We start from the raw sequence: 102,018 nt of genomic DNA on the forward strand, positions 1-102,018 counted from the left end.
AGGCATCTTGCAATCACTTAGTCAACCATGAACTACTCGGTAGTAGATTTGAGCCCTATGGGAGTGTCCACCAAGAGGGACATGGACCCCCTATTGATCCTCTACCTAATCATACGTGCCAAGGTGTGGAAACGGGTGTGGGTCACAAACAGCCGAGGTTCCGGGCAAACCCACCGTGTACTCTGTAGACCAATGGATTCTAGAGTTAAAGATGAGGCCATCTGTCCGGCAAAAGCTTGGCTGAAATGAAACAGGACAATGATCGCAAGCACTGCAGCAAAATCTGCAACAAAAAGGCAAAAAAAAACAGGAAGCATCAAGGTGATGCAATGGCCCAGTCAGAGTCCAGACCTCAACCAGAGTGAAATGCTGTGGTCAGACCTTAAGATATCTGTGCATAAACGAAATCCCACAAACCTCTGTGGACTGAAGCAATGTTGCAAAGAAGAGTGAGACAAAATTCCTCCACAATGATGTGAAATACTGAAATCTATGGTAAATGATTACTTCAGGTTATTGCTGCTAAAGGTGGTTTTACAAGCTAAAGAGTTGTGGGGTGTACTTTCGTTTTCCACACACCGCTTCTGCATTTAGTCTAATTTCACGCTAACTAAATAATGACAGAGTGTAATATGTGTTAGAAATCAGCCGAGGTGCCATTGTGTAGCCTGTAGGCCGTTTGTCTGTCCGTCTATGGATATGCCTCACCAGACCATCACTGACACACCACCAAACGGTTCATGCTAAACAATGTTACAGGAAGCATAATGTTCTCCACAGCTTCTTCAAACCCTTTCACGTCTGTGACATGTACTCAGGGTGAACCTGCTCTCATCTGTGAAAAGCACAGGGTGCCTGTAGTGGACCTGCCAATTCTGGTATTCTTGGGCTCTATGGTGCCAGTCAGTGAGGGCAGAGCCCACTAAAGGACATGGAGCCCTCAGGCCACCCTCATGAAAGTCTGTTTCTGATTGGGTATTCACACCAGTGGCCTGTTAGAGGTCATTTTGTAGCTCTGGCAGTGCCCATCCTGTTCTTTGCACAAAAGAGCAGATTCTGGTCCTGCTCATGGATTAGGGTCCTTCTGCAGCCCTGCCCAGCTCTCCTGGACTAACTGCATGTCTGCTGAAATCGCCCCATGCTCTTGAGACTGGGTTGGCAGACACCTGAAGGAGTTGGAAAGAATGTCAGTGGCCTCCACCTGTAAAACCTTTTCTGTTTTGTGTTTTCATTGTTGTCTAGTGTACTTGTTGTTAATTTCATTAACACCAAAACAGCTGGAACTGATTAACAACCCCCTCTGCTGTCCCAGATGTTTAACTGATGATGTTATCCTCTAATTAGAAAAGGTTAAAAGGTTTTCCTTTATTTTTTAGATTAATTTTACTCAAGAAACTGTTGCAAACTATCTAACAGAATATAAAGACTGTAAAAGCAACTCCACGGTTATTACTTGAAATCTTAAGATACTGCTTAAAATGAGTAGATCAATAATAATGTTCCTCTTGTACCTTTCCCATTGTAGTGTACATTTCAGTGTTTTTTCTGTAATGCAACCGTTCTCTGACTTGTATCCCCATGTGATGTCTGTGTTGTATGTGTAAGGTCGGGGGCGGGTTCATTCCACTGCAGGGCAACCTGCCACTGCATGTGGCGAATAAACTTTGAACTTGAACTTGATTGTCTCATTCTGAGTTGTCTTTGTACATTTACGCTGCTGCAGCACTTGTGTCTTTGACCTTGACTGCATCGAGTTGTTAAAATCCATTTACTGAAGCTTCTCACTTTACACATCTTATGGAAACTTGCAACCTAAAATAAACAAATACTAATGGTTATGAGCCTACCACCTGTTCACAGTATAGTCTTTGGAAATTATTTCTACATTAGTGAAAACAATTTAGCATAAAAAAAAGTTTTTTATTTTTTCCCTTAAATGTTATATTTTTTTAATTATTTGAAATATCTTGATAAGCAACAAGATTTGTATTAACAAAGGTGGTTGTGGGAGTATTTTAAAGTGCCATGCTGACGGCCAGATCCACAAGGATTTGAAAAGCTTTTTCTCCTCTGTACACAAATTCAGTGGATCTTTAAAAAAAAAAAGTTAAGAGGTTTTTCTGCAAGAATGATGGATAGGTATGTAAAAAGGATTCAAATATCATCTCCCAGAGATGCTGGACATGGAATGGCTTTACCATGTGCTATTTCTTGTGACTGAAGATGCAGCAGAATGAATTACAACTACAGTGTATGCTTAAACTGCATTGGATGCAGCCAAACCGATAGGATGATGTCTTGCAGTACTGATAGGCAAATGCTTTGTCTCCTGAAGTCAGCTGGTCTGAGGGTGTGAGGAGAAAAGTCCTACAAACAAGCAGCAACTGAAGGCAGCTGTAGGAAAAACCTGGCCAAGCATCCCAAGGGAGGAAAGTCAGAATGATCTGACGTGCATGGATGCACAAGATTTGCATCCAAATTTAAAATAATCATTGCAGTTACTTATCAAAAGTAACAGACTCAAGCACATAGGAAATGAAGGGGAGCGTGCAGGCAGGGTGGAGACGGGTGTAAGGGGTGATTTGTGACAGAAGAGCAGTAAAAGTGAAAGGGGAGGTACAAGGTTTGGAGATGATGGCACTGTCAAAAAGCACAGACAGCAGAGATGGAGATGTTCAGATTTTCATGTGGAGTGATCAGATTGGACACAGTTAGAAATGAGTAGATCAGGAAGACAGATTGAACAAGCAGTTTGGAAATAAAGTTAGAGAGGCTGAGATGGTTTGGATATGTCCAGAGGAGGGATAGTGGATATACTGTACAATGGATGTTGAAGATGGCACAGCAAGGAAGAAAAGAGGAAGAACATAGAGAAGATTAATGGATGTAGTGAAGGAGGAGATGTTGATGTGGCATAGAATAGGTGGCAGAGAATCTTGCAATAGGACTTAAAGGTACTGTGCTGCAGGGGTTGTAACAGACTCCACTTTGTTTGTGTGAATGGGGAGTCTGCCTAACACTAAGTTTCATCATGGAGTTCCACAGGGTTAGAACCATTTATATTCACATTACACATGCTTCCCATTGACTGTATCATTGTGGCCTTTAATTTCTTACTGGGCCCTAAGAGTCTTAGAAACATGGGGTATGGTTGTTGGGGTTTTCTTTTGTAGGGTCTTTGCCCTAAAGCATCTTGAGGCCACTGTTGTTGCCATTTATGTAAATAAAATTGAATTAAAGTCTGAATTCTACACCTTAAATGCTTCATTTTAAGTTCACCGTGTATATTAAATTATGCAGTTTTTTAAAAAAGTAAGGTATGCTGTTGCAGAAATTGCCTCTTTGCTCTTTAATAATCGTGCTCACCCAGAGGTTCTTTGCATATAAAATTCAAAGGGGGGTGGGAGTGAGGGCAACGTGACGGGCGTATCACGTTGACGCTGGCTTTTTTACAAAGCACCGCCCAATAAGCGTCTCCGCGGTGCTAAACCTATCGGAGCCCGGTAGATTCAAACGAACGCGCTGATTCAGCGAGTGGGGGCGGAGCTACTTCTAGGTTCTGTTTGGTGCTTGGACAGCGAAGCGTCGGATTGAGAGCGATTATCTTCGTTACGGTGGAAAGTGTTACGTTTAGATGTTAACAAACCCCCACGTAAAGAAAAAAAAATGAGACTTAGGTCTCAGAAAACTGTTGCTGCTTGTCCAGAGACACCGAGGCGCTCCCGTCGACGGTCTAACGGAAAAAGGAGTCGATCGCGCCTGTCCGGGTCGGAGATTGAAAGTCCGCTTCAAAGCAAGGTAATTTATTGTTTGTCGGGTTATTTCTCTATGGTGATAGTGCTGTTATTAATGTTGGTGGAACAGGTAAACATTGTGGTAGCATACAGAGCTGGATGTTGAATATCGTCCCTTTGTTAGGATGCTAGGCTAGTTAGCTAGCTACTAGCGTTCTCATAACAAAACAGCTAACAGAGTTGCTAACATTAGCACCTTCTCGATGGTAGGTGGCTTTTACCACCGTTCTCTAGTTTTATCTGGATCTGTCTGGACCTATTTAAGTAAATTTTTTTTGGTTAATTTTAATTGGTAGGTTAAATACAGCAAGGAGGGTTGGTAGGGATACAGTTTCCAATTTAGACGTGAAAATAAACTATCGTGGTTGTAAATATAAGCTACTGTTAAAACTTCGAGCTACTGATTAAGCTTTATGACTTTAAGTTTAGATTTTAAAACGTGTTGGATTGGCAGACATGACTGTGACTAACCACTGTTTGCATTGTAGATTTAAACTGTAGATCATTCACTGGGTGTCGAAAAGAACAAAGGAAAACAATGTTGTTCATACAGATCCAATTCATTCTTAGTAGCTGCTGTCTTTAAGTAAATCAGTCAATCAATCAATGAAACTATCATTAGTATTATTTTTTTGTATTCTTTTCTTTTAACCTCTACACCGAGTCGCATTGTTGTGTGTTGCTTTAAATTACTAAAATGAAACAGTGAGTTAACTTTGGTTTCAAGTTTAATCCTTTACCTTAAAATTGAGGGTCTTTTCACCCATAAGAGAAACTTGAGAACATCTCAAAGAAGAAGCATACATACTAGGCAGCGTTAATCACATCACAACACTGGATTCCAAGAGGATTGATGCCAACAAGGATTAAAGATCCCAGTTGCATGTGGAAGAGGGTCGCAGTAAAGTAGGTCACCAGGACACGTCTTTCTGTTTAGACCCATTAGACTAGTGTGGATAGAGGCCACGCAGAACAGAATCCCATTCAGGGCAACATTTGTGGTGACTTTGGTTGTTGGTTAAATCAACTTGATACTCAGGTTGAAATATGGGGCAAACTGCTGCTTGAAGAAAGGTTTATAACCATGTTACAATTGTACTGTAAATAGCTGTGAAACTGTGTGGTCACCAAAATACAAGCTGACTTACCTTTAATGACGGCGTTTGAATGACGGCGTATTCACTACGTGAAGGCTTAAAATTAGCCAAATCTTGTACCCATCCTAGGTGAATTGGGTGTGTGCCTCCAGAGATTTATAATTGTGAAATTGGTTCGCCCTATATGTGCTGACTCCTCAGACAAGGTACGAGAATAAATAGCGGTTGGTCTTCAGGGTTTCTACTCCACTGCTGTATTTCATACGAGTCCACATTTCCAATGCGCGCAATTTTTTGCAAGTACCGTCTCTTTGCATCTGGACACAATCTGTCTCTATAACGTCCTTTTTCTTTTGAGCTGCTTTTAAGTATGGTTCATAGCAATCTTTCTTCCAACACAGTGTGTTTGTTTTGATTCGTGGCCTACTAAAATGGTGCCGCGCTCCCACAATGCATTGCGGCGTGAACTCCAAAGCCCCATTGTCCTTGGTGATGTAAGACTTGGATGCAGCTGCTGGCCATGGAAACCCATTCTATGGAGCTCTCTACACGCTGTTTTTGAACTAATGTAAATTCCACAGTTTGGAGGTCTGTAATGATTGACTCTGCTGAAAATTAGCGACCTCTGTGCACTATGCGTTTGTTGAAACAATCTGCATGCCTAGGTGTTCCCGTGGAAGTAATTGGAACACCTGAATTCAATGATTTGGATGAGTAAGTGAACACTATAGTGTAGAATAGAATAATCCTTTATTGTCATTGTACGTGTACAGCGAAACTATGGGTGCTCTACAGGAATGAAATATAAATAGTAAAACAACAGGAATAAATGGCATACAGGAGATATATATATATATATATATATATATATATATATATATATATATATATATATATATATATATATATATATAGAGAGAGAGAGAAGGGGACACATTGAAGAACAAAGTGCTTGGAAGCAGTGCAAAGGGGTTGGTCTGAGTATTGAGTCCGTATGTGAGGCCTGAGTGATGGGGATTACTCAGACCGTGGCACAGATTGGTGGGGGGATGGTGTTTGTGAGGTGTAGGACCTGATTGACCTGAAGTGCTGACCAGAGGTCAGCAGGCCTTCCTGTTCTCAGTCGTGGCCCCTGCGTACCAAACACCCAGGCAGTAGGAAAGCTTGCTCTCCATCGAGGAGCGGTAGAAGGTCAGGAGCAGCTTCTGGTCCAGGTTATTCTGGAAGTGCAGCTGCTTTTGGGTCTTCTCTAACAGAATTTTTTTATAAACGTGGGATACTGATTGAGACATCCTGAAGTAATGCACTATTACGCTGTTTTAAATGGACCTTTAGGGGTAATAATGAAGGTGTTTTTTTTCTTCTTCTTGTTTTTATTGTGTAGGATGAAGAGACTGTGAATAAAGACTCAGAGGATGAAGTTCCCACTATGGTGAGGCGACCGCTGCCTCGTGGCCGGGCGAGAAAGAGGGCTATTGCTGTGAATGACCAAGAATCAGGTATTTTAGCGCCATCGGCTGATTCTGCTTTAAAGCACAGTTACACTACCTGTTAGTTGAAATGCTCATCGTTTTCTGTTGTGTTTTCTGAATGACTCTCATTTTACTGTCTAGATTTGACCTTCAAGACTCCAGTCCGTCCCATCATGCACCACGAGCGCATACTGTCAGAGATCGACCCTGTGACTCCGCGTAACGCGACAACAGCTAGAAACATCTACTCACCCATTGTGCGTTTCCTCACACCCAGCAAAGAAAGTGAGTACCAGTCATCCATTTGAAACTTGTTTACATGTAACAAAAGTCTCTCATTGAGAGACATCACCATACAACTGAATGCAGCTTTGTGATCCATGTGATAAACTCCACCTTGAACAAGCTGACCTGCTTAAACTACTCGGTCGGGAGTCAACTTTATAAGTCTTATGTGATGTCATAAAGTCAGACTTGGTACTTACTGTGTGTGTGTGTGTGTGTGTGTGTGTGTGTGTGTGTGTGTGTGTGTGTTCTATTCAGATTTGAAGTACGCAGGAACAGGGACCAGTGTACTGATGAGCCCAGAACACGGTGTGTTCGGTTGTGGCTCCATTGACCTTCTGGGTGGAGACGAGGACGATGACATCTTTGATCCGTAAGTTGTTTTTCTACATACAGTCACAGGAGAAGATCATGATGTAACTTCATCTCATACATTATTTTAAAGGAAGTATTCAAAATCAGTTTACAAAATCCAAAAATATCTTTTTCTAGTTCTTCAGTAACATCATGTCGGCAATTCAGTTTTATTTATATAGTGCCAAATCACAACAACAGTCACCTCCAGGCGCTTTATATTGTACAGTAGATCGTACAATAATAGATACAGAGGAAAACACAACAATCCTATGACCCCCCTATGAGCAAGCATTTTGGCGACAGTGGGAAGGAAAAACTCCCTTTTAACAGGAAGAAACCTCCGGCAGTGGATATGGGTTTGGTAACTTAGCTATTTGAGAAACGACACAAAGTTTTGTTTGAAAGTTTCTGTTGCTGAGCATCATTTTCATCTGCAGCTTTACGTTCATCAAGAACATGCCGTCGCAGTCCCAGCATTCTAGACCTGCTCTTCTAGATATTCCCCCGAAGACCAGAAGCACCCCAGAGGGAACGCTGGTGGTCGATCTGGTGAGTTTTATCCTCCCTGGCCTCCTGCTCGTTGCACACATATGCAGGGATGGGTACCGGTTCTGACATAAACGGTAGTAACCAGACCGAAAAGCAGCGCACATTTCGGTGCTTTATTTCGGTGCTTTTTTTTTTTCCTGAGCTGTGATACACTTTAGATTCTAGCCAATCATTTTACGTTTCCGAGGATAGTAGGCGGATCCAGGTACATACGTTCTTTTAGAGCAGAGCTACAGATTAAAAATGCCCAGGGCGAAGCGGTCAAAAGTCTGGCTGTACTTCACAGCAAAAGATGCAAACTCAGCAGCCTGCAACCAGTGCTTTAAGGTGATACTGTGCAAAGGATGTAATACCTCAAATCCAATGAAACACCTGACGACTCATAGCGTTTTTTTAAAAGCCGAGAAATGCGTCGTATTTGATAGCTTGCTGCGAGACCTCACACCGAGCACATCTACTGCGGGTGTGGTGCCTGTTATCGGACCCGGAGTTAGCAACATCCCCCAAAAACCCGAAGAGGAGAGTCCTGGCCCCTAGCCCTGCCAGTGTAGCAGAAATGATGACGGATGATGATGGCAGCAGCAGCCGTTCTTCTCTGCGTGAGTAGCTTAATGTTGTTCGTGTGTAATTTACGTTGAGTAGGCTAACCACGTTATTACATTAATGCATGTAAGGTGAACTAGCAAACACCGTCGTAGTTGCATGAGGCTGTCTTCTTGTTTGATGGCAGATACTCCCTTCACCCTGGCCAAAAAGGCTAAAATGACCAAAGAAAAAGTGGAAAACAGTTAAACATGAGAGGTTTTTGGACAAAGTTTGTGTTTTTTTTCCATTGTTTAAGCACTGCTTCCAGCCAAAAGTGATACCATAAATCCCCTGTAGCTGCAGAAAAGGCTAACATTGTTATCTTTTTACAAAAAAACAGCTGAACATGAGAGGTTTTTGGACCAATTTTGTGTTCTCCATTCTTTAAGCACCGGTTCGAGCACTGTTTAAGCACTGGCACCATTTCAAAAGTACCGGTTTGGCACCGGTATCGGATAAAACCTAAACGATACCCATCCATACACATATGCAGCTCGGACACATGGGCTGTATCCCAATTCAGGGTCTGCAGCCTTAAAGGCCGCATTTTAATGCCGATTACGTCACAGCGACGTGACGAAGGCTGTCCCAATTCAAAGGCTTGAAATGCGGCCCTCAAATGTGTCCTTCATTTCCCTGAATTTTAAGGATGTGGCGGTGTAGACTTTGTGGCCCAACATATCCCAGAATGCATAGCGAGGCGGTGGGTGTGGATAATTTTGCCGAAAAAAGACGGTGGAAGAGGGGGGGCCGAAGAGTAAACTTTTAAAAGTACTGAATATTATGTCACTTATTTATGTGCAAACGTTTAATAACGAAGAACATTAAAACATTACTGTTGGCCACATGTCGGCAAAGTTATGTGACATTACTGATGTTTGTACTAACGTGGTTTTAAAGCCTTTAAAATATACGCCGTTCAATAGTTGACGTTAATCTTACAGAGAATGTGATAATTTCATGGATATTTAAAGTAAGCACTGAGACAAATTTAGTAATGCCAACATATTGAAAGAACATATATTTGTCTCTTATATATAATACATTTATAAAGGGCTGCACGATTTTGCATAAAATAAGAATCACGATTTTTTGGCTTAGAATTGAGATCACGATTCTCTCACGATTTTCTTTTCCAGTATAAATATTTATTGCACTTATTAACTGCACATCAACTTCGTAACAGTTGAGACTGAACATAAAAACGTGTGTGTGTGTATGTATGTATGTATGTGTGTGTATATATATATATATATATATATATATTAGTGCAGTGCAGGTGCAGCCTAGGCGGAGTAGTCGAACGCTGATTCACTGAGCGCTCAACACAGACAGCATCGTCAGAAGGAAAGTTGATAAAATAAATTACAAATGTTGTATTGTTCAATACATATGCGTACCGAACCGAAAGCACTGTATCGAACGGTTCAATATCGATACGAATATCGTTGCACCCCTAATATACACACACACACACACACACACACACACACACACACACACACACACACACACACACACACACACACACGTGTATATATATATACACGTGTGTGTGTATATATATATATATATTTATTTTATTTATTCGCTTTTTTGCACTACATTAGACAACATCAAAATAACGTTTTCAAAAATGACAATAGCGTTGGCATTTTTTGTTATTTGTCTGTTGTAATCTTTATAAAAAACCTTAAAACCCCACCTCTTAATATTTGGTATATGGCGAGGCACTGTGGACACCCAAGTTTGTGATTGTGTAGAATTTTCAAATCAATACCATGGTTGCATCTGCTGAAAATCTCTGTGAAGCTCAAATCTCAGTGACCTTGACTTCAAGGTCAGAGGCCAACTCTTGAAAATCAGAGGAGTTTCACATTTATAACACAGGTATGTCTACTAGGAGGCTGAAGGGTAGCACTATATATTTATATATATAGTGCTACCCTTCTGTCTACTAGGAGGCTGAAGGGTAGCACTATATATTTATAAACAATCAAAGACAACAATTATTAGGCAATTTATTTATTTCCAATTTGTATTGAATTTATTTCTGTTAACATGGTGTTTTTGGTCTGATTGAAGGACTGATGCGATGGTAAGGTGTCCGCTGCTCCGCTTTGAATATTGGTAGGCTTTTTTTTTTTTTTTTTTTTAAATTTTCACAAGAATTGCTAGTTCCCCTAGAGTTTTGGCCACCCCAACAATCAGACGATTCCCTATGAGCAAGCATTTAGCAACAGTGGGAAGGAAAAACTCCCCTCTAAAAGGAAGAAACCTTCGACAGAACCAGGCTCAGGAAGGGACAGCCATCTGCCGCGACTGGTTGGGGTGGGGGGAGTGAAAATTAAAAAAAAAAAAAAAAAAAAAGCCAAAGTGATCATTATTGGAGCAGCTTAATGAATTTTTCCAGTGCTGTTAATATCCTTTTCCAACCCCAGTTTGTGTTTTTTGTCACTTTTGTCCAAGGTGGAGGAAGCCATGCTGTAGATTGATTCTGTATGGTCTTTCAGTGTCAATACATGGGAACCTCTTAGAGAGGCCAGGGTTGAAAAAGGGATGCCGGAGAACCTCTGAGGGTGTTATCCGCTGGTTTGCATCCAAGGCCAACATCCCTTTAATTAAGCTGACAAATAAACGTTGGCCATTTTCAGGTCCTCGTCCAAACACCATTACTTGTTCGAGGTCATCAAGACGCGCAAGTTTTATGTATCGAGTCTCCAGGGACTCATATCCTGTCTCGCACTGAAATTGTTTGTCAGTCTTAAATGTCCAGCGCTGTTGGTTGTAGTTGTCTTCAATGAAATAGTCTTCAGTGTACACACCAGAGTCCAGAACATGATCTGGTGGCTGTCCTTGAGTCTCTATGATGAATTTCAAAACATCATATTCTCCATTTCCAGGGTAGAGTGGCACCCCTGTACCAAGTTCCACAGTTACCAGCCCCAAAGACCACATGTCAGCTGCTTCATTATAAGGAAGGCCAAGCATAACCTCAGGTGCACTATAACCAACCGTCCCCACACAATCACTAGGATTCACTGCAGCTGCAGGACATGCGAGGCCAAAGTCTATAAGTCTGACTTTGACTGGAGACTCATGGCGGTTAACAACCATGATGTTTCCAGGTTTGAGGTCAGCGTGCACTATTCCCACAGAACCTAGGTGTGACAGGGCATTTGTGAGTTGATGTAAAATTGGCCTGACTTCGCTTATGGGGAGACCCTGGTTTTTCCGGTCCCGTATGTAGTCCCAGAGGCATTGATCAAGGAGTTCAAAGTTTAAGCAGACCCGCTCTCCGTCGTGGAAAAAGCCATTCCATTTAACTATGTTGGCTGCATCTGGATCCAACCTTCTCAGCTGCTCCAGGATGCAAATTTCCAGTTTTGCCTGTTGCAGAGTATCAGGACGGTTCCTGTTGACTTTAATAGCCACAGCACGGTTGGTTTTGGTATCGCGACATTTGGCTACAATACCAAAGCCCCCTTCTCCGAGGAAAGCCTCTACCTTGTAGCGGTTTCCCAAAATGCTCCCTTCAACTATTTCAAGCTCACCTGAGTTGAAGGATGAGCTGGCTGACGTGTGGTCGCATACTTGCTGAGAAAATTCAACCGAGTTTTGGAAACTGCAGTTGATTTTCTGTGATCTCTTGCTTTCCAAGTTTGAAGGGTGCTGAAAGACCACAGGGTTTTGTGGTCTTTCAACACTCATGTTAGTGCAAGGGGAACTCTTACGGTTGAAAAAGGGATGCCGGAGAACCTCCAAGGGTGTTATCCGCTGGTTTGCATCCAAGGCCAACATCCCTTTAATTAAGCTGACAAATAAACGTTGGCCATTTTCAGGTCCTCGTCCAAACACCATTACTTGTTCGAGGTCATCAAGACGCGTAAGTTTTATGTATCGAGTCTCCAGGGACTCATATCCTGTCTCGCACTGAAATTGTTGGTCAGTCTTAAATGTCCAGCGCTGTTGGTTGTAGTTGTCTTCAATGAAATAGTCTTCAGTGTACACGCCAGAGTCCAGAACATGATCTGGTGGCTGTCCCTGGGTCTGTATGATGAATTTCAAAACATCATAATAATTTCTCCCAGGGTAGAGAGGCACCCCTGTACCAAGTTCCACAGCTACCAGCCCCAAAGACCACATGTCAGCTGCTTCATTATAAGGAAGGCCAAGCATAACCTCAGGTGCACTATAACCAACTGTCCCCACACGGTCACCAGGCATTACTGCAGATGCAGGACATGCGAGGCCAAAGTCTATAAGTTTGACTTTGATGGGAGACTCATGGCGGTTAACAACCATGATGTTTCTAGATTTGAGGTCAGCGTGCACTATTCCCACAGAGCCCAGGTGTGACAGGGCATTTGTGAGTTGATGTAAAATTGGCCTGACTTCGCTTATGGGGAGACCCTGGTTTTTCCGGTCCCGTATGTAGTCCCACAGGCATTGATCAAGGATTTCAAAGTTTAAGCAGACCCGCTCTCCGTCATGGAAAAAGCCGTTCCATTTAACAATGTTGGCGGCATCTGGATCCAACCTTCTCAGCTGCTCCAGGATGAAAATTTCCAGTTTTGCCTGTTGCAGAGTATCAGGGTGGTTCCTGTTGACTTTAATAGCCACAGCTCTGTTGGTTTTGGTATCGCGGCATTTGGCTACAATACCAAAGCCCCCTTCTCCGAGGAAAGCCTCTACCTTGTAGTGGTTTCCCAAAATGCTCCCTTTAACTATTTCAAGCTCATCTGAGCTGAAGGATGGGTTAGCTGACATGGTGGAATGTGTCAGCTTGATCGGTGAATTGCTGAGAAACGTGAAATTCTCTCAAAACTTTCCAAAAGGTTTTTGGTTGCTGTCAGGTCTACGTCCGTTAAGCACTGAAGTTTAACAGAGCAAAGCCCCTATTTGTAGGCTTTGCTTCTCAGCAAGATTATGACATAACAAAGGATCAATGGCATTCTATTTTGGATCAAAGGCATTCTATTTTTTTCAGTTGAAACACTGAAAAAAAATAGTGTTTCAACAGGGCAGGCTGGCGCCCTATGGAACGCAGAGGTGATAGGGTAAGGATGCAGAGGATAAGATCCAGGATAAGATTTACTTATTGGTCAGCTCATCAGTGAGCAGCTGCAGAATCACAGGTGCAGCTTGGCAGGAGATGGACTCAGGGTGAAGACACAAAATCAACAATGACAACACTGTTATTCTTTATTAGTGTGAATGCTGGTAAGCGTGTGTGTGTGTGTGTGTTTCAACTGCTGCTGTGTGCACAGTGTTTGCTCTACAGCCATCATTTTACCCTCACGTAGCCATCGTTGTTGTCTTTCCAACAGCATGTCTTTCAAAGCTCAGAGATGTAAACGTTTTTAAACTGTGTGGATCCAAGTGGAGGGATAATCCTCTTAACCGACCCATAGAAATACATTATATTTTCAGACAGGAGTTTGTCTCAACAGCAGGAAAGACCCCACTTTTTAAATTGCTCCTGCGGCCAAAGTTTTGACAGCAGGAACATGAAGAACACACTGTTGTATAGAACAGGGCCCTATTTCAGGAAGCCGGTTTAGAAAACTCAGAGTGAAAAACGATACTCAGGGTTGAGTAACCCCGAACTGTCCAACTCGGAATATTCGGTTTCAGAAAGGCTGATAACAATTAGTTCAGTCAACGCGGAGTTGCTTTAACCCCAAGTTAAGCGCGCGCACGAGGATACATAAAGCCCTGATTAGTGGAGCACAGATTAAGCGAGTCACCATGGAGACGGAGGGAAAGAAGGCGCGGTCAATGTATCTTACAGCGCTTGAGGCCGAAATTCTGATGGCAGCATATGCCGATAACATGCAAATTCCGCGGAAAAAAAAGTAACACAGCCTCAGCTGCAAAAGAAAGGGAGCATGCATGGCAAAACATAGCCGACAGAGTCAATGCGTGAGTGTTAATTTAAACATTGATCTAGGGATTTCCACCCATTTAACACGTTATTTTATTATATTTTATTTTATTTTTTTATTTTATACATTTGATTTTGTGATGTGATTTGAGCGCAGGTGCAACCCAACAGGCCCCAAACGTTCCTGGCAGCAAGTAAAAATGAAATATAAAAATATAGTCCAAACAGGTAAGGTGTAATTGTATTATGAGCCATAGTGCTTGGTCTGTTTGTAAATCAATTGCAGTTAGAGGCTACATTATTTTCCCCTCTGTAAGCACTTATTGAAATTATCTGAGCACATTACAAGTACATATTTGCTCACTCTGTATGCTCAAATGTGACCCGTTATAGCCAACAGGAAAAAAAGCGGAGGCCCGAAAAACAGGTGGGGGTCCTCCACCACCACTCACAGAGGCTGAGCAGTTGGCTTCCACATTTGTGATAATGTTGGCAGCATCACATATGATCTTCACAGTGCAGAGAACACAAATTAGCATCCATTACTATAAAGAAATAATCTGTTAGTTTGAAATGCTACAGGGAACTATGTACCTGCACATTAATGCTGTGGAAAGACTTCCTGTTCACATAGTCTCCTTCATTTACTGAAGGAGCAATGATTGGAATGTGAGTGCCATCTATACAGCCAATCACGCCTGGGAACCGTGAGAATAAATGTAAAATTTAAGTAGTAGTTCAAATATCACCACATCATGAATTAAGTTTCGTTCATCCTGATACCTGCAATTTTGTGGAATCCCTCTTTGATAAATCTTGTGGGTCTGTGACCGGGGAACACCACAAACGAGTACAGGAGACGTTTCAGTGCAACTGTAACATTCCTGACTGCCCGACAGACGGTAGCCTTGGAAACGTGCTCAGCGTCACCAATATTATACAGAAAGCTCCCGTTTGCAAAAAACCGAAGTGCAATACAAATAATATGTAATGAACTGAGAGGATGTCTGCGATGTGTCACATGAGCAATATTAGGCCTGAGGATGTTATTCAAATAAATTATAGATTGTGCTGAAAAACGGTAACGTTCACACAGGAAATCATCAGGAAATGATAAAATGTCCGAACGCGCTCTGATCACTCTCTCCCGGCGGAGAGCTCTGCGGAGAATTTGGGCTTCAACATCTACTGGCTCTTCAAGGAAAGAGCACGCCATGTCTGACACTTCCTACAGTCAGGTTTCCGACAAAGAGGCGGAGAACGTCAGGGTTAGTTGAAGTAAACCTGCTAGGGGGCAGGTTAGCTTCACGGAGTGTGTCGTCATAGTAACTCACTCAGGATTAATCTAAACTCGCTTTGTGAAACCGAAAACCCAGAGTTTTCGTTAACTCAGGGTATACTTACTCAGAGTTTGCACTAAACCGGCTTCCTGAAATAGGGCCCAGGTCCTCGGGATCGTCACCATTTGAAAATGATTTTGATGGGAGTTAGGGTCTTGGATTTAGAAGCAGTTGTTCAACAGGTGCACCGAGGCAGATTTGACAGGGTTTTGCCACAGAGTAATAGTGTGTCAGTAGTTAGTCCTGGACAACTAGATCAAGCATTCCGATTGGCCCATGAAATTCAGGCTTCTGTTTGATTGGTGCATTTGTTTTCAGCAGACAGGTGGTTCAGATCTGGGCTTTTGGAGTCAGTTGATGACTTTTAGAATCATCTTTTCTGACTGGATCATTAAAACTTAAAGCATTGATCTTTCTGCAGTGGATTCTCCCACATTTCAGTGATATGGTGAATAAAAGAATATTGTAAAGTCAAAATACACAACGTCGTAGTCTCACTTCAAGCACTTTATTCCTTACGTCTTGTTTTTCCGCTCACCCACAATAAGAACAACCCACCGCAGGCAACAGTACTCTTGCGATATAACAGAAAATAACAAGTTAACAATCTCCCTCTTTCTTTTTAAAAAATAAAAGTATAAATACCCCTTTTAAACATTTGTATACATATATGTAAACAAAACAAAAAAACGTCAACATTATAGAACATTCAGGAAACATTTCAATTTGCTTTGCTTTACTTAAAGCATACTATCACTGCACACAATAAACAATAGTGCATTTTAATGCAAAGAAAACTTCGTAAACAAAGGATCACAGTATCCAGAGCCCTTCATCTAGTGCTTTTAGAAGGGTTAAAGGTGAAACTCCCTTTTTTTTTTTTTTTTTCCCCCCAGACAATCAGCAAGTTGGGATTTGAAATCTGACCAACCAATCTGTCTGATTTTAATGGATTGTATGAGCTCTTTAACGCTGCTCATTTCCAGCCCCAGTCTCTTCTCTGTAACCTGCTTAGTGGACTTGAGTGCATCAAACAAGGAATGATTGTCAGGCACACAGATCAACAGAAGAGCATTCAGACCAGTGTTACCAGTTTTAAGCTCAGAAAAAAGTGTTGCCAGGAAGACAGCACTGTCTATTCCAGGGGTGTCAAACTCAAATACACAGTGGGCCAAAATTCAAAACTGGAACAAAGTCGCGGGCTAACGTTAATATTTATTGAAATACATTTATTCCTCCAGATATAAGAATGAATCTTTTCTTATGGACTCAAACACATTTTGCTGAAAAACTGAATATGGAACAAGCAAAGCTTAATACTAAACAATATATATATATTAGCTGTATAATACCAGTAGGCCAGCTCTAATAGTAATTTGGTATGGTGCCAGAGTTTGACACCTATGGTCTATTCCATCTGACGTGGCAAGAGTTTCTCCTGCCAGTGTACTTCTGACCACACGTCTGATATTTTTTTTATTTTTTAGACTGCCAAAAGAGAGGACAAAACTTTCCTCCTTTACCCATAAGGATGATTAATGCCCCTCCTTGAGTACCGCCAGCGGGAAGGTTGCCAAATGAAGCGTCACTGAAAACAACCAATGCCAAATCCTCACTGTTACCCAAGTGTTGAAACTTAAGAGTCACTTTCTCTACTTTAAGTTTACGGATAACTTTGTTCACTTCATGAATGGACTGCACAATTGCACCTTTGATATTAGATCCCAGGCTGCACGTGTCAAACGTAACATCTGGTCTCGTTTGTTTGGCAACCCACAAAATCTGTCCTATTTTTGACCCGAGTTGCTCCCGTTCTGTTTCACTTAAGGAAGCCTCCCTCTGTACAGCCCGTGCTGCTTGTAACTGAACAGGTTGTAGGTTGTAATATGCACAATATGCACCTCTATTACATCATTAACTGTACAAATGTCCATACCAACATAAAAAAAAACTGTCATGTTCTTCACGGCCCACAAGGAAGGTAAATTTCAGTACGGGAATGATATGAGTTGCAAAGTGACTTGAACCAGCCCAAAGGAAATCATCAACGTGACATGCAAGCACTCCTGTAATCTCAGATTGTTCATTCTGCCAATAGAACACTGTGGGATCAACCTGTGATATTTTACCACCAGTTTTGAGCATAATGTCTTTGACCTTATTGTACCAATAAAGTGAAGCAATTATTTCATTTCAGCTCAAAACATTCAGCTTTCTGAAGAAATTGCTGTGTGAAAATGCATTTTCTAGTTGATTTTTAAGTATCTGCAATTCCTTTTGGATGTTGTATTTAGCAAGAATAGAGTATGGTCTACATTTTATTGTTAAAGATTGACTTTCTGTGGCTTTAACATGGTTAAAATCATAAACTGGACACTTTCACCTTGCTCCCTTGTGAAAGCAGTCAGTTATATATTTAAAATATTAAGTAATCTGAGGCATGTGGTCGTGTTTATTTCCAGGAGGAGACCCTGATGTTGAGCTCTCTGAATGTGATCGAAGACGCAGAGTACACCTTCCATGCAGCTTTCCAGGACCATCAGTACAAGGTGACCACTCACTGAAAGCCACTCTTCACAACCCTCTGTGGTAGTCTCTTCTGCAGACCAGATGTTTACCACAGCAACTTATTTAACAACAAACAAGATCTTTCATTTTGATTCACTGTTGAGAACTTAACATGTGCCTCACATGTTGGTGCATTATATCACAGAGCTGGTGATGATGTTACTGATATATCAGCAGGTTTATTTTTCTTTCAGAGACATGAAACAGAAGCTTCCCTAACATTTGTTACCCCTGCTTATTGGAGTCCTTATTAACATGATGTGGCAATAATAAAAAAAATATTGATTTTTTTTTTAACTGCATTGTCACAAGTCATGGATAATTTCTCGTGTCTTTACTCTTTAATCTGCTTTTATAAATGCTGATACCAGCAGATCGTCAAACAGCCAATATTTTCAGGGGACCTCTACATTATGTTATCTTTCCTAACGTCGTTAAAAACAAAAGGAAATGTATATTTCAGTTGAAAGTCACATAACCTATTGGATTTTGTTTTTAATAACTTGATGCGGTTGGGTTTCTGTATTTGGAAACTGTGCACTTCTCTATTTCATACTTCCTTGGTGGCTCATTTACGTACAAGATGCATGAATTAGGAAACTAGTAGAAAGTGTTGCATGTGAGCATCTGTGAAACTATTTTTCATTCACTCTAAAAATTAAAAACTGCAGTTGATGAAGTGCAAAAACCCACTTTGGAAAACTGAAAAGACACACACACACACACACACACACACACACACACACACACACACACACACACACACACACACACACACACACTTTTATGAATTTTGAAATATGCATTTGATTTCTTTGACCTCTCTTCTGTTTTGTGAGCAACTGGGGAGCTTCCATCGAGGGCTAAAATGGTCTAAATTCTTTCTGTTCCCACAAAGAAATTATTCTGCAAAGTGTTGTAATCGAGTGCAGCATCAAGGCATCTTTGTGGATAAAAGGATTCACGAGGTTGAGCAGACTTAGAAATTGTCTGTAAGCTTGTTATCTAGCTGGGATCTGAAGATGATATGCTGCGGAGGGTCAGTGAAGTCAGCCTAGTTATAAATAATGATATGTCATTCCAAGGCAGGCTACACAGCTGTCATTACACGGACATAACACTGGCAGAGGTTTAAAGGTGAGGGTGAAATGGGTTTTAATAAGCACACACTGGGGCGCAGATAACGTAGGAGCCAAGAGCGTCTGAGACAACACATTTCACAACGCTGTGCAGTGAGTTGAAATGTTTGGTGGTTTTGAGTTAATTGCCAAAAGTTATGATCCTAACCTTAATCATCTGACTAGACCAGGCAGTTGGATCTTTACTGAAACTACAAATTTTGGTATCTGGGACGCTGTGAGTCCAGGAGCTGACTCTACAACTGCACTTAACTCTTTACCCCTTAAAGCCTACTACGTGTAACCCTCAAAGCTCTTTTATGAACTGAGTGGTTTCTGTCATTTCTCAGGCTTATAGAACAAAATGACTGAGTGTGCATCAGCAGTTTGTGAGGGTGGCCTCTGTTGATGCAGACAAACCATTCTAGAGGTGGTCAAACAGTTTTTATTGGTGTGTATATACCAAGGTGTCAAAGCTCGTCATAAAGGGTACCTGGAAGGTTGTCAGATGTCTTGATGGGGAACAGAGTTAAAAGATGAGCTTCAGTCAGCAGAGCAGATCTGAGGTTACTGACTTGACCACTTATTCTTCCCCTGTTCTCAACAGGTATACATGGTGCTGCGACCACATGTGAAGGAGTTCCTGCAGGCCATGGCAAAAATCTACGAGGTGTGTGTCAGTGTGTAGATTAGCAAATAGTTTGGTTATTTTGAGCCTCATTCACACGTTAAACAAATTATTTTTCTGTCACTACTTTAACGTGGAGCAGTTAAAAGTGTGGAATTGTACCAACTACTGTGCGTGCTCTGTTCCAGCTGTTCGTTTACACGTGTGCGAAGAAGGAATATGCCGAGAAGATCCTGGACATCCTGGACCCGCAGAGAAAGCTGTTTCGGTATGAGCTGCTTCCACTTGTGTTTTGTAAACTCGGTGCTTGAGTGCAGAGACGTGCGGATTCGCACTGCTGCTGTGTTGCGTGCTCAGAAATTTGACATGGCCTGCTTCAAATGTTCCCTTTAACATTCTGCCCGTGCCATACAATGAGGACTGTAAATGTGAGTTTCACTTGTGATTTCTCTGGTAGACACCGGCTGTATCAGGACGACTGTGCCTGTGTTCTTGGCCACTACATCAAAGATCTCAGCATCCTTGGGAGGGATCTGAAGAAGACGGTGGTTCTGGATAATGCACCCCACACATATCCATATAATGTAAGTTTAAAGGCTGTGTTCTTTGATTTTCTCTGAGCCCCACTTGAATGACTGAACTTCTCACCCTGTGCTAACAGAGACCCGTCCACCCTTCGGAGAAAGCTCATTACACCGATTGTATCCACTATCTCATTCTTCGAGCTAACAGTAACAGTATAAAGAATGAGACCAGGCTTAGATACTGGGACTTTAGCGCCATCTGGTGGCAGATGGCTGCATAACATTTATGGCACAACAACTTATGGTAACTGGGCATCAATTAAAATGTTAATAATTAGACTAAATGACTACGTCTGGCATCGACTGACAGTAGTGACGATTATTCATCTTGTTGACTATTCGCACACATCCTTAATTATTTTTGTTTTGCTCTGTCAGCACTTTGTTGCTGTTACTAACTTTTAATAACATGTTTGTTTGTTTTTTGTAGTTGTTGAACACGATTCCCATCAAGAGCTGGTCTGGGGAGTCTGATGACAGAGAGCTGCAGAAGCTCATCCCCTACATGGAGAAACTGTCTGCAGCTGTAAGTCTGCTTACATCTTCTGTGTTTACTGTGCGCTTGTTTAAAATGGATTCAGAGGCAACAACATGTGCTTCCTCCTTCACCGCTTCCACTCTCACTGCACCAGCATCATTGTTTTTGGTCCCGGCAGGCGGCTGTTTTCAGAGAAAAACCCCCGCTGCTCTGCACCGGACAGCAAACCCATACAGATGGCATTTATCAGTGCCTCACGTTTACTTTAGAGATTATGAGAGAACGAGAGCAGATCTTTGAGAGTAAAAGTGTGAGTTACAGTAGTCAGCTGGACACAAGCGCCAACCAAATTAAAGGATTGAGCTTTAAGGTCCGCATCAAGTCGAACTGTATGCTAGTGTTGTTTCGGCTGCTGCCAAGTGGCCACTCACGTTGTTACGTGAGTTACAGTTAACAAAAAAGATTTTAAAATGAATATAAAATTCAGATAAGTAGCTTTGATCGTCAGCTTTAGTGAATGCCTCTCGTCCATGAGCCTGCTTCCTGCGATCTATACAGACGTTTAGATGTGTGGCAGGCGGACACTTAATCGACTCAGAGCTCATTTGCATCGGTTTTGTTAAACAAATGTTTAATCGTGTCTATGTGTGATGGTGCCTGTGATAAGATGCAAGTGTTTGTCTGTCTTTAATCTCACGAGATTCAAACATGCTAGTGTGTTTTTTCTGTCTGTTTTGTAGCTGCAGTTAATAATTGTCATGAACTATTAATCTATCATGTACAACAAAGAGTTCTCACATGCTCGCATTCGATAAACTAGAAAATCTTCACCATTTAATACAATGATTGATTTATATTAATAGTTGAGGCTGTAAGAATGCACGGTAACTGGTGTGGTTCTCTTACAGCACATTTCTACTTAGCCCTAGTACAAGTCTCATTTATGCTTCACATTCATTTGTGCCTCACAGACTGGACACGTGAATATGGTGAGATACATGTTGTAATATTGGGCGGATCCACACTGGGTTTAGTTTTTTTTTTTATTGTCAGCGTTATAATTTGGCCCCTTGTTTGAAAACTTTGCTGCATAAACCTGTCCATGTTTGGGATGAGTCGCATGCTGCGCTCGCTTCCTGTTTTATGTGAACATGCTGATGGCTGGAGCGGGGAGGCCCGGGCTGGCTCGCTGAGTTGATAACCTTGTCGTGTAGCTGCTCAGCGTCACCGTGCTTGTGGTTTGGTGAGGACAGATAGTGAAAAGATATTCTGGACATGCCGGGCAGGCTAAGTGCTACAGACTCAGATTGTCATAGAGAAAATGGATTTTCCTTTTCTTTTAAGGTTGTTGCTGATTCCCCGGTCAGTGAGCTGTGAGTGAAACAGCTGGTTATCTGCAGAAGCATCTGCCTGATGTCTTTCCTCTCCCGGTTTCATGATTGACTCTGAATATCTCTCGCTGGTGTTTTTTCAGGAGGATTTTCGGGAGGTGCTGAAGAAGAGGAAGGATCACTTCCACAGGCTGCTGTCAGAGGACTGACAAACCCCCCACTTTGACTGCTTAATGTGACTTTCACAGCCCATGTTTGCTTTGGCGAAAAGGCAGAAGCCAGTTGGACCTAGGTAACCTGCAGACTGTTGGTTCGTGGTGGACCTGTGCGCCCTCCTCCGTCCTCCTCCATCCTCCCCCGTCCTCCCGTTGGCTTGAAATGACAGCAGAGCGGTGTTTCAGACATGCTGCTGGTCGCTCAACAGATTACACAAGCAATAAACTCATATCTGTGTGTATATATATATTTACAGCTTAGAATCCAAAATATGTTGTTTATAGTCCTGATTTTTTTTTTTAATTTATTAACTATATTGCAAATCTACAGCTGTTATCTGTATATTTTAAAATGTTTTCTTATGCAATAAAATATCCCTGATAATAACTGGGGAAAATAAAGCATTCGTGCCTAGGTGTCATTTGATTTTCATATTTAGATTGTTATTTTATATGATCCCCTTATCTTCAGTTGTTGAAATTTTTCATTGAGCATACAGATGACTGTGAGGAAGAGGAGGAAGCTACATGTTTGGAGAACACATGGGCTCAAGGAGGCTGAACTAAAAGAGAGTCGGACAAAAAGAAATATTAGTAAAGTTGAGGTGATTGAATGGAAATTGAATTCCAATCATTCCACGTTCAGGTCTCCCTATTTTTCAAGGGTGAAAGTCTTATGTTTCCAGGAAACGCTCCTCAACATAGCGAAAAGCAGCGATGTGAGAATTTCCTCTAAGGAAACATCCTGTAATAGGATTTTCAAAAGGTCTGTTTCTCAGGCATGAAATAAATAGATTTTCAAAAATCTCAGCTGCTCTCTGCACTGCCTCTGCAGGTATCTGTAACCCTTTGAACATCTGCACCGCTGCAGCAGAGCTTTAAACTTGTTTCTATTCACAATAACTTAATGCGCAAACCCTGCTCATCACTTCCTGTTAAGGAGGAAATGGAAGTGTCACAAGGGCAAGTGGAAAGATGGTAACGCATGCGCACACCTTTCCTAGATCACTCCTTTATTACCATTGGTAATCTGATATTCACTGACAGCACATTAAGCATCCCAGGATCCATGTGTGAGTCACAGACTTCATTCACCAGTGGCTTTTATGTATTGTTTGTGGGCAAAGATGTTAAACGCTTTTCTTTATCTATTTGGTGAGAAATTCCAGGAATCAGATGTTTAGAGAAAATGGGGCATGCGCAGTAAAGTTACACACACACAATCCGAAAATGTTTGGCGTCTGTTCGTCGCGCCCGAGGCCACCGAGGAGTTATCAGTGGACTGTTGGAAGTTGGAGTGACTGATAATGAAAAGCCCAACAAAATCAGAAAAAACACAATGACGTCTCTATAACCTTAATTTTGAAAAGTTCATCACTTATTATTGAGTGAAAAGACTTTCTATAAACCCGTTGTCTGTAGTAGCTGATGCTGTCTGAGTGAGCATTAATATACTTCACGCGCTCATCCTGTGTATGAATATCAGAGGCGCGCCGAGGTTTGGTTTCATTGTAAATATTTACTGCCCTGTTTAGATGCACTCGTGTTCGTGATGGATGTGATTGTTCATGTTGAATTTGAAGGTAAACTAAAAGTAAGTGCCTCCTCCTCCTCCTCCTCCTCCTGCTGCTGCTGCCGCTCCTCTGCCTTTATTTGCTCCATATGGTGTTTGACATGGTACCCAGGAAGGAAAAAAAAAACTTGTGTGGGCGGAGGAAAAAGCCTAGTATTTTGTCCGTCCTGAAATTTGATTCAGAAGTTCGGGATCCTGGAAGACAAAAAGCAAACGGAGGGGGAGGGAAGAAAGGCAGACGAGGACGGAGGGTTTTTTTTAAACTGCGAGGAGAGTAAACTCACCCAAATACTCCGCAACCTCCGACTAAAGTAAGTTCATTTATAAGAGTAACGCTTCTTGTTCCGCTCATCAGCACATTTGGGCATTTCGTTTCGCCAAAGTGAGGCAGGTTTGTCTGTGAAATGAAATGAATCGCTTTAATTGCTGCTGGATGCCACAAAATACACGATTCGTGATTTGTGAATGACCCGTCCTTTACGCGTAGCTTTCACGCGTGCGTTTTCCCCTCATTTGATTTATTTATCTATCAATAAATGAGGTGTTTCCTGCAGCTGCTACACTGAGCCCGAGAAGCTTCGTGGAGGAGGCATCGTATAAAGTTTTTGTTTTCAGAGAGTGGCTCAACACTGAAGGGAAAGTTATTTTTCAGCGGGTTTTAAAGCCACATACCCCTCTCCGCCCCCTACGCGCCACATCCAGGCCAGCTCCGATAACCGCCACCGACATTTATTCCTCCAGACCTTCAAGCCCCGTGGCTCCTAATTGATCTCTATACATGGTAAGGTCCTCGCTTGTTTGGAGAAACGTCGCCGTGCGCGCCCGCTCTGCGCCACAGTTGGTTGTGCGCCAAGAAAACCCACAGAAAAATGCTCCAGATTCAATCTGCAGATGTTAATGAAGCCTTTGAAGACAAAGGCGCGTGACTGATGTTATTTTACGCACACCTGGCAGACGCTTTTGTCCAGTAAGTGCATTTTATGTGCTGTAGAGTTCATAAGTGCTGGAAACATTCGTCCGTGTGTATGCATATGTGTAGAAAACAGTCATAAATAAATATGTATTTATAGATTGTATTTACTGTTGTAATACAGGAAAAGGTAGTGTTACAATAACTGCTTAGGATTATTTGTGATATCAATAGTGGAGTTGAAGTAGTCCATGAAGAGCCATAAAGGAGATGTTCCAGTAAGCTGCTTCTGTGCTTTTTTAGACCTTTTTAACTAACTTGAACATCTCTGGTTCAGTTTCACATCATGAGATGGGAACAGGTGAAACGTCGCCCTGTTTCATCCTCCAGAGTTCTCTTAGAAGAAAGCTAAAGTCTGACCTCACAGTAGCAATGTAACACAAGATTTTCCATGAATCCACGAGTTTCTGAATTGAAATCTCATCAGTGTTATAATCCTGTGTTTTTTGGATTTGAAATATGTGTTTTTAAAATTTGTAGCTTCTAAAACTTTGGTCAAAGCTGCCAGGACAGGAAATACTTTTCACAAGATGCCGAGAACTGATTATCAGTACTGAAGGGACGTGTAGTGACATCCACACTTCAAAATATAACTTTAGAGATCCCTGATGGTGACACACTGAGCAGTCGGAGCACTTTGCTCAAGAAAGATTAGAAACAGGGGGGGCGTTATGTGAATACTTCCAGTGCCTTTAAATCTTGTTAATAAACACATTATGTCTCATTTGTTTAATCAGTATGTGAGTAAATACACATTTAACATTTCTCCCTGTTTCAGTTTTGCTCGGCAGGTCAGCTGTTTGCTGTAGCTTCATGGTTTTGGGCTTCTTATCTCCCAAAATATCGATTTGCTCCTTTTAGGTGAAAACGGTCAAAGCATATTTATTACACCTCTGCAGTGCTTTCCATTTTACTACATAGATATTTGAGTCATCCTGCTGCGAAATACGAGCCAAAAGGAAGCTTTTAACTAATAATAAGCTCCCTCCAAAGTGTTGAAACCTGCAGATTCACACAGTCTCATGTGTGATACGTTTAAAGGATGCAGGGCAACAGCACGGTGCACGCCAGCCACCTTCTGGACTTCCCGCTGTAGATCATAAAGCTGGAGTCTGTGATTATTGTGACGTGCTTCGATGTGCAAGAGAGTGTGACGCATTCGTGTGCTGATTTCCTGAGTTTCTCTACTGACAGGGATTCAAACCTGATGAGAAAGTGTTCCCAACAGAAACAGGGGAAGATAAACTTTGACATCCTGTCAGTGATGATTATTGTATAACCATGTGCATAAACCCATAATTTCCTCTATCCTCCCCCCAAAAAAGCCCGCATAAAGTCCCAGTGAAGTTTCTGAGTGTTAGCGTCTCCCTCAGCGCTGACCTTTCCCCTGAGGTCAGGGCTGTTCTGGTCAAGACAAACAGATTCCTGAAGCAGGATATAAATTGGGCCTTACAGGTAGAAGAAAAGCGCAAAGACAGCAGAGGCTTGAAAGAAAGCGGATTACTGACGATATTTAAGGGAAAATAAAGATGAATCACTGTGTTTTCTCGGGGATATTTTTTCAGACGTGTGTGTTAATCAAGCTTTTCTGACACTTTGGGGAATTAAGGTGATTTTCTCCCTCTTGTCTCTTTCCGCAGTCTGATGTTTTAAACTGATCTTGGCCTGATTTCCACCTGGACCTCTTCCTGCTCCTCTCAGGCTCTGTGACTATGAGCACCTCGGGGCTTCAGGCCACTAACCGGCAGAATGCGAAGGAGCTCGACAGCATGAAGGAATCCATCAGCGATATCATCAACCAGCTCCAGGACATCGACCCGGCCAGGCTCTCCTTCTCCCCCTTCCTGGATCTGGACACTCAGATCTCTTTGGCTCCGGTGTCAGACAGCCCCGAGTCGTCGGTGGAGGAGCTGCACTCGTCCTCCCACTCTGTCTCCGGCTCCCAGCGCTCGCTGGAACCGCCACCAGCGACGGATCAGCCAAGGAGTGAGTTATTGCCGCTGCTTTTTACTGTCTCCTCGTCGGAGCTGTAGGATTTGAAGGGAGGCCAGAGCAAATTAGCAAAAGCTAAAGTCGGATTGAGTCCAGGCTGGATCCAAATAGAGTTAGGACAGAGTCTGCAGAGGAAAAAAAGCATTGTTTGTGTTGAATGGAATAAGCTAAGAGCAATTATATCACAAAAACATTAAGAAAAAACAAGTTAAGTCATTTTCCAGAAGAGAAAAAACTTTTAAAATCCTTGACTTTAGTCAGATTTTGGAAAAATCAGCTTTGAATTCTGGGTAAAATATCATAAAAACTTGAGTTGTGTTTTAGGAAATGGAGCTTTTTTTTGTAAACAAGACAAACATTCTTATAATTAGATTTAATATTTGTGTGAGAGAACCAAGTCCAAGCTGTGAGGGAAACAGTTAAAGTTGGTGTTGGTGGGTGACTCCCATCTGTAATGTGAAGTGTCCAGATGTTTGTAACCCTTCTCAACAGCTTCTGGTGTTTAATGTGTGCTGTTTTGTGTCCTTGCAGCAGCGGCGGTCTGGATGTTTTTACGTTTCGGTCCAAACCCTTTTTCTAGAGCTTTAATTTGTGTCTGAGGGCTTCTGTTGGTCTTTGGGCTCTCTTCTGCATATCGCACCCGTCAGATGCTTAATTAGAAGTGAATGAAATGTAATGAAAATTAAAGATGACACGTGGTTTTTGTGGCAGTCGGGATGCACCTCATGATGTACGACTTTACTTTTTATAAACAAATCCCATTTAAAGACCAAAACCAACAGCGAGTTGGTGCGACCGTCTACACTTTAGATAGATTTTTAAAGAAGTATCTGTACAGGACTATTTTCTGTGTATTAAAACACAACCCTTTGGTTAAACTATGTCACACTTTTAGTATACAGAAAATTTAATTCCTTTCACTGGTTGTTGGTTGTTTTGGTCCTTTTCATTAGATTATTTGACAGTAATGCAAATACACTCACATCGACCCGTCCAGGCTCTCCTTCTCCTCCTTCCTGGATCTGGACCTTCAGATCTCTTTGGCTCCGGTGTCAGACAGGCCAGTTCATTAGGGACACCTTGCTAGTACCAGGTTGGGGCCCTTTTTTGTCTTCTGGTTCTTTTAGGGCATTGATTTAACAAGGTGCTGAAGTTTGATTGAGATTTGTTGGCTGCATATCCATGACATCAATCTCCCGTGCTCTATTGGATTGAGATCTGGTGACTCTGGAGGCCGTTTGAGTGCAGTGAACTGATTATCTATCAGCTCGGAGCGCTCTAAAAGGTCACCTCTGACATCAACAAGGCATTTCCATCCAGAGTGCTGCTGCTCACTGGATTGCTTCCCTTCGTCAAACCATTGTGTTGTGCAAGAAAATCCCAGCAGATGAGCAGTTTCTGAAATATTCAGATCAGCCTGTCTGACACCGACGATCCTGCCACATGCAAAGTCACTTAAATCACCTTTTCTTCATCCTAGTGTTCAGTTTGAACCTCAGCAGGTGGTTTTGATCATGTCTTCACGCCTAAATGCACTGAGCTGCTGCCATGTGATTGACCTAATAAAATGGCCCGTGAATGCATATATCATTACTACAGCTCAACCAAAGATGAATTAAAGTTCAAAGCAATTATTAGACTCTTTATTGGTTCATTTAAATGTTTTGATAGATCTTTTTTTCCCACACATATTTTCAGTAGCATTGAAATGACTAGAGAAATAAATAAAACATAATAACAAACCTTTCAAATATAGATTTCACAAATGTGTACACAAAGCCAGCCTGTTAAGGACACTGTGTATTAGGCTAATATTACCTACTGTTTACATGCTTCGAATACTAAACTATGAACAGTCATTTATGAGCAGGCCAGCAGCCTGTAGAAATCCAATCCAATGTAATTAGTGTGTAAGCACCGCAGTTCAACCACGTAAACTAGAGGTGCCACTAATTGCTAATCTTGTAAGAACAGTTTATATGAGTATTTCGACTCTGCTTTGTATTTTGAAAGTAAGAAAGTGAATGATTGATTGGAGTAAGTCTGCAGCTGATTGCTTTTGATGTTTGTTTTTTTTAAATGTGCTCTGATTCGAACAGGCTCTGCTCCTTGCCACCAGCAGTCTGGCGTCAGTCTCCCACAAGAGCCTCGAGCGCATCGTGGGGAGGAGGGGGAGCTGGATCAAACTCTTTCCAGTCCTATCATCACGGCGCGCAATTTGGACGCCGCCACGGAAAACTGCGTCGGCCCTCCAACCCCGGCCTCTCAGGGAGACATTCCCAACGGCACAGACGCACCGAGATGGAGTCCAGAATCCACCAATCTGGACTGCACTGTGGACGAGGGTCGGCCTCTGATAGGGCCGCCGCCGGAGAGCGTGGAGCTGGCTGTGTGGAGCTCCGAGGGCCGGGGAGAGACTTGCGTGGCTGCGCGGGAGGCTTCGGATCGGGGGCAATGCCGCTGCTGCCAGTGCACATGCTGTCAGAGCAGCCGAGTCCCCGCTTTCTTCTCGGTGCTGGCCTCGCTTCTGTGTGCGTCCGGGATCCTCTATGCACTCTATTTCTACGTGCCCATCAAACCCCCTGACTTCCCTGACGTAACCAGCCGCATCGTTTTCACCTTGTGCTGCTGTGTGGTGGCCGCTGTCCCCATCCTGCTCGGTATGCGTCTCACAAACACACACACCTGCACGCTGACATTCAAAAACAGCCATGTGAGAGCCTTGAATGAAAGATAATGATTAAGAAAGGATTTGGTTTGTCTGGCTGCTTTGTCTTGGAATGCTTCAGTGTCTCCTGTCCTCTTTAATTTCATGCGCTTTCAGCCTCAGTAGCAGCAGACGTCTCCCAGGCCTCTGGGGAGAAGCATAATTTCCTTCTCCTTCACATAGCTTTAAATGGAAACTACAATAAGAGGCTGGCTGTGTCCTTCATCTCCCAGGCTGTGGCCTAATTGTTGGAGAACATTTTAATCACTTCCCAACCGAGAGTGACTCGGAATAAGAGGGCAGGTGGTAAAAAAAAAAAAGGTCAGGCTGGTAGCTGTGAGGAGCATTTGCATGTGGGCCAGTCTGCTGGCGTTTGCTTCACATTCAAATGATGGAATTGCAAAAACAAAGTGTGCTGTCAGGATGAGCGCGCTGTTTGCGGAAAGATGGCCCAGATTCAAGATGCTAACTGACTTATTGCTCCTTTATCCCTCGCAGCGATGCTCATGGGTGCAGCCTGCCAGTTCTGCAACGGCTCCTTCGATCTGCAGGAGTCGTTTCCCAGAAGAGGTGCGGTTCAGCAGCTTTTCGTCACCACATCCCTGGAGCAGTTACTCCTCTATGTCCTGAACCTTGTTGTTATGGCTGCGTTACTGCCTCAAGACCAGCTGAAGTTGGTGCCTATCCTGGTCATAATGTTCATCTTTGGAAGGTGAGGCTCAAAAGCGAGAAAGGTGGAAAGCTCCTGTGAGCCAATGGGGTTGGTCCGACCTTACCGGATGCACGATTTGTTTTTCCTTTCTTCCCCTTCTGTGGTCACTCTCTTCCCCATTCTAGCCATTTGAATTACCCACTGTGGATGGGCCTGCTAGCTGCTGGCTTGTTGGAGGACTTTACATAAACGTCTCAGCAGCCTCCACGTCAGCTGAATTTCCATAATCCTTCTATCTGCGTAGCCGGAGTGCTACACAAATAAGGACCAATAAATCCGCCTAAAAGTCAGGTCTAGAATAACTCCACACTGTTACACACAGATCACTTTGTTCCCAGCAAAGAACTCTGACATTTTAAGATGAGACCGTGATGTCCGCACGGAGAGTTAACCCTGTAACGCCACGTGTATCATATTTGACTTTTTGAGACCTCTACATCACCAGTAACACATTTTTAAGTAATAAATAGTGGATTTGGCAAATACGATATAAATTAAAACCCATATATGCAGATTAATATTTAATATCTTATTTTTTTATTTGGCAGAAAAGTCAATAAAGACAGGCTTTATTGAATATTACACCTGCAACAACCTAAGAGTTTCTAGCCATCCTGGCAGCCAGGCTTTCCTGTGAGCCCAGTGTTGTCATCAGTGTGCAAACGTGCTAATTAGTGACACTTTTTTCTACTTCACAGACCAGAATTGAGAAAAGTCCAGAGTTAGTACACTGAATAGGAAGAGTGCAAAATGCCAACCCCATGTTGAAACTAGACAGAGGTAAAGGGGACCAAGACCAGTTGTCAAAAGGTTAATGACTTTTTGTTACAGTTGCAAAAATAAAAAGGAAACCCATTTTGAGCCAGCACTTTAAGGAAAGGTTATTGAAAGATGTTTCAGTGATCAGTAGTTCACGCAAAAGTGTGACAACCACACACGTTTTCTCCAAAAGCCACGGAGTTTATCCTCTGTGCACCATAAATGACGGCGATGGCGTTGAGATAGTTATTTTAGTCCAAAGCGATGCACTGACAGGCTGACACTGCCGTTTGTAGAGCCACGCCACTGACAGGGCTAAAAATGAACACAACCACTGTCATTAACAAACCCAAAGAGAAGCTCTGGCTCTGCGTCACAGAGCGGTGCAGAGCTCAGACTGCGAGCCTCAAAATTTGCCAGTTTTACAAAGTGAAGTTGGTTTGTGCATCTGATTTATCAACCATCTTATTAGATATTAGTTAGGCCTCATTTGTGACCTCCTGAAGTTTTGTCTCCTTTACTTTGGTCTCTAAGATCTGAGTGAAATGCAGCATCTGTCTCTTAACCTGCTCATTTAAACAGCCCGTCGCTGACTGCGTCTGCACTGCTGTTTGACGCTGGACGGGTATTACTCAGTTGGTTTTTAAAGCTGAGCAGCTGTCTGCTGTGGCCAGTAAAAAACGAGAGTACAAAAAACCCCAGTAAAACTGTGGTTTCGAAAGTTGCTATAAACTGCTGAGAGCTGTTTGTGTTATTGCACCCACTCCCAAAAAAAGGTCAATTTATGACCCTACAAATCGATTGTAGCAACATTTATTGCAGTGCATTGAAAGGCGTATATGTATTTTGGGAGACTTTATTTAAAAATATGGAGTTATTAAACATGTCTGGCAGACTGAGCTTAGCCGATTGGAGGTAATGCTGGTGGGGAAGCTGTGAGTGTCTGATTTCCTGTTTGATGTTTTCTTCTCGTGCTCCTCAGGCTTGTTTACTGGGTCGCCCTGAACACGTGCGTCTCCTGGCGAGGCTTCGGCTCCGGCCTGAGCGTCTTCCCGCTCCTCGCCATGGTGGCTCTTAATCTGTTCCTTGTGTACATGCTCCATCTCAGAGAGCCACTTTTTGGCTCTCGGGACGTCCTCTATAATCAGGTCACCCCCTCTTCCTGGTCATCACAGAGCCCGAGTGCCACACCAGACATCCTGGACGCTCAGTGAAGAGGCGAGCTGCCTGCTTCCTTCTCCGAGAGGAGGAGATCTTTCCAAAAATAGCCCATTCCTGTGGTCTGCAGTTCAGCACAGCTACCCGTGCTGCCACTGCAACCTCCAACTCTGTGACGGCTTGACTTGTGTTTTCTTGCTCCTCCCTATACACAACCTTTTATGTGGATTCATGCTTATTATCTGAAATGCAAGAGCTCCGCCTGCTAGTGGCTGGGGACGCCTTTGAACAATGCTGTAGTCATAAAACATTTGTCCTTTTAAGCTATTCCTGTGCCTACATTTAATGTTTTGAACTCTAAATACTTAAAAGCTCTGCTATATATACATACATATATATGGCTGGATTTGGTTTGACCGAAACACGAGCAAAGCAGCTGCAGTTGTCAGACTTTATTATTATTTGACAAAGTTTGTACATGATGAAGACAGAATAAAAGCCATTTTGTAAAAAACAAACAAACAAAAAAAAAAACAAATGAAAAAATGTCTTGCCGTTGTTGGTTTTCCATTGACCGCTCTTTGCTTTTGCCTTGGCTGGGCGTCTATTCCTGGAGAGACGGCGGCGCGCGTTTTCAGAGTTGGGACTGTCATTATGTGATAATAACGTGCTCCATCTCCACCCTGCTGGCGTCCTCGCTGCTGCTGATGAACTTGCTCGGTTTGTGGCACCAAAACGGGGCCAAAACAAAAACGAGATGAGACGCAGTGCGTTTCGTCTGACAACTGACGCTCAACTGAAGAATACCCAGGGATCCAGATTACTATAATTACAGCAGTGTTGACCCGAGGTATTCACTGAATCTGAATGCATATTTTTCACCGTCAAATCCAGAGATTTATTTGAGTTTTCCAAATAGCAGTAAAGATTGAACCACACTCACGCACGTTACAAACAACCAGCACACAGGTTTGTCAGCGTCAGACTAAGTAACCGGCTCTAAAGGTATCTGAGCACGGAGCACAGTGAGAGGGGAACACAGACGTTTTGATGCGTTTCAGAGTGAATGCCTGAAATTACTTTACAAATGACTGTTTATTAAAAGACCTTTAATTTCCTTTCTTATAAATTAATGTGCAAAAGTCTTGAGCCACCACTCTTTTGTTTTTCTTCAAAATATTTTGCTTCCAAGCAGCCAGACTGTCTGGTCATTTTTCAAAGTGATAAAAAGGCACCTAACTCAGCAGATGAACCTGCATTGTTTAAATGTAACACTTGGCAAAGAAATTGTATCTTAGTAGCAGAATGTTACAATAACTCATAATTTGTTCCAGTTTCTTTAGTTGAATCCACAAAAAAATCCAAAGAAAGTAACATTTTTGCCATAACAAAGTGAATCCCAAACAGCCACGAGCCAGAAACTGGGCATGGTGAGCAGAAACAGGACAAATGGGGGACTAAAGAAGAAGTCATGTCCATCTACTGACCATCAGACGTGGTCTCAGTGGGAGGATGGACCATTCTTAAGAAAGGGAAACGGGAAGAAAAGGCAGTGGTATGTCAAAGTATGTCAACTCTATGGAATCAGAAAACAGAACGAAAGAAAGTCGACATCCAAAGAAGAGCTTTGAGAAGTCTGGAGAAATATTCCAGAAGAAAGAAAGTTTGCCTGAGAGTTCGGACTGTGTTGAAGAATAAGTCAAATCAACCATGTACAGTGGTACAGTACAGAGTGAAATGAGACAACACCAAATATTAACTTTCTTAAGCTTGTTTGAATTGTACAAACTGTTTTTGTCTTCTGTATTTCCATGCATGTTTGCAGATGTTTCACCTATTTCCCATTTTCCTCGCAAAATATAAAGAAATTAGCTCAAGACTTTTGCACAGGACTGTATATAACATCAAATTTGGGGATTTCCTCAACATGTTTCCAAACAACTTTGAATAAACTTCATCTGTTACAAACTTCCTGTAAGCTGCTTTGAGAGTCAGCTGAAGTTCTGGATTTTTTTGGCAAGCAAAGTAATTCAAGTTTGAGCTTCTTTTTTCACACTCATAGTAAAATAAATTGGAGATTAATCGACGATCTGCTTGCTGCGCTGCTTCTCGTCTGTTCTGCTTTCATTTCATTTGAGATAAATTATTTTAAATCTGCACATAAAGATGTTAGATTAGCTTCCCATTCATCATCTCCATCCTCCTCCTGATGGAACCAAGAGGAAACAAACCATCACTCTAGGTCAGCAAATGAACAGAAAATTAACCATTTAAACACTTTTAGACATTTAAATCTGTTTACAGAGATGGATCAGGAGATTAATGAGACACAGGTTAGACCGTGCAGGACCTCTCGCTCTCTGCTATCAAACTGAAACCACAGACTGCTGCTTTCAGCCGTTGAGCAGCTCCAATAATAAGTCAGGCGCTCCTGCAGTGTTTGATGTTATTGTGCTCTCATGCTGGTGCGAACCTTTGGCGTGGCTGTGCTCTGTTTTCATGGTGCAACACTCACATGAATGGAGACAATAAGTTCAACTTCATCTGTGATCGTAAAGTAATAAAAAAAAGAGTCAACACGGACATATTTTAAATATGATCAAGCACACACACGATCATATGTGTTAGTGCAGCAGATATAAATCAGCCCTGGTAACATGACAGCGTTATTCGAGTGTGATAAATTTGATTTAATAAATGTATTTGTTATGACAACATGCTCCTGAATGCAGCTCAACCAGTAGAGCCAGGCTGTTCCTGCTGCTGCTCTGATTACCTGACATGTAAGTGAAAGTCAAAGCTCTGTTAATGCACTCTAATAATCTCCAAAGTAAGAGTAGCCACAACCCCACTGGTGTTTTTCATGATTTCTGAAGTACAGTGTAGTTGGCCAGTAATGAAACAGAAATGTGTTGTGTGGTTTTGCTCTAAAAATAGATAAAATAATAAATAAATTAAATAAAATGGAAATGTTTTATTGACTAATGACATAAATTATGTCCCTCAAACGGTTTACTTTTTGTTTCCTCTGCACAGAAACTAAAGTTGCACCTCAAACTGTGGGGTGGGCCCCAGTGATGGGACATGGAGCCACTGTGGGTGGGATGTAACTGATAAAATCATGCATCAAATGTGGGGCATTTCAGAAAACGTGTGAGGCTCAGTGAGTTAACCTCAGTCTGAATGTGTCACGGTGACAGTATCTGTGGATACTCTTTAGCATTGCAGAGGTTTTTACAAATGCATACATACACATATACATGAGAAACCACAGTCATAAATCACCCTTGGAGACGTTCAAGTCTGTCAGTAGCAATGTGCCTCCACTGGAGGCGCCAAACAGCTACCTAAAGACTCAATAACTGTGATCAGTCTATTTAATAATATATAGACATCTAGACACGAAAATTCAGTATTTCTAAAAGTCAAAGTCCAAAAATGTTCCCCCAGTATTGTATTAGTACTTTTAGGGATTATTGTTTGTCTGTTTTTTTGGTTTTTGATTATGAGTCTCTGAGGATTTGAGCTGGTTTAAAGTGCGCAGCTCGAATATGTAGCAGCAGCGCCCTCAGCAGCTCGCGCTCTGACACGACAAGAGCCCGTTTGACGTAACCAGAACCTCCAAAGATGGCGGCGTTGGTAGGTGAGTGATGTTTTGACTGAAACTATACGCTTTTCTGTAGTCGTTGGTGTCTTTTTATACTCATGCTGCTCTGAGGATTTTAAAAATGAGCCCAGGGGAGTGAACTGCGCAGCGACTTGGCTGCGTTTGACGGCCGGTTTGTAACTTTTAAGGAAAGCGCCGCTGACCTTGCTCTGTCTGTGTTAGCATAACGGCTAGCCATGTTAGCGTGCAGCAGTCACATTAAACAGGTATTAAAACAGGCTTTGACAAATGTCGTGTTTAAACCACCCAGACTACTGTTATTTTAGTTTACTAACGACTGCATCCATACTGGATTAAAGCTGGTGCCTCCCAGTGCAAGACGACAGGTTCGAAGTGCTGATCATGGAACCAAACTTGGTGTAAAAACTTTACAATTTTAGGATTGTCACCCGAGTTTGCGATCACCACAGCTTGAGAAGCACAAGTTAAAGACTTTTTGAAACGAGGCAGAAATTTTGTACTTTTCGGCTTTGATTTGATATGTTACAGACAGCAAGAAAACTAATACCTTTCTATTCCTAGATCCCCCCCCCCTCCCAACCATAAGGTTATAATAACATTTAAGTGTTACACTTTATTTCTGGTGGATTGTCAACAACTGGGTGCTGACATTACTTTTAGTGAACAGATGTTGCAGTGTAGTTTGGCATGCAGAGAAAGTGTTTTTCGTGTGCAGACATGGTGCTGCTCCTATAGCTTGCAAAAATCCTTCTTTGCATAGTTTGAACAAAGGCCCCATTTATACACCTCTAGCTCTTGCACTCTCTCTAGTTGTTAAAGTTTCTTCACCTTGTGTAATAATGCGTTCTGTATTTATTTTGCAGCACCTCGCCTGGCCATATTTGGCTCTTTTTCAACAAGGTAAGAACCTTCTAATCTGGTTCCTTGTATTGAAACCGATGCTAATGTCCTTGTCCTGCTTACAGCTGTTACAGCATCACACTTCATAAGAGGTTCTCTTTATACTTGTGTACAAATGCATTCTGTATGCGGTCATCTTAAAAACAAATAACAAAAGGTAGTCACACATATAGAGTAGACCCGATTTTACTTCTCAACATTCTGAATTTGTTATTGGAGAAAATAACAAGATGAAGCAACCTCCAGAAAAAAACAAAGACTGAAACATTTGCTGTTAGGTTTTATTCCTCCACACTGGCAAGCAGCAGCAGCAGCCAGCCTGCGAGTTAATCCTTTAAAGCACCTCCAGGTTTTGAAGGCTCAGGCAAAATTGCCATCGCATCGCCCTCAAAGAAATCCCCCCCATCTGTCCGTCACCCGGTACCATCAAATGATGATAGCATTTCAAATGCTGTCTTTTTGTGAAGCTGAGAGCTTTTGTGGTGCATTATTTTATTGTTAGGAGTGGCTTTAACATTTAACATCCCGCTATGTCTAACTGTTACTTCTGTCCCCGCAGGCCCATTTCAGTTTTTGCTCTTCAGCACAAGAGCCTGCACAGCACTGCTAAAAAAGATAACAACAGCACAAGGTGAGTTTATGAGAGAGATTCTGTGGTAACAGATACATTCAAACTAATGCACATGGTAAAACTCTACTCTCTCTCATTCCCTCCTCCTGCTGCTGCAGCGTGGTGCCAGCTAGAGAGAAAAGCACGGCGGTGGCTGCAGCCAAACCGACGGCTGCAGCCAGCAGCAAGGGCGAGTATGTGATCACCAAGCTGGACGACCTGGTTAACTGGGCTCGCAGGGTGAGTAGATGAGAAACCGTGAGCTGTGTTAACATGCTCATGAGTATGTGCGCTGTGTTTTCATTACATGCCAAATGGAGAACAAAGCAGTCTGATATAAAGTACACATCTAGAAATAAAACCAAGTTCTCTGTCAGCATGTGATGTGACCCCACCATCACCTGAAGAACGTTGTAAATGTGACACTGTAACTGGGGTATTATGGATCTTAACCCCCTGGGGTCGACTACTTCTGATTTTCTCTTTATATTTCACCTTTTAAAAACTATTGAGCTTGTCTTGTTTGATATCATTCGTCTCAGTACAACCTCGCTTTTCTCTGTTCAGTTATTTTCTTATTTTCAGTGACCTTATTGTTTTGCCACACAAAATCAAACAAATGACTAGAATACTACACACTAACCATTCACTCCAAACACACTCAAAACTCACTATCGATATTGCTCTTGCTTTCTGCCGTCACTCCCCAAACTTTCCCCTCTTTCTAAGCAACCGAATGCCACGTGTTGTCATATAATTTATCTTGGTTGACGTGGTGCATTTTCCCACCAATAGGAAAGGGGTGTCCTTCTTGTTTCTTTTTTTTTTTTTTTTTTTTTTTTTTTTTTTTGGTCTTTGTTCGAGGGCTGTCCTTTTTTCTTGATGCAACATCTGTTACAACAGTATTCAGGAGAAAGTATGGTGCAAGTTGTTTATCATAACTCTGTTGTTTTTCTTCTGGCTTATCAACAGAGTTTAAAAACTAGTATACAGTTTGAAGTCCAGGCTTTCAAAACGAGTTGAAACAGAGACTCAGCGAGGCTGCATCTTGCTGCTACGTCATCTTAAATCAGTTACGTGATTTAGACACTACAGCGTGACTACAGGGGGTTAAAGGGCCAAAAGTAACTTGCAGACTTGTTGCTGTCACGTTAACATAATGCACATACAGAGCTAAGTACAGATTGAGACAGTAAACGTCCTCAAAACCTTGATAACCCTGTGAACGTTGCGGCCTATTGCCCAGAAACTGCACAAACGATGACTGCTGTTTCCTCCTCAGAGCTCTCTGTGGCCCATGACCTTTGGCCTGGCTTGCTGTGCGGTGGAAATGATGCACATGGCGGCTCCCCGTTACGACATGGACCGTTTTGGAGTCGTATTCAGAGCCAGTCCCCGGCAGGCAGATGTCATGATCGTGGCAGGAACGTTGACCAATAAGATGGCTCCAGCCCTGCGCAAGGTGAGAAAAGGGCCTCCACTAATCATCATCATCACTTTCACCTAACTGTAGTTTAACTGATTAGCTAAAGTGTGAGGTTTGACTTGGGTTTGGGAATTGAAGGAGAAACAAAAAATGTGTTTTCACTCACAGCTTGTAGACATAGTCAGTGCTGTCTGTCTGCAGGATAGCTGAGCAAACGCTGGCTGGATTATGAGCAGCCTGCCGGTGGATTGAGTGACTGGCATGAAGCCGCCTCCAGCTGAATCTACAGATTAGACTTAGTTAGACATTATATAAGAGTGTCTGAACCGCTTCTTCTTCCCAACAGGTGTATGACCAGATGCCTGAGCCCAGATATGTCATTTCCATGGGAAGGTAAGTCCTGAAGAGATCTCCTCTAATCTTTTTATTCCAACCACTGATCCACTGATCAAGTCGTTCCTTTTTTTTTTTTTTTTGGGGGGGGGGGCAGTTAAAGAAATATTAGGCTTCTGTGATAAAGAGACAGGATCAAAGTGCTGAAGCTGCTCGTTCCAACCTATGAAATTTTGAGTTGCAACTTATTCACTTTTGATTTAACGATAAACGATGTTTAGAAGCTGGTGTGTGCACCCATCTTTTCAGTCTTACAAAGACAAATAATCTGGCACGTTTGTAATTTTTACTCTTGCACACTCTTAAATTGTGATGTCGTAGAGTCAGACCCTCACTGCAACACTAGCAGGCTGAGGTGGGTGGGGGGAAAAAAGATTTGAGGATCCCGACACCTTCGGATCATCACAATGAGCTTTTTAATGATCAGCTCTGCTAGGAATGAGAGAAGAAGCATAAAAGCAGCTGTCTTAGCAGATGTTTTATTTTAATTGCAAAGAAAGAGGCAAAAAAGGTGCAGCAAAATCAGAGTAAAGGAAGTCAAAAGACTAACAAAGCACTAAAGAACTGAAGAAGTGATTGAAAAGAAATAAAATTAACCACCTAACAACACTTTGTCAACCAGGTAAAACTAAGCCTGTCCCAGGTAGTGAAATGAGTGCTTCGTGTAAGTACAAACACTAATTACAACAACAGGATTATCGCTATAATCAAAGGAGAGAGATGATTTTAAGATGTTCGCGTGCTTAAATCTCTGCTTCATGTAAATAAAGCAAACATGAGTGTGGTGGAAAAGCTGGAGTGGGCTTGTCTCCACTCAGTGTTCTGAGGCTCAGCCAATCACACAATCAGAGATTGCAGAGGAAAAGGTCGAGCACAATCAAAGCAACGCTGGGTTTTAGGACACAACACATCCGTGTCATTAGGAACCCATAATTTAGCTGAACGTGAAACTCGGCAGTGTCTTTATTACTGCTGTGACGTTGACGTGAAATGTTGCTGCTGTGGTGTCACGTTTAAAGAGAGCTGATTGGATTTTTTCTTTTCTTTTCCAGCTGTGCTAACGGAGGAGGCTACTACCACTATTCTTACGCTGTCGTCAGAGGCTGTGACCGAATCGTACCGGTGGACATTTATGTTCCAGGTAGAGTTTATTACAGAGAAAGGATAAAATTTGCACGTTTTCTTATTAATGAAAGTGGAAAATGTAGTCTAGACACCCAGTTAGTGGAGAGATATTTGTGGATTGCCATTTCTGTAGTCTGGTTATTAAGAATTACCAAATTAAGGGTTTCTGCTACCATATTGCAAGCCTCTTCAATCTGTGACCTTTTCCATTTTCATATATTTTCTGCTGGAGTGGAGCTGAACTGGCAATCAGTTAGATTTGAGCCAATAAACCAAGTCAACCTTTATGAAAACGCCTGTAGGCCTTCAGTGGCTGACCTCACTCGTGCTTCTGCTGCTGAATGATAGATTAAGATTTTGCAAAGAGATGTTGTTCTCACATTTGTTGGTGTGTTCAGTCTGTGGTCTTGTGTTCCCCATCCACACTAGTCCAGATCAACATCTTTTTCATAGTAATAATTTATAAACACGGGAGTCTGCTGGCTGGGGAAGGGGAGAGAAGCACTCGTTACTTGATCTGTAGCTGCAGTATGAAAACTAGTAATTGTGTCATCAGCAGTAATCAAATATAGATCGTTTGATTGTTTTAAATAGGAGATGACTGCGCAGTGCTAATGTCATTGTGCAGTAATGTGGCCTCGTGTTTCTGTTGAAACATGCATTATCAGTACCTTTGCCTTGCAGGTTGCCCGCCCACTGCAGAGGCTCTTCTCTACGGGACTTTACAGCTGCAGAAGAAAATCAAGCGTGAGAAGAAATTAAAGATCTGGTACAGGAAGTGAACAATCTGTATATGTGTGTGCGTCTGTTTGTAAACACTGTATTCTGGTTGCATTTGGAGCGCTGCTCCTCCTCAATGTAGAGCTGCAGGAACGAACTTCATTAAAGTCTTTGTTGTAATTTACAGACGGCACACGCTGCGTATTTAAATTACAGCTTTAAATTGAATTCACGTCTTCAAGTAGTCATCAGAAAAACTGTATCAGTCATTCATGAAAATAGAATATGAGTGGCATATTTCAGAATCTTAAGTGTTATTTTCAATAAACTGAGCTTACGTGAAGTCCCGTGCCAGCTGTTGTCATTTCTGATGCTGTGAACGCCAGAGCCGAGTCTCGGCCACCAGGGGGCTCCTGTGATCGCCAGCCCTGACCTTCACTGGTGTTTGTGGATGCTCTGCAGTGGTTGGAATCAAAATGCACTTTTATTGTGTGCTGATTGTTTCGCTCTGAGTTTGGTCTTTTAAAACACACACAAAGGAGTAAAAAGGTTAGTGTATGTTTGCATGTACTGCTAAAATGGAATAGGCTGACATTAACGCTAGAGCACTAATTTGCAGTTTTGTAACACTATCACTAATATCAGGTATATTTGAACCCTTATAACCCTTTTAACCCTTATGTGCATTAAATATTTTAATGTATATATTAAAATACATGTCTAGCTGAATTACTCTTATTTTATTTTGCCTCTACAACATCTCATAAACTGAAGAAAGGTAACCTATAAAATGGCTCTAAAGCTAAAACAAAGAGAATTACGTGGGTGAAAATCGCCTATCATAGGTGTCCTAAATTTTTCCTAAAAATTCAAACATGAATTCACTTTATGGTTATCTACCGTGCAGCCATGACAGCCAAGTGTGAGTCACAATATAACCTGAAATGCATGTTTTTAAACTCTGGGAGGAAACCCAACAACCTGGTTGTTGAGACCGCTCTACCACTGTGCAGTCAAAACACAAGTTTGCAGAGATTCTTTACTGTGACTTCAGGATCTTTGTTTTATGTTCTTCTGTTAATCTGATTGTTTCAATTCCACAAAAGTAAAATAAAACAGGTTACATGTTTATGAGCAGTGGGTTTGTGTGTGTGTGTGTGTGTGTGTGTATATCTATATAATGTATACCAAAATAATGAAGCTCAATAAAAGGCAGCAGGATGCTAGAGGAATCGACCATTTAAAAACATTTCTGCAGGTTGTGTTGTTTAGTCTCACTGAGCTGAAACACGTTGTAGTCCACAGGTTCATCTGATATTTAGTTATTAAGTCATCAAAAGTTACAGCAGCACAAAACAAAACTAAGATTTCAGGAAGCTCTGAAATAAATATCCTCAACAGTTGAATTGCTATACTAGCCTTGATATATTACAGGGGGTGATCATGTGTAAAGCTCTAGAGCAGTTTACTTATTTTGCTGCCAGGGAGCCAGACTTTTTGTCATTTTTAAAGTGGTCTTGAGCAATAGCTCTCCAAAGGTTTCCAAAGGTCTTTTAAAGATTTTCTTTGGACTTTGGCTTTTTTATTCATCTCCAGTTCAGTCCTTGTAGACAACTCTTTTGAGGAATGTTTTTTGTTATCGATTAAGCCTCTTAACACTGACCTATGAATCATTCAAACATAAAAAAGGCACCTAACTCGAGGGATGAACCCACATTGTGTCTAAACAAAACAGCAAAGAAATGATTTTAAATTAAATTGTGTTTTTGTAAGGTGACCTTGAGGGTCTGAAAGGCGCCTATAAATAAAATGTATTATTATTATTACTAAATCTTGAAACACCTATCCTACAGATTTTGCATAAATGCATAGACTCAATTAGATGTTGGATGGCTGGAAACTTTCATCAACTAAATGAGGAGAAGACTGAAGTTCTTGTTTGTGCTCCTAAAAATTTTGTTATGGAAAACTTGGGTCCACTTGCTACATTTGCAAACCGTCTATCAGGAGCCTTGGTGTTAGTATTGACTCAGCTCTGACTTTGGATGCCCATGTAAAATCTCTGGTTCGCTCCTGTTTTTATCACTTGAGAAACATTGCTATGCTGAGTCCCATTGTATCGCGCTCCGAATTAGAAATTGTCATTCATGCATTTGTTTCATCTCGTCTGGACTATTGTAATTCTTTGTTTACTTGTTTATGTAAAGCCTCTTTGGAGAGTCTGCAAGTTGTTCAGAACGCTGCTGCAAAGCTTCTGACCAAGTCCTCCAAGTTTTCCCATGTCACACCCCTGCTGATTCAGCTGCACTGGCTCCCCGTTAAATTCAGAATCCAGTTTAAGGTTTTGACCTTGACTTTCAGGGCTCTGCATGGACGAGCACCAACATATATAAGTGAACTTTTACATCCATACATTCCCAGCAGGTCCCTGAGGTCATGTGACCAGGGCTTGCTTGCTGTCCAACACACGAGGCTGAAAACAAAAGGCGACAAAGCTTTTGTAACTGTGGCCCCCAGATTGTGGAACTCTCTCCCCTTGAGCCTGAGATCTGTGGACTCAGTGGTCGCTTTTAAAAAAACAGCTAAAAACTCATCTTTTTAAACTTGCTTTTGGTTGATTTTGATTTTTAGGTTTTAGCTTCTGTGAAGCACTTTGTGATTTTTATCTTGAAAGGTGCTATATAAATAAAGTTTTACTTACTTACTTACTTGAATATTTTGAGGAAACTGGACGAGTGGAAAATGAAAGAAGTGACGGGCCGAAAAAACAGCATCTGAAAGTCATCTTCTTAAGAAATGGGGTAAAAAATCCAGAAAAGACCTGACACAAGAGCTGAGGGATGCATCTGGACCTTCAGTTGATCCAGCTACTGTTCGATCAAGTCTCTTCAGAAATGGTCTCAGTGGGAGGGTGGCTGTCAGGAAGCTGTTTTTAAGGAAGGGAAAAGGGAGAAAAGGCTGACACCTGCCGAGTTACACAAGAGTGAAGATCAGTGTCAACACGGCTGATGGAGTGATTAATGTACATTTCAAATATCTGGTTCAATTCCTTCTCACTGCGAGAGGTTAGTTTGGACAGGGTTTTAACCATTTTTATTTTGAATGCAATACCATCTGAAAAGTATCTGATTAGCTACAGCTTCAGTTTTCAGCATGCCAAAGATCCCAAACACACTGCCAATGCAATAAAAGCATGCCTGGATAGAAAAATGCATGAAGAACCCAATCAGTCATGGATTGGCTTAAACCTAACCCTAGCCTGGACCTCATCGTTACTGAAGCATTGTTGGATCATCTTGACAGAGAACAGAACTACAAGCCGCTAACATCCAGAGAAGAGCTTTGAATGTCCTTTGGACTATGGCACATATTTCCCATTTTCCAAACAAAATATAAAGAAAGAAGAGGTGGCTCAAGACTTTTGCACAGCATTGTACCACAAATGCATGCATGTAACTAGCATTTGTTTGCTCCCCTTTAACTACTGGCAACTATAATAAGCAGATTTACAGATTTGCATGTGCACTGATTCATTTCTTATATATCACTTAAGTTTCAGTCCTCATGTGTAGTTTGTGCCCTCTTGGGTGTAAGGTCTGGTTTTTTTGCTTCTTCATTTTGCACACGAGCACACTTGCAAAAATACGAGTCCTGATTCAGATCTGCCAGCTGCTGTAGTTTCCCACCTGACTGCCGCTTGGTGTTGCATCATCACATCCGTCTAATGATTAATGAGTCTGCGCCAGGTGGTAACTTATTTCCACGTGTTCAGATAACGTGCACCGTTATCTGAGACCATAAATGAAAACATAGTGTGCAGTGTACTCTGTGGTAACCTCGATGAACTTTTTGACAGCTGATGCCTTGTTTTAAACGATTGTCTTTCATTATGTAGATGAAAGACAATCGCGCAGTTATTAGAAATATCTCACTTTTAAGCAGGTGATTTTTATGGGATTGTCATTGTTTCAGTCTTTTTGCCTTTTCTTGTGAACATGCATGATATTCAACAACGGGTCGTGTTATTGCTTACATGTTGTTAGTGTCTGGTTGGACTCCTTTTTTGCTTGCAGAACTGCTTTTATTCTTCGTGGCATAGATTAAACAAGGTCCTGGAAACATCCCTCAGAGATTCTGGTCCATAATGACAAACCAGCATCGCACGGGTGCTGCAGGTGAATCTCGTGTTCTACCACATCCCAAAGGTGCTCTGTTTATTGATATCTGGTGACTGTGGAAGCCACTTGATTACAGTGAACTTATGTTCAAGAAAGCAGTTTGAGATGATCTGAGTTTGTGACACGGTGTGTTATCTTACTGCAAGCAGCCATCAGACGATTAGTACACTGTGCTAACTGACACAGTCAGCAACAATACTCAGGCAGGCTGTGGTTAAACAATGCTAAGTTGGTACTATGGTGCCCAAAGCGTGCCAAGAACATATCCCCCTCACACCAAAACACCACCGGCAGGCTGAACTGTGGATACGAGGCAAGATGGATTCATGGTTTCATGGACCGTTTACACCAGGGTCTCACCCTACCATCCAAAAGTCTCAGAGGTGGTCTTGCATATCTTAGTTCGTAACTCATGGTTACTTGATTTACTTGATTTACTGTTGTCTTCCTATCAGCTCAAAGCAGTCTGACCTTTCTCCTCTGAGCGCTCACTTCAACAAGGCAACCATAGAGATGGCTGCGTGGGGAAAATCTCAGCAGTTCCTGAAACACTCTGAAACGTTCAGTCACCTTTCTCCCTCATTCTGATGCTCAGTTTGAACTTCAGCATGTTGTCTTGACCATGTCTATATGTCTAAGTGCACCAGAGCAGCTGCCATGTCAGTAGTGATTAGATATCAGCATTAACGAGCAAGTGACCAGGTGTTCCTAACAAAGTGGCCAATGAGCGCATACATACAGTATAACTTCTGAAATACTACTGGAAACTTTTGCACCGATTTGGCATTATAAAGACAGATTTCACATAAATATAAGTTTACAGACTTTTCATGGTGGACACTTTTGTGAAACTCATTACAAAGCATGTCTTTGAACATGCAGTGATATATTCGCTGGTCTGAAACTGGGCTACGCATGGTGTGAGATGCTGTGTGATTAAAGACCTGAAACAGGTGAGTCTCAGTGGGGTGTAAATGCAACTCTGCTGTTGTCTCACGTTTGTTACAGAAATATATTTGTAGCTAGGTGATTGTGCAGACCCCCAAAACTGGAGCTAAAAACTACGCTGTGCTCCAGAAGTCGTTTGAAATGTTATATTAAAACCAACCAGGGAGACAAACTCATGACAAAGTAATTACAAGGATGTGTAAAGGAGTGGAGTTGGATGGAGTTTATTGAATATATATATATGGCAGAGGTCAGAGGAAAAGGCACTTTAGAGAAAAAAAAAAAAAAATGCTACACTGGTGTCTTTATACTTTATTCTTTTACAACAGTGGGAGTGATCATCTTGCGGAAGGAATAGTATTTGCATTCACTGGGTGGTTCAATGTCCATGGTGGTGGTGCTAATCTTCTCCTTCTTGAAGCCTGCTTCGACCAGATGAGGCACCTGGGTCTCCTGGAAATCATTAACGGGAGGGGAGAGAGACGGTCAGCGTGAGGAGTCTCACGGCGTTATCGGCCTCTATAGAACGCTCCTGTTTATCATTAACCTTCCAGAGATTGCCTCAACCAATCCAGGTGCTGTGCTACACTGACGAATTAATCGAGTCCTAGACTCACAGGCCTGAGACGTGTTTATGAGTGGACCAACCGGTTCAATCTTCAGCTGATGTGCATTTAAAATTAAAATCACATTTTATGAATCAATAATTTATCATTTGTAAATCGTGTTGAAATTACACACATCTGTTTTTTTATGTGCTCGTCCTCCTTTTGCAACATAGCGCTTGCAGATACTTTGACAGCAACAACGTTCCCGGTTCTGCACTGCTCGTTTTAAGCATTTAATGCATTAGAAACTCATAAGCAACGCAATTACATCTCATTAAATGTCAGTATGTCTATTAGCAACTGCACCAACCTCAAACATTTTCTCAATGTTGTCGTATTTAGTCTTGAGCAGCTCGCCCCAGGAGGTCAGGTTGCAGTAGGTGAGGACGCCACCGGGTTTCAGCAGCCTGTGAGCATGACCCTATAGAAGACACACACAAAAAAAAAAAAAAACCCTCAGCCCTTCCTTGTGTGTAAGCATACAAGGCTATATGACCAAAGGCCTCTCCACACTACAGATGAACTGATCTCTTCAAACATAGGTCATTCAAATTGTTCTACTTTCTTTACTTTATTCCTTGTGTGTAACTTACTGTAAGTATTTACAAGTACACACAGGTAGGTTCAACTACCTACCTTGATGAAATCAAACTGGTGAGTGTGCCACGTCTCCTCTGACAGAGGGTATGTGTCATACAGGATACCTGAGAGAGGAGGACAGTGTGTTAGCAGCAGGTCAATCACACTTTTTAATGCATTTTTATCCTTTAACAAAAACAAAATATAACTCTTAAATATGAAAACAGCTTAAGCTTCATCTGTCTCACCATCATAGTGGTTATCTGGCAGAGTGGGGACAACATTTTCCCAGAGGCCCTTCAGAGGGACGACCTGCAGCAACATTAATCAGCATGTAAGTCCAGGAACAGTAAAATTTACTATAAGCTAGTCCTGCATGCAGGTAGATCAGCTGATGTCTTAGTGTCCTATCGATTCATCAGACCTACTGACCTTGTGTGGCTGAACCTTTGCCCAGTTCTCCAGGCGGGCAAAGACTCCATCGTTGCACTCGATGATCCAGTGCTCCTCAATGGGGAAAGACTCGAGTTTGGTGGCAGCGATGGCCATGCCGAAACCAATCTCCAGCACCCGACCGCCTACCCAAACATTCAAAACAGAAACAAAAGATGTTGCTAAAGATTCGGCGGCATGAGTATCAAAGTATTTCTGCACAACTGCACAGATGTGCTGTCAAAATGTCTTTTCCAGCTAAGCTAGGTTAGGGGGAGGCCATTATCATATTACCGTTTTTCTTACATGTGGTATCTTTACAGGACACGTCTGTGATAATTCTAGTACTGGAGCTGATTTTCATGATAACACTCAGACTTGTGGCTGAACAGAAAGGCCAAAGGGTTTAATTTCCTTTCAGAGTGGAATATAAATAGATGTGGGCTGAAGCCTTTTAGTTATTGCCTGACCCTTTCATAGGAGATTTTTTTTTTTGTATTTTTGAAGATCTATCAGAGGAGCTGAGTGTTATTTTCACACTTTTCAATGTATTCATTTTTGTGTAGTCCCAGAACAATGTGTGCAGATGAGGTAAAAATATCTAAAAAATATTAATAAAACTTAGTGAAAGTGAATGAAAAGTATCTGGGCTGTGCAAAATAACATTTTTACTTGTATTGACAGGTGAAAACATAAGAAGCGCTACTGTTCCACGTACAGGTAAAGCCATTTTGTAAAACAAGTGGTAAAGTTACAGTGTAAATGTAAAACGACCCCAGTCTAACAACGCTGTGCAATGTGCAGTGGAAGTCACACTGATTAAAGCATGCATTCATTAGAAGAACAATTTGAATCACCTAAACAAATAATAACACTTTCAAGTGTGAGAAAGTTGTGCAATTTTGCAAAATTCTGCAGACTGCTGTGTGCACATGCTGTCTGTGAGGTCATGTGGATCAGTCTATTTTCACATATAGCTAAAAGCGGATGACCCCCCCCAGACTGATTTCTTGGCTCTGTCCCTGGAGTGAAGTAACAGCTGTTGTAGTACTCACCAGTACTGACCACACTGCCACATGTGCTCACAAGATCAGTAACCGTAAATGAAGAGAAAAGCTCTAATATGTGTGAAAACTCCATTCAAACTAAATAACATGTATGTATAGTTGAAAAATAATATCAACATACATTTTCCCCTGTTTGGTTTTCTCCTACGTGATGTCATGATTTTTCATTCATCTGACCACAGTTTGTTTTCATATAGTATCCTTTGGATGGCATCTAAGTGTTTACAAATAGTACGTGTGTGCCTGCTGCGCCGACTCCATACGGTGCCTTCTGACTCCATTATCGGACAAACCGCATGACGCAGAGTACAGTGTCCGACAAAGGACAAGCCACTTCATACAAGTAACCGCTTTTACCTTTTGAGGCAGCAACAGTGGCCAGGGAGTGCATATACGGCGTCTCCCAGCGCTCCATTACAGGCTTTCCCATGATCTCCAGGTGCGTGTCGGCTTCATTGTAGCCCGCGCTAGCGTCGTGCCAGGTGGCCTTGCAGTCCTCTCCCTTTGAGAATATGGGCTGAGCAGAGGTGGTCATTTTGTTTTGATGCAGTTCGGCTCTGGTGAACGGTTTGACAGACCGGGTCTCCACACAGAAGGAGGGGAAGGCGGGAGGTCGCGGTTTATATCTGGGTTAAAGTGCTGACTCGACGGGAGTTTGAGAGTTTGGAGTGCGCGCACACAAGAGCTCCCAAGATCCTCTGACAACAAGATGTTTCACTCACTGGGAAATAAACCTAAGGCCTGGGGGCCAGAATCGGTCCAACAGGGACTCCCTTTGGCCACCGGCTTTGGAAACTGCAAATGAGGACATATATTTTGGACTTCTGTTTTTTTCTTATAACGTTTACAGCTTTTTCTGCTGGTCAAGATCCACCTAGGGGTGTCCAACTCCAGGCCTCCAGGGCCGGTGTCCTGCAGGTTTTAGATCTCACCCTGGGTCTACACCTGAATCATTACCAGGCCTCTGCAGAACTGCAAGACATGTTGAGGAGGTAATTTAGCCATTTGAATCAGCTGTGTTGGATCAAGGACACATCTAAAAACTGCAGAACACTTGCCCTCGAGGCCTGCAGTTGGGGACACCTGCACCAGGGTATCCATACCACACCAAAGTAATTAAGTCATAGATAAACAAATGATAGAGATATTTTTTGTTTTTCTTTATCATTTTAGAAATGCATGTTTTTCACAGTGGATCCAAAATGGAAAAAATAGCACTTTATCTTCAAATTAAGAAAACCCTTCTGTTTTACAATTACAGTCAGGACCAAGGGTGTCCAACTCGAGGGCCGGTGTCCTGCAGGTTTTAGATGTCACCCTGGGTCAACACACCTGAATCAAATGGTTAGTTTATTACCAGGCCTCTGTAGAACGCCAAGACATGTTGAGGAGGTTATTTGGCCATTTAAATCAGCTCTGTTGGATCAAGGATACATGAAAAACCTGCAGGACACCGGCCTTTGAGGCCTTGAGTTGGACATCCTGGTCTAGACAATAAGCTAGCAGAAATTTTTCTGTAATTTGACACATGAATTTCTTAGAATTTAAGTTCAAAGAGCCATGCTGATGGATTTATTTTTTATTTACTACAGCAGCATTGTAGAAAAACTGAGACGTACTACTGAAACTCATCTTTGTTTTCTCATATTAACATGTCTATCTAAATGTGTAGTCAAACTAACCCCTAGAACCGGATTTCCTTTTCTGAAACCTCAGCATGTCTCAGTTTGAATATACAGATTTATTTACACATACTGGAAGCTTTTTGGTTTCAGTTTGTAATTCAAGTGGTACTGAGTAGTGTTTGGGGTTGAACAGGCTTTGGTTGAATGCAAGTTAACAGTCCATGCTGAGGGGAAAAGCACTTGTAGAAATACAATCTCGAAACCTTCCCCCATAATCTGGGGATTATTTAGTTTGTAGTCACAGTTTTTTTTCTGTACATGTAAATAATGACTAATACATGAAAGTGCAATCCCTACTCTAAACAGGTTACTATAAATTTTATAGTAATGTAAGTTACCAGAAATTACAGTACGATTGGGGTTTTTTTTGTTTAGTTTTTTTTTTACAATAAAATTGACAGCAGCATTGACACGCACCATTTGAGGAAAGGAAATAGAAATAATAAATGTCATAAAACAAAGTTTTGATGCAGCGCTTTTCCACCACACTCAGCCAGGCAGATATTGTGATGTTGTTATTCAGCAGCACACACTTAACATTAAATCTAATTTCCAAAAGCAGCGATAAACCTGTGGGATCCCTTGGATCTAGAATTATCATCAGAGTGAGAGGTGTTTGTTTTGCTCTGCTCTCTAAATGGACATGCTGAAGTTAACCATTGCCATTTGCTCTTAATCACAAATGCTGCACATTGGCTCCGGTTGCACAACATTGGAACAGTTCAGTCAAAGGGATAAGCAGATTAAAAGCCACTACTCTAAGAAGTAGTTAGGCCTTTACTCCTGCATTGCAAACAGTGTACTATTATAAATGTGAGCTTAATATTTGTTTCGCATCCTTCAAATGATCAAGTAAATACACTTCCCCAGATGTTTTGCCAGCTCTGCTCACAAACTCAAACACTGCAGGAACTCTTTACAGTAAGCTAAATAGTACTCACATGTTTCCACTGGAGCTTTGATGTTATGATTGACAGAATATTGTGTCCAAAACACAACTCCATATACGTTATGTATGTGTTATATACATTGTAAATTATATTATAGGAGTACGATGGTGTTATTGAGCTAACTAACAGTGACACATCATGCTGTGAAGGAGTATTACAGTAACAACAATAATAACAGTAATAACAATTTTTTTGGATAAATGTGGGAATTCAGCAGCTTCATGCAGTTCCTGTAATGTGAGTGTTTTCCATCTGAGTGAGTCTTAATCTTTGGATTTTGCACCTTTGGTCAAACAAAGATGTTTTTGGGGAGTGTGAAGAGCAGAGCAATCGACTGAAGATAGGTTGCAGCTGTAATAGCAATGGATTTATCATAAAACTCCTGATTAGCACAATGGGAATAACTTCAGGATCTTCATTCATTTGTTTCCCACCAAGGACTTCCATTTAACTTCAAGCTTATAAACCCTGTGTTAGCCAGCGTCACTACAGGCAGATGGTCTTCTTTTGGTCAGGCCCCTCTGCCCAGGTTGCTCATCATCCACTTCACTCCCATTAGGTGAGGCAGAGAGGGGCTGGCTCCTCGGTGAGAGTCATCACCACATCATGTTTTCATCCACCTACCTCTCTTTCTCACACGAGGCACTTGATTTGTTCTGCCTTTGATATGTGAAACAATAAAACATTACTCTTATTCTGCAGCACTAAAATGCAGTCATGTCATGGACCCACCAGAGATCTTTTCAGGAGATTTACCTCCAAAATGTCCCACTCTGGTTGGGTGGTGTAGGTACTGAATTGCAGTGAAGAGCGGATGTCAGTTAAGGTTGTTTTAAAACGTCATATTTTCACAGTCAATACAAACACGTTCATATCTTCAGATGAGAAATTTCTAACTGGTCCAGCGTTTTAAAATAGAACCTAAAGGGGAAGGTAGCTCTGATGCTAGGTCAGATTAAATCACAGCTGAAAGTTTAAAAAGCATCTCAAGAATCAGGCTGGTGTTGCTCTTTGTGTAACAAACTTTTATTAACACGTTTCTGTCTTACATCCTTTATTATTCATTAATAAAAACAGAAATCTTATGAAATCTAATCTTATAGGTCTTACTTATAAGATTAAACTTACGTTTTAAACTTTTCTATTAAATCTATTGTTGCTTTAAAAATTGTGCTATAAATTTAAAATCGACATGGACATAAATTACAGTTTTTCCAACCAAACATATGAAAGCAAAAAGTAGAAATTAACTACAAAATAATATTATTTAAAATGATTATGTGCTTTTTAATACTTTTCCAGCTGTAACAAACTGTGGAAACCGCCCCTCTAGTGGCAGTGACAGTTACTGACAGGTATTTGACTGTTGGCAGCAGGACTGATCAGAATGTGCCTTATTTTAATAAATGCAAAAATGAATAAATACATTAATTAACAAAATCCTACAAGCTTTGTATTATACTGCTATAGGCTTGGTGTGCTGGGGGACTTTGCATGATGCACTGAGTGTTTCTTATAAACTCACCTGTTTTCTCTCGCCATGTTTTCAAATGTCACTACAGCGTGCCGTTGAAGTTTTTCTACTCTGTCAAGCAGTTTGTGCTTTGTTCCTGTCGAAATAGGGAGATGCTCTGTAAGTTAAAGACTCTACAATATCACAGAGAGAACCCAAACAATCAGGCGACCTCCTGTGAGCAAAATACTTGGAAACAGAGGGAAGGAGAATCTCCCTTTTAACAGGAAGAAACCTGCACCAAAACCAGGCCCAGGGAGGGGCCTGGTTTTGGCCCCCAACTGGTCCTGATCCTGCCCCTCGAGGGGCAGGATCAGGACCGGTTGGAGGTGAGGGGAAGGCGACAGGACAAAAAATAAATAAATAAATGAACATATATATATATATGCTTACATCTATCATGATAGTATCTCATAAATAATATCTCCATAGTAACGCTGTAATAACTCATGGTCAACCAGTGTCCCAGTGGCAGCAGTCAAAAGCAGGTTAGAGGCACAACTTCACAGCCAGTGGTAACCAACAAAAACATTTACCCCTTCTTGTTTTTGCAGCACACAGCAGGAATGACTGTGAATCTTTTGCTTTGTTTTGTCTTGTTTTTTATTGTGAGAAAGAGGCAACAGCAGTGCAGGGCTTTATGGTATTATGGCAACTGTCAGAAATGAATGATGCAAGACTGACTTTCATGACAGCCTTTCCACAAAGACTGCAGTGCTGCAAAGCTGGTTATAGCTACTACTACAGATCAGTATTAACAAAAATGTAGCCACACTACAGACCGGGAAATATTGGACCTTTTAGGATTGAAAGATAAGGGCTGCAGTTACACAAGAGACCACTGACTTTGCATTTTATTGGCACTGCTTTGTGTACAAATAGACTTTTAATTTGTCTAACAAAACTCGTGATGATGACATGATGTGTTGTATTATCATCATTTTCCCCATTTAAGATCCTCTTCAAATGAGAAAAAACACAAACTATTCATAAATGCACGTGCAGAATGTAGCTGAACATTGTTCAAGTCACTCTGAGATTACTGACGACTAATAATTAGTGAGTACAGAGTGAGTATGCTTTCTGCATATCACCATCTCCTGCTCCTGGTCTTTTATAACTCCCTGTTAACATAACAGTACCCATTTCAAGCGAGCCAATTTCTTCTGAGAAACATGATCAGCTGTTTCCCCCCCACATGCAAAGCAATTTGAAAGAAAAATTGGCTTCAGTCCCAGCGGAGAGTGTGTTATAAATCTTGACATGCTGATTTGTAACCTCACTTTGTCCTCCAAAAAGGAAAGAGAGAGAGAGAGAGGGAGAGAGAGAGAGAGAGAGGATCTTCCAAGGACTGAGTGAGAAGGTGAATTTCTCTGACATTCACAGTTCCCACAAGAATATTTAGGAAAGTTCAGGGAACACAACCACATGGGGGTATCTGCACACCTCTGTGTCTCTATTTTCATTGTTAATTAGTTCTTCAATTATTGAATGTTACAAGTTACACAATTTAATGCCTTCAATGAGAGTAAAGGAGGCAGCATGTGTATAAATTATGAGATGTACATGAAGTACTTTTATGTTTTATAGTGAAAGAGCTCGAGTTTTTTCTCTCCTGACAGTTTTTCCATTTAATCCGATATGACTTGGATGCAGATTTTGTTGATCCTTCAGAGAGTGTTAGAATAAATGTGCGATGGGGAGTTATACGATATACAGTCTGGCGTTCTCATAAAGCATATTTTTCTGTAATGATGCCCAGAAAAATAATGAGGTTCAAAATAATACGTTCAACAAAAACCTGATTTGTCTGATTGGTGGTTAATGATTGTAGTGGGAAAATGGTGTTATTACAGCACTGAGTAATATCACCATGTCTACATACAACGAGGATATAAATACAGAGAGTTAGTTTATTTACAACCACACACAGGAGCACATAATACATTACTGAGGGTAGAATAAGTCTAATTTGCCAGAGTACTATTGGCAGCATAAGCACACTCTGTTCAGAACACAGAAGACTTCAATCATTAAAAAAAAAAAAATTAATGGGCATTGTGCATGTAAAGTGTTATGTAATCACACATCATGTGTCACCCCTGACACTTGGATTTGCATTCCATGTTTAAACTGTCACTGCTGTCACTTGTGTGTGGTTTTATTTAAAGACCCGTTGTCACGTCACCATCTGGTTATCAGGCACAAATATTGAAGTAAGGTCTGAATTTGCATAAAATTTGTTGTCTGCAAGGAGGAAAGTTGATTTTGGGCCTCTTCTTTGCTGTAACATTGGTGGAGGCTGAACTTACAGTTTTTAAAAACTAAAGCACTGTATGTAAATGTCTCGAGCCAACTTCCAAGGAGTCAGACTTTAATGTGGTCATAAGTAATAGGATTTCTGAGGGTTCAAGGTTTTTCTTTGGACATTGGTCACTTTATCACTTATTTCAGTCCAGTTCTCATATCTGACCATTTTTTTTGAACCACTCAACACTGTTCTATGGATCATTGAAGTGTAATGGGCACTTAACTCAGAGAGCTGGTGTTGTGTCTACACATAATAGACAACTATCTTTAGGCACTTGTAATTAGCAACCTATCATAAAAACACAATTTGTTTCAATTGCTTTAGTTAAATCTAGCAAAAATAAAAATAAAAAATACATACAGTTTGATGGGCATAATTTTTTTTGTCTGAGGCTAAGGTAATGATTAAAGAACTGGACTGAAAAACAGTAACAACAAGTCTTACGTTTTTGTGTACGCAGGAGTTCAGGAGGTGATTGTCTATAGCTATCTATAAAACATGGTGGATGCTCTCATGGCTTGAACTGCATTTCAGCCAGTGATGTTGGTGATTTTGTCAAAAGTGATGAAATAATGACGGCATCAGATTTTGATCCAATATGCAATAACATCTGTCTGATTGGCAAATGCTCAATTTTTCAGCATGACAATAGTCACAAACAGACTGCCAATGCCGTAAAAGCATACCTCGATAGAAAAACACTGTCATTCATGGATATTATTATTATTATTATTATTATTACATACGGATCTTTTGGTGGAGCTTTTACATTTGAATGAGCATAAATAAATAAATAAATAAATAAATAAAAGAAAAAACATGGGGTATCAATCGTAAAGTTGACTTTCTGTTTGATTATCATTCGGTGCTGTGTCTTGCTAATGTTGCCCTTATCAGAGCATTTTAAGGCTGAGTAAACTAACTGTGAAATAAGAATCGTTGTTTAAAGCGTTTAGCTGCCCCCTCGGGGCTCATTAGAATTGACGGGTGAGTGGGTGCTGCTGGGTGTAATGTTCCTTTAAAGAGCGCTGCCCCCCGCAGCGTCGTCATTGCGCAGAGCAGTTTGAACCAAAAAGCGGAGTGACCTTCCTCCGCTCTCAGTCTGAGAGGGGCAGCACTGAAGCAATAAGCCGGTCACAGCTCCCGCAGTCCCCCCGCTTTAGCTTCAGAAATGAACAACAACTTAGTCGGAGATGAAGTCGGGTAAGATCGGTTTAACAGAGCCGTGCACGGCATCCATGCGGAACCGTGAATCTGTTTGTGACTTTCTGTTAGAGCGCTGTGTTGTCAAGCTGTCAGTTGACAGCTAACATTAGCTAGCAGGCTAAGCTAGCCTGAGTAACTTAGCGAAGTCGCTAGCCTGAGGAAAGGCGGCCAAAAAAGTGAAAGTAGTCTTCAGAGTAGCTCAGCCTTTGGTGCCACAGCTCATGGAGAAATTTACCATGTTTGTGTGAAGTGCTACCACTTGTCAGACGAGTACACGGAATTGTAGTTAGTTATTTCTGTGTTGTTTTCGGTTAGCTCCAAGCAACTGAGCTAGTTGAGCTAACGCTTGCCAGCGAAGCGAAAGTCTCCGTTCCTGACTTCGTCGGTGCGAGGACATTTAGCGGGCACTGCTGGAGGATGGAGCATCCTCGTGTGTAGCCAGTCTTCACTTTTCCCACGGTCGTTACAATTGTCATTTGTGTGTTTCAGCAGTGATCCGAGGCACACATTAACGAACTCGCTAGCGCATTTGACAGAAGTACCGTTTGAACTGCCGCTAAACTTCCAGTTATGCAGGCATCATCCGAGTTCACTGGTCCGCATGCGGAGAGCCGAGCAACCGCTCGTTGCTCCGCTCATAGATGGAAATACGGATCTCAGCGTTGAAAGGTGATAGACACGGGCTGTCGTGGTTTCGGAACTCAGTTTGTGTTAGCCTGCTAGACGCCAGGGCTCTGTCCCGGGTAACTTACGTGGCAGGAGGTTTATAAAAAGCCCTTTATTGTCGAGGCCATTGCCTTGAATGTTAGAAGACCAAAGTGACATCCATAGCAAGGACTAGACCTCAACATGAGTCACACTAAACACGGACATTTTAACTGTAGCTGTACTGTGGATATAACCAGATGCTGCATTGGTAGCAGGCTTGCCTGATGTTGTGTAATAGCTGTGTTCCTGGCTGTTTAATCAGCTGTGCTTTCAGCCTGTGCAGGAGAGCTTTCATTTTTTTTAAATCATGCCTTTCATATGTGACTCTGTCCTGACGATTTCCAGATTATCATTTAGTCTGGCTCAGAGTGATGATCAGTGCTCACTTAATGGTCACATCTCCTTTCAGGAAACTTTTTGTGGGTGGATTGGACTGGAGTACCACACAAGGTATGTCACACGGTTTCACCCATGAAGGCTTATTTATATAATTCAACCCTTTCTGCATTGCACTGTTCACGCTGCCTGGTTGTGTATCAGAAATTAGTTGTGAATGTAGCATATAGATCAGGTCAGGTCAAGTCAGTAGCAATACAGAGATGATTTCCAGAGATAATAATGAAATAAAATCTTGCTTTAATATCAGTATTATGATGATATACTGACAGTGACTAATGGGGCTTGCATTTAATTGATAACCTGTCACTGAGTCATGTGAAGACCTGTAGAGAAGTAGTTTCTCTTGAGGTTTCAGTAAATTTATCCTTATGATTGCTAAGAGTATGTAGTTAATATTAATTACACATTTTTGACCCTTTAATGTCAAACCCTTCAAAACTCAATATCATGTAATTTTTATCTAATGAGCACCTGAAAGCGAGGTTTTGTAAAACATAACCTGCCAAGGTGGAATTGCTCATTCCTGTTTGTTATTATGAGCACTGTTTTGTTGTGTACCAAAGCAATGTGTATCATTTTAATTAGTCCTTAGCCTTGAGTATCTAGAAGCAGACTATGTAACACTCTCACAGTAACCGTAATTACAGATAATAACAAGTTTTGCATGATATTATTGGTATAGGCTTGACAGCATACTAGGAACATATAGTTAGTAGCAGCATTTATTAGATATTAAATCATGTCATTGAAATCTCTGTGGTCATTAATGTGCTTTGTCTGTTATAAAGAACAGGAATATAAAAAGTAGGCATAGTAACGCCTCACGCTTTACTATGATTTCATTCAAACTGTCATTTATGAGCCTTTAATTTTCATATTTCCATGCAGATAGTGTAAGTGTCCCTGATGGTTTGCTTGTAGCAAGTGTCTCTCGGTATTATTGAATTTTTTGATATGCTGTAGTGACTTTTGATGTGCTTTTCACATCGCAATATAACTGATATATCCACGTGTATATATATGAACGTCTCTGTTGGGTGTGTGTTTACACTGTCCTCTCATTCAGTCCGAGCCGGAGATTGTCTTGCTTGTTGAAAGCCCTGCACTGTCTCATGCTAGATTGGCCATTGTGTAACGTTGCACGGGTGCTTGTCTGTGCTACCAGCACTGAACCACAGGGCTACGTAACTCTGAGCTTGTTTCTACGGTGATGCCTCAGGGCTTCTCAGCAATGAGAAAAAGCAATTACGGTAATGCTCTCCAATGTGACTCCTCATTTGTTCAAACTTGCACGCCTTGCTTGTCCTGCCTCCGTGGGCGTGTGCGGGCCTTACATTTGTTGGTTGTATATTTAGTGCAATGCAAGATGACAGTGGGTCAATGCTTCATTTGCTCTTGAGGAGTTTTAGTGTGTCACTTACTGTAACATTATGTTTTCGCATGGATAGCACAATACCAGATATTCTTCCATAACAATAAAGGTTCCTTAATACCTTTTGGTGTTGCCAGTATAATCCACACATAATTTTTTCTCTCAGGTTTTGGTCCAAGTTGGAGTGTCACAGATATTTTTATGGTGTCCTTCAGCATAAAGAAGTCATCTAGTATTTAAACAATGACTGCACTTCCTTCTCTTCATGAGGAAAATTGCTGTGGCTCAATGCTTTTGCTTTGTTATCTTCTCTTCTCTTCTCAGAGACACTGAGAAACTACTTCTCACAGTATGGGGAAGTAGTAGATTGTGTCATCATGAAGGACAAAACTACAAATCAGTCGCGAGGCTTCGGCTTTGTTAAGTTCAAAGACCCCAATTGTGTACGGACAGTGCTGGAGACAAAGCCACATAATCTCGATGGAAGAAATGTAAGTATTTTAACAACAGAAGAGCAGATGGTTGAATCAAACGCAGTAATCTGCCGGCGCTTTCTGTGAGAAAACTGAGAAAAAAACCTTCATATTGTATTTCATCATCCACCAGTTAGAAGTTATTTAAGGGAGAGGACAGGTTTTCTTTAGGCCATACATGCCTGGAACCATTAGTACAGATGATGCACTTTGGAAAGACTGACATTAGTTTGCCCGACAAGATTTACCTGTTTAAATGAGTGAAATTGAAATAGGGATGGGTTTCTCCCACGTGCATCAAATCAGTTTCATTCACGTGAGATTTTGCTTGGTTTGCTGTGCTGATAGAAACAGTGCGGGGGGTGAGGAACATTTGAAGGTGCCTTTATTTTAGGCTAATGGAAAACTCTCTCTGTTGTTAGATTGACCCGAAGCCATGTACTCCCAGAGGAATGCAGCCTGAAAAGTCTCGAACCAAGGAGGGCTGGGTAAGAGGAATCTGATTTCTTCTGGGGATGCTAGGCTAGCTGTTTCTACTGGAATAAACCTGGAATAGACCCCAGCCTCTCCGTCCCCTCCTCTTCTGGAGGTTAGGCTATAGCTTGTTTTAATGAGGCGACCTTGAGCTTTTAAGTGTAAATTATATTTTTTTTTCTTTAAAGTATAATAATTTTCTTTTTTTCCCCCATCGTGACAAAAACACAGCCTTTATTACTTTGAGGTCTGGATAACTCACAGAAACATTAAACAATCTGTGACTTCTGTCAGCTTCGATCTCTTACTGAAGGGACTGCAGCAATATCAGCCACTCTCTGGTACAGCTTCCACTTATTTGAAATTGAAGTATAGAATTGTGACATTTTAAAATGTTCCTGTATAACGACACTAAATTAAAATAGAGCTGCATGATTGCATTAACTTTTTTTTTTCTAGCCGTCTTATCTGAAATGTGATGTTCTTGTAATTGCCCTCACACATCGAGGTATTATTAAGGAGGGTTTGAACATGAGTTGGCTAATGTGGTGCATCGCTCTCAGCAACAAATTTTCTGAAAGGCAGAAATCTCCGCTCTTGCTTGGATAATTTGTGGGTCGATCAACGATGCTTATCAAACCCCTGCAGACCTATTATAGCCATTTTGTCCCTTTGGGCAGCGGGGACTTTAGTTTTGCTGTCAATATAACGTTTTCATAAGTTGCTTATTTGGCTGTAAGCAGACTGTATGTCAGAAGCTTTTAGAAATGCGGCTCTTTGCTTGCTGCTGCTGCTGGAGCCCCTTTCACTGGCTTTAAGTCATGCAGCTGGTACTGAATGTTTTACTAAGTAAACACAAGATGTAATTGTTAGAAATCATTGTTGTAAACAGCCTCTAGCCCTTACGGCATGAGTGCAGTGTACAGCAACGGCGAACCGCTTAGTGGTTGAGAATAAGTGGAAGAAGCCGTGTTCTCTGATCTGTGGAGACTAGTCTTTGCATTGACATGACATGTTAAGAATTATACCCCAGGGCAAGAAGAGAACCTAATTTCTTCTGCACTGTCTGAATAGATGATGGCTAACTGGCCCCTTCCCAGAGTGATCCTGTAAGAGACATTGAAATCCATACACTCCCTGTTTTTTTTCAGAAGGGCAGCAAAGCTGATAGCAATAAATCAAAGAAGATATTTGTAGGTGGAATCCCCCATAACTGCGGCGAGCCTGAACTCAGGGACTATTTCAATAGATTCGGAGTGGTGAGTATTGCCAAGTGCATAATACACGTCAGTTCATTATTGTCATTAAGAGTGCTTGAATGGATGTGACATTGAACAGGGTCAGTACTACAGCATAAAAATATATGGGGCGAGATGCGATAGGACGAGTCATTATTTTTCCAAACTGAGCAAGAATATTTAACTGGAATAAGAACGGACCCTTGCCAGATTTCTAAAGCTGAGCCACTGTTTCCCTTTGTCCCATTCAAGGTCACAGAGGTGGTAATGATCTATGATGCGGAGAAGCAGAGGCCCCGAGGTAAAAGCTGATCCTGTCCTTTCCCTCCCCTCTCCATACCTTACCATATTAAATCTAATGACAAACTATTCTGCCCCCCCCCAAAAAAAAAAAAAAAAAATCCCATTCAGCCCCAGCGATCTCGTTTAGTTAATGCACTGGAACGGGAATTTTGTTCATGGTAAATACAAGCATTAACTGGAACCCATACTAGGTTACTACAGTCAATATCAACCAGTTTTTATTATTGCTGTGGAAAAAAACACTGCCCGCTGAGGCTGCATTAAATTCCTCAAGATAAATGAAGGCAATAATTGTGCATTCGTATATGTATTTTTATAACATAATAACCCAAAACTTTAGCTGAACCTGTGTTGTACATTATCACAGTGGGAATATGTGAATTTTGCATAGGTTGTCTAGCAAACTGGTGTCATAAGAGCAAATTAACTGGCTATCATGAGCGTAACTAGTTCATTAGCATTTAGTGTAAGTGATGGCTTCACTTTTTCAAGTATGTAAACAATAGTTGGGTAAAATGAAGAAGTAAAATTAGGAAACTACTTTTTGGTGTAATTTTTCCTCTTGCTCGTATTCACTTCACTTTCAGTGTGAGAGATGGAAGCAAAGTCCACAGTCCTTGTTTATTTGGAGCTAACTTGAGTCTAAAAAAGTCAAACAAAGTTGGTATCTTTCAAAATCTGACACTGCAGTGACCTTTAAACTGGAACCGCTTAAGCAGAGATCTCTTCATAGTGAGTGTAACTAGGAGGACTAAAGACACTTAAGAACTGCTGAATATTTCAGTTTTTAAAAAAGAAAAACAAATACACCTTAAAACAAATATTGACACTAGATTTTTACGTATGAAACGTTTTGTTTGTTTTGTGGCTGTCGCTGTCCATAACCAATCAAATGTAACGTGATATTTAATTACCAGTTAACCTCCCCAGCATTATTTGGCCTTCAAAATGACATTGAAAAAATATGTTGTGCAGTTTTAATACAGCTTAGTCAAAATATTCCATTCCTAGTGCATTTTGTCATTTTCTTTACAAATAGCTGAAATAAAAGGTATAAAAACATATTCTTAAAAAAAGAAGAAGAAAACAACGCATACTAAAGATGCAAATTTGTCTTGAAAACCACAATTAATCACCATGAAGTAAAACGACTTATTTTATCTTTTTTATTTACTAAAACTGTTTCCACTAGTTATTAAAAATGATCTCGGAAACAAGCTAAGACTAACTAACTGAAAAAGAGACATTTTGCAGGAAAAATAGGTGCTCAACAAAACACAGTACTTAATCACACTGTGCAACTGGCGTATTGAGAACACTTTGAGCGTGTGAAGGGGGGGTTTGTCCTTCAAAGAGGCTGGTTGCAGCCTGTTGTCTGGAGAACAATGGAATCATTTTAAACCCTTTTATTTCCCTTGGACTCCTCAAAACTTTCAGAGACCTAATTTTGAACTTCAGAAAGGACCTTTTATGTTTACCCACTTAAGTCATAAATGTATCATGAGTGTGTGACATGTGTCGACACTTTTAGCACGGATGGCCTCGCTGGGAATCAGACCCGTGCCACCGGACGCGATGGTGTCAGGCCCTGCCCACCGAGTTACAGTCACAGCTGCTTCATCTGCACTTGTCCTACATAGAAACGATGAAGCGGTCACTGATCCACAACACGCACCCCGCCTCTCCCTTCAGAACCCACTCTCTGTTCACTCTCTGTTGGGGAAAAACCCAGAATAGTTTGCCATTGGATTTTAACATGATCTATTGCACAAGTAACAACCATTACATAGTCTTTAATAGTGTAAACCTTCTTTTACTAAAACCGTTAGATGCTGATCATTGGAATAAGTTTTCTTTACCTTGATTTAGAAGTAACTGATACTTGTATCTTAAATGGCATAGTATGTGTTTTCCCATATGTAGAAAGTTAAGTATTTTTGTAAGTAAGCCCTTTCTATTTTTTCTTTCTTCTGTCCCCCTTCTTCTTGTGAATGGTTTGAATGTGATTAACGGTGTCTCTTAAGATTTGTCTTTTCTCCTTTAGGTTACTGTGTATTGATGGGTAGCACAGAGGTACAGGCCAAACGTAAATGCAGCCAATTTATTTTATTTTATCCGTTTGTTTTATTTTTTTTCTTTTTAACTTTGTAAAAAATGAGGTGTACACAAAGCTGCATCTATGCTTACCTGGACTTGACTGATGATTTCACTCTATTAAGCTTAAGAGCAATTTAAGGAAAGTCCTGTCGCAACAGTGTCTCACGGTTGTGATCACATGATGCTGCAGCATAATTATTATAAATAACCTTTTTCCCTACATATAATGAATTTTTAGATGTAAAGATTTATATATATATAAGATGTAACACAGACTCTGTGTGGACCAATCTTGCTTAATTGTGACCCCAAAAGGTCAATATTGCCTTGGGGAAAAAAGTCTAACTAATTACAACTTCAGTAATAATTTATTATTAAATATTTTCAATAATACAAATTTGTAATATAAAGTTTACTCTGATAAAAAATACTTGATTTCAGTAAATTTGTGTCATTTCTGCATTAAAAATACTTAAACTATCACTTGAATATAACAAATCTTGGTAATTAGTAAGCCAATAATTTGAAAATGTCAAATTATGTTCTAGTTCTCCATCCAGATGGTCTGTACTTTGTTAGCTGATATTTTAGGCTGGGTAAAATCCTTACCAATGACACCATATGTCAAAATCTTTAATGGGCCAACTTGGTTTTACATTTAGGTTGGGGAACGGGTCATCGACAGATGTTAATAATAGCAGTAGATCACGAGTCTTGGGAATGTTTGGCAGGGTACTAGAGGTCTCTGAAAATCTCAGTTGTCTTGTAGGACATTTAATTGGATTCAGGTTAGGTCCCCAAGTAGAGATGCACACCCAACCCAATTCTGCCACAGCGGAAAGTTAATCAGATTGAAAGTAGATCACTGCAGCACGCAGCAGCTTGTTGGCTCTGCAGGGTTTTGCCTCAGATCATCAGATGAAATAATTTCCCGAACAGCCGGCGTGGTCAAAAAGTTGACGAACTTGTTGATGCACTTTGTGTATTCCCTTGATGAAACAAAACACACCCTGCTCATCAGTGCGGACGATCAGTTGTGGCCTATATCTTTGTGTTACCGTTGTGAGCAATATTTTAATTGTCCATTTTAGGCTTATCCTGGCTGACTCAAAAGTAAAATACTGAATTTGGGAAAGCTTGGAGAAAGCTTTAGGCATTCTACAGTTTGTGTTTCTCCATATTTTTTGTGATGCATTAACAATGGCTGTTGCGAGTGTGTGCTCCACAGCAATATACCACGGGACAGATCAAGGTGGGGTTTGGATGAAACAGCATGAAGTAATTAATTGTAATATTGGCTCAATTGGAATTCATCAGCTACACGTTTGACCTTTTTATGTGACATTTCACTTTAAATCAAACCTGTCACCCTTCATGTTTAACATTTAAGCACTCCATTATTAATCTTCACCAAAAGTTTCTCTGCACAGTAAAGTTTCCTTTAATTCCCCAGGCGTTAGTCTTGGATTTGTATTGTCTGCGACGTCATCCGAACCCCAGGAGCCTCTTGCTCAGTCTTGACGGATCCTCACTCTGCTGAAGCCCAATACTGTTCTTCATCTTGTGTTGTCACAACCCCCCTGCTACCTTGATTCACTCTTGGTCGTTGGCTAGGTTTTGGATTTATTACTTTCGAGGCCGAACAATCAGTGGACCAGGCTGTCAACATGCATTTTCACGACATCATGGGCAAAAAAGTGTGTAGTTGTAGTTTTATTTTACCCTTAAGATCAAACTGAGGCTTGGGCGACAGAGCAGGAACTGTACTGTGATGCTGCTTTATTGCTCAGAGCTAATTTTCTAGTGGCTTCCTATTTGTGAACGCAGCATCATACGGCTCAAAATTAAGTGTCTAATAAATTAAATTGATGTACGTAATATTTTTTTCATCACATTACATGCCTATCTCCCACTTATGCTTTCATAGTTTCTAAAAGCCCTCATCCTTCTCTTGCTGCTATTACAGTTTAAATTGTCGCCCAAGGCTTTGTTTAAACTGACCACTCCTTTAGGATGTCTAAACAAGTTAAATTGTATTCTACGAATTTCAATTACAGTAATTTTCTGGCTCTTGATGTGCTAAAATGGAAACCAAATGAATGAAATGCAAGGCTTTAAATCCAGCAGTCTTCTTGAGATTTTAACTCACCTAAAGGATTGGTCGAGTCACTTCTATTTTTGTTTCTTTGTTTCTTTTTTTTTTCTTTGTTGTTGTTTTCTTTTCTAATGTTTTGTTGGCAGGTCACTTACACGTCAACATGTTTTATTTTCTTTGTTTTTCTTTTTGAAAAGTTAAAGAAAAGCTCAACTCAGTGACCTCAGTTGAAGAATCTCCATACTGTGTCTGTCAGTTCTTTAAATCTACCAAATGAAAGTCTGCCACTTCACAGTGTTTGCTTTAACTCGGCGCGTGCAGCAGATGGATGAGGTTTAGTGTACAGAGTCAGTTCAGATAGTGTCAGGTAGGCCGTCCGTCCGGTAAAGTAACAGTAAGTCTGCTGTGTTGTAATATTTAAGCACAGCTCTTAACCCGCTGCCACACCTCTGATTGTACCATTGTACGGACAATCCAGCTGACACCTCACCTGAGTTACAACCAAGCAAAAAGACATTGACTTGGGTTAAAATGGGACTTTATCCGCTCCCTAGGAAAACCACCCCGGAGAGGCAGTAAATGAAGACAGCCTCCTCCTTGCCCTCCATGCAAATAGTAATGAGTTGTGGGCATGAGAAAATAATCGCAGTACAGTTACATCCACTCTTATGCATATCCTGTTACTGCACATGTGGTTTTAGTGTTTCAAGGTCAGTCCATAGTAGCTGACACGTTGAAGATCTTTCGTAATGTATGTTAAAATGATTTTGGAGAGACACACCTCTCTGTGTCTCCCTTCTTAGATGTTTTTCTCTGTCAAACTTGACTTGGAATAAGTACTCGAGGGAGAACGAACAGTGACGAGATGGCTGTAAAACAAACCGATCGCCACTCTGAATTGGATGTGACATTCAATAAAGACCTCAACTGGAGTCCTCAGTCCAAACCACAAATTAAATGATATTATTAACTACCAGTTAATTTTCTCCAGAAAATACCTAAGGCCAGGAAATTTGAAAGCCTCCCTGAACTGGATTTTATTATTTGCCAATTTAGAACGGCAACAGATTTTCATTCAGATTTCACTGATTATTACATGAAAAAGATGAGCTGAATCCAATTTTGCCAGCCCGACCTGTATACTCTCTGCTGGTACCCGCTCCCCTTGACTTTGCCCTCATTTCTTGTAGGATTGGGGGCTCAACTTAATCCATTGTTCTTGACTTGACATTACCTTACGCTGGGACTTGAGGGAGGCTGGGAGATATGAGTTACAAAATTAGAAATTGGAGCACATCAAACTGTGGAACAAATCCCAATTCTGCTGTTGGGGACTGTACAGAAGTCACGGTATCCATCACTCGTAGCTGAGATGCCCAAGGGAGAAAGTGCTCAGGTAACCGGCGGCGAGGCCACTCCCGGAAACATGTGCATGTAATTAGGTCGACAGAGAAGGAAGAGGGGAGGCTGGGGAAGGTGGTAACACCTTAAAGCAGGGAGGAATTTGCAATTCGTTTTCCTCCCGCAAGGTGACCCCAATAACTCAACTTCTCAGTCTATTTATGGTTGGCTCCCCCTTAGTCTCAGCCTGTTTCTTTGCTCTGGTTAAGTGCTGGCAGCTTTGCCTAGTTATAGACAGGGAAGTTTTGTTATTGGGTCAACACATTCATACTTGACTCAAGGTCACCCAATTTTTTTTATATATATTTATATATAATTAAAATTAAATCAAATGTGGCATTTAATTAACATCGTCTTTATCAAAAATTTGTCAAATCAAAAAACTTGTCAAATTTATGGACAATTGTTGGGATCCAGTTTGAAAACTGTTTTCTCACTTTTGACACAGTATGAAGATTCAGATTTAGATTGAATAAAAAAAAAAAAAAAAGACTGTTCATTTGTAGTTTCTGCATGTTTACCTTATATTCTGTTAGAGCTGAGATACCGATCTACATCCATTCCCCCTTAAAACTTATACCAAAACAAAATACAAATGAAATTCTCTGTAAGCGTTAGCTGGAGTAAGGTAAGTCATGACCTTCCATTAGATGTCTTTATCTTTTATATAGGGTAGTTAATGACAAAGAAAAAGACAGACATCTATGTTTCTCAGGTACCTTTCAGATCTCGGATCATTGATTGGCTCTTTGATTTTTTTTTTTTCTTTTTTTTCCTGGCCAGTGAAATTCCCGATTAACACAGAGTACCTGAGACACATAGCCATACAGCCCTTCTGGCTACACAGTAATATTAATTTATATATAGCTGGCCCACATAAATTAAATAAACATAAAGTAAAATATTTCAAACTGGCCCAAATTGCTGAGATTAAGTATCAGAGCTAGGACAGGTCTGTCTAGGTGAGGGGCTTCATGGACTTTTTACTGGTGTTGCCAAATGTGCCCTCCTTGTCCTTTGTCCAGGTGGAAGTAAAGAAGGCCGAACCTCGTGACAGCAAAGCTCCTGGCCAGCTTGGCCCTGGCCAGTGGGCGCCCAGGGGCATCTTGAGTGCAGCTAATGGTTGGACAGCACAGCCTGCCCAGGGCTGGCAACAGCCTTATGGGCCACAGGGTGAGTGGGAACAAGTCCCAGAGCAGAGCAAGAGAAGCTCACTGTTCAGAGGAAAATCCAATGTTTAATCCTCTGCTTAAACATTAGGTTTGTATGTATGTGTGACAGTTTGAATATTTAACTGTTATGTGAACATTTTATGTTTTCAGTCTAATCTTTTTTTTTTTTTCCTTCTCCTTCCTAAAGGAGTGTGGGTGTCAACTACCGGCCAGCCCATAGGTAGGTGTTAGTCCTCCACTTGATAACACAAAAACTGTCTTCTTTTTGTTATTTTTGTGGCTTTCTTGCATGTTGTGTAACTGTTAGACTGCAGATACATGTGTTTTTGCCATGTGATCGTGTGCTTATCTCAAAACGCTTGTGTGACAGCACAGGGCTCGCACACGGTGTGGCCCATGGACCGATGACAGTTAACAGTACATGTTATCACTGATTCATAAAGGCTGAGGCTGCTGATAATTTGCTGCTCGAGACAGATGGCAGCATTGAATGGATTCCGGGCCTCCCTCTGCTATTGGTCAGGCTCGGCTTCATATCACCACCTCCGGGTCAACCTGCAGCGCTCGCTGCAGTGTCGACTCTGTGCTCGCTCGCAAGATCCTTCAGTTTCAGATAGTCGTCTGCTTCAGTCTTTAAACAACTTCTCTGTGCACACTTTTAATCAGAGAATCTGTTTGATGCAGTTCATATGTATCCTATTATTGTCAACTGTGCTCAAGTCTCATTAGTCTTTGTTATTCTGTGTTGGGGTAGGCGGGTATGGACCTCCGTTGCCAACAGGCCGGGGAACCCCCGCCCAGCCTCCGTCGCCTTTCAACGCATTCCTGGTCACGACCCCGGCGGGTGGCTTTGCTGCACCTCAGGGCTACCCTCAGCAGGGCTACAGCACCGCACCTCAGTTTGGTCAGTCGTACTAACTCAGTCACATTTTACTACTGTTGATTGGTAATGCTGTGTATATAAATAAGTTAATAGTTTGAAGGCCAGTAGACGGTGACTTTTATTTATTTTTAAAGCATTTGAAAAAAACATGTTTAGTGCAGCTTCACTGAAGAAAAGAGAAGAAAATTTGAAACAATGATTTAAGTCATTTTTGTAACAATCACAGTTTGATCCGGCAGTTTATATTTATGAAAGACATGTATTGGCCACACAGAGCTTTGGTTCTTATACCCCTTATGTGGTCTAGGTTTAGACTGTTAGACAGTGATATTAGGAGAATAAATGGTAGTTAGTACCTTGACTAGAAGTGTTTTTTGTGAGGTGGTAATGGTGTCAGAAATCATCCACTTTTTTTCTCCTTTTTTGCACACAAATGGTATAAAATGCTAAAGCAACGCTAGAAAACGTTCTTTGGGGTGAAAAACAAATACAAATCATGATATGTCTTTCCAACAGGTTACAGTTTCGGCACACCACAAGCAGACCAGTATGCTCCACAGGTTCCTCCTCCACCCACGACTCCAGGAACTGCACCGCTGGGCTTTGCACCAGCCACCACACCGACTCAGGATTTGAGCAAAGCTCCCACCGGGCAGCCCGACTTCACTTATAGCCAGTATGGTAAGACGGGCTTTGTGCATAAAGAATGCCGCCTCTTTTCTCTCCCAGTTGATTTTTCTTCACCTCTCGGTCCTGCCCGTCTCCCTGGTTATTTTACTGGGTGCAGCTACAGCCTTTTTAGGTTCATGAGTATTCCCCTTAGACGAGCAGGAGCTTGCTGATGGTACCATTTAGCTTGAACGGCTACACATGCATACATGCTTTCTGCGTACATGAACCCCTCTGGCTCCGCCAAGAAGATCACTGCTGAAGTTTCGCCATACCCAGGAGTCCTCAGCAGTCATTTCAGTTGAGTGTTTCCGGCGGGCCCTGGATTGATAAAAGATTGGTAGGTCTTGGTAGGTTTGAATTAGATCATCCTGCCTTGCGATGTTTGTTTTTCCTGTTTTGTTTTGTTTTTTATTTTAAAAGGATTCCAAACTTGGCCTGAACGTGCAAACCATTTGATTTGATTTGGTTCAGGTACTCCTACTTTTCAGTTAATCCCTTCTACCCTTCCTCCTCTTCCATGTTGATGACTTTGCTGGCTTCTTTTCCCAGACTTGGCACGATTCCCATAGAAGAGCACCAGCATGACAATATTATCTTATGAAACACTGTTTCTGGAATATGCCGTGTCCAATCTGCCAAGCCACCTATCAGATTTTTTTCACCATGTTCATCATTGTTATTACACTGGAGCTTTGCATGCTTGTCTGCAGAATGTGACCTTTTTCCACTCTGTGTTGTAAATGCATAGAGATATTGGAGTACTGGATTAGTCATTTTTGACTAATGTGTCTGTAGGTTGTACTTTGTGGTTTCTGTCTTTGTGGTCTTTGAACAGTGCTGTCGACCAGTCTAACAAAACCTTTAGATCGTGTCGGACCACAATAAATATTTGTCCTGGATCTCGACTGAGCTCTGAAACTGCTGCCACATTTCAGTCAGCATTCAGTGCCTTGAAAATGAGACAGTTCGCCAATCCACTTTAGTAGAAAACAATGATTTTTAGTTTGTATGATTTTAAGACTGTTAGGGGCCTGAATCACATGTTGTAAACACACGATGGAGAAACGGCGATCACGCTGAGAGCACAAATGGAGGCCGGAAGTTTTCAGATGTGAAACAAAAGGCCGAGATAAAAACTAACCAGCATCCATGGAAAAGGAGCAGTCTTTGTCTTTGTTCAACACCGAGCCATTCACTTACATAAGCACACAGGCAGATAACAGTCAGATGCTCATTCATAGCTTCCATCCAGTTTCTTGGCTGACTGGTGTTATTTTTTTTTTATTATCATTATTATTATTCTGACTTGGCTTCCAGCTGCTTCCAACTGCTTAATCCCACATCTACAGCAGTCCTGCGATTGCTGCCAGTCATGACAGGTGCCCATCTTGTTCAGTGTTTTGTGCCTGTGCTTATCCTCCATCCAGCTTTTTTGCTTTTACTGTTCAGGCACTTTGTCTGCTTATCAGTTGGTAGAAACAGCAGAGCCTTGCGAAGGTTTTGTGAAATGAGCATAAAACACGGAGCTCAAAAGTGACGCAAGATTTAGATACTGGATAAGTTTGTGTGTAAAACTAGCAAATGGTTAGTTTGGCTTTTATTAAAGTGATGCTTGTCTTAAAAGCAACAGTTGTCGAAATGCCCTTGAGTGCACTGCCAAGGTGCATTCGATTTCTAAGAGAACTGGGGTTATTCAAGTAACCAAACAAAGAGATGAAAAGTGCACACAGCAGTGACACAAAGACTCCAAGTGGCGTGTTGAAAGATGGGAAACAAGCCTAGAAATGTGTACCATGGTAGACCAATGGTTCTCTTTCTTGTTTCTAGCTGCTTCCTTCCCGTATTTTCAGACTTCTTACTTGTTTTGGTGGTTTTTTTTGTTGTTGTTGTTGTTTTTTTTTTTTTTTTAGAACAATGCACATTTCACAAAATTTTGCGAGACCAGGCTGGCATGATAAAGTCAGGTGTGCTAGCAGCTAGCTCACACATGTGTTTTGACTTGTAGGCGAAGCTGAAAAGAAATGCATCGCGGAGCATAGTGCAGACCCATTAAATAAGTATAAATGTACAGCTCTGTTAGCTCAGTAAGAGGGGGAACTATGTAAAGTAGTCGGCCAGCCGTATGTGGGTTCAGTCAACCTGGTCTCCTCATCTCCCTGATAGGCTTGGGTAACTACCCTCAGGACCCCTCTGCCTACGGACCAACGCGTCCTTCTCACAGTTATGGTCAGGATGAGCAGGGAGGATATAGTTCAGGTAGGTGCCAGCATCGTCTTCTCCAACCACAAAAGCAGCATTTGTTCAGTAATACAGTATTTAGAGCTGCAACTTGGTTCTGTGCCTCTTTTCTTTTGCTCTGTGTTGAGTATTTTGCATGTACATTTTGCATGTACATACAAATTACTATGTGTATTCTTGTATAGTAAAATCAAGCTATTGCAAGCCCCAAAGCTGAGTGGATTTGAAAGAAATTTAAATTTGGCAAGCTTAGCCGTAGGCCTGCCGTTTCCCTCAGCAGCTGTAGCTTTACTATACCAAGACTGACCACATCCTCCTTTTTTGTTCACTTTCTCAGTCTGCATTGCTTTGCTGGTTGTTAAAGGATGATCTAATTGTCAGAAAATGTGTTCATGGTTCAGTTATCTCTATGCATCAGCAGTCCATTCAACCATTGTTTCTTTTCCCCATGTACTGTCTCCACATTTTAGCTAAAGGGGTGAGAAAGGAAAGAAGATTTAAAGAAGGCCACGAAACCAGTAAATTTCAATTTCTCTCGGATTGTTCTGTCTCACGGTCCTGTTGGGATCACTCCTCGTTTTAGTTCTTTTCCTATGAAATTTTGTTGTATTTTCCAATTTTCACCATTTTCTTTCTCTCTTTTCAATTCAGTTATTCAGAACTATCTCTGAAATGCCTTTTCTGTTTGTTTGTTTTTTTTGGTGACACATTGATACCTTCACTCTTTTGTTGACTGGGTTTTACCAGGGTTGGAAAATAATCAGTCGCCATGAGCAGGTTTCAGCAGTGTGAGCAGTGCTTCTGTTTTTTGATAAGATTGGTTTCCTTCCCTGGGAGTCACTGTGGTTCCCTCATGTGTTTGCAGGGAGATGGTGCCACCGCGTGCGTGTGCGAGCGTGTGCGTGCGCGAGAGTGTGTGTGTAGGAGAACATCCTAAGTGTCTAAAACAATGTTTTCCTCAATGAAGCCATTTAAAAATGTCCCTTAAATTCAACTGAAATTTTCCTTTTACTGTTTGTTTGAACGCACACAGGTTTTGACATAAAAAGGCTCATTGAAGGATTACACAACTAGTTGGAAAAATCCACCATGAAACACTGAGAAAACTTAAATTTACTGTCAAGCAGTGCTTACTCTGTTTCTAAACCCCTGTTGTTGCTTGGTTAGAGCTGCACAAAACTACTTCAAAGCTGCAAATGTAGCACCTGCACCAAGCAACACGCACAGCAGTGTGTCCTGTAATATTTGGAATATGGGAGCAGTGTGAGTACAATAAGAAGCAGTTGGTGTTGGATTTTTCCTTAAAGTACAAACTGTGAATATTTTACATTAAATTTATTCAGTAAAAGGATTTAAGGCATTAGCCTTCTATCGAAACACCGTCCGGTGAACCTGACATTAACGTCACCCCCTCTGTCCTGTCTGCACCTGTCCTGTGTGTTGTTCACCTCAGGGTACGGTCAGGACCTGACAGCCTTCGGCCACAGCTTCGCAGACCCCAGCCAGCCGACAGCCTCGTATGGTGCACCGACAGCACAGCCCGCCGCTGCTCCCCAGCCTGCCGCCAGCGCATTCGGCAGAGGGCAGAACCACAACGTACAGGGCTTCCACCCGTATCGACGCTGACCACCACCACCATCACCCCTTCCCAGGCAGGACCGCTGTGTAAAGTTCGAAAATAAACAAAAAATAAGAAGTCAGGGAAATCTGTGTTCTTGCTAAAACGCAAAACTGGAGTTCTGGATGTTCTTTAGGAATGTTGAATGCACACAGTTTGTGAAACAGGGATTCCAGTAAATTTAAAAGGGTATTTTTTGTCTTTTTTTTAAAATTATTTTATTTTATTTTTTCGTTTTGCATAAATTAAAAAAAACATTCAGCAGAAAGAAGCTTTTATTCCCCACCCCCAACCCATGTTTTATAGTAGAAATAAACTACTTTGCAATAATTTTGTCTGGTCAAACACTAGCACAGAGACTATATGTAAAGAGACTTGCCTATGAATATGTATATTTATGGTGGACACAAATGAAAACAGGGTCTCAAGTTTCCTCAGCTTTAAATTATAGGGAAAATGTTTTTATTTTTCATTTGGTGAATTTTGTTTACTTTCTGAGCCTTTAAAGTTTGTTTAAAATGGAGATTATGAATATATATATTATACACAAACTGTGCAATTTTTTAAAAAGGAAAAAAAATTTTGTACTATAAATGTACACTTTGCTTGTTTTTTTATTTAAAGATGTAGACTTCCCTCAGGTGGCTGTTTTGGGTGCATTTTTGCACTTATGCAAAAAGTAAAGATGAAAAATTATTACAAAAATAAACGTTTTAAGGATAAAATCATTCTCGCTGATCTCAGTTGTGTTTCTATCTGGTGTTTTGTTTTGTTTTTTAAAAAAAAGGAGGAGGTGGTGGGGGGGTAAAACAATTGAAAAAGGACTGATGTAAGTATCTTTTGATTGTTTTTAAATGAAGGGGTCACATTTGGCTATTGTCACATTGACAAGGAAGCAAATCATTTTGGGTTCTTCGAAATTAAAATAGCAGGTTCAAGTTTGAAATATTGCCCAGTAAAAAAGGAAAAATACACGCTGAGAGACACGAAAAACAAACGGATCGAGTATATCCGGGTTAAAGGTAGTAATTTTCTAACGTTGCTCGGGTTTGATTCACAGTCTATTTCCGCGTTGCTATCGTTTTAGCATCAAGCTACCTGGTCTCTGAAAAGTAGTTAACTCTAATTAATCACGACTTTTCAACACAGACGTCTATTCGACAAAAGGAGATACAGCTTCAAGGTCTCCGGGCAGAAAGTGTAAGATGGAAGCGAGTGGTTACATTTTGTTTTGCTTTGTTTCTTACGTTTTCTGTTTTGTGCTCTTCTGGTTTACCCAATAGCTAGCTTGCTCGTTTCTGTTCTGTTTAATGGGTGGCTAACATGTTAGCTCCCAGCAGCGCATCACAGCCACAGTGAGTTTTGTTATTGGATATAATATATATGCATATAATTATTGGATGGTTAGGCTTTGCAAAGTTTGGCGCTTAGGACACACTCTGCCAGAAGTTTTCTGTTAGCCTGTTATTAGCTTAGACCTTTAAGTTTACTAGCATAAGTGTCAGCCTGGGCAGAAATAGTGAAACTGAGTCGCTGTTTCTAACGCGAATCTACGTTTTTATGGTGTCAGTGAAACATAAAAATGTACAGATGTAGAGGACACGGATGTCAAAAATGAAACGCGAGGTTCTCACGGTGTCTTTTGTGGAGTCAAATGAGTCTAATCTACATTTAAGCTAGCAGTCAGTAGAAGTTAAATACAGTGACACAACACTTTCTTGATGCCCTGACAGGTGTTGGGGAATATTCAGTAACATATTAGCCTGAGGACTGTAAACGTGTAATTGGTATTTTAAGCAGCTCATTGTCTCCATTTATCAGGCACTAAGTTTTTTTTGTTTTTTGTTTTTAAACCATATGTAATACATGTTTACATCATCAAGCTATGTTATTTTTTCTTGACTTGTATACTCTCACTGGACATTTATTTAGGTACACCGGGCTAGTTGGACTCCCTTTTGCCTTCAAGACTGCCTAAAATCTTTATGGCATAGACTCAACAAGGTGTTGGAAATACTTCTCAGATATTATTGGTCCATATTGACATGACTGAAATTGTCAGCTGCACATCCATGATGCAAGTCTTTCACCACATCCCAAAAGCACTCTATTGGAGATCTGTGACTGTGGAGGCCATTTGAGTACAGTGAACTCATGTTCAAGAAACCAATATGAGATCATTAGAAGTTTGTGACACAGTGCGTTATCCTGATAGAGCAGGTACACTGATGGACATGCTCAGCGACAGCACTGAGGTAGGCTGTGGTGTTTAAACAATGGTCAAATAGTACCAAATTGGCCCTAAATGTGCCAAGGAAAAATCTGCCACACCATTAGGCTACCACCAGCAAGAGGCTTGCTGGTGGTAGCCTAATGGTAGCCTTGCTACAAGGCATGAAGGATCGATGCTTTCTTCCACAGTCAAGAATCATCGGACCAGGCAATGTTTTTCCAATATTACGTTGTGCAATGTTGTTGCGCTCGTTTAAATTCAAGCCTCAGTTTCCTATTCTTAGCTGACAGGAGTGGTAAATGTGTGGTCTTCTACTGCTGTAGTCCTTCTGCTTCAAGGGGTTGTGAATCCAGAAATGCTCTACTGCACTATAACCTTTGTTTGTTTTTGTTTTTTTTTTGTTTGTTTTTTGAGTTCCGTTGCCTTCGTTTATGAAACAGTCTGGTCCTTCTCCTCTGACCTCTGACACAGAGAATTGCTGCTCACTGGATATCTTCTCTTTTTTTTAGATCATTCTCTGGTAACCCCCAGTTGAGGTTGTGTGGGGATTTTCCACACAGGAGGAAAATCCCAGTAGATCACCAATATCTGAAATCGTCACACCAGCCTGTTTGACACCAGTAACCATGCTATGTTCAGAGTCACTTAAATCCCCTTTCTTCCACATTCTGATGGTCTGAGTTGCTGCCATGTTATTGGCTGATGAGTGTCAACAAGCAGTTTAACAGGTGTACCTGAAAAGGTGTCCGGTGACTGTATATCATTCTTACTATTCCCGGTGTGGCAAAATCCCTGAAGTTGGCTAACTTCTGGAAAAATACTGCCGTGTGTGCTGTACACTATGTTAAGGATCCAGGCAGCAGAACAGCCTACAGTGCTGCAGTAAAATGCGGAGTTGCAGTGTGAAATTTGCCACACTTATGACACAGACGCTGTAGTGTTCGAGTCATGCAGCTGAGTCACACTCGGTGAGGCTTCACATGAGAAATGCTCAGCTGGAATATGGCAAACTGAAGAACAGCAGCTTCTCCATGAAGAAGTGCAGAGATGTGGGAGAAGAGCGGGGCCTCAACCCCAGTAACAGTTTCACTGTTCATAGCCTGTGAGCTTAGCTTAGCTTATGGATTGCTGTCGTTTCTGTTTGCTTCTGTTATTAGACAGAGTTAGACGAGCTGTCGCCATGCTGTTGAATTTCTGTGATCTGGAAAGAAAGTTTCCCAGTTTTTATTCGGTTGCCTGGTGTTTTACAGGGTGTCAGGTCTGGTTCAGTCTGGTTGAACAGTTAATGCACAGAGTAAAGAGGCCGAAAATTGAAGACAAAACAGAAGACGGCGAGGTAAGGTAGGTGAAGCTATCTGACTGTCATTTGGTTTGAATTTTCAGCTCAATCAAATCATTTTGTAACCATTTTCACAGGTTTAATGAATAAAAGTTTAGAAAAGCTTAAAGCTAGTATTAAGATTAACATGTTCATCATTAGAAGTATTTTCTGACTAATTTAATTAGCTTTGTAGATATTTGATCACAGACTGAATTATCTCACAAGTTAAAATACTGACCTGCTGGTGGGGTAAATGGACCAGTAAACACCAAAGTCTTTAACATCGGTGCTGAATTTCATGCCAATTAATAGCAGCATTTGTTGACTTTAAAAGATCTCTTAGAGGATTTATTTCAACTGCTTAAACCATGGGTGTCAAACATAAGGCCCGGGGGCTAAAATCGGCCTGGCAAAGCAATCCAGTCCAGCCCCTGGTTAGTTTTGGAAGACGTGAAGCAGTCCGTAGTTGTTTAACTTTACTGTAGGTTTTGCAGCTGATTAGGACTTTCATTCATGTAATCATCATCACCCAAGTATCACACAGGCTGCTTGGACTTATGTAATTTGTAGGGGTGCAACGATATTCGTATCGATATTGAACCGTTCGATACAGTGCTTTCGGTTCGGTACGCATATGTATCGAATAATACAACATTTGTAATTTATTTTATCAGCTTTCCTTCTGACGATGCTGTCTGTGTTGAGCGCTCAGTGAATCTGTGTTCGACTACTCCGCCTAGGCTGCACTGTCGAGCGCAGATCCACTGAGCGCTCAACACAGACAGCATAGTCAGAAGGAAGAGCGCAGGGCAAGCTAGCGAGACAGAAGTTAAGCTCTCCTTGCAAGATTCAGATCTGGCGTTTGGAATTATTTTGGTTTTCATGTGACGTATGACCCTGAAGGTAAGCGAGTCATGGACTAAAGTAAAACAGTATGTTGGATGTGCCACGCAATGCTCAATTACATGGGTGGGAACTAGTGTGTTAGCGCAGTTAGCTCGTTAATGTGTTGGCCGTCTAGCCCCATGCACGGGGCGATCGGCGGTAGCTCGTTAACGGAGATTTGCCGTGTTGTGGCGTTAAGGTCATTTCAACGAGATTAACCTGAAAGCACTAGTGGGAACACAACGAATATGACTGCACATTTACGCCGACATCATCCTAGTGCAAAGACAAAAACAACAAGCATGCTACTAACTTTAGCCGAGTCATTTAGACAGCTGTTAGCACATGATTCTCCTTATGCTGCTGAGAATATAGCCCAGAAGAAGCGGATAGTATAGCTTTTATTTTGGAAAGAGCCATTTCTCTGTAATAAACTCTCTTTTCCAAAGATGAGTGATTCCTCAATCAGATACAGGGCTCGCAATATCGCTAGCCCGACGTCCTGGAGCTAGCGATTTTTTCAGTCGGGCTACCAAAATCTATCTCTTCCCTGCCCGTCGGGCTATTGTAGGAAGGAAAAATATATGTCAATGCTTTTGCATTCTTTCAGAAATGTAGCTGGGTAATTATGTCATTGGCATCGGTGAGCCACTGTCAATATGTGACATATTGAAATCGCGTTTGAATTTGCGCTTGTTTTTTTGCTTTCCCTTTGCAATCGTGCGAACTGTGTATAGAGCGCGACAGCACTGATCTGTGAGTGATGATAATTTGTGCACAAATTCCTCTGACATCGTCTTATTAATTGTTAGCTTACTATGCAAACATGACAAGTGAAATCTCCCGCAGCAAGCTTAAACATGTGAGAGGTTGATCGCGCAGAGAATCGCTGAGCTTATGTGAGTGCGTGTGTAAAAGCAGCAGCATATATATTTTAGTTCTGCTGAGCCAAATAAGACAGGTCAGGGTGAAGAAGTGACAGCCAAAGAAAAGCTTACCACAAAACGGAGAAGTTATGACAAATCAGACTATAAGGCAAAAAGAAAGTGCAGCTTTATGATTTCATGGACAAAAGAATTTCTGTGGCTGCAATATGACGAGCTAAATAACCAGGGCTGCACATAAGTGGTCCGCAGGTGCGCATTCGCTGTCAAAATAAAAAACATGCACAAGGGTTAGGGTTAAATTTAAAAACTGTACTTTTGAGTTAAAATATATATTTATAATTTTAATAAATGACAAATTAAAAAGGCATGAACATTTTTTTTTGTATCGAAAAAATATCGAACCGTGACACCAAAGTATCGAACCGAACCGTGAATTTTGTGTATCGTTGCACCCCTAGTAATTTGGGCTGTAAATTACAAAATTATTCAAATCATTCAGGAGAAGTTGGGAAGCATACATGATAAAATCTAGGAGGAGCCAAATTTTCTGTCTGTGTTCAGGCAGCAGTGCCTTGTGAATGTTTTACTCCACCATGATTTCCCAAATAACCCCGATACTCTCTTCTTCTCCTGAATTTTGTCTCTAGTACAAGCGGTAGCAGAGTTATGGTCGTTTAAAGAACGGGCCCGTAGAAATTACATTTATTTTTCTCACATTAAGATTATTCAGGGATTAAATGTTTAGTTTAATATCTATAGAAAGGGGAGTTTTAGTGATCTGGCCCACTTACAATCAAAGGGGTCTGTGTAGGGCCCATGATGTAAGGTGAATTTCACATCTGTGGTTTAGAGTGTTTCATATATTTAGGAGCCTAATGGTTTTGTTTTATTTGTGGGCTGAGCGTAGGCAGATCACGCTAATCGTTATAAATGTCTGTCGACAGTGTGAGAGCAGCACTGGCAGGCATGACCGGGGTGGACGAGCTCTCAGACAGCACAGAGGTGGTGGAGATGGAGGACGTGAGTTCCACCCAGTTCCAGGTGGAGAAACATACGTGGGACGGCCTGCGGAAGATCATCCACAACAGCCGCAAAAACACCGGCGTGGTTATCAACAAGGCACCACACGACTTCCAGTTCATCCAGAAAGACGAGAGCAGCCCGCACTCTCACCGCATCTACTACCTTGGTGAGCGGCGGTAACTGAAACCTGAGGTCTGACACATGAATGGCTGAAATAACATGTCATTTTCCACAAGCGCTGTAAGAAGCCCGAGCTCACAGAGGCATTTTTTAGCGGCCGTGACTTGTTGGCTTGCAGATTCAGTGGCTTCCGTTCAGTCTCTTTGAAAGGTAGCACACGTCTGTGAAAAATCTGTGGATGCAGCTGGTGAGTCAGAGCTGCCAGCCTGCACCTGTTTTCGAGCTCATTTGATTTCCACAGAGCTGCACTGGCTTTAGTGTGTGCTGGAAAAAAATGTGGAACAACATTTTGCATTGTGGACATATTTCTGCTTTTTTCCCCCCCTCGTCTTGCAGCTGTAGCACACAGGATTCTTGTAAAATGGCTGCTAGTTTTTGTTGCTCTGAGTTTTACATTTTGATACCTGGCTACAGTAAGCTGTGTAATGTTGACTAATTTAGTCAGCTATAACTGCTAACCATAGCTGATGGTTTGGTTATTTTGTCCGTTATAACCAGTCAGACCTTAACAGTTACCGCCTGGTCTGAATGCTCTTTTTATATTTAGACCTTCACTGTGACCAGAAGTGTGTGGTACATGTTGATCTCATGCCTGTTTTTTATCTTCGTGGTGTATTTATGCTGCATTGACCATCATCCTTTAATTGCTGTTTGCCTCCCCTGACTGTCATTTAGCTGAAGTTACATAGTTTTGCTGTAGAGCCTTCCCAAACTGATTTAATAGATTTGTTGTTCAGTCTCAAATATAGCTAGCCGCGCAAAAAACAAACCAAAAACACCTACCTCATGCTTTTAAAATAGCTTCTTACCCATGTTTTATTCTTTCCTTTCCGTGAACTGCATAGTTGGATTATTAGAACATTTTATAGCACACAAATGTGTTGTCTTTGTCAAACATCTGTGATGACAAACATCAGCTGCCATTTTTCTTTTTTTTTTATGCAGCCACAAGACAGCTGCACACAAAGAGCAAACTGTGCACTTACATGGACAAACCTTTTTGAAGAGTGATCATGTAAGACAAGACAGTAAGGGTCTTGTCTTGTTATTAGTTGTTGTTATTATTATCCTGTCTCCCTCCCCTCACCTCCAACCGGTCGCAGCAGATGGCGGACCCTCCCTTAGCCTTCACTGTGGGTGTTTTTCCTCCCCACTGTCACCAAGTGCTTGCTTAAAGGGGTCATCTGATTGTTGGGGTGTTCTCTGTATTGTTGTAGGGTCTTTACCTTACAATATAAAACACTTTGAGGTGACTGTTGTTGTGATTTGGTGCTATATAAATAAAACTGAATTGAATTCAGTCTTAAACCTGTCTCTGTTTAAGACCTTACTGCAGGATTTTCACTGTAAGCTGGTGACGTGTACGTGAACACACTGATTAGATGGGAGACAACACAATCAGGTCTAAAACCCCATGGAAACCCCTGATTATGGACTTTGGGTTTTCTTCTATTATATTTTTTGGGCTTTCTAGCCTTTATTTTGAAGGAGCAGTGGAGAGAAAACGGGAAAGAGGCACAGGGGAAGACGTGCTGTGATTTGCCTCAGGGCGGAATTGAACCTGGGCCTTTGCATTAGCCCTATGGCCCAAGGGTTGCCTGCTCATCTTGGCACTCTGTGCGGTATGTTCCTCAGTAAGAAGCTTGTGTAAGCCAACACTACTGCTGCGAATGCCGGCCGAACCAGAGCGCGCCTACAAAAAGACCAGCTCGCCTTGCTTCGTCTGATGCCTTCTGTGGTATGTTTCCTGACAGGAATGCCTTACGCCAGCAGGGAAAATGCTTTACTCTACTCAGACATTCCCAAGAAGATCCGCAAAGATGCCCTGTTGGTTTTGTCTTGGAAACCAATGCTGGATCACTTTCAGGTGAGGAAGAATTTTTAGTCCTCATCTTGCTGTCCAATCGGATGTTTTGACATTCGTTTCAGGCGTGTTTTTGTGCACCGTCATTTGAACAGTGAATTTATTTAATAACATTGGCATTCTTTAACAAAATATAAAACACTGTTGAGCAGAATGAAGTAGAAGGTGCAAAAGAGCCAAAAGGTAATGTCCCCAAATGAGGATGCAGGGTCGCAGGAGGTTAAAGGGACTTACTGATTTTTTTGCCTTTTATTTGCAGTGATGATTTTAAAGTTTGTACTTGGTAAAACGTTTAAGAATTACAGGTGAATTTATATAAAAATATTTCTTGAAAGTTGAGAGCAAAGACTGTCTGACCTCATAAACACCATTAACTTGCATAAAACTTTACAGTGTGAATGCATGGAAGCTTCATGTCGGGCTCAAGTCAAGCACCAACCAGGTGAATCCACTGATCCGCTGGGTTTGACCGTGCACCTTGTCAGTTAGCAGCAAGTGCAGCCAGAAAGCAGAGGGATGGTCACTGGTGTCACAGGGCCAGCTACAACTGAGGGAATGTGCAGCGGAATTTACATTTGATTAAAAAACGGTCATAATATAATGAATGAGTCTGACTACAGCTGTATGTTGCTGTTGTCAGCTGAGGGAATGCTGGATGAAACGGACTCTTTATCAGACGGCGTCTGGTCTGAGAGGCTGTGTAAAGGACCTGTGAAATATTAATGTGATGTGTTTTAATTTCCCCTGAATAAAACTATAGACCTGGAAATGTGTTTGATATTTCCCCTTTAGGACTATTTAATTATTTAGAGGTTTATTGTGAGCCATTTCCTAAATAATTGCACCTCTCCTTATGGAGCTTAAAACTGCTGTTGTAAATCTTCTCCTGAAGACAAATTAACTCGAACACTCAGGTCACATGAGACCACATGATTGATGTTAATTGCTATCCAGCTGGTCTGCGCTGATTTCACAAACAAAGCGTGCTCCTGCTGAAGCGAGAGAACAGCTTTTATTTCCTGGTCCGCAGAGATGCTCTCTGTAATTTAGGAATTTGGTCATGTTTTGTTTGTATGTTTTTGTTTTTCCACGGCGTGAACGAACTGTCTTTGACCTTGACTTTGGTCACTGTCACGTTGTGCGTTCTCTTGTCACTCCTGACCTCAGGCCAGCCCTCACCACGGAGGCTTCTCTCGGGAAGAAGAGCTGCTGCGAGAGAGGAAGCGTTTGGGGGTGTCTGGCATCACCTCCTATGACTACCACCGACCCAGCGGCCTCTTCCTGTTCCAGGCCAACAGCAGCCTGTACTACTGCCGTGATGGTGGGAACAGCAGCTTCATTGTGAGTTAAAGGCCAGTTAAGTAAGACTCTCCCTGCTGCAGAGCACAGGCTGAAAATTACAGACCCGATGAGGCTAGTTGGGAAAGACATCTGATTTTTGTGCATCACTAAATATAAAAAGTTGAAGTCTCCCTTCACTCCATGTATCTTGAAGTTTTCTCCATCCCCCTCAACCCTGCAAAGCATCAGCAGGGATCAAATAAATCCATGATAATAGACAGATCGATACTTTACTTTTCCCCAAGCGGAAATTCAAATATCCAGCATCTTTATTTAAAAAAAAAAAACCCAAAAAACATCCCTCTGGCCAAAAATACAAAATCATCTAATTAAATAATGTTAGTAATAGTGATAAAAATACAATATAAACATGAAAAAAGTCCTATTCCAGTGCGGACAAGTTGAGATGTGCCCTTCTCCACCACAGTCTTAAGTCCAACCTCCGGCTTTACCCCCGACACACAGCAGCATAAAAGAAAGCACTGGCCACCACAGTGTGATTTAAAATATATGCAGCATCTCCTCACACACACACCAAATGACCTCAGCTGCCACAGGAAGAAGAGGTGGCTCTGCATCTTATAATTAATGTTTTCTTTTTCTTTTTTTCTTCCCCAGACTTCTCCGATGAATCCCACAGAGATTACGAGCCAGAATTCAGGCACACGTATGGACCCCAAGATCTGCCCCGGTGACCCCAGCTTCATCGGGTTCATCAACAACAATGACATTTGGGTGACTAGTATTGAGACGGGGGAAGAGAAGAGACTCACCTTCTGCCACAAAGGTGTGAACTGCGACTGTGACATTTATCAAGTTCCCTTCAACTTTTTCCTTTCTTGTAGTTGAAATGGTTCCCTTAAACCAACTAAATAGACTCAAAAGCATCTTTAATTCATCCTTTTCTCTCTTTCTTTGTTTATGGTATGTTTGGGACTGTGAGACAGTCGTTTATATTAGTTATTAAATAAGTCGTTGTTAGTTGTGGTGCATGAAGCCAGTGATGGCACCAGATATTTACAGAAGCATAACAGCGGCTGTTCAAGTCAGCCACAGCACCGTAAACTTAAATTGGAGGTCAAACCCTGGTAGGGATGGCACAGGTTGCCTAATGTAAGCTCACTCTGGTGTTTTGTCTCTCGGGTGTTTTTATTGTAGGTATCGATAACCCCAAAGAGGATCCTAAATCTGCCGGCGTAGCCACTTTTGTCACCCAGGAAGAGTTTGATCGCTTCACTGGATACTGGTGGTGTCCGGCTGCTCAAGAAGGTGAGTACATTGATTTTGTAGTTATCATTCATTAGAAAATGACTCACAATATTTATTAATACAGTTTTTGTGAGACCGGTCGCTTCTTCATGAAATTATTTCTACAAGCTTTCATGTTCGGTTTCTTCCAAAGACCTTTAAATAATCCTCACAGCTGCTTACTTTTCTGGCTGTTCTCATTGGTTTAGAGGCAGACGGCGGGAAAACTCTACAGATTCTCTATGAGGAGGTGGATGAGTCTGAGGTAGAGATCATCCACGTCCCGTCTCCGGCTCTGGAAGAGCGCAAGACAGATGTGTACAGATACCCACACGCAGGTATCAAATCAGCAGAAACCTACACAAAAGTTCTACATATACTTCTACATGGCTTAACTCCTAATGCTGGGTGTAGCCTGTGTTTATACATGTGGTCCTGTAAAATGTTTGCTTATATTTTGGTACATAAATCAGCTTACTTTCTTTTTCAGGCAGCAAAAATCCTGATATCACCCTCAAAATAGCAGAAATACGAACAGACAGTCAAGGCAGAGTAAGTGCTCATTCAGAGTTCAGTGGGTTTCCCCCCCACAGTGAACGCAGCACTGATGTGAGCTGGTCTGATTGGTGTTTTTCTCTCTTCAGATTGTCAGCACACAGGAAAAGGAGCTACCTGTTCCCTTCACCAGCCTGTTCCCACGTGCAGAGTACATTACCAGAGCCGGATGGACTAAAGACGGGCGATTGTAAGCCAGAAAATAATAAATAGTTAAAAACAGGAAGCCCAGAAGTAAACTTGTCAGTAGAGGGCACATGTTCTCGTTGCATCACAGCTCTCCTGTGTTTGTGTGTCAGCGCGTGGGCGGTGATGATGGACCGACGGCAGCAGAATCTCCAGCTGGTCCTGCTGCCTCCTGAACTCTTCATCCCAGCGCATCAGGACGAAGCCAAAAGACAGGAGAGCCTGGAGGCCCTCGGAGACTCGGTCCAGCCTTTCATCGTTTACCAAGAGACCAGTGACATCTGGATCAATGTGAGCACCAGCAGCACGTCTTTAGCGAGCCTGGTTGTTTCTCAGATTAGTTTCCCCTCATGTTTCAATCAGCCCGAGTGGCACAGAGGCAGATGTTTGCTGTGAAGTTTACAATATACAATATAATCCTACTCTGGACTTGGATCAAAAACATTTTGTTTGCCTTTCCTACACAGGTCCATGACATCTTCCATCCTTTCATCCAAACCACTGAGGACGAGATCACTTTCATCACAGTAAACGAGTCCAAAACTGGCTTCTGCCACCTGTATAAGATCACCTCAGTGTTACAGCGGGGCAGCCATCACTGGGCCAAAGGCTACACGCACTCTGAAGGTAGCACCACGTGCAGACACACACTAACTCATCTGTACTGTTCATGCAGAACATCTCTGACATGGTTTTAAGTGAGATTTATTTATTTTATGAACAATTCTGTATTCCTGGGATGTTTCTGGGTTTGTAACGTAGTTTTACTGTGCTGTTCTTACCGTGCCACTCACACGACCTATGTGACACATTTGCTCCTCTGTCATCAGATGATTTCAAGTGTCCAGTCAAAGAGGAGGTGATGGTGACCAGCGGGGAGTGGGAGGTGCTGGCCAATCATGGCGCAAAGGTAAAGCCCTGTACATGGGTTCCCACATTCACAGCAGCCACTTAAAACTATAGTTTTATACAAAATAACTTCTCCTGAGTACATAGAGTAGAGGTAGGCAATCTAGTGTCACTATTATATATTAATGTGATATATAATCAATGATATAGAATAAAAATACTGAAGGTTTTATTGGCGCTCGCAGGCAGAAGGATTTATAAGTGCAAGTAAATGAAGGGCATTTTCCTTCTTTTACAATGAGCTGCTGTCATTGACGACACACAGCCTAATTTGAAACAAGGTACCAGCAGCATTAGTGTAACAGTAGTGACACAGCATACGTCACATGTAAGCACATAAGTAGTCGGTTAATTAAGCGCTGTGAGCAGAGTTGGTCGTCTTTATGTTTTTTTTTGCTCCTGTAACTGTTATGTCGCATCTTCTTCTACTGCTGCTGCTCTCTGCTCTGTTTCGGGGTCGCCAGAGTGGATCATCTTCCTCCATCTCATCCTATCCCTAGCATTCTCCTCCATCGCACCAATGATACACCAAACCTCTGTCTGTCTGTTCTTCCTCTTTTCCTCCAGCCTGGCAGCTCCATATTCAGCATCTTCTGTCTAATTGATCCACTCTCTCTGCACACATACAAAGCCATCCCAGCCTCGCCTCTCATACTTGTCTCCAAAATCACCCCATGATCGAGCTGAGCCGATTTACTCATTTACTCATTTCTAATCTTGTCCATCCTGGTCACTCCGAACACAAATCCTCTTGTCGTCTTGTCAGCAGCACCGTCTCCAAACCTCGTAAACCTTCCCTTTCACTCTTGCTCTCCCTTCTGTCACCTCGACACTCGGGCCTGCTCCACCCTGCCTGTGCTCTCTTCCTCACCTCTCTTGTACTTTTGCATCAGCATGTATCTGAATATGAGAATATTTCTACATTTTGCTTAAAAAAGACTAATAACACACAGACTCTCATGCAGATTAGAACAACCTAATAAAGGAGATACTTACTTACTGTTTGGTGTCATAGCTCAGCTGTCTTTTTGTTTGTGTGTAAACAAAATGTTCCAACAGTGTTTTTTCTTGTTTGTGCAGCGTTCATCCAGCCCTCAGATTTGGGTGGATGAGGCAGCCAAGCTGGTTTACTTTCAGGGAACCAAAGACTCTCCTCTGGAGCATCACCTCTACGTGGTGAGCTACGACGCGCCGGGTGAAATCGTCCGACTCACCAAACCTGGCTTCTCCCACAGCTGCTCTGTGAGCCAGGTACCTGAATACACACTCGTGTTCCTCGCCAAATCTCCTCTGACCTTTCTACACCTGTCAACTGATTTTACTTTTTTAAAATCTAAGAGTACAAGCAGTTACTGTCTCATCGTTCCTTTTTTGCTGTTTCCTGTAGAAATTTTCACAAATTATGTATCGCCTGCTTTTTCCTGTTTTATCATTTGAATAGCTCTCTTAAGTGAGCGAGGCTTTAACAGTATTCAATAGTTTAATGCACATGAGAGAGCATGACCCAATGCAGTAAACTTCACATTCAGATATGTGTTTGAAGTGTTTGTGTACACCTTGGCGATGCTTTCTAACTCTGCCTCATCTGTTTTCTTTCACACAGACCTTTGACATGTTTATCAGCCATTACAGCAGCCTGACCACTGCACCGTGTGTCCACATTTACAAGCTGAATGGCTCAGACAGCGACCCTCTGCACAAAGAGCCCCAGTTTTGGGCGAGCATGATGGAATCTTCTGGTACTGAATTCCCCTTAAAATCAAACAGATTTTTACACTTTTATCAGATGGTTTGACACCCTTGCCTCCCTGTTTGTTTAGTTTTCCTGTTCTGCTCATTAAAGATGGACAACAACTTAAAGATTTTGTTTTGGGGTTTTTTGTCGTCTCCAGCTTTCCCACTTGACGGCACACCTCCAGAGATCTTTAGCTTCACGGGCAAGTCGGGTTTCGAGCTCTACGGCATGCTGTACAAACCGGAGAAGCTAGTCCCCGGGAGGAAGCACCCCACCGTCGTCTTTGTCTATGGTGGTCCTCAGGTTCGCCCTCCAACTCCCACCCCATTCATAGGGCCAGATTTACTAAACGAGTCAAAATGGTGTGTGAGTGCAGTTAGCAATAAACTGCCTGTTGCAGATGCTAGTAAATCAGTTTGCACGCTTCATTTATATGACCTGATCCTTAATTTCTTTTCAACGTTAATAAAGGAACTCCACAAAAATGCTCACAACGTATCCAGAAAGTATTCACAGCACTTCATTTGTTCCACATTTTGTCATGTCACAGTGACATAAACACAAGTTTATTTTCTTCCAGGTGCAATTAGTGAACAATTCTTATAAAGGGGTGAAGTACCTGCGGCTGAGCACGCTGGCCTCTTTGGGCTACGTTGTGCTTGTTATCGATGGGCGGGGCTCCTGCCAGCGAGGCCTCAAGTTTGAAGGAGCTGTGAAGGACAGAATGGTAAATGTCTCGAGACAAACATGTACGGGTTAAAGATGAAGATGCTCCCTCCAAACTCTCCTAGGTTTCCTAAAATTCAGGAACACATTAGCCTCTTTTCTTAGTTTTCTTCTGTAGAAACAAAACAGCCAAGTTCAATCTTTTCTCCTCTGTCCAGGGTCAGGTGGAGATTGAAGACCAGGTGGAGGGTTTGCACTACATCGCAGACAAGTACAAGTTTGTAGACCTGAGTCGTGTCGCCATCCACGGCTGGTCGTACGGCGGCTTCCTGTCCCTCATGGGCCTCATCCACAGACCCGACATCTTTAAGGTGAAAAAACATCTATTGTCAGATTTAGATCAGCCAACAAGCCGAAAACTAGAAGTTTGATGTGTCAGTTCAGTTTTTCCTCTTTGCTCCAGGAAACAGAAATACCCATTAAAAAATGTAAACACACATTTGTAATACTCTCTCTTTGTTGTTTAATTAGAAAAATAGGTCTCCACCACCTGATAAATAACTCTTTAAAGCCCTAAGAGTAAATTATTTGTTCCATCAGATACATTTACCGTATCTTTTCTAAGGATGTGAGCGTTACAAAAATAAAAAAGCTGTATGGATGTTGATAATCCTGGTGCTTTAGGCAGTTTCTATAATTACATTTCATGCAGAGTGATTACCGCCTCTGTTAGAGAACAGACCTGGAACTTCACTTTCAGTGAAAGGCAGAAATGATGACGCCATCTCCCGTGTGATCTCTTTGTTGGTTAGGTTGCTATCGCGGGCGCTCCGGTGACGTTGTGGATGGCCTATGACACCGGCTACACGGAGCGATATTTGGACACCCCCGAAAAAAACCAGAGAGGATACGAAGCTTGTTCTGTCGCTCTGCACGTCGACAAGCTTCCCAATGAGTGAGAAACAGTTACTGCTTTAGTGCATTTATGACACATTATTATTCCGTTATTGTATGTTGCTGCATCCATCAGGCAGCTGAGACTATAATGCACTATTACCTCTGGCAGTACTATATTATACTTCGAGTTATTCATAAAATTCTGTATGAAGCAGCACAGGAAGAGACTCGCTGTTCGGTGTTTGTTTTCTTCGAGTGGTGCAACACATCAGTGTTTTATATGCCCTCTCTGTGATTAATACAGGCCCAACAGGTTGCTGATCCTGCATGGATTCTTAGACGAGAACGTGCACTTTTTCCACACTAACTTCCTCGTGTCTCAACTCATCCGAGCAGGGAAACCGTACAGCCTGCAGGTATGGCCGCTGACTGATGTCTCGCGGGGTTCAAACCTGCGCACTGTTTAACGATGAGACCGGCACGTTTGAAGAAGCTTTGAAACGCTTGTTTGTGGTTTCTGTTTTTTCCAGGTTTACCCCAACGAGCGACACAGCATCAGATGTCCAGAGTCTGGAGAGCATTATGAGATTACACTGCTGCACTTCCTCCAGCAGAACCTCTGATAAAGCCTTTTGACGCAGCAACCTTCCCTCCTCGCTTCCTGTCCTCCCTCCCCTTTTCTCCTCTTTCACATTCCACCATTTGTCCAACTCCGCGTCGCCTCCTAGATTTTTATAATCTGTTGAATGCAAGCTATGCCAAATCTCATCACACCTTGACAGATATCTGTCTTAAAGGCGCTTCAGCATTTTAGCATCAATAAATCATTACAGGGATCATATGCAGATGTCAGTACGATGGGCAGGTACTGCCCGGCACTGAGGAGACCTCTTGTAGCCTTCAGGCTGACGGAGGCTTTGGGGAGAGAACGATCGGTTGCTTTGAGCCACAAAACAAGCAGGGGGCGCTATTCGCCAGAAAGAACTGTAGCTTTCGGGTTTGTAGTCACAGTGGAGTGAGAGTGTCACAGTAATGATGATTGATGCTGAACATGCTGCACCAACACAATCAATTCATCAGCAATGCAAAAAGTGCATAAATGGACCTGCAGTGCCCAGTTTTGAACCTGGTTTGTCTATTTTTTTTCTTTTTGGTGCCATTTTTTTTTTTTTTTTTTTTTAAAGTTCTGCTTTTCTGGGTATCAACTGACAGAGATATCACTTTCCCCCCATGTGAATAAACACTGATGTGAAGCTAGTAAATGTAAAGCTCTGAAAGAGCAAACAAAACAGCGCTTAACCCTCCTTGTCACACACTTTGTAGTCTTTTTGTGCTTTGAGATTTCTTTCTCATGTGCTGTCAGAGATGATTTTTATGTGGCATGCCAAGCCAAATGCCACATTTTTATTGTGTATTAATAAAATTTATACTTTATTGTTATCTAATCATTCATAATGGGAATGCGTAGCGCCCCTTCACTGCTTCCCTCAGTCGCGTGCTTTAACTTTTCTCGGGAGCTTCTTTTTCTTCTGCTGCTGAGGACTTTTGCACAGTACATGTTTGCCTTGGTGCCGACAAGCTGACCTGCATGATGTCTGGCAGAGCCGTTGGCAATCTGAGGTGCCTTGCAAGAGTTTAAGAGCGCCCGCTCACATCACCCATATCAGGGAACCTGTTAGAGTACCTCAAGTGTCTGATGAACATCTGTAAGATGAGCTGCCATGACATGGTATCTGTACATGGTTAAATGTACTCTCAGATATTGAAGAAATAAACAGAAGTGAACAATCTTTTCCAAACTCTTCTCACCGGATTAAATGTGTTTTTAAAGGAGTTTCGTTGATCGTTTAGTGCAAAATTGAATTTATAGAATATACTCGTGTAAAAGTCTGTTAAAAACAGCTCCAGCACTCGCCACTTAAAGTGCTGCTGAAATAATTTTTGCTGACTGTGAGTGATTACGAGATCTGCCCAGCTTTCATCAGGTACACGGGCAGAACCTCAACACTCCCACAGTTACACACACAGACACAGGAGCTGCCTCAGTCATCCTATTATACTGTGATCAGTGTGGCTAACAGCTGTCAACTCATATCCACACCTACGTTAGGACTGTTGCTTTCAACCAGAGCACCACCTTGGCACGCCATAGCACCATCTTAACCATATTGTATTAAGAAAAGTCATCACACAAAGCAGAGTGAATATTATTTAAGGCAGTTCATTATTAAACTTAGGATGCAATTATTAAAATGGACTAAAAACACTTAACACAGTACATTAAACAGTGCATTGGGTATTTTTAAGTAAACTGAATTTAAATGTGTTCATGAAGACCTAATGCAGGACAGCTTCATTATTACAGAGCTGCAGAGTGATTTAGATTACTTTCCAATTCTGTAATAATTAGATAATACTCTGATAAGAAAAATAAACCTTTAAAAGTTCATTGTTCAGTCTCCCAGGTGACAGGATTGTCAATATTAACTCTCTGGCCACTTTATTAGGGACACCTATTAATGCAAATATCTAACCAGCCAATCACATGGCATCAACCTAATCCATTTAGGCATGTAGGCATGGTCAAGGCAACCCAGTGATGTTCAAAGTGAGCATGAGAACGGTGACTTTAAGTGATTTTGCACATGGTTGTTGGTGCTTGGTCTGAGTATTACTCGACCTTCTCTGGGGTTTACAGAAAATGGCCTGAAAAGGAGCAAAATATCGAGTGAGCAGCAGTTCTCTGGGAGAAAATATCTTGTTGCTTTGATATCAGAGGTAAGAGGAGAATAGCCAGACTGCTGCGAGCTGATATGAAGGCAACAGTGACTCCAGATAACCACTTGTTACTGGGAAAGTATACAGATGAGCACCTCTGGATGCACGTGTCTGACACGTGCTGAAGCTGATGGGCTACAGGAAACTGGGGCTTTGGGTCACACCAGCTCACACAAACTGGACAACAAAGGATTGATGAAATGTTGCCCGGTCAGACATTTGGGTGGTGGTCACAGTTTGCACTAAACAGCATGAAAACATGGATCCATCCCAACTTGTATCAGCGGTTCAGGCTGCTGCTGTAATGGTGAGGGGAATATTCTTCCTTAGTATCAACTGGGCCCTGTTTAAACACCACAGCCTACCTGAGTCTTGTGTCCGATCATGTCCCTTTATGACCACACTGCTTCCAGCAGGATAACATATTGTGACACAAAGCTGAGGTCATCGCAAACTTGTTTCTTGATCATGACACTAAATACGCTGAACTCAAATAACCTCAACAGTCACCAGATCTCATTCCAATCCCACATCTGTTGTGATGCTGCTGAACTGGAAATTTACACCATGGATGTGCAACTAACAAGCAGTAACTGTGTGATGCTGCCAGGACAACATGGACCAAATCTCTGAGGAATGGTTTCAGCAGCTTGTTGAATTTGAGCCGTTCTGAAGGAAAACTAGTGTCCAACCTGCTTCTAGCAATGTGTAAAGTGGCCAAATCTTTGCTCCCACCTCTAGGTGGCATCAAAACTTGTGTAGCTCCAAACGTTTGGCCTCAATTCAATTTGGCTTCAATTTCACTTTTATAGTCGGGTTTAAATGCAGTTTAATAGCTGCTCATTTGTGGAGCCAAGTTTCACTGCATACAGACACACACAATGACAGAAATGAATGCCTCATAAGTGAATAATTCTATTTGTTTATCACACTGAAATATAAAATAAAGAGCAAAGTCTAGACTGTCTTCCTGGAGTCATGTCATTCAGCCTCTTCAACCACAAACAAAGAGCCAGGACGTCCTGGTAAGGTAAACTTAAAAGTTTTATTTCCATCCACTTCATATAAAATATTCAAAGTTTTGTACAAATCCATAAAATAAGAAACTTCACATTATTTAAGTACAAAACAAAACAAATGGATAAATCCCTTACAAAGGGAATAAAGTTACCACCGTCAATATGACTGAACATGTCCAATGAGACAATGAGTTATAGCATGGCATAGCATCCATGTGTCTGACCCTGCAGTGAATCAGCAGAGAGCAATGATGTGCGTGTAAACACTCAGTCTGGTTTCAGTCCTTCAGTAGTTCAGCGTTTAAGTTAAAGTCATTCTCTCTTTAGCGCTCTGCTTTAATGGTTCGGGGATGGCGGTGTCATTTTTAGATGACCGGCGTTCAGAGAGTTGCTCTCTCGCTCTGTGGCCGTGGAGAAGGATGCCGCCTGCTTCTTGAGCTGCTCCCTCCTGCTTCTCCTGTCTCTGCTGGCTCGCTGCCCACGTAGGAGGAGATCATCACCGTCTCCGGTCAAACCTGAGAGGAAGAGAAGAGTGATGAGTTTGAGGCTGCACTTTGCATTTCTGCTCACAGTTTGGCGTTCGTTATTAATCTTTGGGAAACTTTCTCTGCCTTGGAAATAAAAGTATGTGCAGTCAACATGTTTTTAAAGCTGCTGCCCTCCTTTTCCTTGATCTTTGGACTGTGCTCGCACAGATCTGCCAACAAGTCAGCGCTATAAACTCAGGCGCAAAGGTGAACTTCTTATGTCACTTGTTATGATTCATATGTAGTTCATGCGTGTCTGCGCTCAAGGCTGCCAGTTTTGTAAAAAGAGACTTGATGTCTGAAAGTGCTCTGAGGGTCTAAACTCTTCTGAAAGCAGCACAGACACACGCACGGCTTTAAACTTCAATAGCACAAATCTTACCTGATTCTGTGTGGATCTGCTGAGCCTCGCCCCTCAGTGCCATCTCTTCGTGTTTCCTCCTGTGCGCCTTTACTCTCTTATGCGAAATCTGCAGGACACAAAAACTTCTCGTTAAAGTTTTTTTGCTTTAACGTCTCAGGTGCTGGGGAACGCGTGGATTCGTGAATGTGGTGCGGCTTACCTTGTTCTGCAGTGCTTGTAGTTGCAGACTCTGCTTCTCCAGTTTGTCTTGCTGCAGCTTGAGTTTCTCCTCCAGCTGGTCCACGCGTTTGTCCTGAGCCAGCAGCAGCTGGAGACAACAGGGAGAAACATCATCAGCTTTATGCAACGTACAACATCCACCGGTCTGCGATGGGAGGTGCTTAAATTTGGAATGAACTATTATTTAAAGAGAGAACTCTTAGTGGCTGCCGCTAAAAGGTTTAAAGGGGCTATTCAGGTCTATTAAAATGGGCGTGCACTGCTCTCATGTGTCTACCTGGTTAAAGAGCAGCTACAAAAGCCCTCTTTCCCCCCTCACCTGGATCACTGGGACTCCTGAGTGACCGCTGTCGTTGCTGTCCAGCATCCTCTCTGTAAGCGCTCCCTGCAGCCAGTCCATCCTGGAGTTTAAATCCGCTGTCTGCTTCTTCACCTCCTCAGCCAGCTCCGCCAGCCTCTGACTCTCCTCCGGCCCCTCACTTCTGGCCTTCAGAGCTTCATCTTGCTCGCGCTGTTTCCTCTCCAGCTCGGCCACCGTGCCGTTGAAGGCCTTCAGTTTGGTGTTGATGTCGCTCATCTGCACTTTGGCCTTGTCCACGTGCTCCTTGAGCCCCAGGCCGAGCTGGAGGAGGCCGTGGGCCACCACGTTCACATCGTCCCACGAGGCCTGTTTCTCCCGGCCCCTCCTGTCAGTGGGGAAACCAACTGCTGCGTGCACCAAAATGGTCACGAGGAGGATGAGAAGTTGAGGCATCTTCATCTTTGTAGGTCCGATCTGGTGTCAGTGCTGCGTCTGAAATCTGTCTCTGTCTGTTGTGTGTGCTGCTCACTGAGAGGCACTGAGGCTTTTTATAGCTCTGGTAGGAGAGGAGGAGGAAGAGGGGGCGGGGAAAGTCTCACAGTGAGCAACATGATGCAACAAGGGCCTGAATTTCTGGTTATACACTCACTGATGCAGAAAAATGACATGTTTACAGTTTTAGTTTTGAGGCTTAGTTTAGTCTTATGCTGATGATGTCATATTTTTGCCTCTTATTCCCACTCTGTTGGTTTCATTTGCTACAAAAACACTTTGACTCCCCGCTGTTCTCACTGCTGATTCATTTACAAATCAACTATTTGTTTTATTATTTCTGTAACATCTGAATAAATGCAGATAATTTCCAACAGCTCAGGGCTATAAAATGTTCCCTTGAAATGACCCACAGATGCATGTGCCATTAAAAGCAGTTATTTCTTTTTCTTTTGATGGCTGTTTTATTAAATCTTAAAAGTCCCTTAAAGTCCCTATTTTCACATCTGATTGGCTTTTAAGCCGTCCCTAAAACAGTTTCACCCAAAAACCAATGACTCCTTTTGGATTTTTTCACGTTTAAGACTAAAGCCCTGATAGCTGAGCTTAATGATCTCAGTGGGTGAAGACAACCAGTTGCTGAATCAGGAATGCTGGTGAACAACAGAGGCTGAGGAGTCACTGTGAGAAGTAGGGGAAAGTTCAAGCCTTCGGGCCCTTTTACACACTTGTTCCCGACAACAGAAACCCCACTCACGCAGACATGAGGAACGTGATGCTGATGTCCTGCCAGGCGCTCAGACTCACACACGCACGTGTCAGCGGGTCACGGCTCCTGTTTCACATTTAATCACACATTAGGCTCAGACACTGTACTTCTCTCAAAGCGCTAAGCAGCCATCCGCGGAATATGATGAAATGCACATGTCCAAATGTTTCTACACCCACTGTATGTTAAGGTATCACTGGATTAGAGTAAACTTGGGAGGTTTCATGCTGCGGGGAAGAGAAAGGCTGGAAAATGTAATGACAGCGAGTATTGTAGAGGGATAAGAGAGTCAGCCAACAACAAACAACTACATGTTTAACTAAAAGGTCAGTGTGGTTAATGTTTGACTGGAGTCACTAAGTAACAATATGTTGTTATGGTGGAAAATTAATACTGAAAAAAATTACTTGCATGTAAAAGTGAAAGAAACCCTCGCTCTGACTCAGAAGAGCAAACTTGCATTTCCACTGTACATTTTGTCCAATCATAAAAAAGACGCGTTTCTCCTTCAGCCTCTTTTAAACCCTTAAAATTGTTGTTTATCCACATGTGTCATTATGCAGAGGTGCACTTCTCGTACCAGCAGGATTTGAGTTTTTACATGATGAACCTCTGCAGGGAGCAGGGTACTCCTGGATGCTGGACACCCGGTGCACGTAGGCCTCCCTCCCGCTGCAGGCTGCTGTTCTGCACGTATCCTCCGAACCCGCTGCACTCAGCTTACGTGAACCAGACCATTGTCCTCAGTCGGATGCACAGGCGGGTCTCCGTCCTTACTCAGCTCTATCGGAACACTATGTTCGCATTAAACATGAGGCTGTGCTGCTTGCATGTAGCTCATGTCCCGTGAGGAGATAAATGTGGCCCTGCGTGATGCAGGGAGCTGCAGGAGGGTCAGCACAGCCAGCAGACACAGGAGGAGGACCTGCGTAAACTGGGAACCAGTTTTTCCAGTCAGTCTGTGCTTCACTTTGGAATGACTCACTCAGCGTTTTGGGAACTAAAACAGACTGTATACAAAAGAGGCCAAACTTTCCGACTTCTGTTAGTTAGCAGGCAATCATCTGTAAAAATGAAAGTACTTGAAGCCTCGCACATTTGTATTTTGGCCACCACCACGTTAGTTTCTTGAAGCCAGAAGTTACAAGTAACGGACTAATAAGCTACTCACTCACCCAAACTCAAGAACAAGCTTCTGTACCACACAGCGACTCCTGATATCAGTCAGATAATCCATTCAAACGCTCCAGAAGGCTCCAGTAGCAGACACCTGACAATCATCATGGTTACGCCCCTGACTTTGTTTTCCAGGTGGATGAGTTATAAAATAATAGGTATAACCACAAAGACCAAAACTGTGTTTTGTACCAGCAGGTAAATGTGCTTTTTAGTGCTGTTACATTTAATATTTCAACACGGGAGATGACTCGCTTTGAAATGCAGTTCAAAGGCTGCACCTCGATTTAAGCCGCATGTGGTGTTCCTTTCATGTCAAACAGTTTTGTTTTTATGTTCAAAAATCACCATTCATAAGAAAAACTGTAATTACACATATAGTATCACTACTTCTCAAGTTTGATTTTTCAAAATAAAATGAAATTCTTGACTAAACTTTTTGACTTTGATTTGTTATTTATTTTTCATTTGTAGGTTTTTTTGATCTGAGCTTGAGTGTGAGTTCTAGAAATTATTGTGACCAAGAAATGATGAGATGAAACACAGCACACTGCTGATCACAGACTACTTTGGGTCAAAGTTACCAGGTTATTTGTTTTGAAGGACAATCACAATCTAGACTCAAAAACATATTTATTTGAAAAATGCTCGAATTTGATGTAATTCTTTTAAAATTTACATAAGTAGAATGTAAAATGTTAAATTTAATGGACTCTGGTGAAATTAAATTTTCTTGATTGCTTTATATTCAGTTTATACCAAACATTTTCTCCTCAATGAATAATAATTTAAATAAATAAACCTTTGATTTTTAATATTTCACTTCTATTTAATTAAAAATTATTGCATCTTGTTTATGAGCTTGTAAGTTTAGCACAGATATTTGGTTTAAATCTTACATTTTAATGCTACAATCATTACTAAATATAGCACACTTCACTTTCGTCATGTATTTAATTTGGTACTGTGGCAGAGTTCAAATCTAGAGTGTAATCGCCTCCCTGCGTATTTCTTTTTAGGCTTTTATATGACGACACCCCCATAAAAATCAGTGCTGTGTAAAGATAAAAGTGTTACATGATGTGTAATTTACTGTGTCTATCTTTGAAAGGACCTCCATCATCACAGGGTTGGATAGCGCTGTCTGTCTGATTACAAAAAAAACACAAACATCAGCTCTGTTCATCTGTCGTTTTAAAATCTCAAACTTGTAGGAAGTCAAAACAGCTTCTGTTGTCTAAAATAAGCCCTGAAACCTCCTTCCTTTGTTTATTACCCACGAGGGCACGGTAACTGTGCAGATTGCAGCCACACAGCATGTCCCGTCAGATCTGCACATGTACAGTGCATGAGTTTCCAGAGCGGGGGATCGCAGGGAGACGGTGTCCTCAGGCACCAGTGGGTTAGTGTGTGAAAGGTCAGGATGTTGCTACATGTCTGGTATGTTGCATCAGCCTCTAGCGGGCATGAACTATTCCCATACTATTCCCCCTGAGCTCTGTTTGAGCCCAGACACGCACAGCGGGAGACCCAGAGGAAGAGCCGGGACTCTGAACCCAAGCCTCTAAAAACAGGCAGAGGCACAGCAGCTGGATCAGCATGTAACCATGATCTTGTTCAGTAATTATCAGGAAACTCAAACAAGGAAATTCTCGAACAACCAACCTCAGCAAAGTGTTATTCATAGAACTCTGAAAGGAAGCTTTCAGACTTTAAAGGAATCTGGTCATGGTGGCCAATTACAAGGGTCTTAATCCCTGCTCAGGTGTCGGGTAAGTGGCATAAAGATGAGACAAGAAGGCTAAATAAGCGCTGTCCATTTGCAGCTTGGTAAACCCGGTCCTTTATTTTCTTTATCATATTGTGCTATGGCTGCCATCATTCCATGAAGCTCAGAGATTTCAAGGTATTCTCCTCCACTCCTGGGATATTGTCTGTTTCTTCCATTTTCATGTCAAATGTGTTAAGAGCTCTTTCTTACTTGGCTGTAACCAGAAGTCCCCCCAGCTTTATTATCCTTACCTTGATGCTGACCTACACAATGAATTTACTTTACTGAAATAGCTTGAAATTTGATATATATGCAGGGAGTTAAACTGATGCCAACATTAATATCCACTAGTTAAAGCCAAGCCTATACAAATAATACAAAACGTATACACGTTTCTGTGAGAAGGCATCAGTTGCCTGCATTTTCATAGGAGTCTGCAGACATTTGAACAGGGATCACCAAGATCTTAAAGTGAAGTCTGAACTTTATGGGGAGCCAGCGCAAAGACGACAAATTAGGTGTCACCTGAGACCACTTGGAGGACTTGGTAGGTACCTTCGCAGCTGGATTTTGTAACCGATCCAACAATGAAATCCTGACGCCAAGATACAGTGAATTACAATAGTTCAACAATGAGTTGGACCAGTCAGTTTCCCAGTGTTAAGTAAAAGATAATTAGCAGCCATCCAGTTCTTAAGGATAGATATATTTGGAAAAGACATTTACAATTAGATATCATCCACTTAACGTTGATATGAAAGGTGCAGAAGATAATAAATACAGTTCAAACAGTACGGGCCCCAAACCAGAACCTTGAGGTACACCATAGGACAGAGTGGCAGATGAGGAGACGTAGATAATGCCGTTAAACCGAGACGTACAAGAACAGTCTATTCACCTGCACCTCTCTTTATTAAAACGTCGATTTGTTTCTGAAGAAGATAAATCTCCATCATAAAAATCAAGTCTGATTTCACTTTTTGTTTATTTTCATTATATTATTGATTCATGTTAGTCTGGCTCCTGTTTTTCATGTCAACTTTTGGCAGAGAAGAAAAGTGGGTGAAAGGTAATGCTCGCGCACAGCTCGTACGCAGCTCGCGCACAGCTTCATGTGTTGATGTCATGTGGGATTCATTAAAAACAGCTGTTATTCACAATTGCAAGGCTGCTGCTCCATTCGCTGACTTTCTTCACACTGACCTTTTACCTAGTTTCCACAGGCTCGCAGCATCCCTGCTTTACGACTCACTTTGGGACTGGTGGTGTTTTTTCTTTTACACTTTCTGAATGCACTTTAACCCAGAATGCAGCACCGTTTCCTCAGGGCGTCCTCCCTCTGATCAAACAGAGGAGCAGAGCCAAAGACATGTAAGTCAGAGGTTAGATTTGTGTTGACTGCAAAAACATGCTGACTTTTCGTGTTGATGTGAGTGTGTTAATTGAATTTTATGGCTGCTGTAAATGCCCGAGCATAGTAAAGTAGCACTTTGACTATTACCCAGTTTTCCTAACTCTGTGTAAAAGCATCAATGTGTAAATTTAAACATATTCCAAGCATCCACACTCGTAGGAAGGGACAAGAGAGAAGTTTCACACTTTACTGGAACCATCACTTTATTTTTTTAAGTTAAAGCAAACAGATGTTTTTAAATAGTATTATGATTAGTTTTTATTCCTTGAACTATAAAAGTAGTACTTCATTTTTACCCCTTTCAGGATATTTAAGATCCCCCCCACTGGTTTCCAGGCGCCTCTTCAAAAGCTTCAGCTTGTATTCATGCAGATTTTGAAGTTCACTTGGATCCTTGTCCTGGTGTAAAAGCAAATATCTTCTTTAGACATTTGCATCCAGGATTTGTTGGCATTGTGTTGCAAGTATAAACCTGCATCTGTGTGCAAAACAACATTACTGACCTTATGACTTATCTTCATTTCTGCTTCCAACCAAAACAAACTTCCCTGTGCAGATGTTACTTTTGCATAATTGTGGATGAGATCACAGATACGATCTGAAAATGTTCTTTGATATGTTGTTTTGACTCCCACTTTGTTTTTATAAGAAGGGAAAATCGCACAATGCTGTGTCTCGACCTGCGTTTCATTCAGCAGTCCAACCAGTAAATACTAAAATGAGAAGAGGGGGGAAAGGTCACATCAGATGAAGGTAAAACACAGAATAGGACCATGTGTGTAGTCCATATGCTGGTGGTGCTGGTGGTGGTGAAGGTTGTTTTGGAATAGCTGATGGAAATTTTGAAAGTCACTGGACATCCAAGAAGAGGAGGAGGAGGAAGTGGCACAGTGGGAAAAAATAAGTGGTTTAAAGCACTGAGCTTAAAAAAGAATGTGGGCAGGAGAAGTGACGGAGAAACAAAAGGAATGAGGGACAGATGTTCTTTATCAAACATTTGTCTAAGCTTCATTTAGTATCATTTCCATGAGTTTTCAGTCAGTCTGAAAATGTCATTAATCAGCACAGGCCATGGCCCGCCTTCTAGATCTTAATGACTCATTTAAGGCTTAATGAGACTCAGTGGAGAAGTGAACGTTTTATAAGTTTGTGAAAAACATGAATAATTGACACGAGGCACACTTCAGTCATTGTTTGGTGTAGCAGTTACACCCTTTCACCTAAAACAAATGCATCTTAGGCTGCTTTCATCTGAATTTCATCACTAAAGTAATCTGCTGTGGGTGTGGTGCACAGTGTGCTTGTTGTTCTTCTGTAAGCGATAGGACCACATTCCCATTAAAAAGATTCCCTTTACCAAAACTCTGTGGGACTTTCCACTCTGATTTGTGGTTGCCAGATTACTAAAACCCACAAGTTTGAGTTCTCCACCCTGTTTAATAGTCTGATACTGATCGCACATGTTTCAGCATACTCACACTCAATAAAAAGAAGCAGGTATATTTTTGTTATTAACCAGGTATTAAGCTCTGATCATGGGTTCACTTCACCCTCCATCCCGTTACTCTGCACTCTGATTGGTCGTGACTGCTCCTGGCAGGCCACGCTGCTGTTTTTACACAGCTCACCTTTTACCCAGAAACTGGGAGGAAAGCCCTCACATGTGCGAAAATGAAC

General features: G+C 41.8%; 7 protein-coding genes across 21 annotated transcripts; 5 read left to right on the forward strand and 2 right to left on the reverse strand.

Annotated features, from left to right (window-relative positions):
* Window positions 1–3,503: 3,503 nt before the first annotated feature.
* ctdspl3 (CTD (carboxy-terminal domain, RNA polymerase II, polypeptide A) small phosphatase like 3) lies at window positions 3,504–23,978 on the forward strand. Its single transcript, XM_040033687.1, has 11 exons — window positions 3,504–3,798; window positions 6,276–6,390; window positions 6,505–6,648; window positions 6,907–7,021; window positions 7,443–7,554; window positions 17,829–17,915; window positions 19,660–19,722; window positions 19,869–19,948; window positions 20,138–20,264; window positions 20,695–20,790; window positions 22,217–23,978. The coding sequence occupies exons 1-11, from the start codon at window positions 3,667–3,669 to the stop codon at window positions 22,280–22,282; spliced, it is 1,137 nt and encodes a 378-aa protein (XP_039889621.1). The 5' UTR covers window positions 3,504–3,666; the 3' UTR covers window positions 22,283–23,978.
* A 61-nt stretch (window positions 23,979–24,039) lies between these two features.
* On the forward strand, window positions 24,040–34,127 carry LOC120734695 (transmembrane protein 79-like). Of its 3 annotated transcripts, none has more exons than XM_040033671.1 (5): window positions 24,040–24,172; window positions 26,472–26,817; window positions 28,923–29,483; window positions 30,029–30,242; window positions 31,984–34,127. In XM_040033671.1, exons 2-5 carry the CDS (start codon window positions 26,544–26,546, stop codon window positions 32,213–32,215), a joined length of 1,281 nt encoding a protein of 426 aa, XP_039889605.1. In that variant the 5' UTR covers window positions 24,040–24,172; window positions 26,472–26,543; the 3' UTR covers window positions 32,216–34,127. The 3 variants fall into 3 exon arrangements, with proteins under 3 accessions (XP_039889605.1, XP_039889614.1, XP_039889620.1); XM_040033680.1 differs by lacking the exon at window positions 24,040–24,172 and adding an exon at window positions 26,392–26,404; XM_040033686.1 differs by lacking the exon at window positions 24,040–24,172 and adding an exon at window positions 26,398–26,402 and having other exon boundaries at window positions 26,533–26,817.
* Window positions 34,128–35,786: 1,659 nt separating this feature from the next.
* Window positions 35,787–41,304, forward strand: ndufs7 (NADH:ubiquinone oxidoreductase core subunit S7). The gene is made up of 8 exons (XM_040033710.1): window positions 35,787–35,802; window positions 36,651–36,687; window positions 37,247–37,318; window positions 37,417–37,537; window positions 38,580–38,759; window positions 39,070–39,116; window positions 40,169–40,257; window positions 40,926–41,304. Exons 1-8 carry the CDS (start codon window positions 35,787–35,789, stop codon window positions 41,021–41,023), a joined length of 660 nt encoding a protein of 219 aa, XP_039889644.1. The 3' UTR covers window positions 41,024–41,304.
* Window positions 41,305–46,295: 4,991 nt separating this feature from the next.
* gamt (guanidinoacetate N-methyltransferase) lies at window positions 46,296–49,643 on the reverse strand. The gene is made up of 6 exons (XM_040033702.1): window positions 49,131–49,643; window positions 47,707–47,852; window positions 47,523–47,586; window positions 47,332–47,399; window positions 47,006–47,116; window positions 46,296–46,540 (listed from the first exon to the last, which is right to left on the reverse strand). Exons 1-6 carry the CDS (start codon window positions 49,306–49,308, stop codon window positions 46,400–46,402), a joined length of 708 nt encoding a protein of 235 aa, XP_039889636.1. The 5' UTR covers window positions 49,309–49,643; the 3' UTR covers window positions 46,296–46,399.
* A 6,441-nt stretch (window positions 49,644–56,084) lies between these two features.
* On the forward strand, window positions 56,085–74,309 carry dazap1 (DAZ associated protein 1). Of its 8 annotated transcripts, none has more exons than XM_040033612.1 (14): window positions 56,085–56,435; window positions 57,556–57,596; window positions 59,242–59,408; window positions 59,813–59,878; window positions 61,016–61,123; window positions 61,355–61,403; window positions 65,117–65,199; window positions 68,024–68,171; window positions 68,358–68,390; window positions 68,925–69,074; window positions 69,570–69,734; window positions 71,889–71,981; window positions 72,434–72,481; window positions 73,417–74,309. In XM_040033612.1, the coding sequence occupies exons 1-14, from the start codon at window positions 56,404–56,406 to the stop codon at window positions 73,587–73,589; spliced, it is 1,356 nt and encodes a 451-aa protein (XP_039889546.1). In that variant the 5' UTR covers window positions 56,085–56,403; the 3' UTR covers window positions 73,590–74,309. The 8 variants fall into 8 exon arrangements, with proteins under 8 accessions (XP_039889546.1, XP_039889565.1, XP_039889592.1 ...); XM_040033606.1 differs by lacking the exon at window positions 56,085–56,435 and adding an exon at window positions 56,444–57,107 and having other exon boundaries at window positions 61,019–61,123; XM_040033599.1 differs by lacking the exon at window positions 56,085–56,435 and adding an exon at window positions 56,445–57,107.
* A 137-nt stretch (window positions 74,310–74,446) lies between these two features.
* Window positions 74,447–91,310, forward strand: LOC120734627 (dipeptidyl peptidase 9-like). 6 transcript variants are annotated; one of them, XM_040033583.1, is made up of 21 exons: window positions 74,447–74,603; window positions 77,065–77,155; window positions 79,852–80,096; window positions 81,865–81,977; window positions 83,142–83,315; window positions 83,934–84,102; window positions 84,474–84,584; window positions 84,773–84,901; window positions 85,054–85,115; window positions 85,208–85,308; window positions 85,418–85,595; window positions 85,772–85,931; window positions 86,135–86,214; window positions 87,294–87,464; window positions 87,817–87,952; window positions 88,106–88,251; window positions 88,529–88,675; window positions 88,833–88,985; window positions 89,427–89,569; window positions 89,816–89,927; window positions 90,042–91,310. In XM_040033583.1, exons 2-21 carry the CDS (start codon window positions 77,100–77,102, stop codon window positions 90,132–90,134), a joined length of 2,679 nt encoding a protein of 892 aa, XP_039889517.1. In that variant the 5' UTR covers window positions 74,447–74,603; window positions 77,065–77,099; the 3' UTR covers window positions 90,135–91,310. The 6 variants fall into 6 exon arrangements, with proteins under 6 accessions (XP_039889517.1, XP_039889505.1, XP_039889512.1 ...); XM_040033571.1 differs by lacking the exon at window positions 74,447–74,603 and adding an exon at window positions 74,623–74,781; XM_040033578.1 differs by lacking the exon at window positions 74,447–74,603 and adding an exon at window positions 74,844–74,936.
* A 2,005-nt stretch (window positions 91,311–93,315) lies between these two features.
* On the reverse strand, window positions 93,316–95,252 carry LOC120734728 (angiopoietin-related protein 4-like). The gene is made up of 4 exons (XM_040033697.1): window positions 94,738–95,252; window positions 94,399–94,506; window positions 94,218–94,305; window positions 93,316–93,823 (listed from the first exon to the last, which is right to left on the reverse strand). The coding sequence occupies exons 1-4, from the start codon at window positions 95,176–95,178 to the stop codon at window positions 93,645–93,647; spliced, it is 816 nt and encodes a 271-aa protein (XP_039889631.1). The 5' UTR covers window positions 95,179–95,252; the 3' UTR covers window positions 93,316–93,644.
* Between the last annotated feature and the right edge of the window lie 6,766 nt (window positions 95,253–102,018).

The sequence above is a fragment of the Simochromis diagramma genome, unplaced genomic scaffold (genome assembly GCF_900408965.1).
Source record: "Simochromis diagramma unplaced genomic scaffold, fSimDia1.1 OVJJ01000334.1, whole genome shotgun sequence".
Taxonomy (NCBI): Eukaryota; Metazoa; Chordata; class Actinopteri; order Cichliformes; family Cichlidae; genus Simochromis; species Simochromis diagramma.

Bases quoted from the DNA above. Each gene is read 5' to 3' on its own strand.
- dazap1 (XM_040033599.1), top strand. From the start codon at position 57,040: ATGCGGAGAGCCGAGCAACCGCTCGTTGCTCCGCTCATAGATGGAAAT. The intron at 68,172-68,357 runs GTGAGTGGGAAC...TCCTTCCTAAAG, and splicing joins ACAGCCTTATGGGCCACAGG to GAGTGTGGGTGTCAACTACC. The intron at 69,075-69,569 runs GTCAGTCGTACT...TCTTTCCAACAG, and splicing joins CAGCACCGCACCTCAGTTTG to GTTACAGTTTCGGCACACCA.
- LOC120734695 (XM_040033671.1), top strand. From the start codon at position 26,544: ATGAGCACCTCGGGGCTTCAGGCCACTAACCGGCAGAATGCGAAGGAG. The intron at 26,818-28,922 runs GTGAGTTATTGC...TGATTCGAACAG, and splicing joins AGCGACGGATCAGCCAAGGA to GCTCTGCTCCTTGCCACCAG. The intron at 29,484-30,028 runs GTATGCGTCTCA...TATCCCTCGCAG, and splicing joins CGCTGTCCCCATCCTGCTCG to CGATGCTCATGGGTGCAGCC.
- LOC120734627 (XM_040033556.1), top strand. From the start codon at position 76,795: ATGAGAAATGCTCAGCTGGAATATGGCAAACTGAAGAACAGCAGCTTC. The intron at 84,902-85,053 runs GTATCAAATCAG...TTTCTTTTTCAG, and splicing joins GTACAGATACCCACACGCAG to GCAGCAAAAATCCTGATATC. The intron at 87,953-88,105 runs GTACTGAATTCC...TGTCGTCTCCAG, and splicing joins GAGCATGATGGAATCTTCTG to CTTTCCCACTTGACGGCACA.
- ctdspl3 (XM_040033687.1), top strand. From the start codon at position 3,667: ATGAGACTTAGGTCTCAGAAAACTGTTGCTGCTTGTCCAGAGACACCG. The intron at 6,391-6,504 runs GTATTTTAGCGC...TTTACTGTCTAG, and splicing joins TGTGAATGACCAAGAATCAG to ATTTGACCTTCAAGACTCCA. The intron at 7,555-17,828 runs GTGAGTTTTATC...GTTTATTTCCAG, and splicing joins GAACGCTGGTGGTCGATCTG to GAGGAGACCCTGATGTTGAG.
- gamt (XM_040033702.1), bottom strand. From the start codon at position 49,308: ATGACCACCTCTGCTCAGCCCATATTCTCAAAGGGAGAGGACTGCAAG. The intron at 47,400-47,522 runs GTGAGACAGATG...CTCCTCTCTCAG, and splicing joins GCCAGATAACCACTATGATG to GTATCCTGTATGACACATAC. The intron at 47,117-47,331 runs GTAGGTAGTTGA...TGTCTTCTATAG, and splicing joins ACCAGTTTGATTTCATCAAG to GGTCATGCTCACAGGCTGCT.
- ndufs7 (XM_040033710.1), top strand. The intron at 36,688-37,246 runs GTAAGAACCTTC...CTGTCCCCGCAG, and splicing joins TTTGGCTCTTTTTCAACAAG to GCCCATTTCAGTTTTTGCTC. The intron at 39,117-40,168 runs GTAAGTCCTGAA...TTTCTTTTCCAG, and splicing joins TATGTCATTTCCATGGGAAG to CTGTGCTAACGGAGGAGGCT.
- LOC120734728 (XM_040033697.1), bottom strand. From the start codon at position 95,178: ATGAAGATGCCTCAACTTCTCATCCTCCTCGTGACCATTTTGGTGCAC. The intron at 94,306-94,398 runs GTAAGCCGCACC...TGTGTCCTGCAG, and splicing joins TACAAGCACTGCAGAACAAG to ATTTCGCATAAGAGAGTAAA. The intron at 93,824-94,217 runs GTAAGATTTGTG...TCTTCCTCTCAG, and splicing joins GCAGATCCACACAGAATCAG to GTTTGACCGGAGACGGTGAT.